The 144,179-nt window shown below is 45.3% G+C and overlaps 2 protein-coding genes across 5 annotated transcripts; both read left to right on the forward strand.

Annotated features, from left to right (window-relative positions):
* The first annotated feature begins 3,442 nt into the window (after positions 1 to 3,442).
* On the forward strand, positions 3,443 to 36,959 carry LOC138648008 (flavin-containing monooxygenase 5-like). Of its 3 annotated transcripts, none has more exons than XM_069737461.1 (9): positions 3,443 to 3,748; positions 7,878 to 8,028; positions 17,644 to 17,832; positions 23,435 to 23,597; positions 31,372 to 31,514; positions 33,726 to 33,922; positions 34,409 to 34,764; positions 35,057 to 35,129; positions 35,523 to 36,959. In XM_069737461.1, the coding sequence occupies exons 2-9, from the start codon at positions 7,897 to 7,899 to the stop codon at positions 35,866 to 35,868; spliced, it is 1,599 nt and encodes a 532-aa protein (XP_069593562.1). In that variant the 5' UTR covers positions 3,443 to 3,748; positions 7,878 to 7,896; the 3' UTR covers positions 35,869 to 36,959. The 3 variants fall into 3 exon arrangements, with proteins under 3 accessions (XP_069593562.1, XP_069593564.1, XP_069593563.1); XM_069737462.1 differs by lacking the exon at positions 3,443 to 3,748 and adding an exon at positions 7,379 to 7,463; XM_069737463.1 differs by lacking the exons at positions 34,409 to 34,764; positions 35,057 to 35,129; positions 35,523 to 36,959 and having other exon boundaries at positions 3,615 to 3,748; positions 33,726 to 33,926.
* A 6,473-nt stretch (positions 36,960 to 43,432) lies between these two features.
* On the forward strand, positions 43,433 to 110,804 carry LOC138648010 (flavin-containing monooxygenase 5-like). Of its 2 annotated transcripts, none has more exons than XM_069737464.1 (9): positions 43,433 to 43,634; positions 61,117 to 61,257; positions 61,340 to 61,528; positions 63,072 to 63,234; positions 74,068 to 74,210; positions 76,983 to 77,182; positions 89,926 to 90,275; positions 104,164 to 104,236; positions 109,839 to 110,804. In XM_069737464.1, the coding sequence occupies exons 2-9, from the start codon at positions 61,126 to 61,128 to the stop codon at positions 110,170 to 110,172; spliced, it is 1,584 nt and encodes a 527-aa protein (XP_069593565.1). In that variant the 5' UTR covers positions 43,433 to 43,634; positions 61,117 to 61,125; the 3' UTR covers positions 110,173 to 110,804. The 2 variants fall into 2 exon arrangements, with proteins under 2 accessions (XP_069593565.1, XP_069593566.1); XM_069737465.1 differs by lacking the exon at positions 43,433 to 43,634 and adding an exon at positions 44,813 to 44,877.
* The last annotated feature ends 33,375 nt before the right edge of the window (positions 110,805 to 144,179 follow it).

The following is a 144,179-nucleotide window of genomic DNA, read 5'->3' on the forward strand; positions in this document are numbered from 1 at the left end:
ACAGCAACCAGAAACACGTGAGGTGATATCAGCTTCACTAGGGCCGGACGCAGCAACAGACACAGAGTTCAGCGGTACTCCCAGAGGGGGTAAACCGATAAAAGGACTCGGGTTGCCCGTCGAACCAGGACCCGGAGGGGACAGATTGGGCCGGCAGCCAGTTCACATACAGCAGCAGGGCCACACAGAAATTGCGCACAATAAGAGGCGAAGACCCCGGCAGGGTCAAAGTAACTCAGAGTTCCCATACAGACTCCGGTGACAGGACTGGTTGTAAATCCTTTTATGTTAAAGTAAACTGGTTAAACGTTTCAGTGCCTCAGTCTTTCATTTGGACAATAGCCATCTATCCAGGATCGGGATCGTCACCGCTGGGAGAACCTGCTGCTGATCAAGTAAGTGCCTGTCCCCTCACGATACCCCTTACACTGTGCATTGCCTGAGACCACAGCACTGGGTCAAGCCACCCGTGACATCTCCCTCAAGAGACAGACCCCATTGGTCCGGTGCTGGGTATCCCGGTCTCCTGGGCGTCACAATTGGCGTCACGAACAGGATCTAGCCAGCCCGTATACCGGGTATTGTGTGCCGTGATTGGAGCCCAAAACTGTGAAAACTTGGATGAAAAATCTTGAAAATTGACTTTATTAAAGAAAAATCCATTCTCCATTGAAAACTATTGAAAGTGACTTTTCCCCATTGGTTATAATGGAGTAAAGATGGCCGCCATCCCCTGAGGTAATCACTTCATAACCGTTAGGCACGAGACTGTTAATTGAGCTACGCCATCACCTGAGCCCCAGTCTAACTGAAAAACTTCAGAATCCGCCATTACAGAGCGCGGTGGGTGGGAGCAGCAGGGGGCGTGTCATTGTGGGCGGCACCAAGCTGAGCGCTCTGACATCAGAGCAAGGGGAAAATCGATCCTGCTGCACAGCGGAACGAATCTACACTATCCCGACGGAAGCGGAGGACCGGAAGGGTCCGGATTAACTAAGGGGGCACAGTATGTCGCAGCACGGAGACGCCGCAGCACCTGGCGACGCTAATGCAGCTGAAAGACAGAGTGTCGATAGAGAGTCCGGTAGCGCAGCAGTGCAAGGAGTGGCGCCCATCATGCCGGTGCTGATGCCATATACCCCAGGTGGCCCGTGGCTTCCAATGTATGAAGCAAATTGCTGAAACTGCCCAATCCTGCCAGCAGAGAGTTCTCCGGAGGGAAATAAAAGTATTGATGTTAAGGCAACAGGTAGAAGTTGCAGGTGGAGAAATCGGCAGTGTGAGGACTTTATGTTGACAACTTCGTTGGAAAAATGGAACTAAATTCCTGGACACAAAGTGCAGTGCCTTTCCTAGTACCTTCAAGGATAAGACTGTATTAATGGACGCTATTTGAAGTGACTTTTTACAGAACTCTCTTTTTGTTTCCTTGAGTGGTTTTTGTAACTTTTCATTTTTAAGACTCTGTACATATTAATTGTTATTTCAAAATGTTATCGTCCCACAGTCCCGGAGTACTGTTCTTAACTAAGGGGGAATGTGGCACCCCTAGGGGTATTTGCCACAAAAATAGTTACTGACAATAAATACAAATACTAAAATAGCAAGACTGCACTACCACCTCCGGCCAGAAGGGGGAGCTCCAGAGACTTCCCTTGACCCGGAGGGGACAGATTGGGCCGGCAGCCAGTTCACATACAGCAGCAGGGCCACACAGAAATTGCGCACAATAAGAGTTCCCATACAGACTCCGGTGACAGGACTGGTTGTAAATCCTTTTATGTTAAAGTAAACTGGTTAAACGTTTCAGTGCCTCAGTCTTTCATTTGGACAATAGCCATCTATCCAGGATCGGGATCATCGCCGCTGGGAGAACCTGCTGCTGATCAAGTAAGTGCCTGTTCCCTCACGATACCCCTTACACTGTGCATTGCCTGAGGCCACAGCACTGGGTCAAGCCACCTGTGACATCTCCCTCAAGAGACAGACACCATTGGTCCGGTGCTGGGCATCCCGGTCTCCTGGGCGTCACACTTGTCTATAAGAACCCATCACTGCTTGCCTCTTGAAACCTTATTTTCCTTGAACACCTGGGATCTGCACTGCTACATCATGCACTATCTGCTTATATGGGAGCCTTATATACCTGACTTTACCAGAGGTTGTTTTATTGTCTCGGGTTCAGCCATTTCATTTTACCTTGTTGTGATGTGTCTATTTGGGTATTCTATGCAGCACACCTATTTAGGAGGCCCAGTATACAATTCTCATGAGCGCGTTATCTACTGTGCTTGTGATCCAACAATATGGATAACATCTACTGATGAGAATAGCATTGTTGCTCAGGTCGTCTCCGAGTATTTGTTAGTGTTCAGAGATTTAGTTTTCGTCGCCTCAGCTGCATGATTTACAGCTGCTGGACAAGCTGAATAGATGAGGCAATTCCCTAACAAACAGGCATACCCCCACATGTATTCAGGCTGTCTAGCAACTGTATGCATCTGCGGTGAGGTAAACTAAATCTCCAAGCACTAACAAATACTCGGAGCAGCCGAGCGTGCTCTGGAACAGCCAAGCAACGAGTGCACTCGCTCATCACTAATCACATCTTTATATGGATGTTTCACATTATGTACAGGGCTGTGGTCTGTTTTACTCAATGTGTTAATAAAAACATATTTCTTTCCTTCATCAGGTGTGCACGTCCTATTTGTATTGGTGCTTGTGCCTCTTTTTGTCCCTGGTCTTCGATACTATGGGCACCAAATTGCGTCTTTTAGTGTTAGAATTTTTCGAAATATCTTTGCGGGTTGTGATACAAGTGTGATGTTACAATAAATCACGTTTTCATGCTACAAGTAGTCGCCTTGTAACCCTAATCTAATTCCTGTAAAGATCAGGATTGTCATACTCCAATTGCTGACATGGAACTAAAGCAAAATACTAGTGGTACTTGTCCTAACCAAAACCTGCCACTAAGTAGAGCAACTTGCCAAAAGGCCTACCCCACAAATAACTGCCTCTCCACTATTCCTATTAACCCCCGGTTAATCACAACTTTTGCACCTGTTTTTTATCTAGTTTTTTTTTTTCTCTCCCTGCCTTGTGGGCAGTCTAGGATAAAACCGCTGGAACTGCTAATCTATAAACTGCAGCTCTTTGGTCCATGTTCACGTGTTTTTGCGTTTTTTGTTTTTTTTTGTTAATTCCAAATTTATACAGCCTCTTACAAAAAGTAGGCTTTGCTGTCTCTTAATCCTAATTTTTTTTTTTTTTTAAACCACCTTAGGTTTTTGCACCAAAAACTGAAACCTGTATTTTTGAACTTACCCATTGTTTCCTATGGATGAATAAAACTGCAAATACGCCAAAAGTGACGTGTAGCTGTTTTCCAAAATGGCTTTTTCCTTACCAATGTGTGCGTGAGACTTCTGACATCTGCAGCAAATAAAATTGCTGGAATCGGGCTCTCGGCCCCTACATCATGCTGTTCTCAGATCAGATGGCAAAAATCTGCTAACTTTCCCTTTTTTAGGCTGTTTCACACCAAGAAGTCAATGTTTTATTTGCTTATCTGTTTAATCTTCAAGCAAGTCTGTCTCATATTAAGCACGAACAAAACATGGACATCCTCCAGGCTTCTGTTTGAGGAATGTGTTTGGGGAAAGGGGGAGGGTGGAGAGTTCATAACTGGCAACTAGTTAAAAAAAGCCTTATTCAGAAAGGACTCTCTATTGCAACAACTAGGGTAAGTGACGTGCTTTCATTAGTATAACCCTGTTGGGGTATGTGCACAAATTTCTGCATCTCTTGGAAGGGGAAACACTAAAATAGGTGCATGCTTGGTTTACTTTTGTGCATATATGCCCCATTTATTAATGCGTGAAGTCTGCAGCAAGTAACGCTGAGTATTGCCGTACTGCTGACTTGATACAGCACCAAATCTGCAAGTCAGAAATGAGCAACGAGACCTCAGGATTCTCATTCACTTTGATGGCATCGGGGAAACCTCTCGGGCTTTGTGACAAATCTGCAATGTGTACAGACCCTTAAAGGATTTAGAACTTACAATTCATTACTGTCCTTTTAGATTGCAACTTCTAATAATCAGGGTTAACACGAAAGTGTTGTTTTTTTTTCTTTATTGGCAGGTAAAACGGGGGCATCCTCTACGTCTGGAGGAAAGAAGGTTTAGGCATAATAACAGACGCGGGTTCTTTACTGTAAGAGCAGTGAGACTATGGAACTCTCTGCCGTATGATGTTGTAATGAGTGATTCATTACTTTTAAGAGGGGACTAGATGCCTATCTTGAAAAGTATAATGTTACAGGGTATATACACTAGATTCCTTGGTAGGGCGTTGATCCAGGGAACTAGTCTGATTGCCGTATGTGGAGTCAGGAAGGAATTTTTTTTCCCCCAAAGTGGAGCTTACTATTTGCCACATGGGTTTTTTTTTTTTTTTGCTTTCCCCTGGATCAACATGTTAGGGCATATTAGGTTAGGCAATGGGGTGAAGTGGATGGACTTAAAGTCTTCCTTCAACCTTAATAACTGTTACTATGTTAAAAAGATAAGTTACACCCATGACCACTTTAAATCCCTCCTTGGCATTGGACCTATCACTATTGTGTTCCCATACCATCTCCTGTTGCATTTGTGCAGAATGTCTTAGTTATAACCTTTTTGTATTCGTGAGACTTCTCATCTTCATAAACCCCTGCAAATCCATAACCTGGCTTAATATGAATATAATGTTAGCTGCATATGAAAACCTGCCAGATTCTTTGTTCCCCAAGAACATAAGTGCTGCCAAGAGTATTGGCAACAACGTTATATTTTCCCCTTCTCTATATTGACTGACTCATGGTGTTCTTGTTTGCTGTGTGATTAGCTGTTCTGTAATGTTACACCCGTGTACCAGAGGTCGAATTTGGCTAAATTGTGCCAACACAAACAACGTTATATAATTTTATTTTTATGTTCAGGGTGAACAGAGATGTAAGTTCAAGGATCTGTTGCAGAAATACTTGCAGCAGACATTTTTGACAAATCTTCAAGACCACTCCATAACCAGAGGCAGTGGAAGCAAAACACTGAAGAAACTGTACAGCATAGTTAAAAAATGTTTAGTGTTTGAGGATCCCACACCAGAGCCTCAAAGTGCCCTGAAAAATATGTATCTTCAATTCGCCACATTTTTCAGTGTATTCATTTCACTCAGGAAAGAAATATATATTGGTACCGTGTTAGCCAGTGGATAGAAAAATATTTAGAATTGAGAGTCCTCAGTGGTTGATACCTTTTTAATGGCTAACTGAAAAGATGGTAACAAATTGCAAGCTTTCGAGACTACACAGGTCTCTTCATCAGGCAAAGACTAAAAACAAATTCACCCATGGTAATTCTGCTTCATGTCACCTGGCTTATCCATGGTTTTTTTCCCCTTTTTTTTTTTTTTTTCCTATACTATGTTGTGCATAAATATGTGATTCTTCAGAATTTGTTTTAGTCTTTGCCTGATGAAGAGACCTGTGTAGTCTGGAAAGCTTGCAATTTGTTACCATCTTTTCAGTTAGCCATTAAAAGGTATCAACCACTGAGGACTCTCAATTCTAAATATTTTTCATTTCACTCTTAATTTCTAGATTGGCTGCTCTGTGAACACCATCATCCTCTGTAACCTGATTCTGCATAGCTGGGTCAAGTGATGGCTGACTGTCTGGGTTGGGGGCAGCCCGAGGGGAGAGTTGCTGAATCGTCTTTCCCAGAGGCAATGATTAATGTTTTAACTTGTTTGGCAAATAGGCATATTTAACATGGGTGTACAGTGGATTTGTAGGAATCCTTAGCTGACAGCCAGTTACATTTGTTTTGTTTCAAGAAAGCTTGAGTAGATATAGCCTAAGGAAAAGATGTCTGAAAACTATCCTACACCCATTAGCAATGACTGTTATGTTTCATCTTTTTCCAAGATGGCAAGATTACCATGAGAAATTCTAATTTTGTGAAATCTATTACTATACTGCAATGCAAGGTGTTGGAGTATTAGATCATTTAATCAGGAGACTAAAACTTTTTTTTTTTCTTGCAACTAATAAGACAATCTTGGCTGCTCTATTGAGCACCCATTTATTGTAGCCCTTATGTCCTAAACCCTGTTGAATTTCTTGAACACCATTCAGAAGGGATTCTTCTGTATTACATGTGGCTGGCGTGAGCTCTCCTACTAATATAGCCATTATTGTTTGGGATGACTATTTGCACACAGTATATTGCCTGCAGTGAGCTCTGAGTAGAGGTTGAGTTGGGTGTATTAACAGTATCTGTATGTCTTGGATCCAAGAAATTCAATAGTGCTATATTGATGGACTAATGTAAAAAGGAAGGTCTTTCCAGGGGTTTGTAGGAATAAGAATGTTCGAGCCACCTGAGGTATTTAGTCAGGGATGACCGATGCTGCTTAAAGGGGTACACTGGGGTGATATAGCAGCAGGAATGGTATGGCATCCCACAAGAGAAGCTGGATCCCCAGGGCTCCCTGTGTAGTAAGAAACAGAACACAAGGCTGCAGTCTCTTTACTGGTATAAGGCAGCCACAGTCCAGGGTACTGGATCATAGGTACTGGTATGGTCTGGCCAGCTTGGAAGCAATTTAGGCATTCCCCTAGCCAGGTGTGGTTGAAAGCCTTCCTATCAGCGCTGTTGTAGTCCCTTGCTGCCTTAGGCCTCACACACAAGGTCCTCATGTTCTGTCACCCTTGTGGTAGGACACTACCTGTTTGAGTAACTCGAGCCCTTTTCACAGGGTCTCAGGATGACTCAGGGCTTTGTTACTGTGCCTTCAGGTGTTAATGGTGGACAGGCGACCTGCAATCTCCATCCACCGGTTTCTGCCATGGGGCATGAAGTTACCTCAACAACCTGTCCTCTGGTTACTGGAATTCTGTGCTTCAGTGTGGAGGAAGCTGTCGCAGCTTCCCTCCAGCTCTTTGCTCTCCTTTGCTTCTTTTCCCTGTCAGTCTCCTACAGATGTCTCTCTTCTAATTCCTTCCAGGAGCTGCAGCACCTCATGTGGCTGCACAGCCCCAGCTTTCCTCTCACTCTCCCTGTCTGCTTCCACTCTCTTCGCTCTCTTCACACAATCGGACTCCTTCCCTGTCACTGACTAACTCCTCACCCAGGCCAGAATATAGAGCGGAACAGCACCAGCAAAAATACCTTAAATCATGCACTCTTCCCTGACCAGCATTCCAGTGGCCCTTCAAACAGTGAGCAAAAAGGGAAACTGCACAAGGAGATATATTTATATTAACAAAAAAAATTTCTTTGAGCGGTTTCCCTTTTTGTTCAATTTATTGATTTATTTTTTCTCTAGGGAAGCTCCCCTGAAATGAGTTCAGAGCTCCCCCTTCTGTCCTGGAGTCAGAACAGTGTTGAATGTGCTGAATGCCTGTCAAAGGTATCCTTCCTCGCTTCCAAGCATGACACCACTCCCCCCATGAAGAAAGCAATGTCACTGTAACAACCAGTTTCCTGGGGTATTACACACCGCTCAAAGTGCTTGGGTACCATTACAGCTAAATTCCCAGTATACTGAACAGTCCTGTATTCACTCCCCTGCACCTCCTGGCTAACAGAACACCATTATATGGAGATCAGTGATTTAAATCTTTAGTTTTCTCTCTGTAGCAGCACTTCATATCAGCAGGCTACACAAGGCTTTAATGCAACTTTACCTGCAGGTTAACCTTACATCTGCATGCAAACTACTTTTTTGGTGTAAGTTCTTTAAATTATTCAACTTTCACTAGAAGAATTGCTCGTATTCACTTTCCTAACTTTGTTTTGTTTGTTTTTTTGTTTTTTTTGAAAGGTAAACTATACTCACCACCATGGTTAAGAAAGTTGCTGTGATTGGTGCTGGTGCCAGCGGTCTACCTGCAATTAAGTGTTGTCTCGATGAAGGTTTGGTGCCTACATGCTTTGAAAGGAGTGATGATATTGGAGGCCTCTGGAGGTTTAAGGTATTTTCACAACTTACCATAAGCTAACCACAACTTTATTACCTGTAATATGCTACTCTGCTAAAGAGATGTCACCCCACAAATGCAAACTGAAGGAAATATAACTGTCTTGCAGGGGACATGGCTCCTATAATATTAGCAGTCTACACTTTAGTGTTGTAATTAGTGTGGAAACTCTTTATCGCATAAACAAATACAGTTGTGACCAAAAGTATTGACACTCCTGCAATTCTGTCAGATAATACTCAGTTTCTTCCTGAAAATGATTGCAAACACAAATTCTTTGGTATTATCTTCATTTAATTTGTCTTAAATGAAAAACACTAAAAATTGTCCTAAAAAACAAATTGGATATTATTCCACACCAAACATAAAAAAGGGGGCGGACAAAAGTATTGGCACTGTTCGAAAAATCATGTGATGCTTCTCTAATTTGTATAATTAACAGCACCTGTAACTTACCTGTGGCACCTAACAGGTGTTGGCAATAACTAAATCACACTTGTAGCCAGTTGACATGGATTAAAGTTGACTCAACCTCTGTCCTGTGTCCTTGTGTGTACCACTGAGCATGGAGAAAAAAAGACCAAAGAACTGTCTGAGGACTTGAGAAACCAAATTGTGAGGAAGCATGAGCATTTTCAAGGCTACAAGTCAATCTCCAAAGACCTGAATGTTCCTGTGTCTACCATGCGCAGTGTCATCAAGAAGTTTAAAGCCCATGGCACTGTGGCTAACCTCCCTAGATGTGGACGGAAAAGAAAAATTGACAAGAGATTTCAACGCAAGATTGTGCGGATGTTGGATAAAGAACCTCGACTAACATCCAAACAAGTTCAAGCTGCCCTGCAGTCCGAGGGTACAACAGTGTCAACCCGTACTATCCGTCGGCGTCTGAATGAAAAGGGACTTTATGGTAGGAGACCCAGGAAGACCCCACTTGTTACCCCGAGAGATAAAGCCAGGCTGGAGTTTGCCAGAACTTACCTGAGAGAGCCTAAAACCTTTTGGAAGAATGTTCTCTGGTCAGATGAGACAAAAGTAGAGCTTTTTGGGCAAAGGCATAGAGTTTACAGGAGAAAAAAGGCATTCAAAGAAAAGAACACGGTCCCTACAGTCAAGCATGGAGGAGGTTCCATGATGTTTTGGGGTTGCTTTGCTTCCCCTGTTACTGGACTGCTTGACCGTGTGCATGGCATTATGAAGTCTGAAGACTACCAACAAATTTTGCAGCATAATGTAGGGCCCAGTGTGAGAAAGCTGGTTCTCCCTCAGGGGTCATGGGTCTTCCAGCAGGACAATGACCCAAAACACACTTCGAAAAGCACTAGAAAAGGGTTTGAGAGAAAGCACTGGAGACTTCTAAGGTGGCCAGCAATGAGTCCAGACCTGAATCCCATAGAACACCTGTGGAGATCTAAAAATGGCAGTTTGGAGAAGGCACCCTTCAAATACCAGGGACCTGGAGCAGTTTGCCAAAGAAGAATGGTCTAAAATTCCAGCAGAACATTGTAAGAAACCCATTGATGGTTACCGGAAGTGGTTGGTCACAGTTATTTTGGCTAAAGGTTGTGCAACCAAGTATTAGGCTGAGGGTGCCAATACTTTTGTGTGGCCCATTTTTGGAGTTTTGTGTGAAATGATCAATGTTTTGCTTCATTCTCTTGTGTTTTTTAATTTAAGACAAATTAAATGAAGATGATTGCAATAACGTTCTTTGGTATTATTATTTTCAGGAAGAATTGCAGGGGTGTCAATACTTTTGGCCACAACTGTAAGGTCTTTGGTATACCGTTGCTGTGACCAAGAGCTTTGTTTACCATTGCACCTTCCTCAATTTGTGTATACGTTGCAGTTTCCTGACAAGACAGCCCACTGGACTCCTCCCTTCCCCCCCCCCCCCCCCCACAAGAACCAGGGGTATCAATTAATACAGCTTTACTGAGACTTTTCCCACAAATGTACATGCAATTGATCAGCTCTAATATCCTGCCTGCAAATCTGATATAACGTTGAAAGCTACAACTTCCCTCTTAAAAGGGTTGTCCATAAACAACAAATCATTTAATAGATCTTAAAATAAAAATAAGATCCACAATTGGAATTTTTATTTTTTAAAGTTACTGTCCCCTTATATAAGGGCACATGTACTGTATAATGTATCTGACCATACATGTGGAGCGCCCCCAGACACAGGGCCACGGGTTACTCGGTACCGGTCCTCTGTCTCAGTTCTAGGGTTGTCACGGTGGCTGGACCCGGTCCGTGACCCTGCTAAGGGGTGTCCAATGAAAGGGGTGATGAAAGTCAGCTAAGGTTTCGTGACACCACCTGTGGTATTCAGTCGGGGTGACCGACGCTGCTTGGGGTCCACTGGGGTAATGTGATGGCAGCTAGATAGTATACCTTCCCACAGGTGAAGTATATCCCCAGGGCTTCCCAGTAGTGTAGGTGGTGATGATGTAAGGTGTGGATAATAACGAAGACACAGGGTTGCAGTCTCTTTACCTTTTACTGAAGACTTCGGGATCCTCAATCCAGAGCACTGCTAACTGGGCTGTCTGAGACTGGCCAGTCCGAAGGCACATCCAGAGTTCCCTTTGCAGGTGGAAATCAGTGCCTACCAACTAGCGCCTGTGTTGTAGTTCTTCCCTGCTGAGCATTCGGGATAGTCCTCACAACTTTCGTGTCTCTCTCTTAACTGTCCTGTGGTATTTGAAGTAATGCTTGGAGTCAGTTACTTCCTCAGTGTTCCGGCTACGCGCCTCAGTAGGATGTTGCCGTTCTTGGGGCACGACTCCTACTGGCTCTCCTTTGTGCTTTGATCTCGTTTCTCACCTCTACACAATATCCTTCTCTTCCTGTCCTTTCTTAGGATGCCGCCGCAAGGTAGTGCAGGCGCGGCTCCTCTGCGTTCTGTCCTTCTGCTAGGTACCTGCCAGGAACCCACCCCTGACAGGTCCTCCCTGGAGCTCTCCCAGGCTGCGTTCTGACTAACTTCCTATCCAACCCTCAGTTTTACCAGTATGAGGAGTGGCCTAATACATAGTGCCTTTTGCTCCCCCTGGTGGCCGGAGTGTGAAGTGTGACTGTGATACCTGGTCAGGTGAACTCCTTTAGTGTAATTAGATATAACATCACTCCCCTTAGTGGCAGAGCGACATTACTGCAACGACCAGGACTCTGGGGCGCTGCACTTGAACATCAAAAAACTGATTTTTCTCAGTCCCCCATGACAGCACCACCAGAGAGGGGGGATCCGCCCTTCAGGGACAGGAAACCTACAGGATAAAAAGGTGGTATCTCTCCCCTGCATCAGTTTGGCTTCCTGTCCCTGACGGGGAACCTACTAGGATCAGTACCTCTATATATCCTAGGAGTCCAGAGCTGGCCAGTCCGAATTCTGACAGCGGGGATGCCCCTGCCAAGGCTGGTGCAGTGTCCGAAGCCACCACTGCTAGGACCGATGGGTCTGGAGCATGAGCGGGGGGAAGCGCAGCTGCCACTCCGGATAGGAGTTGGGGGGGCTTCAGGGACCTGGCACGCACAAGAAGTGCCTGGACCTCCAAGATGGACGCCGCACCGGAAATGGTAAAACAACTTCCGGTTTGTGGCGGGCGCAGTGAGTGCATGAGGTGCACCAAGATGGCGCTGCCCCAGAACCACAATGCTTCATTTCCAGGTCCCTGACAGCGCGCGCATTCGCAGAAGAAAGAGGGAAAAAAAAGCGCTTCCTCAGCAATGCAGCCACAGGGGAGGGGCAGGTAATAGGCGCCAGGCTTTAAAAAAAAAAAAAAAAAAAAAAAAAGTGGGTAAGGGAGCTCCTTGCTGCATGCCATCCCAAGGGAGTACCATGGAAGACAGCAATTAGCAGCTCCAGCCACCACAGCAGCGCCAGCAACCGAAACCGGATGTGCAGAAGAAGCATACTTCTGCTGGCACCTGGAGTTCTCGGTCTGGTAGCCATTCCACGCAGCACAGCAAGAACTCCAGTGTGGTGAACCAGCTATCGTCTATGGATCTCACACTACAGGATCCTACCCCTCCTCCAGAACCAGTACCTGTGTCTGCATCAGATTGGTGAGTGATCTTCGTGAAAGTTCACTATTGTAATTGGCGTTCCTTCTTCTGTTTATCTTAGGCAAGGAAAAGAACGGGGAAAAACAAAACACAGAACCTGCCCCTTGTGTGAAAAAGCTTTACCGCAATCCTGGGATAAGAAGTTGCGTGACTCCTGTATAGGACGAATCCTCTGTGGAGACCCCAAACTTCGCCTCTGAGTTACAATCTGTAATTAAGTCAGAGGTAGAAACTGCGTTTAGTTCCCTTAAAGGTGAAAAGAGAATTATTAGGAAAAAACCTGTTGCTTACCCTCACTCTGACTCTTCCAGCTCTGAGAGTAGAGACTCAGATAAACAGGACTCCTCCTTCTCCTTTTTGGCTAATGAGTTGAGGTCGTCATTGCTTTCCCTTAGATGAAGTTGACGCACTTGTAAAGGCAGTAAGGTCGACTATGGGGGTATTGGACCCTCGTCCTGACAAAACGGTCCAGGATATTATGTTTGGAGGACTATGCCCAAAAAAGTGTATAGGTTTTAACCCCTTAATGAAAACCTACAAGCGTTAATTAAAAAGGAGTGGGGGGAAAACCAGAGAACTCATCGGTCCCCTCTATAAGAAGAAAATATCCCTTTGAAGAGGAGGCTTCTACTTCATGGGATAAAGCCCTCAAACTCGATGTTGCGGTAGTTAAGGCCTTAAAAAAAAAATTTGCACTACCCTTTGAGGATATGGTAACTCTGAAATCCTCTTGATAAAAGAGCAGATACTTTCCTTAGAGGGGCATGGGAGTCAGCAGTGGGATGTTTAAAACCAGCCATAGCAGCTGCTTGCACGTCACGATCCCTAATGATTTGGGTTGACCGCTTAGAAAAACAGCTGAGGGATGGGGTGCCTAGAAACAAAGTATTACAATCTATCCCTATGATAAGAGGAGCAGCGGCGTTTTTGGCAGATTCACCTGCTGACTCAAACTAGCATCTAAATCTGCAGCAATTTTGAATGCGGCATGGAGAACATTATGGCTGGCCAGGTGATCTACAAACTAAGCAAAAACTTTGTTCAATCCCACGTGAGGGCAAGTTTCTTTTTGGAGAGGCTCTGGATGATATCCTGCAGAAAGCAGATGACAAGAAAAAAGGGTTGCCCAACCTGGGTCCAACATTCACTAAACGGCCCTTTCGGAATAGGAGCTTTTTTTAGGAAAAGGCCACCAAGGGAGCAAAACAGATGGGGGGAAAAAGAGACAAGGGGTTTCTTTTCGGCAATTCCTCATGGGATAGAACACTTCCCCCAGGGTGGGAGGGAGATTGTCTCAGTTTCCCCCCAGCCTGGGAGAAAACCAGCCCTTGGATACTAAACTTAATAAGAGTGGTGCTTCGAATACTTTCTATCCCTAACCACCCCCCCCCCCAAAAAAAAATTGTGGTAAAACCGCTGAGGTCCTCTCCCCAACAAGAAGCTCTAGAAGGGAGTTAAATACTTATGTAAGGAACCAGAGATTCAAAATGGAGTCAAGGTCAACAATAAAAAAACTTGTTTCCAAACTGTTTTATGATACGCGTTGCTGAGATCCAGTACTATCACGTCCCCATCCACAAGAACTCTCAAATTCCTCAGACTGGCAGTCATGAAAGGAGAGATAAGGGAATACCAAAACAGAGCTCTTCCCTTTGGCATATCAATTGCACCCTGCATTTTCACCAAACTGATAGCGGAGATGATGGCCCATCTGAGAGAGACCTCTTGATTGTTCCATCTTTGGACGACTTTCTGATTGTGAGCAACTGTCAACAATGCAACAGTGCTAGATACTCTAAAAAATTTAGGCTGGCTTGTAAACCTTCAAAAATCAAAACTAGAACCAACCAGGGTTGAGGAATTTTTGGGTCTCAACTTGGACTCTATTTCTCAAGAATGTCCCCTCCCAGTCCAGAAAAGATAATCTAGTGTCCAGAATCTCGCTCAAACCCTTCCATGACTCTGAGAAAGGTGATGTCATTACTGGGGTCCCTCTCTGCTTGCCTTCCAGCAGTTCAGTGGGCACAACTCCACACAAGACATCTCCAGTGGGACATTCTGAGAAACCAGATTGTGCTAAGGGGACGTTTAAAAGGTCACATGACTCTAAATTTAGCTACTATTCATTCCCTAGCTTGGTGGATGAATCCCAACAACCTATCAAAAGGGATCCCCTGGATGATAGAGGTATCTCGAATAGTTACCACAGACGCAAGTCTCACAGGGTGGGGAGCTCATCTAGACAACAGGGTCACTCGGGGGTTATGGACAAGTCAGGAACTCGGGGCTTCCTCAAACCAAAAAACTGTGGGCAGTTAGTCATGCATTACTGGTTTTCGTAGACAAATTACAAGGGCATCATGTCTGAGTATTTTCGGACAACAGAGTAGTGGTAGCCTACCTAAACCACCAGGGAGGGACCAGGTCTCAAACACTAATGAAAACACCTCTGAAATTTTCAGCCTAGTACAGAACAACTTCCTATCCCTTTCGGCCCTACATATAAAAGGAGTAGAGAACCAGAAAGCGGACTTCCTGAGCCGTACCCAATTAAAACAAGGAGAATGGTCTCTAAATCAGGACCTCTTCGACAAAATTACAGATCTGTGGGGAATCCCTGTAATAGACCTCTTTGCTAACATGCTCAACAGGGGGAACCCTTAGGCTGTAGATGCATTCATGATTCCTTGGACTCAGAGCCTTGCGTATGCATTTCCTCCTACTATCCTCATCCCAGCAGTTCTGCAAAAAGTCAGGCAGGACAGGTCCAGGCTCATCCTAATAGCCCCCTTCTGGCTCAAAAAGGCCTGGTTCTCCTGGCTGAGGATGCTGTCGGTCACTGATCCCTGGGTTCTTCCGGACCTCCTGTCTCAGGGACCAGTGTTCCACCCTCAGATAATCTCCACCTAACGGCGTGGAATTTGAGAGGGCACTATTGAAGGAAAGAGGTTTTTTTTCTGACAAGTTAGTTTCTACACTAATGAAAAGTAGAAAGCCTGTGACCACAAAAATCTATGGTAAAAGCTGGAAAAATTTTTAATCCACCTCCCGGGGTAAGACTGCAAGATGGGGTCCCAGTTGCTGAAATATTAGAATTTCTACCTAAGGGGTTTAGATATAGGCCTTTCAGCAAGTACTTTAAATGTACAGATAGCAGCCCTAGGGGCATTGTACTGTGAAAACATAGCAGTCAACCCTTGGGTAATATGGTTTATCAGAGCAGCCGCAAGGTCTAGACCAGTAACTATACATAGATTAGCAGCCTGGGACTTGAACTTGATAGAATCTTAAGGGGTATTGATTCTATAATTTAAAACTGCCCTCCTGATAGCCCTAACATCGGCCCTCAGAATAAGTGACCTCCAAGCCCTGTCTGCAAACTCTCCGTTTAAACAAATCCTGGATAAGTTTGTGCTGAAAACAGACCCTGCCTATCTTCCAAAAGTAGCGTCTACATTCCATAGGTCTCAGGAAATAATCCTTCCTTCTGTCCAGACCCAAGAAATAAGAAAGAAAAATTCCACACATGAGATGTGAGAAGGTGTCTAGTTCAGTATATAAAGTCCACCCAGCAGCATAGGAAGGAAGGGTCTCTTTTTATCTGCTTCCAGGGACCCAGGAGAGTTCCTCTAAAGGCACTATAGCACGTTGGATAAGACGCGATGGCCTTGGCGTACTCATCCACAGGGAATGCTGTTCCAGAAGGTCTGAAGGCCCACTCTACAAGGGCTATGGCGAACTCCTGGGCCGACAGGTCGGAAGTACTATTAGATCAAATCTGTAAGGCGGCCACCTGGTCATCACCTTCAACCTTCTTTAGACACTATCGCTTAGACCTAGCCAGGCTGTGGTCCCTCCCTAAGCAATGATCTCTGCAATTCTCTCTGCTGTCATGGGGGACTGAGAAGCATAGTTACTCACCGATAACGGTACTTCTCAGAGCCCATGACAGCACCTGCTTATTCTCCCCCCCCCCCCCCCCCCCATCACGTGTGCGTTGAGCATATTCTCTTGTATGAAATGTGTTTTTTCTAAATAGACACGGTGTTCACTTGTTAAGCAATATGATAAAATTGTATTCATTTTTTTTTTTTTTTTTTGTGACTTACCTGGAGGTCCTCCGATGCTCTGTAAACAAAACTGATGCAGGGGAGAGGTATCGCCCTCTTATCCTGTAGGTTTCCTGTCCCTGAAGGGCGGACCCCCCTCTCTCCGGTGGTGCTGTCATGGGCTCTGAGAAATGCCATTATCGGTAAGTAACTATGCTTTTCGCATCCAAGCACAAATCAGGTCTGAGCAGGTGCTTACCTAGAGTAACCAACTCGTATACAATAAAACCAAAAGGTTTGCATGCTATAGCGCTACATGAAATATGATAACTGAATTGCATTACTGCACTAGAAATATGAAACATTGAGAATGCTTGGTGCATAAATTGGCCAATTCATGTGTACCTGGCAGCCACATTAAGGTGATCCTCATTGCCAGGACCTAATGTCAAGTCTCACTTAGACAGTCTACATCTCTCTGGGAACCTAATATTAATCCTCTCAATGGAACCCCTAATAGGAATCCATATCTCAATCGAGGGGTAGAATCCTGCTGCAGTTAAAAGCTTGTGGCACCCCTAGCTTTTAAGGGTATGTGCACACGTTGTGGATTTTTCCACACGGATTCTGCAGGTAAAATGACCTGTGGGTTTTCTGCAGACTTTGTGCGAATTTCACCTGGGTTTTTATACATGTGGATTCTGCACAAAGAATTGACATGCTGCAGAAAATAAACCGCTGCATTTCTGCAGCATGGGCACAGCAGATTTGGTTTTCCATAGGTTTACATGGTACTGTACACCGCATGGAAAACTACTGCGGATCCGCAGAGCCAGATCCACAGCCAAATCCGCAACGTGTGCACATACCCTTAAAAGGAACTTGTTACCTGAATTTGGCGGGACCGGTTTTCGGTCATATGGGCGGAGTTTTCAGGTGTTGGATTCGCTCTTTCCTTACCCGCTGACTGCATGCTGGCCGCAATATTGGATTGAAGTTCATGCTCTGTCCTCCGTAGTACACGCCTGCGCAAGGCAATCGTGCCTTGCGCAGGCGTGTACTACGGAGGACAGAGAATGAACTTCAATCCAATATTGCAGCCAGCGGGTAAGGAGAAGGTGAATCAAACACCTGAAAATTCTGCCCATATGACCAAAAAACGGTCCCGCCAAATTCAGGAGACAGGTTCCCTTTAATTGTTCCTGCTTTCCAGTGCATTACATGATGAAATGAATAGTCATTCAAACTGCAACTTGTCCCACAAAAATAAAACCCTCATATGGCTATGGGACAGAAAAATAAAGTAATTGCTCTTGGAATAGGGGAAGAAAAACAAAAGCACAGAATCGCATGGTCATGAACGGATTAAACACTTCATGGCTCTTGTAATGTTTCCTTGCATGCTGTCTATCTAAAGTCTGTCATTTTGCTAGGTTGGTCATGACTTGATCTACATATTTGAAAAGCACGACTTTTGTCATTGCAGACAGATCCTGAACAAACCCGAGCCAGCATCTACCAATCTGTTATTATCAATACATCAAAGGAAATGATGTGCTATAGCGACTACCCAATACCAGAAGACTATCCCAACTACATGCATAACTCGAAAGTGCTGGAATATTTCTATCAGTACATGAATCACTTTCAACTTCAAAGATATATCAAGTTCAAGGTAATGATCAGTATCAGACCAATTTAAAAAAAAATAAATAAAAGAATTGGAGAAATTCTAAACCTCATACACATGACGGGGAGGCTGTATAATGTAATCTTGAGTCATGTACCCCAGTCATTACCATAATCGCCAGATGAGCAGCTATCCTCCTCTAGAATTGAGTCTACTGGGGGATGGTTCTGGAAATGCCATCTGTCAGACCCCAATTGTCCCCACCAAAAATGTTAATATTTCTTTTTAATTTATATTATTCCATGCAAACCATCTAAGCAGTAATGTTTCTCAAATGGTTATTTACAGGAATACCTTTAACCCCTTAATCCCATTGGATGTACTATCCCATCAAGGTGACCTGGGACTTAATTCCCAGTGACGGGATAGTACATCCAGCGCGATCAGCTGCGCTTACGGGGGGATCGTGGCCAGGTGTCAGCTGACTATCGCAGCTGACATCCGGCACTGTACCAGGAGTAGTCACGGACCGCCCCCGGCACATTAACTCCCGGCACACTGCAATCAAACATGATCGCAGTGTTCCGGCAGTATAAGGAAGCATCACGCAGGGAGGGGGCTCCCTGCGGGCTTCCCTGAGACCCTCGGAGCAACGCGATGTGATGGCATTGCTCTGAGGGTCTCCTACCTTCCTCTCCCTGTGGGCCCCAGATCCAAAATGGCCACGGGACTGCATCCGGGTCCTGCAGGGAGGTTGCTTACCAGCACCTGCTCAGAGCAGGAGCCGGGAAGCCTCCCTGCTGTGCATGTCAGACCACTTACCTGAGGGTACCGTCACACAGTGGCACTTTGATCGCTACGATGGCACGATCCGTGACACTCCAGCATCGTAAAAATATTGCTCCAGCGTCGTAGACTGCTGTCACACTTTACAATGTACGACGCTGGAGCGATAATTTCATGACGTATGTGCGATGTAGAAGCCCTTGGTTACTATGCGCACATCGTATACAATATCGTGCACACCTTTGTTACACCATGCGATCATGCCGCCACAGCGGGACACTAGACGACGAAAGAAAGTTTCAAACGATCTGCTACGACGTACGATTCTCAGCGGGGTCCCTGATCGCAGGAGCGTGTCAGACACAGCGAGATCGCTGGAACGTCACGGACATATCGCTCGAACGTCACAAATCGTGCCATCGTAGCGATCAAAATGCCACTGTGTGATGGTACCCTGACACAGTTCACAGCAAAGTGTCAGATCAGAGATCTCTAACTTTACTGTGTCAACCCCCCCCCCCCCCCCCAGGGCAAAGTAAAAAACAAAAAGGCAAACAACGCTTTATTATCATACCGCCAAACAAAAAGCGGAATAGCACGCAATCAAAAAGACGAATATAAATAACCATGGTACCGCTGAAAATGTCATCTTGTCCCGCAAAAAATGAGCTGCCATACAGCATCAGCGAAAAAAAAAAGTTATAGTCCTCAGAATAAAGCAAAAATAATTTTTCTATAAAATAGCTTTTATCGTATAAAAGCGCCAAAACATAAAGATATAAATGAGGTATCGTGTAATCGTACTGACCCGAATAATAAAACTGCTTTATCCGTTTTACCAAATTGGGAACGGTATAAACGCAGAATAAAAAGAGATCAAAAAATGTCACGTGCCAGAAAATGTTACCAATAAAAACGTCAACTTGTCCCGCAAAAACAAGACCTCACATGACTCTGTGGACCAAAATATGGAAATTATAGCTCTCAAAATGTGGTAATGCCAATTTTTTTGCAATAGTGTCTTAGTGTGTGACGGCTGCCAATCCTAAAAATCCGCTAAAAAAAACCCCACTATAAAAGTAAATCAAACCCCCCCCCCCCCTTAGTTAGGGAAAAATAAAAAAAATTATTTCCATTTTCGGGTTAGGGCTTGGATTACATTTACAGTTGGGATTAGGGTTAGGGGTGTGTTTGGATTAGGGTTTCAGTTATAATTGTGGGGTTACCACTGTTTAGGCACATCAGGGGCTCTCCAAACGCAACATGGCGTCCGATCTCAATTCCAGCCAATTCTGCGTTGAAAAAGTAAAACGGCGCTCCTTCCCTTCAGAGCTCTCCCGCGCGCCCAAACAGGGTCTACCCCAACATATGGGGTATCGTCGTACTCAGGACAAATTGGACAATTTTTGGGGTGCAATTTCTCTTGTTACCCTTGGGGAAATAAACTTGGGGGGCTAAAAAAAACTTTTTGTGGAGAAATTTTTTATTTTTTTTATTTTTACGGCTCTGCATCATAAACTGTAATGAAACACTTGGGGGTTCAAAGCTCACAATACATCTAGAGAAGATCCTTAGGGGGTCTATTTTCCAAAATGGTGTCACTTGTGGGGGTTTCAATGTTTAGGCACATCAGGGGCTCTCCAAATGCAACATGAGGTCCCATCTTAATTCCAGTCAATTTTGCATTGAAAAGTCAAATGGCGCTCCTTCCCTTCCGAGCTCTGCCATGCGCCCAAACAGTGGCTTACCCCCACATATGGGGTGTCGACATACTCAAGACAAATTGCACAACAACTTTTGGGGTACAATCTCTTCTAGTACCCTTGGGAAAATAAAACAAATTGGAGCTGAATTAAAATCTTTGGGGGGGGGGGGGGGAGGAGGAGAGTGTTCATAATTTTTCTTTTTTTTTTTTTCATTTTTGAACATTCCAAAAATTCCTGAGACACCTGAAGGGTTAAACTTCTTGAATGGCTTTGAGTGCCTTGAGGGGTGCTGTTTCTAGAGTGGTGTCACACTTGGGTATTTTCTATCATATAGACCCCTCAACATGACTTCAAATTTGATGTGGTCCCAAAAAAAATAAAAATAAATGGTGTTGTAAAAATGAGAAATTGCTGGTCAACTTTTAACCCTTATAACTCCCTAACAAAAAAAATGGTTCCAAAATTGTGCTGATAAGACGTGGGAAATGTTACTAAGTATTTCGTGACATGTCTGTGATTTTAAGGGCATAAAAATTAAAAGCTGGAAAATTGCAAAAATTTTCACCAAATTTGTTTTTTTTCACAAATAAACGCAGGTAACATCAAAGAAATTACCACTATCATGAAGTACAATATGTCATGAGAAAACAATGTCAGCATCACAGGATCTGTTGAAGTGTTCCAGAGTTATAACCTCTAAAGGGACAGTGGTCAGAATTGTAAAAACTGTCCTGGTCATTAACGTGCAAATCACCCTCAGGGTTTAAGGGGTTAATTTCTGAAAAGTCAAGCTAATTTTATTTTTCGCTCTCTGGATTGTAATTATTTACACAAACTACCAGCTTTTTGTTCTTTGAAAAATCAGTTTCCATGCAGATAAGTGACAATATATAATTATATCACAGATATAAATACATGAGCAGTCTACTCTATAGATTAGCATTTTATGGTTTTTGCTATCAGTTCACCCATCTGAGATGGTCTCTGCCATGTGGGACTGCATTTCCCTGTAATCTGAGAAAACTGGGCCTGGCTTTCATAGAACAGTCATCCAAATAAAAGGGAGGTACTAACTCAACCTATACATTTAATCAAACATACACATTGGACAAACATTTAAGGCCGTGTGCACATGGTCAATATAACCCAAAACCAGGAGTGGGACAATCGGAGGAAAAGTATAAGGCCACATTCACACGCTCAGTATTTGGTCAGTATTTTTCATTAGTATTTGTTAGCTAAAACCAGGAGTGGAACAGCGGAAAAGTATAATAAACATATCATCACTTCGGCATTTATCACTCACTCCTGGTCTTGGCTTACCAACACTGCAGTAAAATACTGTGTGTGAATGTGGCCTAATAGAAACACCTCACCATTTCTGTATTCCTGCTTTTGACTTGCAAATACTGATGTAAAATACTGAATGTGTGCACATGGAATAATTGCCTATCTTGCTTCATCCAACTATACCAGGGGTCTCAAACTGCATTCCTTGAGGGCCGCAAACCATACGTGTTTTCAAGATTTCCTTAGCATTGCACAAGGTGCAGTAATCATTGTGTGTAGGTGATAATTAAGGCTACGTTCACATTTGCGGTGCGTCGGGCGCAACGGCGGCGACGCATGCGCCCCTATATTTAACATGGGGGGCGCATGGACATGCGTTGTGTTGCGTCTTGTGACACATGCGTTTTTTGGGCGCAAGCGTCAGGGCGCAGAGGACACTGCTTGTTGCATTTTTTTTGCGCTATAAAAATGAACGCATGCGTCACAAAACGCAGCTTGTTGCGTCCCTGATGCAGCATACAACAATGCAAATGTGAACGTAGCCTTAATCACCTGTAGAGTACAAGTAAATCCTGAAAACATGACCTGTTTTCTTCCCTTGAGGAATGCAGTTTGAGACCTCTGAACTATACTGTCGCTCCTAAAGCGTATCCGTTTTAATTTTTTTAAATAAAATGCAGCTCCTTTCTCCTCCTAAACTGATCATTCACTCCCAATTCGCATGTAAAATCGGTCTTCAATTTTAGACTTTTGGAATTGCTGAACTGACACTTAATGCTCCAAGTTCTATGGCTGTCAATACTTTTGTAGATGGACATCCGAATGTCCCTTCTCTGCTTCTAGCTCCCCCTCCGCATTTGTGAAAAAATTAGTTGCTCATCTTAGGCTGCCATCACACTATCAGTATGTGGTCAGTATTTTACATCAGTATTTGTAGCCAAAACCAGGAGTGGAACAATTAGAGGAAAAGTATAATAGAAACATATGCACCACTTCTGCATTTATCACCCACTCCTGGTTTTGGCTTACAAATACTGATATAAAATACTGACGAAATACTGATAGTGTGACGGCAGCCTTAAAGGGAACCTGTCATCTGAATTTGGCGGGACTGGTTTTGGGTCATATGGGCGGGGTTTTGGGGTGTTTGATTCACCCTTTTCTTACCCGCTGGCTGCATGCTGGCTGCAATATTGGATTGAAGTTCATTCTCTGTCCTCCATAGTACACGCCTGCGCAAGGCAAGATTGCTTTGCGCAGGCGTGTACTATGGAGGACAGAGAATGAACTTCAATCCAAAATTGCAGTCAGCGGGTAAGGAAAGGGTGAATCAAACACCCAAAAACTCCGCCCATATGACCCAAAACCAGTCCCGCCAAATTCAGGTGACAGAGTCCCTTTAATGTGTACTATTGACTTATGAAATTCAAACTAAACTTTCTTTAGTCCTTGCATTCTTCAAACAATAATGCCTTATGCATGCTTTTATTTTTAAGCCTTTTGATTCTGCAGACATGGGGAAACTCTGCCTTGTAAAAAAAATTTTTTTATTTTTTATGGTCAAAAAATTCATTGTCTAGTAGCCTTGTAATGGAAGTTTCACTGTAACCGTAGCTTTAAAAAAAAAAAAAAACACTTAAAGCACACTCGTGTAGACTACAAAACCATTTTTAAACTGAATTTTTGGTCGCAATAAACTGAAAAGTGGCACTTTAGGTTTAACCATTAAACGTGTGAGAGCATGGACCCCACTGATCTCTAGAAACTGACTACAGGTTCAATCTTCATTTTGTGATAATATATTTCTATGTAGATTATAGCCAAAGGCCATTAAAAAAGTTTACCTGATATATTTCTCTTACAAGACCACCGTCTGCAGCGTTAAGAAGCGTTCAGATTTTGCCACCACTGGTCAGTGGGACGTCACCACAGAACATGAAGGAAAACAGGAGACCCAGGTGTTTGATGCTATACTCGTGTGCATCGGTCATCACAGCTCTCCAAATCTACCACTTCGTTCCTTTCCAGGTAATGCCGAAGAATCAACCAAAAATGTTGCTACGTGAGTTAGTGGACATCCATTGCAGACAGTTGAGTAATGCTTATAGGGTGGCAGAAGGCCAAATGTCGGCTCTGAACAATGCTTTTAGTAAGTTGTCATACTGTGTCTTATTCTCAGCTATCATAATTGGGACTTAACTGAAAGCTTGTTCAGATGGCGGTTTTACATATGAGCCCTATTTGTTTTTTCACAGATACAACTCGTACCCATTAATCTATAGTCGTTCACTGTCTGCACGATCATGGGGACACTATTGATTTTGAGACAGATCGAAGGGCTGAGACAGACTTCCGTATAACTCGTGCAATGATCGCCTGGCACTTCTCCTGAGCAAGACGGCGTGATGGATTACTATGCAGCGGTGAAGCTCAGGTCAGGAGAGCCGACAGCGAGTAGGAGGTTTACAATGCGATTCTCGCACGAGAAATACAGCACTCTGTCTCTGCCCGAACTCCAGTGCAAGTTTTTCACTCTCAATTTGCATGTTCCCGTGGTGTTTTCATATCCTAAACTGAACAAATTCTGATAATCTGAAACACTGTTTATACCCAAAGCACTGTCTGAATGCACAATAATGTTCCTTGTAGCAGTAATTGTGGGTCTTTTTATTGCGTAAAGGAAACATGGTATACAATAAATGCAGAGCCCAACGTCAGATTACCTCTGTAATCAACCCTTTAACCCCTTTCTGACCTCGGACGGGATAGTACATCCGAGGTCAGATCCCCCGCTTTGATGCAGGGCTCCGGCGGTGAGCCCGCATCAAAGCTGGGACATGTCACCTGTTTAAATCAGATGACATGTGCCCGCAATAGCGGCGGGTGAAATCGTGATTCACCAGCGGCATTTAACTGGTGCTTCCGGCCGGAAGTGAGCACATCGCTGACCCCATCACATGATCGGGGGTCAGCGATGCATCAGAATGGTAACCATAGAGGTCCTTGAGACCTCTATGATTACTGATGCCGGCCTGCTGTGAGCTCCCCCCTTGTGGTCAGCGCTCATTGCAAGCCTGTAATTCGGCTACATAGCAGCGATCTGATGATCTCTCCCCTGTAGCTGAGCCGATCGAGTTGGACAGCTTCTAGCCTCCCATGGAGGCTATTGAAGCATGGCAAAAGTAAAAAATAAATAAGTTTAAATCACCCCTCCCACCTCGCCCCATTCAAAATAAATCAATAAAAAAAAAATCAAACCTACACATTTGGCATCGCTGTGAGAATCGCCCAATCAATAAAAAAAATTAACCTGATCACTAAATGGCGTAGCGAAAAATTTGAAAAGCCAGAATTACGTTTTTTGGTCGCAGCGACATTGAATTTAAATGCAATAACGGGTGATCAAAAACATATCTGCACCAAAATGGTATCATTAAAAACACCAGCTTGGCACGCAAAGTATAAGCCCTCACTTGACCCCAGATCATGAAAAATGGAGATGCTACGGGTATCGGAAAATTGCTCAAAAAAAAAAAATTGCGCCAAGTTTTGGAATTTTTTTTTTTCACCACTTAGATAAAAGAGAACCTAGACATGTTTGGTGTCCATGAACTCATAATGACCTGAAGAATCCATAATGGCAGGTCAGTTTTAGCATTTAGTGAACCTAGCAAAAAAGCCAAACAAACAAGTGTGGGACTGCACTTTCTTGCAATTTCACCGCACTTGGAATTTTTTTTTTTTTCTAGTACACGACATCCTAAAATCAATGTCGTTCAAAAGTACAACTCGTTTCACAAAAAATAAGCCCTCACATGGCCATATTGATGGAAAAATAAGTTATGGCTCTGGGAAGGAGGGGAGCGAAAAACAAACACGGAAAAAACGAAAAATCCCGAGGTCATGAAGGGGTTAAATATTACATAAAATTGATTTATGTAAGCGGAGTACAAAACTATTTTTATATATAATTTTTTTTTTTTCTTTAATACATATACCTAGGCCAAGAAGTATTAGCACAACGGCTCTATAAATACTCGTGCTTTACAAAATGCCTTTATGCAGCAAGATGTGATTTCTTTGGACTGGCATCTCTTCAAATTGTCTTGCTTAATGAAGAATTATTTTTTAATTATATATTTGTATTGGATTTTTGTGTTTTTGTTTTTTTTAAATACTGATATATTTATCTCCTGGAAAGAACATCATGATTTATGGCTGAATCTTAAAATTGATTGAAAGGATAATTTTCAAGTGCTTAAGCTTCAGATAGCATTCCCTCTAGCAAGTAATAATGTTACAACTAGGGGCTATTTTATCTTTAAAGGATTGCCCCAACTCGGCAAGTTAACACCTATCCTAAACAATCAGAAAATGACCTGTGGTGATATACAGTAAACTTTGACATCTGCCATGTATGATATACTGTATAAGACAAGAATGCTGGCGCACTACAATATGCTACCTATATGGTCACAACAAGCAGGGGTGCAGTAAGGTGGCCAAAGGCAATCAATAGGAAGAAAAGAAGCCACAATATAATCTGCACACCACCAATCGGGTATATGAAAAACGAAAGACAGCTTTATTGGTAACAAAAATGGTTAAAAACAGTTAAAAATACACAAAACCACTCCCCCATGAGGCCTGTCCAAGATGATATCTCATCAATAGTATAAGTAACACATGGCGCCTGACACATATACACAGATACAGAAACACGGCTGGGAATGATCAATGCAAATATATACAAATCCTGTTATTCAATCCTAGTAGAGAAATACGGGTCACGGCCACAAGCCTAATAATATAGCCAACACATGGACAAAATACTAGAAATAACCAGGTCTAAGCCCTTAATGAAAGGTGGACCGATCATGTCCACTGCCCATAGTTAGAGCCGCCAAGAAGACCCTGATCAGCATATCACCCCAGCAGCGTGCAGAAGTACCCAATAATCACCTATAATGGGGAGTGTAACCCCGGCAACCAATGCGTGGATCAGGACCAAAGGGTGGGAGAACCCAACGCGTATCGCGGTTACAACGACCGCTTCGTCAGGGGTGATAACTTACCAAGTAAAGCCTGCGTCCTTATATCTTGGATGGAGCGGCCGTAAGTGCGCACCGCTGTGTAACCAGCTCTGAACCGGAAACAAGGAGACCAGAACCGATCGTGGAGGAAGGTCAAAGGATCGGTATGATCGCGCAAAAAGTACACATGATGCAAAAGATATAAGAAAGACAGGCCTGTCTTATATCTTTTGCATCATGTGTACTTTTTGTATTATGGTATATTTGTGCATAATTTCTAATGGGTTTATTTATGATTTACTGGGTCTGGGATATTCAGGTATTTTCCTTTTTTTGTTTTCATCATTCATTCTTTTGATCATTCATTCTTTTGGTATATAATTTTCAGATTATATGCATCTCCTTGTTTCCGGTTCAGAGCTGGTTACACAGCGGTGCGCACTTACGGCCGCTCCATCCAAGATATAAGGACGCAGGCTTTACTTGGTAAGTTATCACCCCTGACGAAGCGGTCGTTGTAACCGCGATACGCGTTGGGTTCTCCCACCCTTTGGTCCTGATCCACGCATTGGTTGCCGGGGTTACACTCCCCATTATAGGTGATTATTGGGTACTTCTGCACGCTGCTGGGGTGATATGCTGATCAGGGTCTTCTTGGCGGCTCTAACTATGGGCAGTGGACATGATCTGTCCACCTTTCATTAAGGGCTTAGACCTTGTTATTTCTAGTATTTTGTCCATGTGTTGGCTATATTATTAGGCTTGTGGCCGTGACCCGTATTTCTCTACTAGGATTGAATAACAGGATTTGTATATATTTGCATTGATCATTCCCAGCCGTGTTTCTGTATCGGTGTATGTGTCAGGCGCCATGTGTTACTTATACTATTGATGAGATATCATCTTGGACAGGCCTCATGGGGGAGTTGTTTTGTGTATTTTTAACTGTTTTTAACCATTTTTGTTACCAATAAAGCTGTCTTTCGTTTTTCATATACCTGATTGGTGGTGTGCAGATTATAGGTGACCAGAAAATTGCCCACAGGAAAATTCCCCACACGGAAAATTCCCCACACGGAAAATTCCCCACATGGAAAATTCCCCACACGGAAAATTTTCAATTGCATCATCACAAAGTTTCAGATCTATGATATTTCAGGTGCAGAGTATATCATACTGAATAGGAAGAAAAGAAACCCCAATATAATCTGGGTTCCCTGAAAAATGCACACAGGAAAATTGCCCACACGGAAAATTCCCCACACGGAAAATTGCCAATTGCATCATCACAAAGTTTCAGATCTATGATATTTCAGGTGCAAGGTGTTCACATGATATGTGAAAAGTGCCCACAGACATGAATACTCACAGGAAAACAGTAGAGTTATAGGTGAGATGCTCTGCAGAACAGAGAATAGCATAGAGCTATAGGCTAAATGCTCTGCAGGACTGGGGGATAGTATGCAGGTATAGGTGAGATGCTCTGCAGGGCAGGTGAATTATATAGAATCTCACCTATAATTCTATATTATTCTCCTGTCCTACAGAGCATCTCACCTATAATTCTATATTGTTCTCCTGATCTGCAGAGCATCTCGCCTATAATTCTATATTCTCCTCATCTGCAGAGCATCTCGCCTATAATTCTATATTCTCCTCATCTGCAGAGCATCTCACCTATACCTGCATACTATCCCTCTGTCCTGCAGAGCATTTAGCCTATAGCTCTATGCTATTCTCTGTTCTGCAGAGCATCTCACCTATAACGCTCTACTGTTTTCCTGTGAGTATTCATGTCTGTGGGCACTTTTCACATATCATGTGAACACCTTGCACCTGAAATATCATAGATCTGAAACTTTGATGATGCAATTGGCAATTTTCCGTGTGGGCAATTTTCCTGTGTGCATTTTTCAGGGAACCCAGATTATATTGTGGCTTCTTTTCTTCCTATTCAGTATGATATACTCTATTAACCCTGTATCTGCAGGTTTATGGTGTCTTCACATGTGACGGGTTCCCTTAAGTGCATTTCTTTCAATTTCATCACATGGAATATTTTTCCTACGTTTTCCCATAACATTGTAATTTTAACACAAATGGTGTAATTCAAAATGTCGCTTCATCCCACAAGGCCTTATATGGCTTTGATACAAAGTTATGGTACTTGAACCCATTTCTGCAAGAGATTTGTTTAACACAATATTACCATTGTCATGTTGGCCAATTTTTAAATTCGCACTTCCTTTTTTTTTTTTTTTTTTTTTGACCTGATCTCACCAGGATTTGAACCCAACTTTCATGTATGCAGTACCAAGTCATGGTAGAAGAATTTCCTTTATTCAGGCTCTGAAATCAGACATTACACTGGTGTGTACAGTACAATTTCCGAGACCAAAGGTCTGCAGAATTTACCTGCCTCTACTGCTGTTTACCTACAAAACAGCAGTGGTAATGTCTCTAACACATGACCACTGCAGCCAGTCGCTGGACTTGGTGGTAATACCAAGGTAGGTGGCACAAGACCAAAGAGGCTGGTGATTGGCTGCAGCATTCAGATGTTGTAGACAGAACATCAGTTGTGAATCTGTAAACAAAGACTGAATAACAGTGCTGGTAAAACTTCCTACACTTGTTTTGGTCTCGGTGCTCAAGCAAAAATCTTAGTAGATATTTCTCAACATTAGGGTAAGTGCACACGTCCGGATTTTTAGCGTTTTTTTATATGCATCCTATCATTTAGAATGCATTCCGGATTTTTTGTTCAGATGGATGCGTTTTTTACCGCAAAAAAAACGCATTCCGCAAAAAAAATGGACATGCTCATTCTTTTTGCGGATTTCTAAGCCAAAATGACTTTCAGGAAAAAAAAAAAAACGCAAAAATTCCGCAAAAAATCCGCAAATAATCCGCGCAAAAACCGCGAATAATCCGCACGGAAAAAAACGCGATTTTCTGCCAGAATTCTCCGGATTTTGTCAGGAAAAAAACCTGACGTGTGCACATACCCTTAAAGTTGCAACTTCAAGAAGGGAAAAGTCCTGAAATTGTGAAAATCAGGTTTTATAGACATGTAATTTATTAACACGAAAACAAAATGTTCAAAACCTCTTGGTTAAGTACCAAGACTATACAATATATAGAAAACCTTGCACATCTCAGCTGTTAATGGGTTGTCTGAGGAATATTCTGCTGCCCACAAGGATTGGGGATAGATATAGATATAGGGAACACTAAAATCCAACATCGTAGAAATCACTGAAATATTCCAGTTGTATATCTTTATTCATTACATAGTGGAATGTGAACACTAAAACGTAAAAATGATCAATGTAAATCACAACTAATATCCCACAGAGGTCTGGAGATGGAATGATGCTCAAAATCAAAATGGAAAATGAAGTTACAGGCTGATCCAACTTCACTGGAAATGCATCAAGACAAGGAAATGATCAGTAGTGTGTGTGTGTGGCCTCCACGTGCCTGTATGACCTTCGTACAATACCTGGGCATGCTCCTGATGAGTCAGCAGATGGTCTCCTGAGGGATCTCCTCCCAGACCTGGACTAAAGCATCCGCCAACTCCTGGATAGTCTGTGGTGCAACGTGACGTTGGTGGATGGTGTGAGACATGATGTCCCAGATGTGCTCAATCAGATTCGGGTCTGGGGAACGGGCGGGCCGGTCCATAGCTTCAAATGCCTTCATCTTGCATGAACTGCTGACACACTCCAGCCACATGAGGTCTGGCATTGTCCTGCATTAGGAGGAACCCAGGGCCAACCGCACCAGCATATGGTCTCACAAGGGGTCTGAGAATCTCATCTCGGTACCTAATGGCAGTCAGGCTACCTCTGGCGAGCACATGGAAATGCCACCCCACACCATTACTGACCCACTGCCAAACCGGTGATGCTGAAGGATGTTGCAGGCAGGTTGCTCTCCATGGCGTCTCCAGACTTACACATGTGCTCAGTATAAACCTGCTTTCATCTGTGGAGAGCACAGGGTGCCAGTTGCGAGTTTGCCAATCCTGGTATTCTGTGGCAAATGCCAAGCATTCTGCACGGTGTAGGGCTGTGAGCACAACCCCCCATCTGTGGACGTCGGGCACTCAGACCATCCTCAGTCAGTTTCTAACCATTTGTGCAGACACATGCGCATTTGTGGCCTGCTGGAGGTCAATTTCCAGGGCTCTGGCAGTGCTCTTCCCTGCACAAAGGCTGAGGTAGCGGTCCTGCTGCTGGGTTGGTGCCCTCCACATCTCCTGGTGTACTGGCTTGTCTCCTGGTAGCGCCTCTGGACACAATGCTGACACACAGCAAACCTTGCCACAGCTTGCACTTGTGCCATCCTGGATGAGCTGCACTACCTGAGCCACTTGCGTCGGTTGTAGAGTCCGTCTCATGCTACCACGAGTGTGAAAGCACAACCAACATTCGAAAGTGACCAAAACATCAGCCTGAAAGCATTGGTACTGAGATGTGGTCTGTGGTCCCCACCTGCAGAACCACTCCTATATTGAGGGTGTCTTGATAATTGCCAATAATTTCCATCTGTTGCCTATTCCATTTTCACAACAGCATGTGAAATTGATTGTCAAACAGTGTTGCTTCCTAAGTGGACAGTTTGATTTACTTGGAGTTATTGTTTGTGTAATATATTATAATTTCTCTTTAACTTTTCCTTTGTGGTGTTGCAATTTGTGTTTTAAGAATCGTAATGTATGAAAAGACCCTCATGAATAAAACTTTATTCTTTCTTTGCAGGAATTTCCGATTTCAAGGGGCAGTACTTTCACAGTCGTGACTACAAATCACCTGAGCCTTTTAAAAACAAGAGGGTAATTGTGGTTGGTATTGGTAACACTGGAGTTGATCTGGCTGTGGAACTGAGTGCTGTGACTAAACAGGTAAAGTTAGATTTGTGGCTTTTTCACCAACTCCCAAACTTGACAGCAATGTGTTATTCCTCAGTGTCTTGTGAGAGGATCCATGTTGTGAGCTTGTGCACTGGCTACAATGTGACACTAGTATAATGCAGATGATCAAAATGCAACAGCAGAGACAGGCAGGATCAACAATCTACTACTTATTCAATTAACAGGGTTAAAAGCAGGAAAGATCAATATTGCAGAAATTGCAAAAGAACAATATTCACGGTATCATTTATAGGTAATTGTATCTGTAGATATAAAGATTAGTATATTATAAGGTGTTCGGGATCTATAGTCCACCCTTGGTCTTAGTGGGAAGTGGAGAAATGCTGTATTTGGCAGGAATTGTATCCAGGGCATCATTGCAGCTTTCTATGCCTTGACAGTATCTAATGCTTTCTGGGCTGCTTTAGCATCAGCCAGACCCCATCTCATCTGCAGTCTCTCTACATGGAGTCTGTGCTGGAAGCAACCGCCCTACTCACTCATGTTCCCCGATCACCAGCCTAGGTGAGCATCTATGGTCACATTCTCCAGGTATCTTCAGAGTCGCCACTCAAACGATCTGAAGGTGTGTGTGTGTGTATCTCCTGATTGGCGTCATATGGGTTCCAGGTCTTGACCAGCATTGTTCTGGTCTCTAGATCCCAGGCCTTGAATAGTAGGACTGAGCAAGACTGGTACTTGACCAGCATAATGTCCCACCTGTCTCATTCATACATGTTCCAGTAACTCTTCCATGGCATTCCACAGGCCTGGTTTGGCTTTGGTCACAGCCTTCCACTGGAGCAGGGCATCCTCACAACTCAGGCCTTCTCCAGCATCTGACCACTTGGACACTTCTGTGGCTGTAAGGTCATCTCACAGGCATGCAACCTACCCTGGTGCCAGGAAAATTATCATTTAAATTTAATGGGGGCCTGACTTTTTGTACCCTTGGTCATTGGGAGGGGTGCAATTTGAGTTCTGTGAAGTGTAGAAATGGCAGATTGCGCTCAAATCGTTGCCGAGTCATTACTTCTCTGTACATAGGGGTATTGTACAGGAAATCTGATGCTGAGATTTTATATGACCCATGTTTAGAAACTAGCTAAATCTTAAGAAATAAAAAAAGTAAAGTTTGCCACAAAAAGGTCTCTAGTTAATACTTTTGGAGTAGTAGGATGGTGAGGTGAGCAGCGTATAAATTAGTCTGCTCAACCATTAAATTTAAAAATTCTTTTGAAAAATTAAAGGGAAAATCAACCTCCCCCAAACAATGTAGTGCCCACAAACACCCATGAGAAAAGTAAATTCTGGCTCACAAGGAGTGTAGGATTCTGTTGGCGCAGTCACTTGGTGGCACTAGTATGTTCTCGCCTGCTGTGTTGCTGAGACTTGTCATCACTAGAACTAGAGGACATCGGCAAAACCTGCTCGTCTATCTCACTAGCACTGTCGTATCCAAACAGATCATGGCAGAAGCCTCATCTGCCGTATACATAACTGCAACCATTTCAGTATGGTACTTAAACTTGTATCTAACAATTTCAAAACTAATTGCCCCCCCCCTCCCCCTCAACACCCTCATACCTCACTAAAGCTATCGACCAATGGATGGACAGACTGAGCAAACTAAATATGGAAAATTATAAATGATATGGAGACTGGGGTGGTATGGAGTGGGAGATGGAATTGATTCTCGGCTTGCCACTTTCTAACCATGCCAATTACAAAATGGAGCGGTGATCATTGGATACACTGCTATGATCGGATAATTAATATCAAGTGGAGGGATGCTGTCATTGATCCCTGCATCTTCTTGAACCTTCCTGGTACTTAGCACTGTCCTTGGCTGTCATAGCAGGAGCTCGGCCACTAGCGGCGCCGAACTTCTGCTGAGATCATGCAATCCTTCACAACTATGCCCCACCCCCACTAGGGCCAGATTGAGAGAGGGAGAACTCACATGGTGGCTCCCCTGAATGGGTTCACCACACTTGTGAAGAGAGCACTGCCGCCATTTACCAAGACTTCATCTGACACTTGAGGCTTAACATTGTTTCATGATAAACTTGTTTCAAATACTGTAAAACTACTACTGCAGTCTAATATATCGCCCACGCACCGATCCTGCCATGCGTTGCATCCACATTCTTGCTTTACATATGATTTTGAGTATTGTAATTGGCTGCTCTTATCTTTCAGGTTTTTCTCAGCACCAGGAGAGGAGCCTGGCTCTTGAACCGTGTCTTTGATAGTGGCTTGCCTTTGGATATTGTCCTCTTTAACAGATTCTATGGATTACTTACTGATACCCTCCCCTCCCTAGTGAACAGGGTTTTGGAAAATAAAGTTAATGGCAGAGTCAACCATGAATACTATGGTCTAAAACCCGAGCACAGGTGAAATGAAATCTGTAAAAAAAAAAAATTCTTGATACAAGCATATAAAAAGGCTGTGTCACAATGTTCTTGCCACCTAGCATGTTTATGATTTCTTTATAATCCCATCACAAATTGTGCACTGCGTAGGCAGAAAATTGCCAGATGGCCAATCTGTGTGGGCTCAGAAATGGTAGCTTTGTAGCAGATAATCTGCACTCTGTAGTATTGATAACATTACCATTTTAGCAGGTGATGCACCACTTGAATCTGGGTCTGTGCCCTTACATCATGATGCGTACAGGATGGCAACCTGATGACATAATAGACATGAAAATGTCAGGTCCGCTAGACACTGGATGCTCTGATTAGCCACACTCCTTTCTGGACTCTTAAAGGGGACCAGTATGAAGTTTCTGAATAAGCCAAGTCCAGTTCATGCATCTTGTTAAATATCTAGTTAAACCTTCGAGTCACTAGTCCTGTCTCTGCTTTTCACCCATGCAGGATTCTCAGCCAACATCCTACAATCAGTGATGATCTCCCCAATCGCATAATATCTGGTAAAGTGCTGATGAAGACCAACATTAAACAGATTCATCAGAGGGATGTCGAGTTTGAAGATGGATCAGTGGAGAAAGACATAGATGTTGTGATTTTTGCCACAGGATACAAATTCTCTTTTCCTTTTTTTGATGACTCAGTCATAAAGGTGGAAAACAACCAAACCCCTTTATATAAAATGGTTTTCCCGCCACATTTGGAAATGCCAACCCTAGCTTTCATTGGCTACGTACAACCAATTGGGGCTATAATGCCCATTTCTGAGATGCAGGCTCGCTGGGCAACTAGAGTCTTCAAAGGTAAAAAATTTTTTTTCCTTTTTTAGCTCTAAAATACTGACCAGATCTTCGATGTATAGCAGGGGTGTCAAACTGCATTCCTTGAGGGCCGCAAACCATGCGTGTTGTCAAGATTTCCTTAGCTTTGCACAAGGTGCTGTAATCATTGTGTGTAGGTGATTAAATTATCACCTGTGCAGTACAAGGAAATCCCGAAAACATGACCTGTCTGCAGCCCTTGAGGAATGCAGTTTGACACCTCTGATGTATAGACTTGATGATTCATGTTTGAAACACTTGCATCTGCTTCTAGGTCAAAGTAAGTTGCCATCTGAGAGTGTCATGAAGGCTGAAACCATGAAGCGAAGAGAGGTCATGCAGAAGAGGTAGGCATCCTGTGGGATTACTAGAGCTTATGCCTAAAGCAAACCAACTGATTCATTATGCCCAAACAAATTCAATTCATAATTTCATTGGTATGACTGTCTTCTAAAACATCACAGAATTTCAGAGAAACATTTAAGAGCCATCCAGGGACCATGCCACTTGTGTGAATGGTCCAAGAGGCTGGTCACCGGTGGCTTCTACACCCTGCTCCCAACATCCACAAGACATGTAGACATGGGAAGTCTAAATATATACATATAATTTTTTTTCTTTATTTTAGCAGCTCCAAACTATCTTTTTGCCTTTTTTTTTTTTCCCCCTGTTTATGCGCTTTTTCCAATTAAAGTTAAATGGCATTGTTTTTCAGTGATCTGCCCAATGTCTTTTCACAGGTATGTTGCAAGTCAGCGTCACACCATACAAGTTGACTATGTGAATTATATGGATGAAGTGGCAGTAGAGATCGGCTGTAAGCCACACCTGAGTACGCTGTTTCTGTCGGATCCTAAGCTGGCCTGGGAGTTGTTCTTCGGACCGTGCACTCCATGCCAGTATCGCCTGAGTGGGCCTGGGAAGTGGAATGATGCCAGGAAAACCATTCTAACCCAGTATGACCGTATCTACAAACCAACGTACACACGGAGCACAAGCAGCGGCTATTCTCTCGATTACTTTTACATGTTTTTTAAGCTTTTTGGAGTCTTGCTTATTTTTGCTTCAATATATATTTCACTGTAGATGTATTGGCATAGAATTGACTGCTCCAACAATGGGTATTGGCTGAATCAGGTTACCTTTTACATTAACTACTGATTTATAGATTTTAAGGGTTATTCCTAGCACATTGGCTTCCATTTTAAAGCATCAAAAAAAAATATTCCGAGACCTCTGGTTGCAGTAATTCAATATAATCTTTAGACTGGGGCTACAGGGCAACTTTAGCCATGTCACGTACCATGCAGCTAAAGTTTGCTTGGCGTTGCTACTACATATCCGCATAATAAAAGTGAATGGGGGTTGCACCATGACCCAGAGTGACTTGCTTGATAGTCTCCGTACAAAGTTCAACTACAGCAGACTTTTGTGGATAAATCTGTCCCGATCCTGCAATGGGCACAAAGGTCTCAGACTCATTACTGAATGTAGATAATTGAATTATGTCAACTAGAGATCTAGAAAATGGTGTATGGATACAGAACATATATTGGAAACATAATATCCTAGAACAAAATTTTTTTGCTATAACCACTAATTAAGAAAAAGATTGTGCTATAGATGAGGAGATCCAGGTTATGAGCAAAATGTTAGTTAAATAAAACCTGCTAACCTCTGGCTTATAGAACAGGTCTATACATCACTGTATAATGTAGCTTTTGCGCCTTTGTCTATCAGAATGATCACCTAGATTACACAATGTGCTACATTATCACACACTTTAATGAAGACCTTACTCTATGTTCCCACATTGAGTTTTTGGTGACTTTGACATGCTACACACTTTCACTGCGCACACAAATGGAACAGGTTGCAGCAAAGTAGACAGGATCCATGGAAATCTCAAGTCCGCTGTGCTTACCAGGAAGTGACCTATCAAACCGCAGCTTTTAAAAGACAACACCAAATAGTCAAACACATGTGGAAAAGAACCTCTGAAAAATGCAACCTAATGGGTGCAGAAAATCTGTAGCGTCAAACACTCAATATTGATCATGGGAATGTAGCCTTCAGCTAGAGTTTAACAATATTGATGCATTTTTCTTATGACTAGTTTTTACTTCTGGCAATACATGAATTCTGTGCAAAAATAAATAAAGTACTTATTTGCATAACATGCTTTGTTTGATTTTATATTTTTTTTGTTCTTGGGGGTGGAGGGGCAAAACTGGTAACAGCCCAAGACCTATAGTGTACTTAAATGATTAAATTGTGGATGGTAAAGTTGAGTGCTTATAGTAAGGAGAAACTTTGCAATTTACTTACTAGAAATGATCTCATTCTCGACTCAAGAACAGGTATTCTTAATTCTACTGCTTGCTGCACATTGCAGTGGTTGCTAGTACCTTAGGCAGCCTGAGACAGAGTACGGAGTTTTCAAGCTGTATGATGACCCTAATGCTCCATACATGCTATGATGGCCCTACTGCTCCCCATACGTGATGATGCCCTACTGCTCCCCATACGCGATGATGCCCTACTGCTCCCCATACGCGATGATGCCTGTTATGTTTGCTAATGACAGGTGTTATGAAGGCAATCCAGAAACACAGTGTGCTTAGCGATCAGAGCGCACACAGTGATCTGACAAATACCCAAAAATACAAGAACGAGCTCTGAGACGTGGAAACTCTGTAGACTGCACACCTGATCCTATCCTAAACACAACTAAAAGCGGCTGTGGATTGCGCCTAACAACTACCTAGGCAACTCGGCACAGCCTAAGAAACTAGCTAGCCTGAAGATAGAAAAATAGGCCTGACTTGCCCCAGAGAAATTCCCCAAAGGAAAAGGCAGCCCCCCACATATAATGACTGTGAGTAAGATGAAAAGACAAAACGTAGGGATGAAATAGATTCAGCAAAGTGGGGCCCGATATTCTAGGACAGAGCGAGGACAGTAAAGCGAACTTTGCAGTCTACAAAAAACCCTAAAGCAAAACCACGCAAAGGGGGCAAAAAAAACCCCACCGTGCCGAACTAACGGCACGGCGGTACACCCTTTGCGTCTCAGAGCTTCCAGCAAAACCAAAGACAAGCTGGACAGAAAAAAAGCAAAAAGCACTTGGCTATACAGAGCAGCAGGTCACAGGAACAATCAGGAGAAGCTCAGATCCAACACTGAAACATTGACAAGGAGCAAGGATAGCAGCATCAGGCGGAGTTAAGTAATGAAGCAGTTAACGAGCTCACCAGAACACCTGAGGGAGGAAGCTCAGAAGCTGCAGTACCACTTGTGACCACAGGAGTGAATTCAGCCACAGAATTCACAACAGTACCCCCCCCTTGAGGAGGGGTCACCGAACCCTCACCAGAGCCCCCAGGCCGACCAGGATGAGCCGCATGAAAGGCACGAACAAGATCGGAAGCATGAACATCAGAGGCAAAAACCCAGGAATTATCTTCCTGAGCATAACCCTTCCATTTAACCAGATACTGGAGTTTCCGTCTAGAAACACGAGAATCCAAAATCTTCTCCACAATATACTCCAATTCCCCCTCCACCAAAACCGGGGCAGGAGGCTCAACAGATGGAACCATAGGTGCCACGTATCTCCGCAACAACGACCTATGGAATATATTATGTATGGAAAAGGAGTCTGGGAGGGTCAAACGAAAAGACACAGGATTGAGAACCTCAGAAATCCTATACGGACCAATAAAACGAGGTTTAAATTTAGGAGAGGAAACCTTCATAGGAATATGACGAGAAGATAACCAAACCAGATCCCCAACACGAAGTCGGGGACCCACACGGCGTATGCGATTAGCGAAAAGTTGAGCTTTCTCCTGGGACAAGATCAAATTGTCCACTACCTGAGTCCAGATCTGCTGCAACCTATCCACCACAGAATCCACACCAGGACAGTCCGAAGACTCAACCTGTCCTGAAGAGAAACGAGGATGGAACCCAGAATTGCAAAAAAATGGAGAAACCAAGGTAGCCGAGCTGGCCCGATTATTAAGGGCGAACTCAGCCAACGGCAAAATGGACACCCAATCATCCTGGTCTGCAGAAACAAAACATCTCAGATATGTTTCCAAGGTCTGATTGGTTCGTTCGGTCTGGCCATTAGTCTGAGGATGGAAAGCCGAGGAAAAGGATAGGTCAATGCCCATCCTACCACAAAAGGCTCGCCAAAACCTTGAAACAAACTGGGAACCTCTGTCAGAAACAATATTCTCAGGAATGCCATGCAACCGAACCACATGCTGAAAGAACAAAGGTACCAAATCAGAGGAGGAAGGCAATTTAGCCAAGGGCACCAGATGGACCATTTTAGAAAAGCGATCACAGACCACCCAAATGACTGACATCTTTTGAGAAACGGGAAGGTCAGAAATGAAATCCATCGAAATATGTGTCCAAGGCCTCTTTGGGACCGGCAAGGGCAAAAGCAACCCACTGGCACGAGAACAGCAGGGCTTAGCCCTAGCACAAATCCCACAGGACTGCACAAAAGTACGTACATCCCGTGACAGAGATGGCCACCAGAAGGATCTAGCCACTAACTCTCTGGTACCAAAGATTCCAGGATGACCAGCCAACACCGAACAATGAAGTTCAGAGATAAGTTTATTAGTCCACCTATCAGGGACGAACAGTTTCTCTGCTGGACAACGATCAGGTTTATTCGCCTGAAATTTTTGCAGCACCCGCCGCAAATCAGGGGAGATGGCAGACACAATGACTCCTTCCTTGAGGATACCCGCTGGCTCAGATAAACCCGGAGAGTCGGGCACAAAACTCCTAGACAGAGCATCCGCCTTCACATTTTTAGAGCCCGGAAGGTACGAAATCACAAAGTCGAAGCGGGCAAAAAATAACGACCAACGGGCCTGTCTAGGATTCAAGCGCTTGGCAGACTCGAGATAAGTCAAGTTCTTATGATCAGTCAATACCACCACGCGATGCTTAGCTCCTTCAAGCCAATGACGCCACTCCTCGAATGCCCACTTCATGGCCAGCAACTCTCGATTGCCCACATCATAACTACGCTCAGCGGGCGAAAACTTCCTGGAAAAGAAAGCACATGGTTTCATCACTGAGCAATCAGAACCTCTCTGTGACAAAACCGCCCCTGCTCCAATCTCAGAAGCATCAACCTCGACCTGGAACGGAAGAGAAACATCTGGCTGACACAACACAGGGGCAGAACAAAAACGACGCTTCAACTCCTGAAAAGCTTCCACAGCAGCAGAAGACCAATTAACCAAATCAGCACCCTTCTTGGTCAAATCGGTCAATGGTTTGGCAATGCTAGAAAAATTACAGATGAAGCGACGATAAAAATTAGCAAAGCCCAGGAACTTTTGCAGACTTTTCAGAGATGTCGGCTGAATCCAATCCTGGATGGCTTGGACCTTAACTGGATCCATCTCGATAGTAGAAGGGGTAAAGATGAACCCCAAAAATGAAACTTTCTGCACACCGAAGAGACACTTTGATCCCTTCACAAACAAAGAATTAGCACGCAGGACCTGAAAAACCATTCTGACCTGCTTCACATGAGACTCCCAATCATCTGAGAAGATCAAAATGTCATCCAAGTAAACAATCAGGAATTTATCCAGATACTCACGGAAGATGTCATGCATAAAAGACTGAAACACAGATGGAGCATTGGCAAGTCCGAACGGCATCACTAGATACTCAAAATGGCCCTCGGGCGTATTGAATGCAGTTTTCCATTCATCTCCTTGCCTGATTCTCACCAGATTATACGCACCACGAAGATCTATCTTAGTGAACCAACTAGCCCCCTTAATCCGAGCAAACAAGTCAGATAACAATGGCAAGGGATACTGAAATTTAACAGTGATCTTATTAAGAAGGCGGTAATCAATACACGGTCTCAGCGAACCATCCTTCTTGGCTACAAAGAAGAACCCTGCTCCCAGTGGTGATGACGATGGGCGAATATGTCCCTTCTCCAGGGATTCCTTCACATGACTGCGCATAGCAGCGTGTTCGGGCACGGATAAATTAAATAATCGACCTTTAGGGAATTTACTACCAGGAATCAAATTGATAGCACAATCACAATCCCTATGCGGAGGTAGAGCATCGGACTTGGGCTCTTCAAATACATCCTGATAATCAGACAAGAACTCTGGGACCTCAGAAGGGGTGGATGACGAAATCGACAAAAATGGAACATCACCATGTACCCCCTGACAACCCCAGCTGGATACCGACATGGAATTCCAATCCAATACTGGATTATGGGTTTGTAACCATGGCAACCCCAACACGACCACATCATGCAGATTATGCAACACCAGAAAGCGAATAACTTCCTGATGTGCAGGAGCCATGCACATGGTCAGCTGGGCCCAGTATTGAGGTTTATTCTTGGCCAAAGGTGTAGCATCAATTCCTCTCAATGGAATAGGACACCGCAAAGGCTCCAAGAAAAACCCACAACGTTTAGCATAATCCAAATCCATCAGATTCAGGGCAGCGCCCGAATCCACAAACGCCATGACAGAAAACGACGACAAAGAGCATATCAAGGTAATGGACAGAAGGAATTTGGACTGTACAGTACCAATGACGGCAGACCTAGCGGACCGCTTAGTGCGCTTAGGACAATCAGAAATAGCATGAGTGGAATCACCACAGTAGAAACACAGACCATTCAGATGTCTGTATTCCTGCCGTTCAACTCTAGTCATAGTCCTATCGCACTGCATAGGCTCAGGTTTAACCTCAGGCAGTACCGCCAAATGGTGCACAGATTTACACTCGCGCAAGCGTCGACCGATCTGAATGGCCAAAGACAAAGACTCATTCAAACCAGCAGGCATAGGAAATCCCACCATGACATCCTTAAGAGCCTCAGAGAGACCCTTTCTGAACAAAGCTGCCAGCGCAGATTCATTCCACTGAGTGAGTACTGACCATTTCCTAAATTTCTGACAATATACTTCTATATCATCCTGACCCTGGCACAAAGCCAGCAAATTTTTCTCAGCCTGATCCACTGAATTAGGCTCATCGTACAGCAATCTGAGCGCCAGGAAAAACGCATCGACACTACTCAATGCAGGGTCTCCTGGCGCAAGAGAAAATGCCCAGTCTTGAGGGTCGCCGCGCAAAAAAGAAATAATAATCAAAACCTGTTGAATAGGATTACCAGAAGAATGAGGTTTCAAGGCCAGAAATAGCTTACAATTATTTTTGAAACTTAGAAACTTAGTTCTATCTCCAAAAAACAAATCAGGAATAGGAATTCTTGGTTCTAACATAGATTTCTGATCAATAGTATCTTGAATTTTTTGTACATTTATAACGAGATTATCCATTGAAGAGCACAGACCCTGAATATCCATGTCCACACCTGTGTCCAGAATCACCCAAATGTCTAGGGTAAAAAAAAAAAGTGAACACAGAGCAGAAAAAAAAAAAAAAATGATGTCAGAACTTTTTCTTTCCCTCTATTGAGAATCATTAGTTAGGCTCCTTGTACTGTTATGTTTGCTAATGACAGGTGTTATGAAGGCAATCCAGAAACACAGTGTGCTTAGCGATCAGAGCGCACACAGTGATCTGACAAATACCCAAAAATACAAGAACGAGCTCTGAGACGTGGAAACTCTGTAGACTGCACACCTGATCCTATCCTAAACACAACTAAAAGCGGCTGTGGATTGCGCCTAACAACTACCTAGGCAACTCGGCACAGCCTAAGAAACTAGCTAGCCTGAAGATAGAAAAATAGGCCTGACTTGCCCCAGAGAAATTCCCCAAAGGAAAAGGCAGCCCCCCACATATAATGACTGTGAGTAAGATGAAAAGACAAAACGTAGGGATGAAATAGATTCAGCAAAGTGGGGCCCGATATTCTAGGACAGAGCGAGGACAGTAAAGCAAACTTTGCAGTCTACAAAAAACCCTAAAGCAAAACCACGCAAAGGGGCAAAAAAAAACCACCGTGCCGAACTAACGGCACGGCGGTACACCCTTTGCGTCTCAGAGCTTCCAGCAAAACAAAAGACAAGCTGGACAGAAAAAAAGCAACAAAAAAGCAAAAAGCACTTAGCTATACAGAGCAGCAGGTCACAGGAACAATCAGGAGAAGCTCAGATCCAACACTGAAACATTGACAAGGAGCAAGGATAGCAGCATCAGGCGGAGTTAAGTAATGAAGCAGTTAACGAGCTCACCAGAACACCTGAGGGAGGAAGCTCAGAAGCTGCAGTACCACTTGTGACAACAGGAGTGAATTCAGCCACAGAATTCACAACAGATGCTCTACTGCTCCCCATACGCGATGATGCCCTACTGCTCCCCATACGCGATGATGCCCTACTGCTCCCCATACGCGATGATGCCCTACTGCTCCCCATACGCGATGATGCCCTACTGCTCCCCATACGCGATGATGCCCTACTGCTCCCCATACGCGATGATGCAAGTTGGGATAACATTGCTGTACGTATGTTCAGTCTTCTATAACTTTTAACCGGTTTAAAAGTTGTGACCGGCCCATTCTTCAGGTTGGATGACCAATACATGACTTTTACTCTTATAACATTTGTCCTACTTCTGTTGACCTATAATGCTGAACTGCTGTCCTCACTACACCAAAGCCTGTAAGACAAGTGGATACACTGACTTGAACCCAATATTTAAAAATGGCCATAATGATATCGTGCCACAGATAAGAACCTGATGGTGTCTGCCAGAGAGTGTTTTAGACTTTAGACAGTGAGATATTCTCCTATATAAGACTTTGATCACTGGATCGATAACATAACAGGCAGAAAATCGCAACTGATCATCAGGTAAGTGAAGGGCAGGTTGGGAATAGAAGCTTCAGCTTTTGTGTAACTATTTGTGTAACTATACAAATTTATATTTACACAATGCAGCAATTGTATTGTTGCTGTCCATATATATTTATAGTTTATGCCTTCTGCTTTTTTTTAGAAGAAAAATTACAGGATTTTTTTTTTCCTGACACTTATCAATTTAGTCTTGGGCATCATTGAATGTCTGACTTTTGCATACAGTTGCAGTGAGTAGTCAGATGGGACTCGTACCTGTGATCTATGGGGCCATTCACACGCTTAAATTTATTTTCAGACCAAATGGTCCACAGAACACTATGGATACATGTCCAATTTTGAACCAAGGGTCTGATCTTAATAAACAATGCAAATCTATTTGTGAAATCCATCATCTAAGTGCTGTCAGATTTTCGTAGTGTTTGAGGAAAAAGACGTTACCTTCTCTGTACAAGGAGCGGGCACTCGGGCCAATTATTGGACTTTGATTTCTCACACAGGAGGGACCATGGTCTGATCAGACGTCGGAGACCTTAAAGTACCCCATTTAGCATCTTACAGAACTTGTTCGGATTTCCATTGCCCTTTGATACATTTTTCCCTGCATGATTTTCACTTTGCACAATACTCATCTTGCCCTTAGTATTTCTTTACTGAGGTTATATGTTTATGACCCTTTTATTCAGTGTTTAGTATTTTGGTTGCATCTTAAGATGAGGGATTTACGGCAGTAAAAAAACAAAGTACGGTACACACAGAGCATTCTGCAGTATTAGAAAAGGACAAAATGCAGCTTGGCTAAAAAAAAACGCTTTAAAAATATCTGTCATATGAAGCCTGGTCTGGATAAGAGCGAAGTTTGTTGTGTATCAACCATGAATGTGAATCTTTACTGTACACAGGGCAAACTCCTGTTTGCTCTGTAACAAACCCTTTGGGATCACGGCTGTCTGTTCTGTATGTGAAAGGTTGTTCAGCACCTTCTATGGAAGGAAGGGGGCTCCCTCTGCAGACCGCCTGCTTGTCATTGGCCTAGCTGGGTGTACAAACGCCTTAATTTTTATTTTTTTTTTGCTCGTCATGTTTCTTAACATTTTAATGGCTGGAAGCTCTGTACACGCTGTGTAAAAATAAAAAACAAAAAAAAACAAAAAACAGATCAGTATAGGGTTAAATAGGAAGATCTCGCTGTAGAGGAGCAGGAAACCTCAGCAGCTACACTACAGACTATTGAGATCAGGCAAGTAATCAGCGTCTTGTAAATGAGCAGTAGCCTCTTCTGTAGCAATAAGTTGGCCCGGTAGGGGCTATCCAGTAGTCTCCTGTCATATACATATTTCCAAGTAGTACAATATTTTACAGTATATTCAACTGTTGTGTGGGTATTGGTGTACAATTATTGCAGAATTCTAAGCACATTTTGTTGCAGTCGTTAAACAAAAATCTCCCTACATCAGTAGTACTATATTCCCTAAACTTGGGGCAGAATCATTGTATGTAGACACTTGACTTGTTCCCTTATAGGTTTGGTTCAGCAAAGAATAGGTAGCATGTTATGTATGTTCTGTGTGAAGGGATGCGGCTCGCCGCCGGTATGTTGTGCTTGAGTAGGGTCCTACCCCATGATCACTGTTAGGTTGCCGTCATACTAGCAGTATTAGGTCAGTATTTTACATCAGTATTTGTAAGCCAAAACCAGGAGTGGGTGATAAATACAGAAGTGGTGACATGTTTCTATTACACTTTTCCTCTATTTGTTCCACTCCTGGTTTTGACTTACAAATACTGATGTAAAATACTGACCAAATACTGCTAGTGTGACGGCAGCCTTACAAAGAACTTGGCTAGCTATATCTACTATATAAAGCTGTGTGTGTGTATGTCCGGGATTGGCATCTGCACCATCGCAGCTACAGCCACAAAATTTTGCACAGTCACACGTCTGGACCCCGAGAGTGTCATAGGCTATGTTGTGAGGTGAAATTTTAACTCCGCGCTTTCCAATTCACCAAACTATATTTCCCCTGTCTACATAATGGGGAAAAGTGAAAGGAAAAGTGTTGGAGGCAAATTGACAGCTGCCAGATGTGAACAAGGGGGACTTAACCCCTTACCGGCATCGGACGTACTATACCGTCCGATGCCGGCTCCCCTGCTTTGATGCAGGGCTCCGCGGTGAGCCCGCACCAAAGCCGGGACATGTCAGCTGTTTTGAACAGCTGACATGTGCCCGTAATAGGCGCGGGCAGAATCGCGATCTGCCCGCACCTATTAACTAGTTAAATGCCGCTGTCAAACGCAGACAGCGGCATTTAACTACCGCTTCCGGCCGGGCGGCCGGAAATGACGTCATCGCCGACCCCCGTCACATGTCCGGGGGTCGGCGATGCGTCTCCATTGTAGCCATAGAGGTCCTTGAGACCTCTATGGTTACTGATTGCCCGTCGCTGTGAGCGCCACCCTGTGGTCGGCGCTCACAGCACACGTGCAATTCTGCTACATAGCAGCGATCAGCAGATCGCTGCTATGTAGCAGAGCCGATCGTGCTGTGCCTGCTTCTAGCCTCCCATGGAGGCTATTGAAGCATGGCAAAAGTAAAAAAAAAAAAGTTGAAAAAAATGTGAAAAAAATAAAAAAAAAATATAAAAGTTTAAATCACCCCCCTTTCGCCCCAATCAAAATAAATCAATAAAAAAAATATCAAATCTACGCATATTTGGTATTGCCGCGCTCAGAATTGCCCGATCTATCAAATAAAAAAAAGTATTAACCTGATCGCTAAACAGCGTAGCGGGAAAAAAACTCGAAACGCCAGAATTACGTTTTTTTGGTCGCCGCGACATTGCATTAAAATGCAATAACGGGCGATCAAAAGAACGTATCTGCACCGAAATGCTATCATTAAAAACGTCATCTCGGCACGCAAAAAATAAGCCCTCAACCGACCCCAGATCACGAAAAATGGAGACGCTACGAGTATCGGAAAATGGCGCAATTTTTTTTTTTTAGTAAAGTTTGGAATTTTTTTTCACCACTTAGATAAAAAATAACCTAGTCTTGTTTGGTGTCTATGAACTCGTAATGACCTGGAGAATCATAATGGCAGGTCATTTTTAGCATTTAGTGAACCTAGCAAAAAAGCCAAACAAAAAACCAATGTGGGATTGCACTTTTTTTGCAATTTCACCGCACTTGGAATTTTTTTCCCGTTTTCTAGTACACGACATGCTAAAACCAATGATGTCGTTCAAAAGTACAACTCGTCCCGCAAAAAATAAGCCCTCACATGGCCAAATTGACGGAAAAATAAAAAAGTTATGGCTCTGGGAAGGAGGGGAGCGAAAAACGAACACGGAAAAACGAAAAATCCCCTGGTCATGAAGGGGTTAAAGAATGAGAGCGATGGCGCAAAAGAGTATATACAGTACAGTTGCTAAGGTGGGGCCCCGACATGGGATACTCACCAATCACCACACACGGGGATATGAACACACACACAAAATGCGCCACACAGTGCCACGTGCTTGAACACATATACCACCTTCAGCACACATTTCACCACACATACACCAACCTCGCCACATAAAAGTCGAAACACAAAAGTCGCCGCTCAAAACTCGCCACACGCAAAACTCACCACATGCAAAAACTAGGCTCACGCAAAACTCGCCTCATGGAAAACTCACCACGCGCAAAACTTGCACACGCGGAAAAATTGCCACATGCACAAAATTTGCAACACATGCAAAAGTTGCCTCACACAAAACTTGCACATACTCAAAAGGCACCACACATAAAACTCGCCACGCGCAAAACTCGCCATGCGCAAAACTTGCAGCAAACAACTTGCTACACTAACCTGTCACATGCAACTCAACACACAAAAAGTTGCTACACGCATGTTGCCACACAAAACTCATCTCACAAAAGTCGCTACATGCATGTCGCCACATCCAATTCAACACACACAACTTGACAAACGAAACTCGCCCTAAAACATACACAAGTCTGGTATCCTTCAAAAATAAAAATCTGATTAATAAGCAGACAAACTACAAGAGCAACAAATGTATCATATAGGAAATACGGCAGCTGTCAGTCACATGACCTGTCTATTATGTGTATGTGTGAGCTAATATATACTGCCAGGGGGAGGGCTTCCTGTTGGCTGGGGATTTATCAGGCTGCCAATTTAGCTTACAAATACTGAGGTAAAAATACTGAGCAAATAATGTGTGAACGAGGTCTAATACAGGAGATGACACAGGTATATACTAGATACAGGGGAGATGACATACATGTATATACTATATACAGGAGGAGATGACACACCGGTATATGCTATATATAGAAGATGACATACAGGTATATACTATATACAAGAGGAGATGACACACAGATATATACTATATACAGGGGAGATGATACACAGGTATATACTATATATAGGAGGAGATGACATACAGGTATATACTATATATAGGAGGAGATGACACACAGGTATATACTATATATAGGAGGAGATGACATACAGGTATATACAGGGGAGATGACACACAGCAGGTATATACTATATACAGGGGAGATGACATACAGGTATATACTATATACAGGAGATGACATACAGGTGTATACTATATATAAGGGAGATGACAAACATGTATATACTGAGGTGAAAATGAGAGGTGTGAGGTGAAAATGAAAAGGTGTGAGTGCAAAATGAGAGGAGTGAGGGAAAATAGTGGAGTGATCGGAAAATGACAGATGTGAGGTCGAAATGACAAGTGTTAGGGGGGAATGAGAGGAGTGAGGGAGAAAATGAGAGGAGTGAGGGAGAAAATGAGAGATGTGAGGGGGAAAATGAAAGATGTGATTGGGAAAATGAGAGGCGTGATGGGAAAATAAGAGAAGTGAGGTGCTATAACTAACCACAGATATTTACTATGCCCAGGCAACGCCGGGCTCTTCAGCTAGTATATACTACAGATACAGATGTGCCATATTGATTTCCAATATCTTTGCACTTGTCAATTTCCGTGTTGCACAATTGGCTCACCTGGTCGGGTGCATGGCAAAAATGCTCCAAATGGCCAAAATGGACCAAATCATAGCCGGCACTCAATCTTCATAAAAATAAATAAATAACTGTGTCAAAAGTTAATGCAATGCCTGAAGATATGTGTTCTACTCCCGCTGCTCCGTTTTAGCGCCATATTGTGAATCGTTGTTTTAAACCTCTGACGTAGGATTTTTTATGAAAAGGTGAGTGCTGGCTATCTTTTGTACAGTGACAGCAGTAATTAATGCGGTGTTCACACTAAAAGATTATTGTAAATGAGCATTTATTAAGAATGCTGGTGTCACGATAATCTTTTGGTGTAACCAGGTGGCTGATTACCAGTTGAACTAGCAAAACTTGTTTGGGTGAAATGATCTTTTTGTGCACTGCAAAAGATCATTGCTCTCTGAGATCTCTCTCTCACAATGTCCTATGTAAAGAGGACTCGTATGGCCAAGAACTATGGCAGCTTGTGCGCACTGAGCAGTCTATTACACATTACTCGGTGTACGTCCTTTACTTTGGTCGGTCTGTATCAACAGGCTTTTAAATGATTGCCAATCACCAGGTTTACCCATCGGCAGTTCTGTGTCACTGGTCAGTCCACGTAAACAATACCATAGACATGGCATCCAATTGGCTGAAAGAAATTTCAATGCACTTCGGCTAAGTTCACATTGCGTTAGTGCAGTCCGTTCAACACATCCGTTAAATGGACTGCACTAACGCAAGTGCCGATGTTTGCACAGCGCTAGCGCAGATGGAGCATCTGATAGCTCCATCTGCGCTAGCAGTGACGGACCCGGAAACGCTGCAGCCCTCGTCTCGTGTCCGTCACTCAATGACGGCACATCGCTAGCGCACGCCCATTGTGGACGTGCACTAGCGATGCGTCCGCCATTGAATGTAATGGCGGTGTTAATGGACTACGTTACACTGCATTATGCCGCGTTGTAACGTAGTCCGTTAAACGGGTCACACTAACGCAGTGTGAACCTAGCCTCCTGCCCCTTCTGCTGGCCATCTAACTGGTCCAATTTGATATTTATAGAAGTTTGTCACCAAAGAATACTAGGAGTAATAGTTTTACACCGATTACTGGAAAATTCACAATGTTTTTGCTTTCAACTCGCTCTACGGGCGAAATCACTAAGCTGAACGTCATTCTGTTCAATATTGTTGCTAAAAGTAATATTTTAATACTATTTTATATATAAATGTATTGTTTAATATTGAGCATAATTGCTGTAGGTCTGTTGATTAGCTGCTAAAACATCTCACAGTAGGTGTAGGACTCATAACATTTATTCTTACTTACAGCAGCTAATTAAAAACCATGTAATTTGCTGCTTCTCAAAGTTTTTAAATCATTTGCTCCATGACAAAAATCGATCCGACCCGCTGTCACCAATTTGTCAGGAACAGTACTACTGCCGCCACCAAGCAGCGCTAGCGACACACATGACTTGGACGTTAGGGTAAAGGGGACTCCAGTTCCTACACTGACTTGTCCACTCGCCTATTGTAATAAATGGACAATGAGCTACTCACACCTCAGACCCAATTTCCACATCCACTTTTTTTTGTTGCCACCATTTGACGTTTTGATGGGCCAGTGAGATGCCTGCCCCGGGTCACACATGCCATCAAGTTTCCGGAGCACCCGATAGGTATTCTTCTTACACTCTAGCACACACTGGGTAACACACCAAGCTATACTCGCCCTCTTCAGGGTTTGTGGGTACATTGAGAGCAGCAAGGAACAAACTTATACAATTTTAGATTCAATATATAAAAAGTAAAGTACTTAAAGGTTAGAAAAGATAAAATAAGTCATACATACAGGCAAAAACAATATAAAATAACACAGATCTGTCTTACAAATTGGATCTGTGAAAGCTTTGGGCAGAGAAGAACACCATGGGAAATGTAGATGGATCTGCAGTACTTGTGACTTCTCTTGGGTTGTGACCCTGATATTTGGTAGATGAAATGTAATAAAGGGCCTATCACACCCCTCACTCCTCCCTCAGCTGAGGTAAGAGGGGGACGACTGATTTTATTCGGTGGAACATCCTAAAGAAACACTAGTCATCATCTTACCAAGCACCCTTCAATCACTCATACCACACGAGTATGGGGTATCCATAATTCAGGGAGATATTGCTCCTCTGAGTTGCCAGTCACCAATACCTTTTTGCAATTTTACCCACTGATGTGAATATGCCCGCTGATCCTGTATATCTCCATGCATGGTGTCAAATTTGGATTTTCTAGATATGGCATGGAAAATATTGCACTTCCATTGCCATGTGTGGTCTCTGATATGGAGCCATATTGTATGCCTTGGAGGCAGATATCTTCACCTTGCATTGATTAGCACCTCTAATCAGACTTTACGCAGCCAAAGTTTGCCTTTCCAGCAACTGTCAGCTACTTGTCCATTCCTCTATATACACACTCCAAGTCTGCTTCCCATTATATAATGTGCTTAAGTTACCTGTTCACATCGGGGCGGATGCTGGCAGTGACACAATGCCCCCGGCCTTTCATCTGTATGACTCACATCACATGCCTGTTATTCAGCATAATAAACATTGATGTACCTTGATCGTCTGTGATATTTAATGAGCATTAACATAACCTCTAGCCTTGTCCCAGTCTCTATCTTGGTTTTTGTTATGAACGTGCTGAGATAAGGTGTTATTTGAGCATGCTCATGTGCTAACAGTGTCTTCAGCGTGGTCGAATGCTATGTCCGAGTCCCCGCGGTTGCATGTTTCGCTGCTGTTTTGACAGCCGCAACACAGGCAGGGATTGCATGTTTGTGAGCACATTCGCTCATCACTAGTTATGATCCAACTCATGACTGCGTATCGCCAATATAGGATCCTTTCCGTAGGTAATCTTCCGCCCCACCTACCCTGCTCCCCTTAAACAATTCCGTTTAGGCTAGGTTCGCGTTATGGCAATCCGTTTAGCGCATAGCGCTAGTGGATTGCGCTAATGCAATGTCTTCATAGGGATCGCGTTTGCCGATCCAGCTGCAAGCAGCGTCCGAGGTCCGTCACAAAATAACGGCACATCGCTAGCGCGTGCCAAAAATGGCATGCGCTAGCAATGCGCTACAGATAAAAATCACATTGCCGTCAATGGGTGCGCTAATGGACCCGTTGCATGGCGTTAATTGCGACAATTTCGCCGTGCAACGCAGTCCGTTAGCGTTAACCCATTAACGCAGTGTGAACCTAGCCTTACCCACCCTAGAAATTCACACAAACACATTAATTTCTTTTTGGATAATTTGGCCACAGCGGCCATTTTATTAACTAACAAATACATGAATAACAACATGTAAACCATTGTAAATGTAAAAAACCTTGAGGGGAGGGTTCTTGGAGCTAAAAAATCTGGCTCATAATAGGCAGAAAGACACCACAAAATTTTAACCAAAAACACTTATTTACCCTCAGCCGTAACCACCAGCTCGAGGGCACCATGTAACCCGTTTTGGGAAAACCAACCCCAAAGCTCCCGAGGTAAACTCCCCGTCCAGAGCCCGTAAAAAAAGTCAGATCAACCCTATAAGCATCATCACCAACTCCAAGAACCCCACCCCCCCGCCACACACGAACAGCCCTGACCACCTCAGGCTCGTGAGTGCCCCACGACCGCCATAGCCCTTTTGACTCCTTCCTGCAGACCGAGGGCCCACAAATCCAAACCAATGTCATTGAGGTGCACTCTGTCCCCCCTCCAAAAATTACCGATCCCGGACTCTAGTTCAAAATGTCTCACGGCAATACCCCCGTTCCGAGACACAAAGCTCGCCACCGTCCTATTCAGCTTCACCCTGGCCCTGTTAATCCCTTTATGAGAACGGGCCTCCCGCCACATCCGCCGTGGCACAATGTCCGACCAAACCGTAATTACACCAGGAAAAGATACCCACAGTCTCATAAAATCAAACCGGATATCCCGAATCAGTTCCCTCACTGGTTTTGCCCCCAAATCGTTACCTCCAAGATGAACAACCACGTTATCCGGGGGGCGATCAAAACGGGCGGTGCGAGAAAATTCCGGCAACAAACTGCGCCACAACAGACCCCTAAAAACCCATCCAACGAATGACCACTGCATCCCTACCAAAACCCAATTGCCTACCATTTGGCCTAGCATCAGCCCGGAGGGCACCCCAGTAAACGAAAGCGTGTCCAACAATCCAAGCCAAGAAGGGGGTCCGACCTGGAAAACATAACCACAATTAACACTACGCAAAAGCATGCCCCAGCATTGTTGACTCAATGTCGAACATAAGACATATAACGATTTGAACTCCATCTGCCTATTTTATTAATCACATCCGGACCCAAGCCCAAACCATCGGCTTCGGACGTGGTCCCAATTCTAAAAGAGTGCGACCCGAAATTATCCGGGTTAACACCCAGGAATCCCAAGCCTCTCTTCAATACGGCTACAAATTGGAAGCGCGACAGAAAATCCCCTTTTTGGTGCTGTAACAAAGGGCCTGACCAAACCAGGCACAAACTCCAATATGCTTCCAAACAGTGTTGCGGGCACATACCGCCACCAGCCACCCTTCCCAACACTACCTTCTTTACCCTACCCAGCTGATCAGTCTTTGAACGCCTGATCCAGAAGGCGATACCACCATCCCAAAAATCCACATCTTCCGCTAAAAGACCACCCGCCTTGTCCTTGCTTGGGGAAACCAACTCTCCCAAGCGCAAAGCGCCAAAAAATGCTAAAGAAAAGGCCAACCGAAACAGTACCGCCTCGAACTGAGAACAACAAATGTACCCTAAGGCCTCACCTAACCGCTGCAACATTCCAAAAGAAATGGGTCTACGCTTATCAAAAGTCACATTGCCTTTTCGAAAACCCTTCAACGCCTGCCGTATCACAAAATCCTTTATAATATCCCTTAACCCTCGCAGCTGAAAACCGAAAGCCAAGCCTGCAATAAACTTGTTTAACCTTGACACAGACCAACCCCACTTCACTACCTTACCTATCAGGGCCAATAACGCCTTCGTCCTATCGCTGTAGGACTCAGCCGAGCCGCATTGGGCCAACCAACCTTCCCACATACCCCATGCCTCTGTATAATCTGACCATGTCCTGCTTGACACGGAAGCTTGGATCAAACGGCCTCCCCTTCCGCAACAATCTGCCACAAATGCGAAGGACATGCTGCTCCTGTCGCCTCCGAATCTGGAGCCAATTCCCGGAATCGTTCCCATTGCAAACGAGGTAAAGCATCAGCAATATTGTTTTGAACGTCTGGCACGTGCACCGCCAAAATTCATGCATTCAAATCCAAGCACTTCAACACCAATTCCCTGACCAGCCTGATTACTGGGGGGGAGGAAGAAGATAGGCTGTCGATCACGGACACCACGCTCGAGTTATCACAATGAAAACGTACGCACCATCCTTTAAAAATGTCGCCCTAAATAAACACCGACACCACAATTGGGAACAGCTCCAACAACGCTAAATTCTTGGTAAGCCCATTTTTTCGCCAATCTTCAGGCCACACCTCCACACTCCATTTTCCTCCACAATAGGCACCATGACCAACTCTACCCGCTGCGTCCGTGTAGATCCTGCCCATCGGCATAGTACGGCAAGCAAAATTCAAGCGGCCAAGCAACGACTGCAACTCCTTCAGAGTTGTCTTCCGCAATTTTCCAATCCTAAACACCTCCTGCTTAAGCAACAACAACTTGTCGTCCGGCAACCTGCACTCCATTTTTTCAGAATGAAACAAAATCCCTAGAAAACTCAAAACCATGCAAGGGCCCTCCGTTTTATCCTGTGCCAAAGGAACACCAAACTGTCTGGCCACCCATTCCATGGTAGCAAGTAGATGCCCACACACCACAGAATCCGGTAGACCAACAAACAAAAAATCATCCAAGTAATGAATGACCGAAGGAACATCCTTCCTTCAAAGTCTCGAACAATGAACAAGAAATCAAACATCCCATAGGCAAACACCTATCCAAGTAAAAACCGCCCTCCCACCAACAACCTAACAAAGGAATGCTCTGCGGGTGTACTGGCAAAAGCCTAAACGCTGACTCGATGTCTGTCTTCGCCAACAAGGCCCCGGCCCCATACGTTCGCACCCACTGCACGGCCGCATCGAATGACGTGTACACAACGGAGCACAACTCCTCCGCAATCCCATCATTAACAGAGGATCCCTTGGGAAATGACAGGTGCTGAATTAGCCAAAACTTGTTCGGCTCCTTCTTGGGTGCCACCCCGAGCGGGGAAACAATTACACCAGCCATGGGCAACGAACTAAACGGCTCAGCCATTCTTCCCAATTCGACCTCTTTTGCCAATTTAGCCATAACAACCTCCTTATGCAAACTTGCCAATCTCAAATTCTTCATAGAAAAAGGGACCACATGCGTCGGGTGAGGAATCTTAAACCCGTCAAGAAAGCCATATCAAATAACCTCCGCCTTTTGATAGTCCGGGTATCTATTTAGATAGGGGGCCATCTTTTGAAGCCTCACTGGCGTCACCCCCTTGACTGCCACCCACTGGTGGCTTGCCCCTTGATTTTTTGAAACACTTAGAAGCCCCGTGTATGGCCCCGTTACAATGGGAGCACACGTGTTTAAACTTGCAAGTGGCACCATACTTACACTGGTCGTCATTAAACTGCCAGCATGTCCCCGTTCTTTCCTTTGCCCCCTTTGACCCCTGTCCTCCTCCACCTTGTCCTGATTGCTGACTGCTACCCCCCGCCCCATTGAAAGGACTGCCCATATCGTACAGAAGCCATCACCGTCAACCACAATCCAATGTCTTTTCGATCCCATTTTATCTCGGGCCTAACCGCTTTCCACTGCCTAAACTGTTTATCGTATCGCAGCCAGGCCTGGCCCCCGTAGGTACGATGTGCTTCTCCAATGGCATCAAAATAACAAAACAGGCCCGAGCAATTCTCCGGGAATTTCTCCCCTATAACACTCGCCAGAATGGCAAACGCCTGCTGCCAGTTTACGAACGTCTGAGGAATAAGGCGCCAACGTCTCTTTTCCTCCTCCTCCTTTTTGCTATCATATTTCTTTCCTTTATCCAAGTTAAATTTTTCCAAAGGAAGGAGAGAGAAAATCTCCACGTATTCATCCTTCCAAATGTTTTCTTTCACCTCTTTCTTCAAATGGGCCCCCAGCGGGCCTCAAAACACACATAGACCTCGCCCTTCGCCCTGTCGTCTAACTTCACTGCATCGCTCTTCGCTGTTTCCGATTGCACCGACACTGACACCCCAGCCACTGAAGCCGGCGGCCCGCTACTAGAGCTCGCAATCTCGCTAGCACCCCCTGCTCCGCAACCAGCCACTGGCAACCAAGCCCCTGCGGGCGACGCTCCCACACTATCCACAACCCCACCATCCAATCTCCTCAGAATCTGTGACATACCCGCCAAAAGCTCTCTAACGCCCGGAACCCCTGAACTACCAACCCCAACCCGCTCTGCTAACCCTGCCACACCCGGCACCAGAAAAAGACTGGACATATACTCACGGGGCTGCGCAGGTGCTGTGTCCCCACCAGCCGTGCCTCCTGAATCCTGCCACTCTCCCTCGTCACGATGTTCGCTCCCAGAGTCGTTGCTGCCACTCCTCTGCCCCAGGCCCGCGCCCCTGGCCTCGGCGTCACCAGGGGGACCGAGACTGGCGAAGGCGACCGGTCCCTCGACCTCCTGCTGGATCTAGACCTGGCAACCGTAGGTCCTCTGTGCTCTTCAGCCGGACTGGCCCCTCTGGACGCCGCTACTGTGGGACGACCGCATCCCGATCCCTGGCGAAGCGCTGCCGCTGGCCTGCCCGACATCCTGCTCTGCCGACCTGTCCCCGAGCTGGGTGCACCGTCCGGCCGTGGTCCCGGTGCACCCGCCGCTGTCCCGTCCGCCTCCAGGTTCCTGGATGCCGCCGCCGTCGCTGGGCTCCTTCCTCGCCCCGTTGCAGATGCTGCTGCCGCTGGAGCTGCTCCCCGGCGGGTCCTGGCTGTAGTCTCTGGCACTGCAGCGCCCTCACGCCCAATGCTAGGCCGCACTTCCGGTGCGGCCCTGACGTCTGGCTGTGCCTGCACCGTCCTCCCAGCGCCTCGTCGCCTCGTGCCGGCAGAGCCACCAGGTGGATTCCTGCTGGAGGAGGGGGCAGGCGAGGTGGCTGCGCTGTTATGACCTGATGGTCAGGACAATAATGGACCTGGTGGTTAAGAGCACACGGAATGACCTGATAGTCACTGATAATAAAGGACGAGCTCTGGGACGTGGGAACTCTGCTGACCGCAATCCCTAAACCTATCAACCACACTAGAAATAGCCGTGGATTGCGCCTAACGCTCTCTATGCAACTCGGCACAGCTTAAGAAACTAGCTAGCCCTGAAGACAGAAAAATAAAGCCTACCTTGCCTCAGAGAAATTCCCCAAAGGAAAAGGCAGCCCCCCACATATAATGACTCTGAGTAAAGATGAAAATACAAACACAGAGATGAAATAGATTAAGCAAAGTGAGGCCCGACTTACTGAACAGACCGAGGATAGGAAAGGTTACTTTGCGGTCAGCACAAAAACCTACAAAAATACCATGCAGAGGGCGCAAAAAGACCCTCCGCACCGACTCATGGTGCGGAGGCGCTCCCTCTGCATCCCAGAGCTTCCAGCAAGCAAGACAACAAATTAAATAGCAAGCTGGACAGAAAAATAGCAAACCAAAGAAATACAAGCTGGAACTTAGCTTCTGATGGGAAGACAGGTCACAAGAACGATCCAGGAGTGAACTAGACCAATACTGGAACATTGACAGGTGGCATGGAGCAAAGATCTAAGTGGAGTTAAATAGAGCAACAGCTATCGAATTAACCTCGTCACCTGTGAAAGGAAACTCAGAAACACCCACCAGAGGAAGTCCATGGACAGAACCAGCCGAAGTACCATTCATGACCACAGGAGGGAGCCCGACAACAGAATTCACAACACTGCGCCACGTCCCGCAGCCCCCACAGGGTCCCTGGAGGGGCTCCGCAGCCTGCGTCTGCCGCGCGGTGTCACGTCGGGGGACAGTCTCTCGGGCAGCCCGGTGAATTGCTCCTCGAGCCATCCAGCCCTCATGGACCATGCCTCCCTCCAAAGCTGCGCGACCAAGCTGTCCAATGTGGCCATGGTGAGTAATGCTGTGGCAGCAGGTCCACTCTCTTCACTTGTCACTGCCAGACTGATTCCTTCCGGCACTTTTTCCAAGCCCCCGCCTCCCCACTCCCAACAAAACCCCCCGCCCCTTCCTAACCTACCAATCCCGGGACAACCTATTTTTTTTTTTTTAAATACTACACTCCTCCCCATGGCAACGCAGTCATGTGGGGGCTTCCTTTTAGCTGCGCCCCATACAGCCCCCCCTTCTCCTCCCACTCTTTGTTTCTGTCCTTGGTCTCTTCGTGGTCGCTCACTTTCCATTGTTTCTCTATTGGCTTTTGTGCACCTAAGCTGCATCTAACGTTCAGGCCTACGGTTATACGCAGGTACACACTGCGATTCTGCCATTTGATTTACATCCCTTTGGCTGTTTTGGTCCATAGCAACATAGTTATTAAGGTTGAAGGAAGTCCATCTAGTTCAACCCATAGCCTAACCTAACATGCCCTAACATGTTGATCCAGAGGAAGGCAAAAAAAAAACCATGTGGCAAAGAGTAGGCTCCACATTGGAGAAAAAAAATTCTTCCCAACTCCACATACGGCAATCAGACTAGTTCCCTGGATCAACGCCCTATCAAGGAATCTAGTAAATATACCCTGCAACATTGTACTTTTCAAGAAAGGCATCCAGTCCCCTCTTAAATTTTAGTAATGAATCACTCATTACAACATCATACGGCAGAGAGTTCCATAGTCTCACTGCTCTTACAGTAAAGAACCCGCGTCTGTTATTGTGCCTAAACCTTCTTTCCTCCAGACGTAGAGGATGCCTCCTTGTCTCTGTCTCAGGTCTATGATTAAAAAGATCATCAGAAAGGTCTTTGTACTGTCCCCTCATATATTTATACATTAAAATAAGATCACCCCTTAGCCTTTGTTTTTCTAAACTAAATAGCCCCAAGTGTAATAACTTATCTTGGTATTGCAGACCCCCAAGTCCTCTAATAACCTTGGTCGCTCTTCTCTGCACCCGTTCTAGTTCAGTTATGTCTTTCTTATACACCGGAGACCAGAACTGTACACAGTATTCTAAGTGTGGTTGCACAAGTGACTTGTACAGAGGTAAAATTATGTTCTCCTCATGAGCATCTATGCCTCTTTTAATGCATCCCATTATTTTATTTGCCTTTGTAGCAGCTGCCTGACACTGGCCACTAAATGTGAGTTTGTCATCCACCCATACACCCAGGTCTTTTTCATTGACGGTTTTGCCCAGAGTTTTAGAATTAAGCACATAGTTATACATCTTATTACTTCTACCCAAGTGCATGACTTTACATTTATCCCCATTAAAGCTCATTTGCCATTTATCAGCCCAAGCTTCTAGTTTACATAAATCCTCCTGTAATATAAAACTGTCCTCCTCTGTATTGATTACCCTGCAGAGTTTAGTGTCATCTGCAAATATTGAAATTCTACTCTGAATGCCCCCTACAAGGTCATTAATAAATATGCTTAAAAGAAGAGGGCCCAATACTGACCCCTGTGGTACCCCACTGCTAACCGCGACCCAGTGTGCTCCATTAATAACCACCCTTTGTTTCCAATCCCTGAGCCAGCTCTTAACCCACTTACACATATTTTCCCCTATCCCCATTATTCTCATTTTATGTATCAACCTTTTGTGTGGCACCGTATCAAAAGCTTTTGAAAAGTCCATATACACTACGTCCACTGGGTTCCCTTGGTCCAATCCGGAACTTACCTCTTCATAGAAACTGATCAGATTAGTCTGACATGAACGGTCCCTAGTAAACCCGTGCTGATACTGGGTCATGAGGTTATTCCTCTTCAGATACTCCAGTATAGCATCCCTTAGAATGCCATCCAGGATTTTACCCACAGTAGAGGTTAAGCTTACTGGCCTATAATTTCCGAGTTCAGTTTTTGTCCCCTTTTTGAATATTGGCACCACATTTGCTATACGCCAGTCCTGTGGTACAGACCCTGTTATTATGGAGTCTTTAAAGATTAAAAATAATGGTCTATCAATGACTGTACTTAATTCCTGCAGTACTCGAGGGTGTATCCCATCCGGGCCCGGAGATTTGTCAATTTTAGTGATTTTTAGACGCCGCCGCACTTCCTGCTGGGTTAAGCAGGTGACATTTAATGGGGAATTTTTTTTATCACTAGTCATATTGTCTGCCATGGGATTTTCTTGTGTAAGTACTGGTGAAAAAAAGTCATTTAGCATATTGGCTTTTTCCTCATCCTCATCCACCATTTCACCCAGACTATTTTTAAGGGGCCAACACTATCATTTTTTAGTTTCTTACTATTTACGTTGTTAAAGAATATTTTGGGATTATTTTTACTCTCTCTGGCATTGAGTCTCTCTGTCTCAATCTTTGCTGCCTTGATTTGCTTTTTACAGACTTTATTTAATTTTCTGTATTTATTTAATGCCTCATCACTACCTATTTCCTTTAATTCTCCAAATGCTTTCTTTTTGTCACTTATTGCGCCCCTTACAGCTCTTTTTAGCCATATTGTTTTCCTCCTATTCCTAGTATGTTTATTCCCATACGGTATATACCGTGCACAGGTCCTATCCAGGACGCTAATAAATGTCTCCCATTTACGTTGTGTATTTTTATGTCTCAGGATATCGTCCCAGTTAATTGCACCAAGATCCTCTCTCATCCGTTGGAAATTTGCCCTCCTGAAGTTTAGTGTCCTTGTAACCCCTCTATTACACATCTTATTAAAGGATACACGAAAACTTATTATTTTGTGATCACTATTCCCCAAGTGACCCCCAACCCTTATATTTGATATGCGGTCTGGCCTGTTGGTTAATATCAGGTCTAGCAGTGCCCCCTTCTTGTTGGGTCCTGAACCAGTTGTGAAAGGTAGTTGTCTCTTATAGTTGTCAAAAACAGATTACCTTTGCTGGAACTGCAGGTTTCTGTTCCCCAATCTATTTCAGGGTAGTTGAAGTCCCCCATAATAATGACTTCTCCTTGAGTCGCAGCTTCATCTATTTGCTTTACGAGGATATTCTCCGTTGCTTCCATTATTTTTGGAGACTTATAACAAACCCCTATCAGTAATTTATTATTTTTTCCCCTTGTCCCCATGGACTAGTATATGTAATGCACTAATAGGTGATGTTAAATCTAGAAAATATTGTAGTCAATTAATGGTAGTTTTCCATTGATTTTGTAGGCCACCACCATGGGAAAAAAAGTTGCTGTGATCGGAGCTGGAGCCAGCGGTCTTGTAGCTATAAAGAGTTGCTTGGAGGAGGGTCTAGAACCCACCTGTTTTGAGAGAACTGAAGACATTGGTGGACTATGGAGATTCGATGTTGGTTACTAATATTATTTTAGTTATTCCTAACATAGTCCAGCAAAATGTATAATATCTTCTGTATTTCTCGTTTATTCAGGAAAACCCTGACGCGGGCAGAGCAAGTATATACAAATCTGTCATTATTAACACTTCCAAGGAGATGATGTGTTACAGTGATTTCCCTATTCCAGATGATTATCCAAATTTTATGCACAATTCTAAGATTTTGCGGTATTTCAAACTTTATGCTGAACATTTCCACCTGATTCAATATATCCGCTTTAAGGTGAGATGTGGAGTCGTACGAGCTAGCAAAGAAACCTTATGAGTGTTTTTTCAGCGTTTTTATTTAGAAAAGAAAGCTAGAATGTTATTCATTACTTGATAGACGTAAAAAAAATCATGAGCAATTAAAAAAAATGCTCAAACACACCAAAATAATTGACAAAATATTAACAAAAAACTTCAGGAAATGTAAACAAAATTTTCAAAATCTCTGGTGTTTCCTGAAGCGTTTTAAGCTTGAAAACCTCATGGTTTTTGCCGAATTGAAAAAAATGATTGTGTGAACTTACCCTAATTCAGTAGTTAAGCAAAGTCGGAATGCTGTTTAGTCTGGGATTCAATGGTCAGAGAGGAACGCTCCTGGCATCGAGCACTCAAACCACAGATAACACATGAGCTTTTAGCAAATAAGTATAGTCAAATATGGCTGTACAAATAAGCCTTACATGTGTATCTATGTCAACGCCTTGTTACACCCTTGGCTGGAGGTAATATACAGCCATCGGCTATGGTCAAGGGTCGTACAGTATCGAAGCACTCCATAATGTTGCATATTAACTACCACTGATATGGATGTTGGTTTATAGACAGATTACTTACTCCCTAACTTAATTGTACAGTTTTACATCAAATTTGTCCTTTATTTGGTGTCTCCATCATGGATTTCTGTCTAAAGCCCCGAAAAGCAGAACAGAACCTTAATGAGGCACCACAATCCAAAGTCCTCAAATTTGGACTGTTTGATTTTTTTTCGGAGGTGTTCATTTTTTCCAGACACAATAGCCTAAAGCACAGAAGCGTAATGTGAAACTAGCCCTACAAGGTCCATATAGACTGCCATTGTGGACAGGAGACTCCATGGCTATACTAATTGTAAGGATTCGTGCACACGGCCAGTTTTCTTGTTCAAGTGCTATCTGTGGTTTTTATGGATAGCATTTGTATCTATGATATCCTATGGAGCTGGGCACATGGTCGGAATTTTTCCGCAGACTGAGTGATAATAAAAAAACAGACATGTCCAATTTTGATCAGAGTATCAGATCTAACTCGACAGTGCAAATCTATGGGTCTGTAAAAATAAAAAATAAAAAATTGGACAGCACGTGGATGACATCTGAGCATGATATGATTTTTATAGATTGTCAGAATGGAGAAGGTGGAGAAACTTTTTTTTTCTTTTCACATCAGGAAAAAACTGATGCCACTGATCAGAATAATTGGACCACTTTTTGTCAGAAGTGGAAATCGGTCATTTGAACCTTCCTTAACCATAGAATTCAAGATGCGTTTACTCATATAGAGAAATATTTAAAATGAAGACATCCACTATCCAAAGGGATAAAACTTGTTTCAATGTTTCAAGGATCCTAGCTAGGATAGGTTAGGGATTGATAGGGGATGTTCTCTGGGTTCTAAGGTGGCTAAAATGAGTTAATCTGCCCTGACTATCATGTTTAGTTACTGGGCTTGATCAGCACCCTGGGCAAAGGAAAACCTAGAGTTTGAAAGTGCATTACTTGAAATAATACCTTTTATTTCAGACCTCAGTTTGTACTGTCAAGAAGCAACCAGACTTTGCGAAGAGTGGACAATGGGAGGTAATTACTGAGAAGGACGGTAAACAGGAGTCGGCCATTTTTGATGCTGTTCTTGTATGCAGTGGTCATCACGTAGAAGCACACATCCCTCTTCAAACCTTTCCAGGTGATTTAATTATTATTCATAGTCAGGACTGTTGTACAATAAACATTCTATATGTCTGTGTATGATAGAAAGGGCGTAGCTTTTATTAGAAAACTAAAAGCTTTGTGTGACTTTGGATTGAGATATTTCAATTTCAATACAAAAAAATCTTTGCAAATGATTATTGTACACTGATTTTGATGTTTTTTTCTTCCATCATGATCAAACTTTAAGAAGTTTTATCCAATTAAGACATACCTTTAAAAACATTCCTGTCTATATGTCCTTCATGCTTTCTGCCCCTTCTCACTGTGCAGTAACCAGTTGATTGATCTTTATTTGGAGAATCGGTTGTCCTGAAGGCTTGTGCTATGTTCAGCTATATATGAAACTCTAACGCTCCAACTTGAAGTTAATAGAACTGCTCTCATAAAAAGCACTGACTGTCTATGTGCTTAGAAATAGATAAAATACATAAACAATGCTCAAAAAATGAAAAGAACACTTAAACAATACAATGTAGCTCCAAATCAATGACACTTCTGCATAAACCTGTCCAGTTATGAAGCATCACCATTTGTGAATCAAATTGTCCTGCTGATGTGCAAGTGGAAGAGAGAACAGATAATAATGATAGGCAATTAGCAAGACAACCCCTATAAAGGAGTGGTTCTGCAGGCGGTGACCACAGACCATTTCTTTGTTCTCATCCTTTATGGCTGTTATTTTGGTCACTTTTGCATTTTGTCATTGCTCTCACCCCTAGAGGTACTGTAGAGTAGTATAAGGCAGTGTGTACAACAGTGTCCATAGCATGGAGCAGATACCAGGAGACAGGCCAGTACACCTGGAGATGTGGAGGGGGGCATAGAAGGACAACAACCCAGCAGCAGGAACACTACCTCCTCCTTTGTGCAAGGAGGAACAGAAGGAGCAGTGACAGAGCCCTGCAAAGTGACCTGCAGCAGGCCACTAACATCAATGTGTTGGCTCAAACTGTCTGAAACAGACTCCATGAGGGTGGTATGAGGGCCTTGAAGTCCACAAGGGGTGGATGTTGAGCTTATAGCCCAACATTGTGCAGGACAATTGACATTTGCCAAAGAACACCAAGATTGGCAGATTCGACATTGTCGCCCTGTGCTCTTCATGGATTAGATCAGGTTCACACTGAGCACATGTGGCCGACATGACAGAATGGAGGAGCCTTGGAGAACATTCTGTTGCCTTCTACACCATACGGTTTGGCAGTGGGTCAATAATGGTGTGAGGAGGCATTTATTTGGAGGGCTGCACAGCCCTCCATGTGCTAGCCAGAGGTACCCTGACTGCCATTAGGTATACCGGGATGAGATCCTCAGACCCATTGTGAGACCTTACGCAGGTGCAGTGGGCCCTGGGTTCCTTCTGATGCATGAGAATGCTAGGCTTCATATGGCTGAAGTGTGTCAGCAGTTCCTGCATGATCAAGACATTGATGCCATGGACTGGCCTGCCAATTCCCCAGACCTGAATCCAATCGAGCACATCTAGGACATCATGTCTCGTTCCATATACTAACTGTTGTGAATTCTGTGGCAGAGCTCCCTCCTGTGGTCACAAGTGGTACTTCGGCTGATTCTCTCTGTGAGCTTCTGTTGGTGGAGGAGAGTGGTACTGCGGCTTCTGAGTTTCCTTCCTCAGGTGATGTGGTGAAGTCGTTAGGTGCTGCTCTATTTAACTCCAGCTAGTGCTTTGATCCTGGCCTCCAGTCAATGTTCTAGTATTGGACCTTTTTCCTCCTGGATCGTTCCTGTGGCCTGCTGCTCTGCATAGCTAAGTTCCGCTTTGCTATTTTGTTTGCTGTTTTTTCTGTCCAGCTTGTCTATTTGTTTTTTCTTGCTTGCTGGAAGCTCTGGGACGCAGAGGGTGTACCTCCGTGCCGTTAGTTCGGTACGGAGGGTCTTTTTGCCCCCCTTTGCGTGGTTTTTGTAGGGTTTTGTGTTAACCGCAAAGTTACCTTTCCTATCCTCGCTCTGTTCAGAAAGTCGGGCCTCACTTTGCTAAATCTATTTCATCTCTACGTTTGTCTTTTCATCTTAACTCACAGTCATTATATGTGGGGGCTGCCTTTTCCTTTGGGGTATTTCTCTGAGGCAAGGTAGGCTTATTTTCTATCTTCAGGCTAGCTAGTTTCTCAGGCTGTGCCGAGTTGCATAGGGAGCGTTAGGCGCAATCCACGGCTGCCTCTAGTGTGGTTGGAGAGGATTAGGGATTGCGGTCAGCAGAGTTCCCACGTCTCAGAGCTCGTTCTATGTTTTTGGATTATTGTCAGGTCACTGTATGTGCTCTGACCTCTATGTCCATTGTGGTACTGAATTACCTTATCATAACAGTACTGGAGGCCAAAAGTACTAATGATTCTCAATAGAGGGAAAAAGGAAGTTCTGAGACCATTTTTTTTTCTCTGCACTGTGTTTTGCCTTTTTTTCCCCTAGACATTTGGGTGGTTCAGGACACAGGTGTAGCGATGGACATTAAAGGTCTGTCTTCATGTGTGGATCAGCTCACGGCAAGAGTACAAAATATTCAAGACTTTGTGGTTCAGAATTCTATGTTAGAACCGAGAATTCCTATTCCTGATTTGTTTTTTGGAGATAGAACTAAATTTCTGAGTTTCAAAAATAATTGTAAACTATTTCTGGCTTTGAAACCTCGCTCCTCTGGTGACCCAGTTCAACAAGTTAGGATCATTATTTCTTTTTTACGTGGCGACCCTCAGGACTGGGCATTTTCTCTTGCGTCAGGAGATCCTGCATTAAGTAATATCGATGCGTTTTTCCTGGCGCTCGGATTGCTGTACGATGAACCTAATTCAGTGGATCAGGCAGAGAAAAATTTGCTGGCTCTGTGTCAGGGTCAGGATGAGATAGAGGTATATTGTCAGAAATTTAGAAAGTGGTCCGTACTCACTCAATGGAATGAAGGTGCGCTCGCAGCTATTTTCAGAAAGGGTCTCTCTGAAGCCCTTAAGGATGTCATGGTGGGATTTCCTATGCCTGCTGGTCTGAATGAGTCTATGTCTTTGGCCATTCAGATCGGTCGACATTTGCGTGAGCGTAAATCTGTGCACCATTTGGCGGTATTACCTGAGCCTAAACCTGAGCCTATGCAGTGCGATAGGACTTTGACCAGAGTTGAACGGCAAGAACACAGATGTCTGAATGGGCTGTGTTTCTACTGTGGTGATTCCACTCATGCTATCTCTGATTGTCCTAAGCGCACTAAGCGGTTCGCTAGGTCTGCCACCATTGGTACGGTACAGTCAAAATTTCTTCTGTCCGTTACCTTGATCTGCTCTTTGTCATCGTATTCTGTCATGGCATTTGTGGATTCAGGCGCTGCCCTGAATTTGATGGACTTGGAGTATGCTAGGCGTTGTGGGTTTTTCTTGGAGCCCTTGCAGTGTCCTATTCCATTGAGAGGAATTGATGCTATGCCTTTGGCCAAGAATAAGCCTCAGTACTGGACCCAGCTGACCATGTGCATGGCTCCTGCACATCAGGAGGTTATTCGCTTTCTGGTGTTGCATAATCTGCATGATGTGGTCGTGTTGGGGTTGCCATGGCTACAAGTCCATAATCCAGTATTAGATTGGAAATCCATGTCTGTGTCCAGCTGGGGTTGTCAGGGGGTACATGGTGATGTCCCATTTCTGTCAATTTCGTCATCCACCCCTTCTGAGGTTCCAGAGTTCTTGTCTGATTACCGGGATGTATTTGATGAGCCCAAGTCCGATACCCTACCTCCGCATAGGGATTGTGATTGTGCTATCGATTTGATTCCTGGTAGTAAATTCCCAAAAGGTCGACTGTTTAATTTATCTGTGCCTGAGCACGCCGCTATGCGGAGTTATGTGAAGGAGTCCTTGGAGAAGGGCCATATTCGCCCGTCATCGTCGCCATTAGGAGCAGGGTTCTTTTTTGTAGCCAAGAAGGATGGTTCGCTGAGACCTTGTATAGATTACCGCCTTCTAAATAAGATCACGGTTAAATTTCAGTACCCCTTGCCGTTGTTATCTGATTTGTTTGCTCGGATTAAGGGGGCTAGTTGGTTCACCAAGATAGATCTTCGTGGTGCGTATAATCTTGTGCGTATTAAGCGAGGCGATGAATGGAAAACTGCATTTAATACGCCCGAGGGCCATTTTGAGTATCTAGTAATGCCATTCGGACTTGCCAATGCTCCATCAGTGTTTCAGTCCTTTATGCATGACATCTTCCGAGAGTACCTGGATAAATTCCTGATTGTGTACTTGGATGACATTTTGATCTTCTCGGATGATTGGGAGTCTCATGTGAAGCAGGTCAGAACGGTGTTTCAGGTCCTGCGTGCTAATTCTTTGTTTGTGAAGGGATCAAAGTGTCTCTTTGGTGTTCAGAAGGTTTCATTTTTGGGGTTCATCTTTTCCCCTTCTACTATCGAGATGGACCCTGTTAAGGTCCAAGCCATCCATGATTGGACTCAGCCGACATCTCTGAAAAGTCTGCAAAAGTTCCCGGGCTTTGCTAATTTTTATCGTCGCTTCATCTGCAATTTTTCTAGTATTGCTAAACCATTGACCGATTTGACCAAGAAGGGTGCTGATGTGGTCAATTGGTCTTCTGCTGCTGTGGAAGCTTTTCAAGAGTTGAAGCGTCGTTTTTCTTCTGCCCCTGTGTTGTGTCAACCAGATGTTTCGCTTCCATTCCAGGTCGAGGTTGATGCTTCTGAGATTGGAGCAGGGGCTGTTTTGTCGCAGAGAAGTTTTGATTGCTCGGTGATGAAACCATGCGCCTTCTTTTCCAGGAAGTTTTCGCCTGCTGAGCGAAATTATGATGTGGACAATCGAGAGTTGCTGGCCATAAAGTGGGCATTCGAGGAGTGGCGTGATTGGCTTGAAGGAGCTAAGCATCGCGTGGTGGTCTTGACTGATCATAAGAACTTGACTTATCTCGAGTCTGCCAAGCGGTTGAATCCTAGACAGGCTCGTTGGTCGCTGTTTTTTGCCCGTTTTGACTTTGTGATTTCGTACCTTCCGGGCTCTAAAAATGTGAAGGCGGATGCTCTGTCTAGGAGTTTTGTGCCCGACTCTCCGGGTTTATCTGAGCCGGCGGGTATCCTCAAAGAGGGAGTAATTGTGTCTGCCATCTCCCCTGATTTGCGGCGGGTGCTGCAAAAATTTCAGGCTAATAAACCTGATCGTTGCCCAGCGGAGAAACTGTTTGTCCCTGATAGGTGGACGAAAAAAGTTATCTCTGAGGTTCATTGTTCGGTGTTGGCTGGTCATCCTGGAATCTTTGGTACCAGAGAGTTAGTGTCTAGATCCTTTTGGTGGCCATCTCTGTCGCGGGATGTGCGTTCTTTTGTGCAGTCCTGTGGGATTTGTGCTCGGGCTAAGCCCTGCTGTTCTCGTGCCAGTGGGTTGCTTTTGCCCTTGCCGGTCCCGAAGAGGCCTTGGACACATATCTCTATGGATTTTATTTCAGATCTTCCCGTCTCTCAAAGGATGTCAGTCATTTGGGCGGTCTGTGATCGCTTCTCTAAGATGGTCCATTTGGTACCCTTGTCTAAATTACCTTCCTCCTCTGATTTGGTGCCATTGTTCTTCCAGCATGTGGTTCGTTTACATGGCATTCCAGAGAATATCGTTTCTGACAGAGGTTCCCAGTTTGTTTCGAGGTTTTGGCGAGCCTTTTGTGGTAGGATGGGCATTGACTTGTCTTTTTCCTCGGCTTTCCATCCTCAGACTAATGGCCAGACCGAACGAACCAATCAGACCTTGGAAACATATCTGAGATGCTTTGTTTCTGCTGATCAGGATGACTGGGTGTCCTTTTTGCCTTTGGCTGAGTTCGCCCTTAATAATCGGGCCAGCTCGGCTACCTTGGTTTCGCCGTTTTTCTGCAACTCTGGGTTCCATCCTCGTTTCTCTTCAGGGCAGGTTGAGTCTTCGGACTGTCCTGGTGTGGATACTGTGGTGGACAGGTTGCAGCAGATTTGGACTCATGTAGTGGACAATTTGACCTTGTCCCAGGAGAAGGCTCAACGTTTCGCTAATCGCAGACGCTGTGTGGGTCCCCGAATTCGTGTTGGGGATTTGGTTTGGTTATCTTCTCGTCATATTCCTATGAAGGTTTCCTCTCCTAAGTTTAAACCTCGTTTCATTGGTCCATATAGGATTTCTGAGGTTCTTAATCCTGTGTCTTTTCGTCTGACCCTTCCAGATTCTTTTTCCATACATAACGTATTCCATAGGTCATTGTTGCGGAGATACGTGGCACCTATGGTTCCATCTGTTGATCCTCCTGCCCCGGTTTTGGTGGAGGGGGAGTTGGAGTATATTGTGGAGAAGATTTTGGATTCTCGTGTTTCAAGACGGAAACTCCAGTATCTGGTTAAGTGGAAGGGTTATGCTCAGGAAGATAATTCCTGGATCTTTGCCTTTGATGTCCATGCTCCCGATCTTGTTCGTGCCTTTCATATGGATCATCCTGGTCGTCCTGGGGGCTCTGGTGAGGGTTCGGTGACCCCTCCTCAAGGGGGGGTACTGTTGTGAATTCTGTGGCAGAGCTCCCTCCTGTGGTCACAAGTGGTACTTCAGCTGATTCTCTCTGTGAGCTTCTGTTGGTGGAGGAGAGTGGTACTGCGGCTTCTGAGTTTCCTTCCTCAGGTGATGTGGTGAAGTCGTTAGGTGCTGCTCTATTTAACTCCACCTAGTGCTTTGATCCTGGCCTCCAGTCAATGTTCTAGTATTGGACCTTTTTCCTCCTGGATCGTTCCTGTGGCCTGCTGCTCTGCATAGCTAAGTTCCGCTTTGCTATTTTGTTTGCTGTTTTTTCTGTCCAGCTTGTCTATTTGTTTTTTCTTGCTTGCTGGAAGCTCTGGGACGCAGAGGGTGTACCTCCGTGCCGTTAGTTCGGTACGGAGGGTCTTTTTGCCCCCCTTTGCGTGGTTTTTGTAGGGTTTTGTGTTAACCGCAAAGTTACCTTTCCTATCCTCGCTCTGTTCAGAAAGTCGGGCCTCACTTTGCTAAATCTATTTCATCTCTACGTTTGTCTTTTCATCTTAACTCACAGTCATTATATGTGGGGGCTGCCTTTTCCTTTGGGGTATTTCTCTGAGGCAAGGTAGGCTTATTTTCTATCTTCAGGCTAGCTAGTTTCTCAGGCTGTGCCGAGTTGCATAGGAAGCGTTAGGCGCAATCCACGGCTGCCTCTAGTGTGGTTGGAGAGGATTAGGGATTGCGGTCAGCAGAGTTCCCACGTCTCAGAGCTCGTTCTATGTTTTTGGATTATTATTGTCAGGTCACTGTATGTGCACTGACCTCTATGTCCATTGTGGTACTGAATTACCTTATCATAACAACTAACGCCACGTTAAACCACAGGCTGTCAAGCAGTTGACTGATGCTTTAATCCAGGTATGGGAGGAGATCTCTTAGGGCTCATTTCCACTTAAGAGAAAACGGACGATTGCCAATGTTATTCAATGGGTGACATCTCATCTGCGATTTTTTTCTCAGCTGAAATCGGACTGAGAAAAAAATCGCAGCATGCTGCATATTGCTGCAATTTTCGGACTAGACTCACCAATGCAAGTCAATGGGTGCAAGAAAAAAATTGCACAGCAGTCGCACCATGCGAGTTCTGTCCGATTCTTATGCACCGGTGTCCTTTGAAAAGCTGGTAATTCAGTCCGGTGTACAGTAAAATCACACTGACAGGTTAGAATAGATATATGCACATAGAATAGGTATATATACATATATATGTCAATGAGACCTCTCTATATATATTTATATTTAATGCAGCGCTAGATAGCAGAAAAGCTGGTAATTCAATTGCCGGCTTTTGCTATCTCCTTCACAAACCCGACAGGATATGAGACATGGTTTACATACAGTAAACCATTTCATATCCCTTATTTTATTACATATTCCTCACTACTAATGTAAGAAGTGTCCGTGTGTAAAATTTGGTGGCTCTAGCTGTTAAAATAAAGGGTTAAATTGCGGAAAAAATTGGCGTGGGCTCCCGCGCAATTTTCTCTGCCAGAGTGGGAAAGCCAGTGACTGAGGGCAGATATTAGTAGCCTAGAGAGGGACCATGCTTATTGCCCCCCCCCCCCCCCCCGGCTAAAAACATCTGCCCCCAGCCACCCCAGAAAAGGCACATCTGCAAGATGCGCCTATTCTGGCACTTGGCCACTCTCGAGTATTGGTGGGATATGGGGTAATAAAGGGTTAATGTCACCTTGCTATTGTAAGGTGACATTAAGCCAGGTTAATAATGGAGAGGCGTCAATAAGACACCTATCCATTATTAATCCAATACTAGTAAATGGTTAATAAAACACACACACACATTAGGAAAAAAGTATTTTAATGAAATAAAGACACAGGGTGTTGTAATAGTTTATTATACGCTCAATCCAATTGAAGACCCTTGTCACCTGAAGCAAAGTTAAAATAAAAAACAACAATATCCCATACCTTCCGTCGTTCAGTCTTGTCCCACACTGTAAATCCAGCTGTGCTCCTGCCTGTAAAATCTGGGGAATGAATGGAATGCAGGGGAACGTTGCTACCTAGACTTGCGGTGCTGCGCCCCCTCCTGGCATAACCTCATATGTACTCTAGCATGAGAAAATATTCAGAAAAATTCCCACGCTAGATTTTTATTTTAACTTTGTTTCAGGTGGCAAGGGTCATCAATTGGATTGAGCGCATAATAAACTATTACAACACCATGTGTCTTTATTTCATTAAAATACTTTTTTTTCCTAATGTGTGTGTGTGTTTTAGTAACCATTTACTAGTATTGGATTAATAATGGATAGGAATCTTATTGACGCCTCTCCACTATTAACCTGGCTTAATGTCACCTTACATTAGCAAGGTGGCATTAACCCTTTATTACCCCATATCCCACCACTACTCGGGAGTGGGAAGAGAGAGGCTAAGTGCCAGAATAGGCACATCTTACAGATTCAACTTTTCTGGGGTGGCTGGGGGCAGATGTTTTTAGCCGGGGGGGAGGAGGGGGGGCAATAAGCATGGTCCCTCTCTAGGCTATTAATATCTGCCCTCAGTTACCGGCTTTCCCACTCTGGCGGAGAAAATTGCGCGGGAGCCCACGCCAATTTTTTCCGTGATTTAACCCTTTATTTTATTCAGTATCTCAATTCCCAGCTCAAATCACCATGTCTGCGAATTGAGATACTGATTTGGCTTTTATCCTAAGTCATATTGCACGACTCGTTAAAGGGTTGATTGTGACTTGTAGGATCGCTACTTCCAACAGGTGGCGCTATAGAGTTTAAGTCCTCTTTTTCTCAGAAGAGGCAATTTGAGTATTTAATTTCCCAGAGGAGCATTGCACGGCGAATAAGCCTCCTTACCTTAACAAGCCAGCTGGTATGTTACTCTCCATAAGGAGAAACGTTACCCATCTGAGGAGGGCATTTGTTGAAGCTCGTTTTCGATAGACCTTGGTATTTAGCATTCTCTCTAAATTTTTTTGAATCAACAAATCCAGGAAATGAAACAAGTCTGAGAATTGGATGGATATTTATTTATTTTTTGGAAGAATGGAGAACTAGATTCTAAATGTCCATCCATAGAGGATTTTGGTGCATCTAGGTCAAGTATGGTCCCTGAACTTCTGTGGGAATATATCTACGGCTCACGATCCTCAGGGGCATTGTTCTGTTGGTGCAGTGCCAGATGCTGTAATCATTGCACAATAGCTTTGAATAGAAAGAGTACGTCTGTCTTTGGACATTGTGAGCGCACATACTGCAATCTGCATTCCAGTTTGGAGTGCAGAGTGTTTGTTGCTATGGGAATAAAAGACTTTCAGTTCCGGTTCATGATGGTGCGCGTACCGGATACACTTCTGCGTTCCAGCTTGGAGCGCAGATGAGACGTCACAAGAGCATTTCCGGTCTTCGGACAACACGAGCGATATGTGTTTTGTATTGCCAGCATGCTTTTGAAAATGACAGAGGTAGATGCACAACTTTTGGGGGTTAAAGAAAGTGACGCTTTTAAAGGTACTGGGATACTTTATTTAAACTGTTGAGACAACGTGGGGCGGCAGACTGCAGGTTTACTTTGTACATGAAGGATGTTTGCTCTTTTCTAAGAGAACGCCTTCTTCCCCCTAACCTTGATATTTCGCTCCCCTGATGACTTGAAAAATGAAACGCGTCGGAAGGCATTGGGGATACAGTCCAATACCTGAGTTTCGGAGTGGTGGGCTATGATCTGTATGGGGTCCCTGTTCACCCCCTTTTCCCACCCCTGGATCATCAGGATTTTTTAGGAGTCATCTCAAAGACCGGGATACCACATGTGAGGAAGTGATGAACATGAACCCGGGTGAGATTGTTCCAATTGTCTTATAGGCTCTTTGTTTCATAGAATATATGTTTATGCATGTGCACATGTAGGATTTATATAGGAGCATAAGACACAATTATTGGCACTATTTTGATTGCACATATTTGTTGATAAACAGGTCAATAAGGAAATATTGTGTTATATTTGGAACCTGACAGGTATAGAATTCATTGAACTGATTTTTGATATTCTATGTATGTGTTGGTGTGTTTTTTTTGTCTGATATCTGGTTTTTATAACGAACTATTAATAAAAGGTATATTTTAATACTGTAATATGAAAGAAGCTACCATCTAATAGAGTTATTCCTAGAAGTGACTCGGTCTGCTTCATTATATTTTTTCGGTAGGGGCGCATCACTAGCATTGACATGTTTTCCACATTGTATTTGTAAAGCAGAAAATGAGACTGAAATGTGTTATTCACAACAGGAATTGAAACGTTCAAAGGACAATACCTTCACAGCAGAGATTATAAAAATCCTGAACAATTTAAGGGAAAAAGAGTCATTGTCATTGGAATCGGAAACTCTGGTGGGGACATTGCTGTGGAACTGAGCAGGACGGCATCACAGGTTTGTCACAATTATAATGCTACATGGAGAATCGCACTGCTGGATTAAACCCTGTGAAGGCCCCTAGGCAGTCGAAATCTTGGGGCCTTTCCTGTAAATTATTTTCTAATATGGTTTTAACAACTATTTTAATACACCAAGTACATTTCATAACACCGAACAAAAATTAAGTTAATACAGCTTCATAATAAACTACAAAAGCTAATTCACTAACTTGACCTTGGGTGTCAGCCTTTAAATACTCGTCTGTGTTCCCAAATCTTCTACTCATTATTATTCTATGATGATCTATAGTTGGCTAGAGCTTGTGGCCTTTTACCTCTCCTCCACTCCCACTCCCCGTTCTGGCCAAACAAACAGTTGCCATGCCCAATCACATAGATGCCCATCCAGGCGTCCGCTCTTCACCAGTCGTTACACTGGCTGCCCATTCATTATAGAATCCAATTCAAAGTACTTGTTCTCACCCACAAAGCTCTCCACAGTGCGGCACCCCCTTACATCTCCTCCCTCATTTCTGTCTATCGGCCTAACCGACCACTGCGCTCTGCAAATGACTTTCGACTAACCTCTGCGCTAATCCGTACCTCCTACTCCAGACTCCAAGACTTCTCCCGTGCTGCGCCAATCATCTGGAATGCTCTACCCCAAGATATTAGGTCAATTCACAATTTGCATAGTTTTAGGCGCTTCCTCAAAACACATTTGTTCAGAGCGGCCTATCACGTTCCCTAATCAAAGTCATTTTATGTTTGTGTGTGTGTAGCCCAATTCACTATCTCCACCTCTGAAGATGGTTGGACCATCATTGTAAATACATCATTGTAAATACACACCTGTACTTTGTATCTCCCCCTCCTCATTGTAGATTGTAAGCTCTCACGAGCAGGGTCGTCTTATGTTGCTTTAATTATTGCATTGTTATTGTAAAGCGCTGCGGAATATGTTGGCGCTACATAAATAAAAATTATTATTATTATTATTATTACTTATGACTGTTGTGTTTGAAACTGTTAAACTGTAAAGCGCTGCGGAATATGTTGGCGCTATATAAATAAAGATTATTATTATTATTTATTATTATCCTCTACTTTTCCTAAATTCGCAAATATACCCTACAGCATCCAAAACATAAGTTCATAATAATCACATCAGAGCTCCATTGCTCCAGTTGGCTTCCAATGTCAGCTGGTTGTGCTTGCATACGGTTTGCAAATTTCTTTCAATATCAAATCAATTCTATTTTTAATCTATTGCCCATAGGCCAGTGCTTATTATGCCTAATTAGTAATCTAGCACTGGAGAATCCTACCACAAGCTAAACAGTCTGGTCGATACATTGAATAAGGTTTGTAACAGAGGCATGTATGGAAATCATGGGGCCCTATATAAAAAGTCCTAATTGGGTCCCATTAAAAGAAAAAGGAAAATAGGCATATCATTGCACATAGTTGCTGTCAAAAAAGGACATATCCCACAACTTTTAAAGACGGGCAGAAGGATATGTATTGTGGCATTTGCACAGTAGTTTTGTCCTACTGAAGCCCCTTACTGTACTCACCTACTGCAATACCCCATTCATGACCCCCATAAATTATGATGCCAGCAAAAAACATAATTATACCCCCGCAATTAAATCCTAGACAGCACCATCCACCCAGTATGAAACTCCCACAGTCATCCTGTAACCAAACACAATGTATGATGAACTACAGTCCTCCTTTACACAGCATGATGATTTCATATTCTCCCTACTCAGTATAACGGCCCCCCATAGCTCAATGTACAGTATGACGGTGCCAGTTATTTGTATCCTAATTGTTGGGTGTTGTTGGTTAGTGTTTGTTAAAACAAACATTTTTGTGATTAGACAATTAAAAAAAACCGTATTCCACTGATATTGACAACTTCACCATTTCTTGTTTATGGCTTATTACCAAGGGGACCTGCCACGGCTGTAGCCAAACATGCGCAGTGCTTACAAACCTTTTTTTATTGAGCTAGTAAGCACTGCTCTGAATCTGGCAGGATCACTGAAGTAAACTGTTAGCTCCCTAAGTGGCCAGCTTCCATACCACTGCACTACTGATGCTGCAGAGGCAAAGCTGCCTCATATATCAGCATCGAGAGAGCACGCAACTGGTCGGAAATATTAATTAAAGGAGTTATCCAAGACTTTCTTTTCCCTATTGGGCTAAGAACTTACCGGCATGTCGACAGAGCAGCACCTACTCTTCCGGTCTGCAATGTCAATGGAGCGTTACTGCTGGCGTCGTGCTGATTGACAGCTGGCTCCCCGCAGTTACACAGCGAGGAGTCGGCTGTCAATCAGCATGACATCAGCAGTCACCGTCAACCACAACAAAAAGACCGAAGTAAAGAAGCTGCTGTGTCTATGTGACGTAACCGGAAGGGGAATTGCAAGCAGAAGCATCCGATAACCCTTCTGAACTGGGATTGACCATCACAGGGCAGAACAAACACGTAGTTAGCAACTATTTAATTGTACGGTCTTGGACAAATAGGAAAAAAATACCTAAGCCCTGGACAACCCCTTAAAGCTGGAGGATCCACTCCTCAGAAATCAGAAACTCTGAAGGCTGGGGAGCAGTGCACTTCTAAACTGAGCAGACACAAATCCTTTAATTCATCACCACTGCCTATATAATAACGTTGCACAGCTCTCGATTATTCAGTAATTCATCTCTAGTTACATACACCAGAAGACATATTTAGATATATTTAGTACATTTTCTATTTTTCTGCTTACAGGTGTTTCTCAGCACCAGGAGAGGATCGTGGATAATAAACCGAGTGTCAGACTATGGCTATCCTGTGGACATGTTGTATCTTTCACGCTTTTTTAGTACACTGCGACATTCTGCACCCAACTTCCTTGTGAATCATGTTGCAGAATCTAAGTTAAATCAACGTTTTGACCATGCGAATTATGGCCTGAAACCAAAGCACGGGTAAGTCACACTACCGAACATATAATGAAAGCGAATGCAACTTTTTATGGTGTCCACTGATAACTTTAAGGCTATGTTCCCACTATGAGTATTTGATGAGTTAGTAGTAAAGTATATTATGTTGCTTTTTATCACATTTTTGTCTATTTTTGGTGTGTCATGTTGTAAATAAAGCTGCTTTGCTTTTGATGTTTTCTGGTATTTGGCTTTGATAAGCCTTTACTGATACAGTCATGTGCAAAATACATGTATTTTTACCTGCAGATTTTAAGCATTTAATGCAATTCTGTGGGAAAAATCTGAATATAAAATTTGAAATTGTTGTGAATTTCAAAACCTCACTGCAAGATCGGTTCATGCAGTAGAAAAAAAAGCAGTGGGCGTGAGATTTCTATAAATGCCATTCACTTTTTTGGAATTGTACGATGCTGTGTTTTTTTGTGGAGCAAAAACTCACCAAAAACTTATCATGGGAACTTAACCTAAAATCGACTCATTAAAGAAAGAAAAGTGCAGTAGAAAGCTCCTGCTTCACTGCTGCCATTACTGTACTTACACCTCTATTAACCTAAACAGTTGGCTAACGGGAGCTGTCAAAGAATAAAGTTATGAGTCTCCCATATGCATGATGGGAACGCTGGCTCTTCCTGCCCCCTCAGTAGTGGTTGTGTAAGGATGTGGAGATGTTGCCCACATTCCCCCTTGAAGGCATGTATATTGTTGCAATGCATTATGATGTTTGAATGCTTAATAAGTTGTATTGGTAGTGATAGGATGTTTTCCGCCCAGCATTGGGTAGCCTACATGGTTAATAGCTGGGACTAGCCCAGGGGGAGGGACTTATTGTGGGTGCAATGGGGAGTTTAATGTCAGGAAGTCAGATAGGGCCTTGCTCGAAGCTAGATCAGACCTTTGGCCTGATTAGTCAGCAGAGCTACATGAATTGGATGTCCCTAACATGAGCGGAGACCAAAGCAATGGATAACATGACCCAGAGTTCGGACAAGGAAAAGTGTTAGAAGCAGAGAATGATTCTCCGGAGACAAGGACTGGGGCAGGAAGTTTAGCGGTATGGTACAGAGTTATCTGAAAGTCAAATGATGGAGCTGCGTTGAGAAGAAAAGCGGGCCAAAGAGAGAGAATGCAACATGTGGTAGTTCTAAGGCGTTGGCAAGCAGAGATGTTGAGTAACCACCGTAGGGGCGCAAGAAGCTTCCCTAAGGGGAAAAGGACGCAGTACCATGGATTGAACATTAGGATTCTCGCCTACTGTTTAGTGGTGCAGTTGGAGACTAGAGAGGCTCCAAAAGTGTTCTGCTGGGTGGTGGTGAAGCTAGAGAGAGAGGTCAATGGAGATAGAGAGCAGAGCAAGCTCAGGAAGGAGGGAAATGTGTATGAAAATGTCATATTTTCTAAGAGAAAAGTCTGCAAAGTTTTGCACCTGCTATCCTCTTTATATGCTTCTCCCTGCATTATTGTTCAGTAAAAGACAATTTACTTTTCTGTGATGTCTCCCTCATTGAACACTACAACATCTGGTCCTGGCCAGCCAACGTCACCAGCGTCAGTGTAGCGCCCCCATAGCTAAAGTCCACCTACCCCGCCAGGACCCTCATTTTCATATAGTGTGCCAGAGTGTGGAAGACGAGTATCTCTGCCACAGCAAATGCCCTGCACCACTTTACATTTGGTTGCTGGTTGCTGTGTATGCTGAGGAAATGGAAAGTACTCCTGTCATAAATGCTGCCGGCTCCATGTGGTGCCTTATGTACAGAGCTATTTCTTGTAATACATTGAAGGGGGAATACATGTACATACAGAATTGAATGGAGAATGCCATGCATGAAATCAGAGGCATATGAGGGTACGGTAGAGGGCTTAAACACCTCTGGGAAACCATATGACTACTTCATACAACACACAGATATTATACAGCCAATTGCAATTAATTTCCGTAAAATGTTTTGCACAGATTTGCTTTTATAGGTTCTTATTTTCCCTGCACATTGGCCTTTGATGTGGTCTCTAGTCATACATCAGCTAAGAGGATCTCAGAAAAAGTCAGATAAAAAGTTACAAACTCCTATCAGACCTTCGTAGCCTGCTTAAAAATTCTCAGTAAAAAGGGGTTGCCCGATCTTAAACTACAAGTGTGCGGTCCCTCTTTGTGCACACTGCACGCTGTGAGGATTCTCCGCTGCTTGCTGGCCAAATTCCGTCTAGATGGGTGCAGCCTAACTCAATGCAAGTGTATTGAGTGAGGCCAGAAACAGTCTAGTTGGAATGTGGCTGGGAGTATGCTTTGCGCATAGTTGCGGTCACATGACCGTAGTTCCCGGAGCAAGCTCCGGAGAATCCTCACAGTGTGCAGATTGTGAGGTTTAACAAGTCTGCAGTCACATAGAGTAATTGAATATGTGTAGTTTAAGACTGGACAACCCCTTTAAATCACATTGTAGTCTGTAGTAGACAGTACAAAACAAAAGCTGTGCAATGCAAACGGTGCAAATTTTTTAATGAAACCCAACAGCAAAAAATATTTTAAGACCTAATTACATTCATTTAAGTAAGAAAAAACTAAAAATTGTTTTCCAGAGGGTGGACAATCCCTTTAAGAAATTCTGATCTAGAATATATATTTTATATATTTTAGGTCTTGGTCTTGGTTCTTTATTTTTTTGCAGTGCTGTCTGGAGTCTGAACTTATTTCCCGAGGTAGGTCTCGGGTCTGTAATTAAATGGGGTCAATTTTTATTGTCTAACTTTAATGCATGTAATTGGGGCTAAAATAATTTTTACAATTGGGTTTCATTAAAATGTTGAACCGTTTGCCTTCTATAGCTTACACTATCTATTAAAGTGTAGGCTGAGTTAACTGAGAATTCATCAGTCAGCCCGCTATGATGGACCGACGGGGAGTTTGTGACACTTTCATCTGTCTTTTTCTGAGCTTCTCTCAGTTGCTTTATGACCACATTAAAGTTGAATGTGCAGAGAAACAAAAGTCTCTAAAAGCAGAATGGTTAAATATTTTTAATGGCACCTGTGGCTAATGGTCGCATAATCGATGAGCGTTAATTGCGACGCCCGCCAGGGCCGTGGGGTACTCGGAATCGGGTCGGATGATTCTTAAAGGGGTGGTCACGGCAGCAGTGACCCGGTCCGTGGCCGTGGGCGCACAATAAATGTTATGAGGGAATGTTTGTAGGGGATTTCACATGACGCCATCTGTGGTGTTTGGCAATGGGTAGCCGACGCTGCCTAAGGGGACCGATGGTGCCGCAGCGGAGATGGTTCTGCTCCCCACAGGTGGAGCAAGGTCCCAGGGCTTCGAGTACAGTCTATCAGGGATCGTGAAAGTTGGGGTATAGGACTGAGGATGTGGGAAAAGGACATGACGACACAAAGACTGTAGTTTCTTATACCTTTAATGGCAGATGCAGTCCGGGGCACTAGTGACAGGTGGTCATGGAGATCAGGGCAGCCTGGAAGCATTTCAGGGTCCACCTAGCCAGGTGGATTTGGAGGCCTTCCCCCCCTGCGCTGTTCCCTAGGTCCTCGGTGCCTTAAGCTCCTCACAAGTTCCTGTTACAGTCTGTCCATGAAATGGAACATTTCCCCACATGGTAGGCAGCTTGAGCCTGTTCCAGGTGTCACTCCCTCGTGGTGACTCTGGGTTCTCGTATGCTGCTCTGCCTCAGGGTGTCAGCTGGGGCCAGGAGACCTGCAATCTCCTGCCCTCCAGTTTTAGTTGTTGGGCCTGCAGTTCCCACACAACCACGGACTCTGGTGTCCGGTCATTGGCACTCAGTCCTGGGGTGAGCTCAGTCTCAGCTCCAATCCCCCAAGTTCTCCTCACTCGCCTCTTCCTCCTTCACTGTCTACTCCCCAGACTAACACTCACTCTCTCTCTAACCCCGCCTCCAGGCCGGAATTTATAGGGAAGATCCCCTAAAACAGGAGCTCCCCTTTCTTGTCTGGAGTCTGGAAAGGTGTTGTATGCTGAAGTTACCTGGTAAGGGGACCCCTCTTTGCTCCCAGGCATGACATCACCCCCCGAGAGGGAGGCAATGCCACTGTGGCAACTGGAATCCTGGGGTGCCACATATGTGTCACAGATATGGCTTGCCTTTGTGATGTAACCCGAAGTATTTTCTCTAGTGCAAGAAAGCACTAAGAGGTTTGTTTGTTGCACCTGGGTCTGTTTTGCGGGTAGCTGTGAGAGATGGGTGGGTCTGGCTACCCACATACCTCACCTGTGGGTGTGGTTACAGCCTATATAAAGGAGGCTGTTGTTTGGCACATTGTCTGTGTGTTGGTAGGGAGAAGGCCTTCTGTGTGTGTGGCTCCAGACCGAGTCTGAATACTGGACATTACTCCAGCCTGTGTGCTCACAGGCCTGGCGCAGCAAAGCATTGCTATAAACATTTGTACTTTGTTATGCCTGCTCTAAATGCTGTTTACTTTCTGTGTTTGCTTCTGGCTTTATGAAGCAATAAACCCCCATGAACTTTTAAAGGAACAAGCCTCCTGTTTTCCTCCCGTCGCACCCAAGTGAGTACAACCCCTACACACCCAAAAGCAAAAAATCATTTTTTAGCCCCAAATAAATACATTTAAGGTAAAACATTTTTTTCCCTGAACGTGGACAATGTTTTTCAACACCGATGTCAAAACTGTAAATGTTTGCATGTGATAAGAACTATACAACATACAGCCGTATCTATACTGCTAAGCACTGCTAGTTACATAACCAAGGTCATCTACATTTACAAGACTGCAATATAGAGAACAACAAGCAGCTACAGTATGGCTGTAACTATGTACGACTGTCACAACATTTGTGGACAGGGTTATCAGAGGAACTTTGCAGCAGTGCTAACTATTAGTTATTAGGGAACATGCTCGGATAAGTTGTTATCCACCCATGCTCGGGTGCTAACCGAGTGTCTTTGGCATGCTCATATACCATTTTTGAGTCTCCGTGGCTGCATGTCTCGAGGCTAACAAACAGGCAATCCATGCATGCACAGCAGTTGCACTGTTTCTAATAGAAGACTAGTTTTCCTCATACATCCAATCATTTTAAGCTGATAATGATCAACATCATACATTTATGGAGCTTGGTTCTGGGCTTTTAACTTTGTTCATGCTCCTACAATCTAGCAGGAGCAGGTAGGGTCCCCAGCTGTCAGACATAGCTGAAGACCTGGGGGAGAAGATAGAGGAGGATTATTACCACTTCTGTTTTCTATTTTGCGAGCTACATAGCACTTAATGTACTATGTACTGTACAGAAGCATTGGTATTGCCAGTGGTTCTGTAGGACCTGGCGAGAACACAATCGCTAGTTTTCTGAAATGCAGGGTCCTAACAAAACAGAGGTCAGCTTGGCCAGTGACTTCTATAAGGCTAAAATCACACAACTGTATTTTCTCTTATCCAAGAAAATTGGTCTAATTTTGCTAATCACACTCTGATCAAAGTTTCATCACAGTATGATCCAATTTTTGCAGGATGTGGAGAAGATGGGAAAATTCTCTACCTTCTCCATTCCGACAGTCAGTGAAAACTGTAAACCCCCTCAAAAATGTTCTGAAGTCTTTAGGTAATATTTATTACAATTGATGTGCTTGCCACTCATCAGTGCAAAGCAGGAGGTCTGATTTGGCTACTGTAAGGGTACCGTCACACTATAACATTTCGATCGCTACGACGGTACGATTCGTGACGTTCCAGCGATATCGTTACGATATCGCTGTGTCTGACACGCAGCAGCGATCAGGGATCCTGCTGAGAATCGTACGTCGTAGCAGATCGTATGGAACTTTCTTTCATCGCTGGATCTCCCGCTGTCATCGCTAGATCGGTGTGTGTGACACCGATCTAGCAATCTAGCGATGCGATCCAGCGATGCGTTCGCTTGTAACCAGGGTAAATATCGGGTAACTAAGCGCAGGACCGCGCTTAGTTACCCGATGTTTACCCTGGTTACAAGCGTTAAACTAAAAAAAAACAAACAGCACATACTTACATTCTGGTGTCCGTCAGGTCCCTTGCCGTCTCTGCTTCCCGCACTGTGACTGCCGGCCGTAAAGTGAAAGCAGAGCACAGCGGCTGTGCTTTCACTTTCACTTTACGGCCGGCAGTCACTGAGTGCGGGAAGCAGACTGCAAGGGACCTGACGGACACCAGAATGTAAGTATGTGCTGTTTGTTTTTTTTTAGTTTAACGCTTGTAACCAGGGTAAACATTGGGTAACTAAGTGCGGTCCTGCGCTTAGTTACCCGATGTTTACCCTGGTTACCCAGGGACCTCGGCATCGTTGGTCGCTGGAGAGCTGTCTGTGTGACAGCTCCCCAGCGACCACACTACGATTTACCTACGATCACGGCCAGGTCATATCGCTGGTCGTGATCGTAGGTAAATCGTATAGTGTGACGGTACCCTAAGTCAGAGGCTTCTGACTCGGGGTCTAAAGGTACCTTTACACTAAACGACTTACCAACGATCACGACCAGTGATACAACCTGGCCGTGATCATTGGTAAGTCATTGTGTGGTCGCTAGGGAGCTGTCACACAGACAGCTCTCTCCAGCGACCAACGATTAGGGGAAAGACTTCGGCATCGTTGAAACTGTCTTCAACGATGCCGAAGTCCCCCTGCAGCACCCGGGTAACCAGGGTAAACATCGGGTTACTAAGTGCAGGGCCGTGCTTAGTAACCCGATATTTACCCTGGTTACAAGTGAACTCATCGCTGGATCGGCGTCACACACGCCGATCCAGCGATGACAGCGGGTGATCAGCGACCAAAAAATGGTCCTGATCATTCCCCAATGACCAACGATCTCTCAGCAGGGGCCTGATCGTTGGTTGCTGTCACACATAACGAGATCGTTAGCGGGATCATTGCTACGTCACCAAAAGCGTGACGTTGCAACGATATCGTTATGTGTGACGGTACCTTAAGGCTCGTTAAAGGGAACCTGTCACATGAAAATACGTTATAAACCTACTGATATAGGTTAATCTGCAGGTGAATAGCATTCAGAACCCACCTGCCCCAGTACTTAGACCCCCACTGCCGGTAGGAAATTAACTTTATTCCTACCGGCAGCATTTGGGTTCCAGTCACAAGGTTAACAGTCATTCAATATTGACCCTTGTTAAAGGGTCAATCAATATTGACTTTTAGGATTGCTATCCCCAATAGGTGGCACTAGAGTTCCTGTCCTCTTCCTCTCTGAAGAGGCAATATGACTATGTACTGTATCTACTGTGTTACCAGCTGCCCATAGGGCTGTTTGCTATAGAGAATATTGCAAGATTACTGTTTTCTTTTCATTATAAAGATTGTAATACAAAAAAAAGCCAAATAAAAATATGCAACACAAAAACCTGTTTTAAGGTTTTTAGTTGTTTTCTAATGATAGCTTCCTGTTAAGGGGCAGCAGAAAAATGAAGAGGTTGGGATGAGGCTTTTCATAAGAGCAGGTAAGAAGAGTTTGTTGTGTTTCAGCTCATGTAAGGGAGTGATTTGGAACAGGGTAATGGAAAATGTATACGTTTTATAGGTTGGGAGAGAGCAGTTGGTGAGTGAGAGAGGGAGTATGCACTCAGTCTTTGAAGATAGAGCTTACTTTTACGGAGAGGAAGCATAAGACCTGTCTGCTGTGGAACATGAGCATTGGGAGGCTGACACGTTACTGTTAATGATGAGCGAGTATACTCATTGCTCGGGTTTTCCAAAGCACACTCGGGTGACCTCCAAGTATTTGTTATTGCTCGGAGATATAGTTTTCATCGCCTCAGTTGCATGATTTACGGCTTCCATATACTCTGAATACATGTGACGAATGCCTGTTTGTTAGGGAATTCCCACATGTATTCAGTAGGGTTGAGCGAAACGGGTCGGCCAGATTCAGAAGTCGCCAACTTTTCATGGCGTTGGCCATGAGGTCGGCGATCTTCTGATCTGGAATCGGAATTCCGATACCGAGTTCCGATATGTTTAAGATATCGGGAATCGGTATCGGAATTCATATTTAAGTGTAAAATAAAGAATAAAAATAAAAAAATATTAATATACTCACCTTCGGACGCGCTCTGGTTCTCACCGGCAGCCTTCCTTCCTTAGAATGAGCGCCTGAAGGGCCTTCGACGATGTCGCGGCTTGTGATTGGTCACGTGAGCGGTCACATGGGCATCACGCGACCAATCACAAGCCACGACGTCATCTAAGGTCCTTCAGACGCTAATTCTTAGGAAGGAAGCGTCCGAGGGCGCGTCCGAGGGTGAGTATATTCCTAATAGGTATATACTCACCCTCGGACGCGCCCTGGTTCTAACCCGCAGCCTTCCTTCCTAAGAATCAGTGCCTGAAGGACCTTAGATGACGTCGCGGCTTGTGATTGGTCGCGTGACGCCCATGTGACCGCTCACGCGACCAATCACAAGCCTTGACGTCATCGAAGGTCCTTCAGGCGCTCATTCTTAGGAAGGAAGGCTGCCGGTGAGAACCAGGGCGCGTCCGAGGGTAAGTATATCAATATTTTTTATTTTGATTCTTTATTTTACACTTAAATATGGATCCCAGGGCCTGAAGGAGAGTTTCCTCTCCTTCAGACCCTGGGAAGCATTAGAAACCCAATGCACTGCATTGGGTTTCGTGTTTCGGCCGACTCCAACCCCGACTTTTCTATAGGATCGGCCGATTTCACTCAACCCGACTTTTGAAAATGTCGGGTTTCGTGAAACCCGACCCGATCCTATAAAAAGAAAAGTCCCTCAACCCTAGTATTCAGTATATCTGGAAGCCATAAATCATGCAACTGAGGCAATGAAAACTATATCTCCGAGCAATAACAAATACTCGGAGGTCACCCGAGCAACTAGTATACTCGCTCATCACTAGTTACTGTTTATTCTAAGGGTTTATTCACAAGGCAGTATTTTTGCTGCCCAATGGTCTGCAAAAAAAGGAGGTGTGTCTCTGATCGAATTTTTACGTCAAACTAGCCCATGCACTTGAATCAGTCAACAAAAAAACAAATTGAAAACTACACAGTTGCTCCTTGTTGCACATGTGCAAGACTGCCACCAGGAATTTGAAGGCAAAATTTAAAGGCCCCATTCAGACTCTGCCCAGGCTCCACCCCAGCACTGCCCCCATCCCTCGAACACAAGTCCTCACAAATCACACATTAACAGTTCCCATCTAACACCAGATCACATACAAAGCCATCAGACTCTGTTTTGGTCAAAAGATTTTTTAAGCTGCCACCATGACAAGGTTGACTGATTTGGCAGGGCCCTACACTAGCCTAACCTATTAACCCCTTTCCGACATCGGGCGTACATTTACGCCGATGTCGGACTCCTTCCCTTTGATGTGGGCTCCGGCGGTGACCCACATCTTTGATGGGACATGTCAGCTGTTTTGAACAGCTGACTTGTGCCCGCAGTAACCGCAGGTTGAATTGCGATCCACCCGCGGCTATTAACCAGTTAAATGCCGCTGTCAAACTCTGATAGTGGCATTTAACAAGTGTTTCCGGTAATCACGTCAGAAATATGCACATCGGTGAATCCCGTCACGTGATCTCAGGTCACCAGTGTGTGGTTGTCAGTTCCGGCTTGTTGTGATCGCCACCCAGTGGTCGGCGCTCATAGCAAGTCAGCAATTCTAGTATGTAGAGGCGATCTGATCATCGCATCTATGTAGCAGGGCCGATCGGGTTGTTGCCACTTCTAGCCTCCCATGGAGACTATTGAAGCATGCCAAAAGTAAAAAAAAGTTTTTAAAAACATAAAAAAAATATAAAAGTTCAAATCACCCCCCTTTTCTCCCCATTCAAAATAAAACAAAAAAAAAAAATCAAACATACACATATTTGGTATCGCCGCGTTCAGAATTGCCCGATCTATCAATAAAAAAATTATTAACCTGATCGCTAAATGGCGTAGCAAGAAAAACAAAGTCAAAACGCCAGAATTACTTTTTTTGGTTGCCGCGATATTGCATTAAAATGCAATAACGGGCGGTCAAAAGATCGTATCTGCACCAAAATGGTATAATTAAAAACGTCAGCTCGGCACGCAAAAAAACAAGCCCTCACCCAACCAAAGATCATGAAAAATAGAGACGCTACGGGTATCGGAAAATGGTGCAATTTTTTTTTTAAACAAAGTTTTTAATTTTTTTCACCACTTAGGCAGGGTTCACATTTCGTTCATGGTAATGCGCTGACAGCATCTGTAACATAGCGGCCCTAACGCTATGTAACGGATACGTTAGCGCACCCATTGACTGCCATTATGTAGCGCATCGCTAACGCATGTCATAATCGGCATGCGTTAGCGATGTGCCGTCATTCTGTGACGACCCTTGGACGCGGTCTGCAGCATTCGGGGGTCCATCACTGCCAGCGCAGATGGAGCATCTGCACTAGCGCGATCGCATAACGTGATCTCTAAAAGGCACTTGCATTGCGCAGTCCATTCAACACATGCGTTGAACGGACTGCACTAACGCAATGTGAACCTAGCCTTAGACAAAAAAGAACCTACACATGTTTGGTGTCTATGAACTCGTAATGACCTGGAGAATCATAATGGTAGGTCAGTTTTAGCATTTAGTGAATCTAGCAAAAAAGCCAAACAAAAAACAAGTGTGGGATTGCACTTCTTTTGCAATTTCACTGCACTTGAATTTTTTTTCTTATTTTCTAGTACATGATATGGCAAAACCAATGGTGTCATTCAAAAGAACAACTTATCCTGCAAAAAACAAGCCCTCAAACAGCCATATTAATGGAAAAATAAAAAAGTTATGGCTGTGAGAAGAAGGGGAGCAAAAAACGAAAGCGAAAAACGAACAAAGTTCGAGGGGTTAAGGGGTTAAACATTTTTTAAAATATCCAATTCTCTTTTTAGATATATTTTTCTTTAAGGGAATGAATGTCAGATACTCTTTTTTAAATGACTAATTATACCACGTACAAAGGACAAATACCGTCACACCATGGCCAGCATGGCCAGACCACATGTTATCACCTCATAGTGACCGAATAATACCACATACAAGGAACAAATACTGCTACACCACAACCAGACCACATATTACCTCCACATAGTGACCTAATAATACCACATATAAGAAACATATAATACAACACCATGGCCGGACCACACATTACCACCACATAATGACCGAATAATACCACATACGTTTTGCACCATGTGTCTCCATTTTGCCCCATGTGTCTCCATTTTGCCCCATTCATTGCCAGTCTGCCCCCAATGCATCTCCATTTTGCCCCCATGTTGTCTCCATTCTTCCCCATAGTATGGCTATACAAAAAAGTAAAAAAAAAACACATTCTCCTTACCTGGCCATGGTCTGGCAGAGTCCTCTCCTTCATTGATCTGAGTTGCAAACGCATGGGAGCATGGAAGTGAAGTCATACACTGGTGAAATGTGCGCCGACGTCAGCTGCCTGTATGCAAAATCCCCAGTATATTTCTATATGATGCAGCTTTAACCTGTCTCCCCATCCATCAGCTTGTAAGGAATGAGAGGGAGAAACCTTTTACAAGCAGGAGGCAGGCTGAAGTTCATAAAATAACTTGCATAACGATCTTGTAGGGCAATGTATGCCTCTGTAAGTAATTGTTTATCTGACGATGGTATGCATTAATTATCTAGTCTCGGTATGATTATTTCTGTGGCTGCTGTATACCCTGTTTATCTTTAAAACTGTATGTCTGTGTGCCTCAATAATTTACTAATTGCTTCTTTGATTGCTTGCTGACACTACTTAACTTGCTGCTGTGTATGCTTCAGTTGGTCGATGAAAATAATTTTTTGAGAGGGATTGTATGCTGGTGGTGGCGAATGTCTTAGATGGTCTGTTACTTAGTACAAAAGAAGACTACTCATGCATTTTGGAATTACATTAAAATTAAATTTTGATTTCTCCTAACTGCAGATATGGATGTATTTGTAATAGAGACCACTATTTCAGTAAGCGGATGTGGTGGTGGGGTGTGGAAGTTATATTAAATAGCCCTTTACTGTATTTAACAGAGACCATTGGAGACCCTTTTGTAAATATGGCTTTGTCTCCAGTTAATACAAAATAACATTTTCTGGGAAGGAAATTGAAATTCTACAAAGTTTCACTCCGATGTCACTGCATTTTTGTCTGTAGATGACTGAGTGCAGTTTACAGACTATGTGGCTTCTGACTCCTTTACACACAGAAGTACAATCATGCATTGCATTTACTGCTTTGTATACAGCACAAGGTGTACATATATAACAAATGATTAAGGCTGCTGTCACGCTATCAGTATTTGGTCAGTATTTTACATCAGTATTTGTAAGCCAAAACCAGGAGTGGAACAATTAGAGGAAAAGTTATAATAGAAATAGAATGGTTTTGGCTCACAAATACTGATGTAAAATACTGACCGCATACTGATAGTGTGATGGCAGCCTAATAGTTGTGGCATATATACATTTACTACAACCACTACTTTGTGTATTTTCTATATGTTGGTTATACTATTTGCAAAAAAAGGATAAAGTCACAATATAATGTCCTTTATCGGTCTGATTTATTACACAAACATGAGTCATTTACCATCAAATATACATATATGTTTTACTTTGATGTACTGTTCATAATAGTATTTTCCATATGCATTAATTACATTAATATTTTGATTTCTACCAGTGTTTTTAGCCAACATCCTATGGTGAATGATGATCTTCCAAATCGTATTATTGCTGGCACAGTACTCGTGAAATCTAATGTGGCAAAATTTACTGAGACAAATGCTATTTTTGATGATGAAACTGTGGAAAAAGATATCGATGTTGTTATATTTGCCACGGGTTATTCCTTCAGTTTTCCTTTTTGCGAGGAGCTTAAAGTCCAACACAACAAGGTCTCTTTATATAAATATACCTTCCTACCGGAGCTCGAGAAGCAAACGCTGGCCGTCATTGGCTTGGCACAACCAGCTGGGGCCATTATGCCCATTTCAGAAATTCAATGCCGACTTGCCACAAGAATCTTTGCGGGTAAGTGAACTATGAGTTCAGTCAGTACAGAGAAATCTAGAGAACTATTAGAGGATAATTGAATCATAGGGGATCTGAACATTGGCACATGTGAACTAAACTCGTGTAACTTCAATCTATTCAAATGTAGTGATGTCAAACATGAACACAACCACTCTGTTCATAGTCCATATGGCACCAAAGAAATTGCAGTACAGCACTCGGCTATCTCAGCAGTTTAAATGTGACCTGTCGGGTCGGATAATAGTACTATTAACTGCAGATAAAGGGTTAATCTGCGGATCAATAAAATTATGAAGGTGCCAGGCCAGAGTATTGAAAGAGTGGTACCTGGGAGAAAATGAACTTTATTTATCATGGGAGCCTCCGGCTTTGTCATACAGGTGTGGCGGCGTGGCTACAGTATCCCTCACTCCCTCTCTCGTTCTCTCTCACTTTCTCCCTCTCTCTCCATCACTTTCTGTCCCTCACCTTCTTTGCCTCTTCCTCTCCCTCTCTTCCTCTCCCTCTCTTTCTCTTCCTCCCTCCCTCTCCCTCTCTCCTTCTCCCTCTCTCTCCCTCTATTTCTCTCCATCTCTCTCCCTCTCACTCTCTCCTTCTCGCTCTCTCTCCCTCTTTCTCTCTCTCTATTCCTCTCTCTCTCCTTCTCCTCTCTCTTTCTCTCCCTCTTCCTCTCTCTCCCTCTCCCTCTTCCTCTCCGTCTCTCTCCCACCCTCTCCTTCCTCTTGTTCTCTCTTTCTCTCTCTCTCTCCCCCTCTCTTCTTCTCCTTTCTCTTTCTCTCCCACTTCCTCTCCCACCCTCTCCTTCCTCTCGTTCTCTCTTTCTCCCTCACTCTCTCCTTCCTTTCTCTCCCTTTTCCTCTCTTTCTCTCCCTCTTCCTCTCCCTTGTCCTCTTCCCTCTCTCTCTCCTCTCCCACTTCCTCTCCCTCTTTTTCTCTCCTTCTCCATCTCTCTTTCTCTCACTCTTCCTCTCCCTCTCTTTCTTCCTCTCCCTCACCCTCTCTCTCCCCTTCTCACTCTCCTTTTCCCTCTTTCTCTCCATCTTCCTTTCCCTCTCTCTCCTTCTCCATCTCTCTTTCTCTGGCTCTTCCTCACCCTCACCCTCTCTCTCTCCCTCTCCCTCTCTCCTTTTCCCTCTTTCTCTCTGTCGTCCTCTCTCTCTCTCCCAGTCCGTTACTGGAGTGACCTTCCTGGTGAAGGGCCACTGCAGTTTTAAGTGGAGCGCCCCCAGATGCAGGGCTGCGGCGTACTCGATACCGGGCCTCTCAGTCTCTGTTTTGGGGTCGTCATGGTGGCTGCTGTCCGTGACCCTGCTAAGGAGCGTCCAATGAAAGGTGGTAGTTTGGTGCGTGGTGCAAGGCGCAATGAATGACGAGGACACAGGGTTGCAGTCTCTTTACCTCTTTACTGAAGGTTTCAGGATCCGCAATCCAGAGCACTGCTAACAGGGCTGGCTGAGACCGGCTGGTCCGAAGGCACATCCAGAGTTCCCTTTGCAGGTGGAAATCAGTGCCTACCAACTAGCGCCTGTGTGTTGTAGTCCTTCCCTGCTGAGCACCACGGGATAGTCCTCACAACTGTCGTGTCTATTTCTGATGTTCTTTCTCTCTCCGTCCCCCAGATGATATGGCTAGGACGCACCCATATGACGGGGTAGGCCTGGAGTTATTCTGGGGCCCTAGAGACACCCCTCTCCCACAATTGCCTCCTTTGTCTGCTTAGGTGATTTAGGTGAGACAGCCAACCTAAAGTTAACTGCCCTGCCGTGGTTCAAAGTAATGCGTAGAGTCTCTTACTTTCTCGGTGCTCCGGCCACCGGCTACGTGCCTCAGAAGGATGTTGCCACGATCTCAGGGGCACGACTCCCTCTGGCTCTATCTCCTTTGTGCTGTGATCACGCTTCTCACTTCTCCACAAAATACTTCGCTTTGTGTCCTTTCTAAGGAGCTTGCCGCTCTATCCTACAGGCACAACTCCGTAACGATCTGTCCTCTTTCAGGCCGCTGTAAGGATCCCACCCCTGACAGGTCCTCTCCCGAATTCTCCCGGGCTCTTTCTGCCTAACTTCCCGTCCAACCCCCAGTTTTACCAGAGCGTGAGGAGTGGCCTAATAGATAGAACCACTCCCCCTGGTGGCCGGAGGGTGAAGTGTAGTGTGTGTCTGTGATACCTGGTCAGGTGAACTCCTTTGGTGCAATCAGACGTAACATCACTCCCCTTAGTGGCAGAGCGACATTACTGCAACGACCAGGACTCTGGGGCGCTGCACTCCCCCCCGGTTAAATCCAGTACTCCCGGACTGGGGAAAGAAGAACAACAACACATGTTAACGTAAAACATACAAAATTTTGAAATACAATGAACACGTAATGCTATGAACAAGTAAATTTAACAATGCTTCCATTTATGGGAGGTAAGGACGCTTGAACGTTGCAAAAGCTTGGTCATGCACAGTTCATGACTCCCAGTTCAGTGGGTGCAACTTTGAAACAGCAGGGACCCCGGGTAAACAAAGGGGCCCCTGTGAAAGTTTTGGAGCAATTCACTGTCCATCACTCCGTTGTCCATTTCTAAACTTGTAACAAAGGTATTTACACAAACACTTTCAACCAAATAGCAATTATCATTAGTATTTCCAAGTTTTGTAGCGAAGGGGAGTTTGATTCTTGGTGCTACGTGTAGACCTCCGCAGTGCAGGAGTTGCTATTGGTCGAACAGGGCCCGCTATGCTTGCTATCGCTGGTGTAGTGCACTGTCTTCTAGCTACACTTCTAGTGAGTCTGGGTAGCACTGGCATGCTGGGGCTCTCAGGGTTGTTACTACTAATGGTGGGTATGGCAGATTCACTGATAGCAGAGAGAGGACTTGCTGGTTCAACGGTTGGCATGGCATCCTCAGGTGGGGTCCGCTGTGATTGCGGGTCCGGATGCTCTGGCACCAAATCTAGTTCTGGCGGTTTCAATTGACGAAACGTTAAGACAGGTACCACGATGGCCTGGTTTATTTGAGTCCAAGACTAGGGGAAATCGCCAAGAACAGTGTGTATCATCTTCTCCTCTTCCATGGGCGGAGACGTCTCGGGGTCTGTTTCTCCATTTCTCAGCTTATCAGGGCATATTTTAAGATGGTCTCTGGATATGGCCGTTGAGGTTTCCCCTCCATCTTTGCTGATGAGAGAGACCTTGGTATTGTCGAATCGGATGGTAGAATGGTATACGGTTCCGCTTCCTATTGGTCGTCAAGCTTGTGTAGTCTCCCTTTCCGTTTGAGTACTTGCTCACCGGGGGGCAAGGGGATCACCGGAGCATGCTGGTTGTAGTCCCTTTCTTGTTTTTGCCTGGCTTGAGCGAGACTCCTTTCCACACACTCCTGTACTTTGCGGTACCTTTGCTGCCTCTCTGTGTCCCAATCCGCATCTGGGGAGATATCTTCGGGGGTCAGGACCCCCATGTCCAGATCAACCGGTAACCTGCTAGATCTTCCTCACATCAGATACGCTGGAGTGCAGTTGGTGGAATTCACCGGGATGTGGTTGTACATATCCACCAGGTCTGGCAACTTTGTGGGCCACAAGTTCCGTTCCTCCACAGGTAAGGTCTTCAATAGGTCGATCACCACCTGGTTCATCTTCTCACACATCCCATTGGTTTGTGGATGGTACGGTGTGGTTCTGATCTTCTTACACCCGTACAAATTGCAGAACTCCTGGAACACCTCCGCTTCAAACGCTGGCCCCTGATCGGTCAGTACCTTCTCTTGGTACCCATGGGGTCTGCAGAAGTACTGCTGGAAGGTTTTGGCGGCCGTCCTAGTCGTTAGATCTTTGACCGGAACGACTACCAGGAATCTGGAGTAGTGGTCTACGATGGTGAGAGCATAGATATAGCCTGACCGACTAGACGTTAGCTTCACGTGATCTAGCGCAACCAGTTCAAGCAGCCGCTTGGTGATGATGGGCTGCAGGGGAGCCCGTTGGCTGTCTCGATCCCTCCTGCGCAGGCTACACGGGCCACACTCTCGACACCACTTCTCGATGGCTTTCTTCATGCCAATCCAGTAGAACCTCTCACGTAGTAGCCTCTCCAGCTTCCGCCATCCGAAGTGTCCTGCCCCATCGTGGTACGCTCCCAGGACCATCGGCACATCTTGTCTTGGGACCACGATCTGCCATACCAATTCATGAGTGCGTGGGTCGATACTTCTCCGGCACAGCTTACCATCGTGACTAAACAATTTGCCCCTCTCCTTCCACAACTGTAATGCCTCAGGTGGATCATCCGGGCCAGGATGCAAACCTGCCTGTGTCAGGAGCTCTTTCACCTGATGGACCGCAGGATCACCATCCTGGTTCTCTGCCCACCCGTGATGGCGCAAGGGATTCAACGGGGCACCCGGCTTATTCTTGCGCCTGTTCTCCACCTGATGGGAACACTGGGTGGCCTTGGGGTGATGGAAAGCGGGCAGCTCTACCTTTTCGAATGCTTCTGAATCTTTCTCCGTTTTGGGTAAGTGGGGCATTTGGGACAATGCATCGGCATTCGCATTCTTGTGCCCTGCCCGGTACTTGATGGTGAAGTCGTAATTGGACAACCGGGCCATCCACCGCTGCTCCAAGGCACCGAGTTTTGCTGTGTCCAAGTGCGTTAGTGGATTATTATCCGTGAAGATGGTGAATTTTGCTGAGGCCAGGTAGTGCTTGAACCTCTCTGTCACGGCCCAAACGACGGCGAGGAATTCCAGCTTAAAGGAACTGTAGTTGTCAGAGTTCCTTTCAGTGGGGCGAAGTTTCCTGCTGGCGTAAGTGATTACTCTTTCCTTGCCTTTCTGGACCTGGGACAACACGGCTCCCAATCCCACGTTAGTGGCATCCGTATACAGCACAAACGGTTGGTCATACTCAGGGTAGGCCAATACCTCTTCTGTTAGCGCCGACTTTAAACACGTGAAGGATCCCTCCAGTCCGTTGTTCCAGTCGAATGGGGTGTTCTTACACTTGGTTTTCTTGGACTGGCCCACCAACAGGTCTTGCAGTGGCGCAGCTTTCTTGGTGAAGTCCTTGATAAACCTCCTGTACCTCCTGTAGTAGCCTACCAACCCGAGGAACTGCCGGACTTCATGGAGGTTACCGGGTTTCAGCCTGTCCTTGATCACCGTGACCTTGTCGGGATCTGGGGCCACTCCTTCAGCACTCACCACATGGCCCAGGTACTGCACTTTGGGTTTTAGCAAATGGCATTTGGACGGTTTCACCTTTAAACCAAAGTTAGACAGAGCTTCAAACACCTCGGCCAGGTGCTTCAAATGGTCTTCATAGGTCTTCGAGAAGACAATGACATCGTCCAGATATAGCAGCATGGTTTCAAAGTTCTTATGTCCCATACAGCACTCCATCATCCTCTGGAACGTCCCCGGGGCGTTACACAATCCGAAGGGCATGTAGTTGAACTCGCAGAGACCCATCGGCGTCGTGAAGGCCATCTTTTCCTTGTCCGCCTCTACCACGGGAACCTGCCAATACCCACTGGTGAGATCCAAGGTAGAGAAGTAGTTAGCAGATTTTAGAGCAGCCAAGGACTCCTCTATCCTGGGCAGGGGGTATGCATCCTTATGTGTAATGCGGTTTAGTTGCCTGTAATCCACACACATCCTCATAGTGCCATCTTTCTTCCTAACAAGGACTAATGGAGCTGCCCAGGGGCTACAACTGTCTCTCACTACCCCAGCCTCCTTCATCTCTCGCAACATGTCCTTGGCACACTGATAATGAACTGGGGGTACAGGACGGTATCTTTCTTTTATGGGTGGGTGATCTCCTGTGGGGATATGATGTTGAATCCCTTTTACCTGCCCGAACTCTAGGGGGTGCTTGCTGAATACCCGCTCATACTCATCAACCACCCTGTAGGCCCCCTGTTTCTGATGAGATGGGGTAGAGTCAGTGCCCACATGCAATTCCCGACACCAATCTTTCGTCTGCCCTGCAGAGCCGTTGCTTTCCGCCGGACTGTATGGAACCAAGGGCCCGAGTGCCTGTATCACACTGTTATTAACAGTAAACAGTTTAGCAAGTGTGACATATTTGGTTAGGTGGACCCCTTCCTCCCCACAATTGAGAACACGGACAGGTACCCTCCCCTTGCGGACGTCAACCACCCCTCTAGCTGTCAGGAGAGTTGACCTATTATCTGAGTACACAGGTTCTACCAGGGCCTGATAGTCTTTACCCCTGAGGCCTATGGCTGCCCGACACCATATTAACATTTCACTCCTGGGGGGTATCGCAATGGGGTTAGAATCACTCACTGTGACCCGGCCAATTTCACCACCAGTCAACTCCACCTGCTGTCTCTGCATCAGAGCTCTGATTTCTTTCTGCAAGGCACGTTGTTCACTGTAACCAGCTGTTTCGGCTACCTGCTGCAACAAGACAATAACTTCTGCAAGACAATTTTCTATGACATTAGTACCAATGGTCATCATGGGGTTAAATTCACATCGGTCAATATCAACAATGACAATTCCCCGGGCCTCCAATTCTACCCGCCCCACTTTAATGGTGACCTCTTTATACCCCACTTGCGGCAGTGGCTGACCATTACTAGCTATTATGGTGAAATCATCATCGGGACCATGGGTGATGTCGGTGTCCTCCCAATAACGCTTATAAAGGATGTAGGGCATAGTCATCACCTGGGAACCGGTGTCCAACAAAGCGTTCATGGGGATGCTGTCGATCACGATGGGGAGAACTGGTCGTCCTCCGATGTATTTGGCTCTCCAATTCTGCGGGCCCGATCGTCCTACTCCTGGGGGTTGGCCCTCTGCCCCAGGGGTTGCTCGTTTAAATGACAGTACCTTGCAAGATGGCCCACCTGGTGGCAGCGGCGGCAGATAGGTCGTCCATCCCGATGAAAGTGATCGTCATCTCTGCCTCTGGTCGACGGAACCCTCCTCTGTCGCTGGCAAGGAACATCCTCCGGTCTGGAAGCCAGCCGGATCTTCTCCTTGGGGGCCTCCTGTAGGGACTGGACGGTCCGGGCTAGGGCGGCGACACTCCTGGTTAGCTCTTGCATCTGGAGGTGTAGTCCTGCAGGGGAGTTGTCCTCCAGGATCTGGGCATCGGCTTCAGCGGAAACGGGCACATCCAGCACAACCTCCTGGTGGTGCGTGAGGGTTTGACGCCTGGGAAGTACGGCATGGCTGGACTGTCCCTCTGGTAGCACTTGGATGGCTTTATTCTTGAATTGCGCAAAAGTCAGGTCTGGATTCTGCATGGCCAGGAAGTGTAGCTGGGCCCTTTGGTGACTGCACAGGAGCCCTTCGATGAACCGCTCTTTCACGAGTTTATCTTCATCTTGCATGCCGTTTGGGTCACTCTGCTTGATGGCCCGCAGTGCCTCCTGAATATTAAGGGCATAGTCCCGTAAGCTATCCTGCGGTCACTGTTTGCACCCATAGAACGTCCATTTAATTTCCGTAGCGGTGCGGTTGTCAAAGGTGGCTTTAAGCTTTGCAAAGATCTGTTGCACAGTTCTCTTTTCCGTGGCGGGCCAGGACTTCACTTCTCTCAAAGCCGCTCCAAGGAGTTGGCCTGTTATCATATGGACATTCTGAGGCTCTGTCAGGAGATAAAACTCGAGCAGGCTACAAATCCCCTCTTTAAAGTCAGTTAACGTATGGGATTCTCCAGAGTATCGCGGGAGCCAGGCTGCTCCTGGTAGGTATGGCATGGAGACGGGCATTATGGCCGTCGCAGCTGCGGCAGTGTCCGGCTGGCTGATGGAAGCGGTAGGCTCCACGGCATCCGGCAGCGATACCTGGCCCGCGGCTGCACCTACTGCGGGGCCTGAGAGTGCCCCCATGTCTGCGGCTGCGGCCACCGCCCCGCTTCTCCGGGATCCGACATGGCCGTTCCCCCTCCCTGCTAACCTGCCGGGCTCGGGGTTCCTCTTCCGGAATCGGCACCTCCCCGCATCTTCTCGCTCCGCGCTCTTTTCGGCCGGCTCCGCCCATGAAGCTATGGCTCCTCCCCTCGTTCTCCACACGGCGCGGCGATGGTGGCGGTTTCAGCGGGAATTTCTGGAGGCAAGTGGCAATACACAGTCTTTGCAATAACTCGCAGTTCAAGTACAATTCAACACGGTTCCAAGGCACACATGACCTGTTCTTCAGGCTTAAGTAGATCCTGTTCGTGATGCCAAGTTGGAGTGCCCCCAGACGCAGGGCCGCAGGGTACTCGATACCGGGCCTCTCAGTCTCTGTCTTGGGGTCGTCACGGTGGCTAGACCAGGTCTGTGACCTGCTAAGGGGCGTCCAATGAAAGGTGGTAGTTTGGTGCGTGGTGCAAGGCGCAATGAATGACGAGGACACAGGGTTGCAGTCTCTTTACCTCTTTACTGAAGGTTTCGGGATCCGCAATCCAGAGCACTGCTAACAGGGCTGGCTGAGACCGGCCAGTCCGAAGCCACATCCAGAGTTCCCTTTGCAGGTGGAAATCAGTGCCTACCAACTAGCGCCTGTGTGTTGTAGTCCTTCCCTGCTGAGCACCACGGGATAGTCCTCACAACTGTCGTGTCTGTTTCTGATGTTCTTTCTCTCTCCGTCCCCCAGATGATATGGCTAGGACTCACCCGTATGACGGGGTAGGCCTGGAGTTATTCTGGGACCCTAGAGACGCCCCTCTCCCACAATTGCCTCCTTTGTCTGCTTAGGTGATTTTAGGTGAGACAGCCAACCTAAAGTTAACTGCCCTGCCGTGGTTCAAAGTAATGCGTAGAGTCTCTTACTTTCTCGGTGCTCCGGCCACTGGCTACGTGCCTCAGAAGGATGTTGCCACGATCTCAGGGGCATGACTCCTTCTGGCTCTATCTCCTTTGTGATGTGATCATGCTTCTCACTTCTCCACAAAATACTTCGCTTCGTGTCCGTTCTAAGGAGCCTGCCGCTCTATCCTACAGGCACAACTCCGTAACGATCTGTCCTCTTTCTAGGCTGCTGTCAGGATCCCACCCCTGACAGGTCCTCTCCCGAACTCTCCCGGGCTCTTTCTGCCTAACTTCCCGTCCAACCCCCAGTTTTACCAGAGCGTGAGGAGTGGCCTAATAGATAGAACCACTCCCCCTGGTCGTTATGAGGCCTGTGCTGGAGTAAGAGGCTCCTTAATCATATGTCTCTTAATGAATTTAGGGCGTCTTACTCAAGCAGTTCTTTCTTTAAGACTGACATGCAAAACGACAAACAACCATTGTTACTGACTTGTATTTTGTGTATCATATATAGTGTTATCTTAACAAAAATCTACAGTACCTCAACATTTCTCACAATCCTGTGTTAATAGTTAAGTTTTTACATTCTTCTAATAAACACCAGAAAATCTTACTGATCTGGCATGATGATCAGATAATTTGTGTGCCTTTTTTGTTTAGAAATAAAAATCTGAGACACTGGCAGGCTTACTAAGGTCTTGTTGGTGGATGGACGCCTCTACCTTTGCCAAGGAGCAAAAGATAGAAGTGGAATAAAGGAATAAAAATGTTCCTAATAGTAGACAAAGGTGTGAAGGAGGCCTAGTTTTCAACATTATTATCGTGCAGGATTGCTGAAAGTCATTAGAAAAGGGTGGAGAGAACCAAATCTTAGAAAATTATTGTTGGTAAAATCGATTCAGAGAGATATGTTCAATAGAATATGTCCATCACAAGTTAGGATCTCTCCGCAGTCTGTACAAGGAGGATACTTTGGTTAAGAAAAAAAAATCATTTAAGCACAGAGATTGTAAAGAAGCGACCTTCACACAGATCACAAATCATTAATTTGATTCAAGTGGGGATTTAAACTATGGAACGATTACTGTATTTTTCGGACTATAAGAACGCACCGGACCATAAGACGCACCTAGGCTTAGAGGAGGAAATTAGGAAAAAATAATTGAAGCAAAAAAATGGTCAATTCTGTACTGTAATATCCCCTATCCTGGTATATATGTTGCCCTCATCCCCATTCTGATACACATGGCCCCACATCCCTATCTTGGTATGCATGGCCCCTCATCCCTGTACTGGTATGGATGGCCCCCTCATCCTTATCCTGGTATGCATGGCCCCCTCATCCCTATCCTGGTGCGCATGGCCACATCCTTATCCTGGTATGATTGGCCCCATCACGATCCTGGTTCGATTGTTCCCATCCTTATTCTGGTATAATTGTCCCCATCCCGGTCCTGGTTTGATTGGTCCCATCCTTATTCTGGTATAATTGTCCCCATCCCATTACTGGTATGATTGGCCCCATCCTTTTTCTGGTATAAATGGCCCCATCATGTTCCGGGTATGATTGGTCACATTGTTTTTCTTTTATAATTCACCCCATCCCGTTCCTGGTATGATTGGTCCCATCTTTTTTTTATAATTGGCCCATCCTGTTCCTGGAATGTTGGTCCCATCCTTTTACTTTTATAATTGGCCCAATTTCGTTCCTGGTAGGCACTGCCCCATCAGGAGAGATTAAAAAAACCCAAACCATTACACTCACCTACACGGCGTGGAATGCAGTGCATATTCATTTCTCTTTAGCAGCGGGCACAGGAGTTAGCTGGGGCCGCCAGCTCCAGCCTCCTGTGACCCGATGCTCCACCGAAACCGCTCCCCCACGTCCCCACCACAGCCAGAGCCGATACATCTGGACTATAAGACACCCCCCATTTACCTCCACATTTTGGGAGGAAAAATGTGCATCTTATAGTCCGAAAAATACGGTAGCAACGAGGGTCTTCAGTGATTGGATTGGGCGTTGAATAAAATATTACAACAACCTTTGTTTTTCTTTCATTAAAATAATTTTTAATAATGTGTGTGTGTGTGTTTTTTAACCCTTTACTAGTATTGGATTAATAATGGATAGGTGTCATAATTGACGCCTCTCCATTATTAATCTGGCTTAATGTCACCTTACAATAGCAAGGTGGCATTAACCCTTCATTACTCCATATCCCACCGCTACACGGGAATGGGAAGAGAGTGGCCAAGTGCCAGAATAGGCGCATCTTCCAGATGTGCCTTTTCTGGGGTGGCTGGGGGCAGATGTTTTTAGCCAGAGGGGGCCAATAACCATGGACCCTCTCCAGGCTTTTAATATCTGCCCTCAGTCACTGGCTTTACTACTCTGGCGGAGAAAATTGTGCGGGAGCCCACGCCAATTTTTTCCGCCATTTAACCTTTTAATAGCTAGAACGGCCAAATTTTGCACAGACACACTACTGACATTAGTAGTGTGGAATATGCAAAAAAATGGGGATATGAGATGGTTTACTGTATGTAAACCATGTCACAAATCATGTCGGGTTTAGGAAGGAGATAGCAAAAGCCGGTAATTGAATTACCGGCTTTTAAGCTATCTAGCACTGTATGAAGTAATAATATATATACATATATGTGTCTCACTGACATATATATATAAATACATATATATATATATATACCTATTCTATGTGTACACATTTATTCTACCTATTCTATTGTAAGCTGTCAGTGTGATTTTACTGTACACCGCACTGAATTACCGGCTTTTCTCTCTAACACCGCTGCGTATTCCTCGCAAGTCACACTGCTGGTCCGTGTGTAATCCGTATTTTTGGGGCTTCCATAGACTTTCATTAACGTTTTATTTGCGCAATACGGTGACAAACGCAGCATGCTGCGATTTTCTACGGCCGTAGAAAGCCGTATAATACTGATCAGGAAAATACGGCAGATAGGAGCAGGGGCATAGAGAATAATTGTGTAGTATTTTATGCGAGTTTTACGGACGTAGTTTCTGCGCTCTTACGTCCGTAAAACTCGCTAGTGTGAGGCCGGCCTAATAAAAAGGCCAACTTATAAATAAAGCGCAAATACAAAAGCCACTACAAAGGTGCAAATAATTTCAGAAAACTGGAGAAACAGCGATGATGAATCGAGGCCAAGTGTCTATGCGAGGAAATAGTCAGATTTATCTTCAGGGTTCCTAGTTCAGAGCTTACCCTTTTGGACATTGGCTTTGACCAACTGCACTGTGCCACAATCCAATTTAAGAAAAAAGTTCCAATTCAATATCCTATAAAATGTCAACTCAACATACGTAGTTTTTGTGCCTAGATTTACCTTCTGTCTGTACATTAGGCTGGTTTCACACGTCAGTGGCTCCGGTACGTGAGGTGACAGTTTCCTCACGTACCGGAGCCACTGACACACGTAGACACATTAAAATCAATGCATCTGTACAGATGTCATTGATTTTTTGCGGACCGTGTCTCCGTGTGCCAAACACGGAGACATGTCAGTGTTCGTGGCAGCGCACGGATTACACAGACCCATTAAAAGTCAATGGGTCTGTGTAAAACACGTACCGCACACGGACATTGTCCGTGTGCAGGGCAAACAGGAAAAGAAATCCAGCTTCCAAAAATATCAAAATTTATTGAGGATAAAATCCAAAGTCCAATGACATGGTTCACAGGAGAATGAGTAACAGCAGGCTATGCGTTTCGAACAATGAGTTCTTTTTCAAAGCTGTTGTCCGTGTGCAGTCCGTGTGCTGTGCAGGAGACAGCGCTACAGTAAGCGCTGTCCCCCGCACTGGTGCTGAAGCCGCCATTGATATCTTCCCTGCAGCAGCGTTTGCTGTAGAGAAGATATGAATATTCCCTTTTTTTAAAGTTTCTCGTGTTTAAAATAAAGCTCCATGTCCCCACCCCCCTCTCACCCCCTGTGCGCCCCCCCGCTGTTCTTAAAATACTCACCCGGCTCGCTCCCTCGCTGGCGCTGCTTCCTGTCCTGGCCGCACCTTCTACTGTATGCGGTCACGTGGGGCTGCCGATTACAGTCATGAATATGCGGCTCCATCTCCCATAGGGGTGGAGCTGCATATTCATTACTGTAAATGAGCGGCCCCACGTGACCGCATACAGTAGAAGGTGCGGCCAGGACAGGAAGCAGCGCCAGCCAGCGAAGGAGCCGGGTGAGTATTTTAAGAACAGCGGGGGGGCGCACAGGGGGTGGGAGGAGCTTGGGTACATGGAGCTTTATTTTAAACACGAGAAACTTAAAAAAAAAAAGAATATTCATATCTTCTCTACAGCAAACGCTGCTGCAGGGAAGATATGAATGGCGGCTTCAGCACCAGATGCTGGTGCGTGTGGTACCCAGCACGGTGCGTGTGGTACCCAGTGGGCACACGGGCGGCACACGTTTGCCGCTCGTGTGCCACACTGATGTGCCACAGAAACGAACGGGCACACGGACACGGATAATTCCGGTAACGGAATTATCTGGACGTGTGAAACTGCCCTTAGTCTCATCATTCCAGAGTGCTGAATGGCATCAGGGCTCTGTTACTTCAAGCCCCTTGGTTCCTAAGCAGAGATGCCACACTTCCCTTTGCCCAGCGATTATTGTGCATGTGTCCCATTTTAATTAAGGGGCTATTTTTTGTCATCCAACATGCAGTTGCATCTTTTCACCCCCATTTTGAACGGTGAGTGAGAGTGAGAGAGTAACACTTCAAAATTACAATGTGTAATTTTGACCCTAACACGTCACCATTGACAGTGGGGAGTTGGTCGAAAGTTTTGATCACTTGTTTGTTCATTCCAACCATCTGTGCACTGGCAGCACCATGTAACAGGACCATGTTCTTGAGATATAGGCAGGTCCCATTGGTGGGACCCGAAATCTGCTATACATTTAAGGCATCTCCACTTGACATACCATAAATATACAAGATGGGAATACCCCTTTAAAGAAAAACAAATCTATATTTAGGAAATAGCAATGTGATCTAAATCTTTGCATCATGTGTTATATTAGCTTATTGAAACTTGATACCAAATATTGCTATTACTTTGTGCTTTAGGAGAACAACGACTGCCCCCCGTCAGTGACATGAAAGAGGATATCAGAAAAAAGAGAGAAGAAATGGAAAATCGGTAATTTTACCTATTCTTTAAACAGATGTATACTCTGTATTTAAAGCAGAGCTTTCTCCAAGGAGATCATTGAATAGGTCCAAGAAAACCATGAGATTCCATGAAACCATGGATGGAAAAAGTGCTCCACAGTTGGGCACAACATTCTCTACTCCAAGGGCCACACTGTCAGGCTGTGCCACTTCCAAGGAACACAATAACATTTAAAGGGGGATTCTAGTCTATGATATTTAAGGCATATTGTCTGATCTGTTTATTATCACGTTGATAAATCAATGTTTTATCTGCTGCAGATCTAGCAGTTCTCTGAATGTGGAGCTCTGTATATTCCTGCCCACACCACTGACTGACAGCTTTCTGAGTACACTGTTCATAGGCAGAAAGCTGCTAAAGAGTGGTAGGGGTGAGGTTAGATCAGAAGGCTTAAGACACCAAGTCCTTTAGTGATAATCTCCTGCTGATAAAACACTGATTTTTTTTAAACATCAAGACACAGCCTAGTAAGTGACGCATTGCTGGAATCAGGGTCCCTGTTTCTACATCCTGTTGCTCTCTGATTACATAGCAAAACCCTGCTGACAGATTCCCTTTAAAATTAGCTTGCCAGTTTTTATAGCTGTCTAGATACAGTAAATGTTTAACCCCTTCCCGACCCATTACGCCACGTAGGCGTCATGAAAGTCGGTGCCAATCCGACCCATGACGCCTATGTGGCGTCATGGAATGATCGCGTCCCTGCAGATTGGGTGAAAGGGTTAACTCCAATTTCACCCGATCTGCAGGGACAGGGGGAGTGGTACTTCAGCCCAGGGGAGGTGGCTTCACCCCCCGTGGCTACGATCGCTCTGATTGGCTATTGAAAGTGAAACAGCCAATCAGAGCGATTTGTAATATTTCACTATGAAAACTGGTGAAATATTACAATCCAGCCATGGCCGATGCTGTAATATTATCGGCCATGGCTGGAAATACTAATGTGCCCCCCCACTGCCACCGATCGCCTCCCCAGTCCTCCATCCTGTGCTCCGCTCCCCTCCGTCGTCCTGTCCACTCCTCCGTCCTCCTGTCCACTCCCCCCGTGCTCCGATCCCACCCCCGTGCTCCGATCCCCCCCTCATACTTACCGAGCCTCCCGGTGTCCGTCCTTCTTCTCCACGGGCGCCGCCATCTTCCAAAATGGCAGGCGCATGCACAGTGCACCCGCTGAATCTGCCGGCCAGCAGATTCGTTCCAGCTACATTTTGATCACTGTGATAAAACCTATCACAGTGATCAAAATAAAAAAATAGTAAATGAACCCCCCCCTTTATCGCCCCCATAGGTAGGGACAATAATAAAATAAAGAAAATATTTTTTTTTCCCACTAGGGTTAGAACTAGGGTTAGGGTTAGGGTTAGGGGTAGGGTTAGAACTAGGGTTAGCGTTAGAATTAGGCCATGTGCACACTGTGTGGATTTGGCCACATATCGGCAGCGGATTGGCCGCTGCGGATTCGTAGCAGTGTTCCATCAGGTTTACAGTACCATGTAAACCTATGGAAAACCAAATCCGCTGTGCCCATGGTGCGGAAAATACAGCGCGGAAATGCAGTGCCTTTTACCTGCGGATTTTTCAAAAATGGTGCGGAAAAATCTCACACGAATCCACAGCGTGGGCACATAGCCTTACGGTTGGAACTAGAGTTATGGTTGGAATTAGGGCTAGCGTTGGAAATAGGGTTAAGAATAGGCTTGTGGTTAGGGTTATGGTTAGGGTTAGGGGTGTGTTAAGGTTAAAGTTGTGGTTAGGGTTGGGGTTAGGGTTACGGTTGGGATTAGGGTTAGGATTGGGATTGGGGTTAGGGTTGTGGTTAGGGGTGTGTTGGGGTTAAGGTTGTGATTAGGGTTATGGCTAGAGTTGGGATTAGGGTTAGGGGTGTGTTGGGGTTAGTGTTGGAGCTAAGGTACCTTCACACTGAGCGACGCTGCAGCGATACCGACAACGATGTCGATCGTTGCAGCGTCGCTGTTTGGTTGCTGGAGAGCTGTCACACAGACAGCTCTCCAGCCACCAACGATGCCGGTAACCAGGGTAAACATCGGGTTACTAAGCGCAGGGCCGCACTTAGTAACCCGATGTTTACCCTGGTTACCGTTGTAAATGTAAAAAAACAAACACTACATACTTACATTCCTGGTGTCTGGTCAGGTCCCTCACCTTCAGGTTCCAGCACTGACTGAGCGCCGGCCGTAAAGTACAGCGGTGACGTCACCGCTGTGCTCTGCTTTACGGCTGGCCGGCGCTCACCAGTCAGTGCGGGAAGCTGAAGGTGAGGGACATGACCAGACACCGGGAATGTAAGTATGTAGTGTTTGTTTTTTTACATTTACAACGGTAACCAGGGTAAACATCGGGTTACTAAGCGCGGCCCTGCTCTTAGTAACCTGATATTTACCCTGGTTACCAGTGACGACATCGCTGAATCGGCGTCACACGCGCCGATTCAGCGTTGTCAGCGGGAGATCCAGCGACAAAATAAAGTGCTGGACTTTCCCCAGCGACCAACGATCTCCCAGCAGGGGCCTGATCGTTGGTCGGTGTCACACATAACGATTTAGTTAACGATATCGTTGCTACGTCACAAAAAGCAACGATATCGTTATGTGTGAAGGTACCTTTAGAATTGAGGGGTTTCCACTGTTTAGGCACATCAGGGGTCTCCAAACGCAACATGGCACCACCATTGATACCAGCCAATCTTGCGTTCAGAAAGTCAAATGGTGCTCCCTCCCGTCCGAGCCCTGACGTGCGCCCCAAACAGTTGTTTAGCCCCACATATGGGGTACCAGCATACTCAGGACAAACTGGACAACAATTATTGGGGTCCAATTTCTCCTGTTACCCTTGCGAAAATAAAAAATTGCTTGCTAATACATAATTTTAGAGGAATGAAAAATTATTTTTTATTTTCACGGCTCTGCGTTATAAACTTCTGTGAAGCACTTGGGGGCTCAAAGTGCTCACCACACATCTAGATAAGTTTCTAGGGGGGTCTAGTTTCCAAAATGGGGTCACTTGTGGTTTTTTTTTACTGTTTAGACACATCAGGGCCTCTGCAAATGGAATGTGACGCTCGCAGACCACTCCATCAAAGTCTGCATTTCAAAACGTCACTGCTTCCCTTCCGAGCCCCGACTTGTGCCCAAACAGTGGTTTACCCCCAAATATGGAGTACCAGCATACTCAGGACAAACTGGGCAACAACTATTGGGGTCCAAGTTCTCCTGTTACCCTTGTGAAAATAAAAAATTGCTTGCTAAAACATCATTTTTGAGGAAATAAAAATGATTTTTTTATTTTCACGGCTCTGCGTTGTAAACTTCTGTAAAGCACTTGGGGGTTCAAAGTGCTCACCACATATCTAGATAAGTTCCTTGGGGGTCTAGTTTCCAAAATTGGGTCACTTGTGGGGGGTTTCTACTGTTTAGGCACATCAGGGGCTCTGCAAACGTAACATGATGCCCGCAGACCATTCCAACAAAGTCTTCATTCCAAAACGTCACTACTTCCCTTCCGAGCCCCGGCATGTGCCCAAACAGTAGTTTTCCCCCACATATGGGGTATCAGTGTACTCAGGAGAAACTGGACAACAACTCTTGTGGTCAAATTTCCTCCTATTACCCTTGGGAAAATTAAAAAATTCTGGGCTTAAAAAATATTTTTGAGGAAAGAAAACACATTTATTATTTTCACGGCTCTGCGTTATAAACTTCTGTGAAGCACTTGGGGGTTCAAAGTGCTCACCACACATCTAGATAAGTTCCCTTGGGGTTCTAGTTTCCAAAATGGGGTCACTTGTGGGAAGTTTCTACTGTTTAGGCACATCAGGGGCTCAGCAAACGCAACGTGACGCCCGCAGAGCATTCCATCAAAGTCTGCATTTCAAAACGTCACTACTTCCCTTCCGAACCCCGACGTGTGCCCAAACAGTGATTTACCCCCACATATGGGGTATCAGCGTACTCAGGAGAAACTGGACAACAACATGTGGGGTCAAATTTCTCCTGTTACCCTTGGGAAAATAAAAAATTCCGGGCTAAAAATAATTTTTGAGGAAAGAAAAATTGTTTTTTATTTCCACGGTTCTGCGTTATAAACTTCTGTGAAGCACCTGGGGGTTTAAAGTGCTCACTATGCATCCAGATAAGTACCTTGGGGGGTCTAGTTTCCAAAATGGGGTCACTTGTAGGGGAGCTCTAATTTTTAGGCACACAGGGGCTCTCCAAATGCGACATGGTGTCCGCTAACGTTTGGAGCTAATTTTCCATTCAAAAAGCCAAATGGCGTGCCTTCCCTTCCGAGCCTTGCCGTGCACCCAAACAGTGGTTTACCCCCACATATGAGGTATCGGTGTACTCAGGAGAAATTTCCCAACAAATATTAGGATCCATTTTATCCTGTTGCCCATGTGAAAATGAAAAAAATTGAGGCTAAAATAAATTTTGTGTGAAAAAAAAGTACTTTTTCATTTTTACGGATCAATTTGTGAAGCACCTGGGGGTTTAAAGTGTTCACTATGCTTCTAGATAAGTTCCTTGGGGGGTCTAGTTTCCAAAATGGGGTCACTTGTGGGGGAGCTCCAATGTTTAGGCACACGGGGGCTCTCAAAACGCGACATGGTGTCCGCTATAGATTGGAGCCAATTTTTTATTCAAAAAGTCAAATGGCGCTCCTTCCCTTCCGATCCCTGCTGTGCGCCCAAACAGTGATCCCCCCCCACATATGAGGTATCAGCGTACTCAGGACAAATTGGACAACAACGTTCGTGGTCCAGTTTCTCCTTTTACACTTGGGAAAATAAAAAAATTGTTGCTAAAAGATCATTTTTGTGACTAAAAAGTTAAATGTTAATTTAATGGTTTTGTAAATTTTGTTGTAAAAATGAGAAATCACTGGTCAAATTTTAATCCTTATAACGTCCTAGCAAAAAAAAAATTTGTTTCCAAAATTGTGCTGATGTAAAGTAGACATGTGGGAAATGTTATTTATTAACTATTTTGTGTCACATAACTCTCTGGTTTAACAGAATAAAAATTCAAAATGTGAAAATTGCAAAATTTTCAAAATTTTCGCCAAATTTCCATTTTTTTCACAAATAAACTCAGAAATTATCAACCTAAATTTACCACTAACATGAAGCCCAATATGTCACGAAAAAACATTCTCAGAACCGCTAGGATCCGTTGAAGCGTTCCTGAGTTATTACCTCATAAAGGGACACTGGTCAGAATTGCAAAAAACGGCCAGGTCATTAAGGTCAAAATAGGCTAGATCATGAAGGGGTTAAACGTATCTTTACCAAGGGGTCATTGCTCAGAAGTTTTTATCAGGGCATGTCCTTAGGCTTCTCTGCATTTCTATCCTGTGTACCATGCCATTTTATTAAAAAAAAAAAATGTAGTTGCACATAAAAAGCCCACATTCCGGCAACCATATGGCGTATACAAAAAATAATCAACTGAATACTCAGGGAAGCAACGGTAATAATATAATAGCAAATTCTGACAACTTTTGACCTGGTGAAGGCTAAATGTAATTTCTATACCTATTCTCTCCTCCTCAGCTTTGTCTGCAGTCAGCGACACACCATACAGGTGGATTACTTGGAATTCATGGATGAGCTGGCAGAATTGCTAGGCGTGAAACCAAAAATGTTGAGTCTTTTTCTAACTGATCCCCAGCTTGCCTGGAATGTGTATTTTGGCCCGTGCACGCCATATCAGTATCGGATATCAGGACCTGGGAAGTGGGTGAAAGCGAGGGCAACCATCTTATCTCAATGGGACAGAACCTTGAAGCCAATGAAAACGCGATATGTAGAGCCAAGCTCACGCTTTTCTCTTCTACACGTGATCATAGGGCTGGTCATTTTGGCTGCTATATTCTTTTTTTTATGATTGGTGATGAAGATGAGACGGGCTCCAATAATTACACTAATTTGTCCAGCAGATGACAGATTTAGGAACTACTGAATAATATGATCACACTGATGTTTTTGTAAATTTCATCAGTATCTCGGTGACCTTACCGTATTTTCATAGGGTCTCTATAGATAAGGATTGTAGATTGTAAGCTTGTGAGCAGGGACCTCACTCCTAATGTCACTGTTTAAATTGTCTTAACTTGTATTGAATTTGTCTGTACATGTCCCCGCTTAATTGTAACGTGCCGCGGAATATGTTGGCGCTCTATAAATAAAAATCATTACTATTATTACAAGGAGCCCTATTTTCTGGAATACAACAAAGTTTACAGTTGTCTTCTAGATTTTAGTAAGGAATTTCATCAATAATTTTCATGAGACACATTTGAGTTTATTGAAATTGGTGCAACAATTTGGGATTTAATACTCATGCTAATGCTCTCCCCAGATTGTGGGTTTTAATTGCACAAATAAATGACTTGTAAATCCTGCTCCAATACATACATGACTATGAGTTTTATGCATCAGTGATGAGTTATCATTTTAATATAAAAAATACTTTAACTTTTAATAATGGAAACAATAAAGCTTTTCATTTCTTGAAAATATGTAGCTTTTTGTCTTGTTTTAATAGCAACACATCAAAAATTACTGCCATATCCAAAACACTTTCATTTAATAATGGATTTATGTTGTGTTCAATATTTAGTTTTCATCCAGTCCCAATCCCCTGTTTTTGATAGAACATTTATACCAAAAAGAACACAGAGATAAATTTAGACTGCCATATAAAGGACCCATAATGTACAGATGCATACAGGCATAAAGGTGCTTCTCACAAAATTAGAATATCAACAAAAACATAATTCATTTCAGTTCTTCTGTACAAAACGTAAAACTCATATATTACATAGAGTCATTACAAACAGAGTGATCTATTTCAAGTGTTTATTTCTGTTAATGTTGATGATTATGGCTTAGAGCCAATGAAAACCCAAAAGTCATTATCTCAGTAAATTAGAATACTTTACAACTCCATGTGTTATAAATGCAACCTGATATATGCCAACCTGACACATTACATTGCCCTTGTAAGAGTGATGGACTATTCGGCTGCGTTCCTGCCTCTGAAAACACCAATCTTGCTATGTGTACAGTGTCATGCGGTTGTACATGTAACGTGAATAGTGATGTGTCTTCTACATTGTGTGATAATTTACAGCGTATAAGTAATGTACAGTATTACTGTACAATGTGAGCAGCTCCTAGTGCAGGGTAAGCACAGGGGGATAAGATAAGTCCTGTTCATATACAGTGGGTACGGAAAGTATTCAGACCCCTTTAAATGTTTCACTCTTTGTTTCATTCCAGACATTTGGTAAATTCAAAAACGTTCATTTTTTTCTCATTAATGTACACTCTGCACCCCATCTTGATTGAAAAAAACAGAAATGTAGTAATTTTTGCAATGTACCCACTGTACATGTAATGTGAATAGGGATGTACATCTTCTATGTTGTGTGATGTAATGTACAGCATATAAGTAATGTAAAGTATTAAGGTACAATGTGAGTAGCTCTTAGGGCAGGGTAAGCACAGAGATAGGCTAGGAATAAGATAAGTCCTGTCCATACACTAAAGGTACCTTCACACTGAGCAACTTTAGAACGATAACGACAGCGATCCGTGACGTTGCAGCGTCCTGGATAGCGATATCGTTGTGTTTGACACGCAGCAGCGATCAGGATTCTGCTGTGACATCGCTGGTCGGAGCAGAAAGGCCAGAACTTTATTTTGTCGCTGGATCACCGGCTGACATCGCTGAATCGGCGTGTGTGACGCCAATCCAGCGATGTGTTCACTTGTAACCAGGGTAAACATCGGGTTACTAAGCGCAGGGCCGCACTAAGTAACCCGATATTTACCCTGGTTACCATTGTAAATGTAAAAAAAACCACAACATACTTACATTCCGGTGTCTGTCACGTCCCTCGCCGTCACCTTCCCGCACTGACTGTGAGCGCCGGCCGGAAAGCACAGCGGTGACGTCACCGATGTGCTCTGTTTACGGCCGGCGCTCACAGTCAGTGCGGGAAGGTGACGGCGAGGGACGTGACAGACACCGGAATGTGAGTATGTTGTGTTTTTTTTTTTTTTACATTTACAATGGTAACCAGGGTAAACATCGGGTTACTAAGCGCGGCCCTGCGCTTAGTAACCTGATGTTTACCCTGGTTACCCGGGGACTTCGGCATCGTTGGTCGCTGGAGAGCTGTCTGTGTGACAGCTCCCCAGCGACCACACAACGACTAAACAGCGATGCTGTAGCGATCGGCATCGTTGTCTATATCGCTGCAGCGTCGCTTAATGTGACAGTACCTTTAAGTGGCTTATCAACGTCACAGGACAAAGGATAACGACAATAGGTTTAGTCAATAAGAGAGGATATAGTTAATGGATAAAACCTAACAGTGGGTGGGGACTAGTGTTAGTAAAAAGACGGCACTTCTTGGCAGTGAGGGGAGATAGAGAAGTGGTGAAAGCAGAGAGAGGGCGGGCACCACAACAAATTTATTCCACAGGGATCAACCACGTGCATATAGCAAAGCACAAGAAGCAAAAAAAAAGGAGGAAAGATATGCACACTAGTGGGATCAACCAACCATAATAATCTTTCTTTTAAATAACATTACAAAAGAGGCAAAGAAAAGGACACACAATTTAAAAACATTTAAAAGGCCAAAGGGCTAAATGGACAAACTTAGATCCCCCAGGAAAGACACAGATGGCAAAGAAATATAGGCGAATATGGCAATAGGTGAGACAATATATAGGAGCACATAACAGTATGTATAATTGAATGCGAGACAAGTTAACACACACAGAGATAAATAAATTTAAATTATGAACACTAATAACCTGTGCTGCCAGCTGACCTCAAATAAATGCCATAAGCCCATGTATAAGTTGATAACCCATAATTTACATGCAGGAGTAAACAAGGTGTCACAATACCGCCTATTTATATATCATACAGTACACCTAGATCCTGCCACAGCCAATAACAATGCGATATAAAGTAAGCGACCAGATAGTTTTGACCTAACCCACACTGCTGTGGCGTTTTGGTCAAGTAAAGGGAAAAATTACAACAGCTCCCTAAAATGTCCCTTGGACAGCAGGTGCACATAAACCTGTATACAGTTGCTAGGATGCGGATGCATGACAGGGTTACCAAAGTCTTGGGGGGATCAGGGCTCCATGCGTATTGACGCTACTAGAGCGTCTTCATCAGGGGTAGTGTGAAAGACATATCCAAACCATGCCCCTTTGTATATAAAGGTAATAAATAGAATAGTAGTCACTAGGGTTGAGCGACTTTTACTTTTTTAGGATCGACTCGGGTTTCGCGAAACCCCGACTTTCTCAAAAGTCAAGTCGAGTGAAATCGGCCGAGTATTGCGAAAAGTCGGGGATCGACCGAAACACGAAACCCAATGCAAGTCAATGGGGAAGCATAGTCGGCAGTGAGTGGAGGCCAGGAAAACACCTACAGTGCCCATTTTAATGGCAAAATCATCCATTCTTGTTACTGAAGCTTGTCAATCTTAATTTACCTTATAATAATAATAGGCATTGTAAATTGGGGGTCATTTGGCTAAAGTTGTGGAGGGTAGGGCTGGTTCAAGTTTTTAGTGGGCCCAGGAAACGTGGACTACATCACGGCGGTGGAGCAGGGAGAGGTAAGTATTTCAACTTTGCAAGTGCTGTGATCCTGAGCAAGCATGGGGGGCCCACTCGTTGGCATTGGCACTGGCACACGGCCCCTCATAGTACGGCGGTGTGTTTGACGGCGGGGGCGCCTCCCATCGGCAGAGACACTTTTGCGTACTATGAGGGGCCCTGTGCCAGTGACATCACCAACGAGTATGCCCCCCCACCTGATGAAGGAACCTCCACTTTCATCTGCACCTTACTCTTTGTCCACCTGTAAGGTGGTATAGTATGCGGGAAGGGGAACCTGACTTTCAGCAGGATCAGATTCTGGCTGTGTAGCGTGCAAGGGGAATGTAGTGGTCTGGGTCAATGTACCAGCAGACTCATCTAGCACTGGCTGGGCCATGGGCAGGATGAGGAGGAAACACAGATATAGGCCCAAATAATAAAGTGGGCTAAATGCAGTTCAAAATTGGTAACAGGACAAACCAGGCGGCATTGCTTTGTTCAGTGGAGGACAACTGTAATGAGAGGCTGACACAGTGAGTAGGCCCAAATAGGTAAGTAGGCTAAATGCAGTTCAAAATTGGTAACAGGACTAACCAGGCGGCATTGCTTTGTTCAGTGGCGGACAACGGTAATGAGAGGCTGACACAGTGAGTAGGCCTAAATAAGTAAGTAGGCTAAATGCAGTTCAAAATTGGTAACAGTAGTAAACAGGCAGCACTGCTTTGTTCATTGGAGGAGAACAGCAAGGAGCAGCAGACACCGTTAGTAGGCCCAACCAAACTAGTAGGCCAAATGCAGTTTAAAATTTGTAAATATAGGCCGAAAGCCTGAAGATTGAAGGTCAGCTTTGTTCAGTGGAGGAGAAAAGCAAGGAGCGGCAGACACCGTTAGTAGGCCCAACCAAACTAGTATCCCAAATGCAGTTTCATATTAAAAATATAGGCCGGAAGCCTGAAGATTGAAGCTCAGGAAAAAAACCCAGGAGAACACCAAGGAGCGGCAGACACCGTTAGTAGACCCCAACCAAACTAGTAGGCCAAATGCAGTTTAATATCTGATATAGGCAGAAAGCCTGAAGATTGAAGCTCAGCTTTTTTCATTGGAGGACAACACCAAGGAGCGGCAGACACCGTTTGTAGGGCCCAACCAAACTAGTAGGCCAAATGCAGTTTAAAATTTGTAAATATAGGCCGAAAGCCTGAAGATTGAAGGTCAGCTTTGTTCAGTGGAGCAGAAAAGCAAGGAGCGGCAGACACCGTTAGTAGGCCCAACCAAACTAGTAGCCCCAATACAGTTTTCAAATTCCCATAGGCTGAAAACCTGACAATTGAAGCTCAGCTTTTTTCAGAGGAGTACAGCTGTATTGAGTGGCGCAGACAGACACAGGTAGTAAGCTTTAAACAAAAAAGTTGTCTCAATGCAGTTTAAAAAAGGTTACAGGGGTACACAGGCAGCATTGGTGTGGTCATCGGAGGACAATTGGAAGGAGTGGCGCAGACTTACGAGGCCTAAAATAAAAAAGTAGGCTCTATGCAGTTTTAAATAGGTTACAGGGGTACACAGGCAGCATTGGTGTGTTCAGCGGAGGACGATTGCAACGATGGACAGACACAGTTAGTAGGGCCAAAAAAGTAATAGGCAAAATGCAGTTAAAAATAGGTTACAGGAGTACGCAGGCGGCCTAGCTTTGTTCAGTGTAGGACAACTGTAAAGAGTGTCTGACACAGTTAGTAGGTCAAAATAATAAAGTGAGGTTAATGTCTGGCAAAAAAAAAAATTCACAAATAAACAGGTGGCATACCTAGGTACAGGGGTGGGCTCCTCTGCTGACTTGCAGACAGTGGTAGTTGGCGCAAAGTATTAACTGGTGTAAATGTAGGACAGGGCTCCTGAATATTTTTACTAGCATCACTCATGTCAACAAATTGGTATTGGCAGTGCCATTGAAGGATTTAACAGCACAGACTAAACAGTGGTGGAGCAGTGAGAGGTAATTTTGCAAGTGGTAGAGCACTGTTTGAGCTGGGGGGGGGACACTCTCTCGTGGGCGGCGGTACTGGCCCAGGGCCCCTCATGTTACAACGGTGTGTCTGACGTTTGGGTGTGCACCACCACCACCAGAGACACTTCATTGTACTATGAGGGACCCTGTGCCAGTGTCGTCACCCAAAAGTGGGCACACCGACCTGTTCAGCCAAACGGCACTCGCAGGGGTGCTTGCGCCAAGTGGTGACCACAGCCCCGTGGGGGGAGTCAGCCCATTTAGGGAGGTGTAAAAAGGGTCTATGGTGGACATACAGCAGCTGCAAATGGAGAAATTGGGGCAGTCAGTAAGACGAGTCCAAAAGCAAGACCTTTTTACAGGAAAGCTAGGTGTCAGCAGGGAAAGGTGGGGCAAAATAATTAGAAATCCATGATTGGTTCATTTTAATGAAGGTTAGATCATCAACATTTTGGGTAGCCAGACGAGTCCTGAACCAGCAGCACTGAAGACTCTTTCTGATAGCACACTAGCAGCTGGGCAAGCGAGCTCCTGTAATGCATATTCTGCCAATTCAGGCCAGGTGTCTATTTTAGATGCCCAGTAATCAAAGGGGAATGATGTGTGAGGCAGAACATCGATAAGGGGGGAAAAATAGTTCATAACCATACTGGACAAATGCTGTCTCCTGTCACTTTGAATTGATGCAGCAGTACCTGTCGCGCAGGGTCGGCATCAGCACCCGGCGCACCTGGGCAAATGCCGGGGCCCTGGGGAGAGAGGGGGGCCCACTCACGCTGTCATAGATACAGCTGGGAGAGCAGAGCAGGAGAACATGCCCTCTCCGCCCACAAAGTCACTGCTGGCTGCCGTTCTTTTAACCCCTATGTGCCAGCTCTGACACAAGCATCTTCTCACTCAGTCAGTGCAGGCAGGCAGGCACACATAGGGGTTAATAGAAGGCAGCCAGCGTGACATTGCTTGTGGGTGGAGAGAGCATTCACCTGCTCTCAGCCTGTGGCTGGCTGCAGTGCTGAGCTGAACTTATCAGGCAGATGCCGGAGCTCCTACCAGTGACTGAGTGAGTGCTATGGTATCCAGCAGTGGTTGCAGATGGACTTGTGGCTCAGTCTGCTGCTGGCTAAAAATGTGGGTGATGTCGGGAGGAGCAGCTGGTGGGGTGCAGCCTGCAACCTGCAGCCGCCCAGCTCACCTAGAATACATGCATGCTGCACCAAGCCTGCACCAGTGGGGTAGGAAGAAGCTTAACCCCTTCCCATCTGTATGAAGGTTATTGCTAAACCTTAAAGATAACAATCCGACCCGCATAAATGGGGTTAACCAGATGCCAGGAGGAAGGGGAGCTGCTGCCATGGATAAAACTGAGCTGTGGGCTGTACGTTGGGGCCCCGTGGCCCCAGGCTGGTGACTGGAGGGACTCTGCCCAGTGCTGGCATGTGGGTGATTTCTGCTCCTGAGTCTCAGCTTCTCTCCTCCACATCACACTGTGCAGTCACAGCAACATTGGTTGTGTCTGTCCAGGTCCCAGCAGCTGCCACTGCTCCCACCAAGGACATGGCATCACTTAACCCTTCCCTGCAGCCACTGGCAACAAATCCACATTATTCCTTGATTAAATCAGGTTCCAACCCAATAGAGGAGCAGACATTTCCTGCTGCCATTAGGGTCAGGGAGGGGGTAACATTGGCTGCCCTGCAACTCTATAGTGGGGGGTGACAAGTGTAACATGGGGTAACGATGACGGAGAAATGCACAGGATAATAGTGAGCGCGACAGAGGGCAGTGTATGGTATGGAGCAGTCAGGGGGTGGGCTGCAGGATCCCCCCATACTGTACATGACTGCTCGGGACAGGGAGGCGTTTAATGAGGTTCTAATGACGGGGCACTAATTGGGTCAATAGGGTTTGTGGAAAGGATTCAGCATCAGGTCCCTCATTAATGCCCGAGCCGCCTGTTACTTTGTAGCACAGATCTGTTGGGGCTGCAAAACCAAACAACGTTGTTTATGTAGAAAAGTCTTTGTTTCATAGAAAAACTCAAAACAGAAAAGATTTTCTGATACAACGCCCTGCTCACGACACTGCACAGCACCTCTCCTGTATATATACACTGCACAGCATCTCTCCCCCTGTATATATACACTGCACAGTACCTCTCCCCCTGTATATATACACTGCACAGTACCTTTCCTCCTGTATATATACACTGCACAGCACCTCTCCTGTATATATACACTGCACAGCACCTTTCCTCCTGTCCTGTATATATACACTGCACAGTACCACTCCTCCTGTCCTGTATATATACTGCAGAATTTACAATAGCTGTCACTCATGTAAGAAGTGAAATCTGGCATTGTACTATACATTTCTCTGCCGTATCTGTGCATCATAAATCGGGGTATGTGTTAAAGGGGGGGGCCCACTGAGACTCTTTCGCCCGGGGCCCTCGAAAACCTGGAGCCGGCCCTGCTGTCGCGTCTGCGGTCATTGCGAAATCCCTCCACAACCTGGTCATAAAACCCCTCTGTCCAACGCCACTTCTGATTTGTGCACCTCTAACACCTCTGCCATGTTGCCCCCTACAGCTCGTGTGAGAACCATCACTGCCGCTGTGTGCTGGGAATGCCTGAACCAAACGGTCTACAAGAGTTGCTTGTTTGGTAGCCAATATTTGCTCAAGGTTCTCAAGTGGCATGATATTTTGTAATTTCCCTTTGTAGCGTGGATCCAGGAGGCAGGCCAACCAGTAATCGTCATCGGTCATCATTTTTATATTGCGGGGGTCCCTTTTTAGGATACGCAAGGCTTTATCAGCCATGTGGGTCAATGTTCCAGGTATAAATTCACTGCTTGTGCTGGGTTGAAGAGCACTTTCTTGCAAATCAACATCACTTGTCTCCCGCAAAAACCCTGTACCTGACCTTGCAACGCCACCAGTTTCTATTGCCTCCTGAGAAGCATCCTCCTCCCATAAATATTCATCTCCATCATCCTTCTCCTCCTCCTCTTCGTCCGCCACCTCGTCCAGGAGAGTTCCCTGAGCAGACAATGGCTTACTGTCATCAAGGCTTCCCTCATCCTCGGCTGCAGATGCCTGCTCCTTAATGTGCGTCAAACTTTGCATCAGCAGATGCATTAGTGGGATGCTCATGCTTATGATGGCGTCGTCTGCACTTACCAGGTGTGTGCATTCCTCAAAACACTGAAGGACTTGACAGAGATCTTGTAGCTTCGACCACTGCACACCTGACAACTCCATGTCTGCCATCCAACTGCCTGCCCGTGTATGTGTATCCTCCCACAAATACATAACAGCACGCTTCTGTTCGCACAGCCTCTGAAGCATGTGCAGTGTGGAGTTCCACCTTGTTGCAACGTCGATTATTAGGCGGTGCTGGGGAAGCTTCAGCGATCGCTGATGGTTCTGCATACGGCTGGAGTGTACAAGCGACCAGCGGATGTGCGAGCAATGTCTTCGCACCTTCAGGGGCAGGGCGGGTAACCCCGGATAACTTTTCAGGAAGCACTGCACCACCAGGTTCAAGGTGTGAGCCAGGCAAGGTATGTGTTTCCGTTGTGAAAGGGCTATGGCAGCCATAAAATTCCTTCCATTATCACTGACTACCTTTCCTGCCTCAAGATGTACACTGCCCAGCCATGACTGAGTTTCTTGCTGCAAGTATTCTGCCAGTACTTCCGCGGTGTGCCTGTTGTCACCCAAACACTTCATTTCCAACACAGCCTGCTGACGCTTACCACTAGCTGTTCCATAATGGGACACCTCGTGTTCAACACTGGCAGCTGCGGATGGAGTGGTAGGGCGACTGTGCTCTGTGGATGAGCTTTCTCTTCAGGAGGAGGAGGAGGAGGGGTGTCGAATGTCTACTGCCAACTGTTTCCCAGACCGTGTGCTAGGCAGAACTGTTCCACTATGGCTGTCCCCTGTGGACCCTGCATCCACCACATTAACCCAGTGCGCCGGGATGGACACGTAACGTCCCTGGCCATGCCTACTGGTCCATGCATCTGTTGTGAGGTGCACCTTTCTACTGACTGATTGCCTGAGTGCATGGACAATGCGGTCTTTGACATGATGGTGGAGGGCTGGGATGGCTTTTCTCGCAAAGAAGTGTTGACTGGGTAGGTCATAGCGTGGTACTGCGTAGGCCATCAGGGCTTTGAAAGCTTCGCTTTCAACCAACCGGTAGGGCATCATCTCTAACAAGATTAGCCTAGCAATGTGGGCGTTCAAACCCTGTGTACGTGGATGAGAGGATGAGTACTTCCTTTTCCTAACGAGAGTCTCTTGTAGAGTGAGCTGGACTGGAGAGCTGCATATGGTGAAATTAGCGGGGGTGGTGGTGGACATGGCAGATTGAGTGAGGGTTGGTGATGGTATTCTTGATGTTTGCCTACATACAGTGTTTCCTACCAAGAACCTGGTGATTCCCTGACTGCCTTGGCTTTGCGACGATACCTCCACATTTGCTGCAGGTGGTGTCCTAAACTGTGGGCTTACAGTGAGGGAAGCAATGTAGCATTGCTGACTACCTTCATTCTGAGCAGGTGCACCAACGTTACGGGACGTTTGGTAGTTAGTCCAGGCTTGCAAGTGCATGCTGGTTAAATGTCTATGCATGCACGTTGTATTTAAATTTAGGGGATTCTTCCCTCTGCTAAAGGTCTTTGAGCATTTCTTACTGATAACTTTGCACTGATCATTTGGATCTTGGTTAAAAAATTGCCACACTGCACCCTTCCTACTATCGAATACCTTTTCAGGCATTGCACGCTGTGCTACTTTCACCGGATGGCCACATTGTCCTAAAACTGTTTTTGTTTTAGACACACGTTTTTGGCCTGATACGGGCCTGCCAGATGAAAGCTGTTGCGATGTTGATGCCTGCTGCGGATCATCCTCCTCCGCTTCAGAGCTACTGCCAGCAACACCCTCTTCCCCCAATGGCTGCCAATCTGGGTCAACAACTGGGTCATCTATCACCTCTGTTGTGAATTCTGTGGCTGAATTCACTCCTGTGGTCACAAGTGGTACTGCAGCTTCTGAGCTTCCTCCCTCAGGTGTTCTGGTGAGCTCGTTAACTGCTTCATTACTTAACTCCGCCTGATGCTGCTATCCTTGCTCCTTGTCAATGTTTCAGTGTTGGATCTGAGCTTCTCCTGATTGTTCCTGTGACCTGCTGCTCTGTATAGCTAAGTGCTTTTTGCTTTTTTGTTGCTTTTTTTCTGTCCAGCTTGTCTTTGGTTTTGCTGGAAGCTCTGAGACGCAAAGGGTGTACCGCCGTGCCGTTAGTTCGGCACGGTGGGTTTTTTTTTGCCCCCTTTGCGTGGTTTTGCTTTAGGGTTTTTTGTAGACTGCAAAGTTCGCTTTACTGTCCTCGCTCTGTCCTAGAATATCGGGCCCCACTTTGCTGAATCTATTTCATCCCTACGTTTTGTCTTTTCATCTTACTCACAGTCATTATATGTGGGGGGCTGCCTTTTCCTTTGGGGAATTTCTCTGGGGCAAGTCAGGCCTATTTTTCTATCTTCAGGCTAGCTAGTTTCTTAGGCTGTGCCGAGTTGCCTAGGTAGTTGTTAGGCGCAATCCACAGCCGCTTTTAGTTGTGTTTAGGATAGGATCAGGTGTGCAGTCTACAGAGTTTCCACGTCTCAGAGCTCGTTCTTGTATTTTTGGGTATTTGTCAGATCACTGTGTGCGCTCTGATCGCTAAGCACACTGTGTTTCTGGATTGCCTTCATAACACCTGTCATTAGCAAACATAACAGTACAAGGAGCCAAAACTAATGATTCTCAATAGAGGGAAAGAAAAAGTTCTGACATCATTTTTTTTTTTTTTTTTCTGCTCTGTGTTCACTTTTTTTTTTTTCCCCTAGACATTTGGGTGATTCTGGACACAGGTGTGGACATGGATATTCAGGGTCTGTGCTCTTCAATGGATAATCTCGTTATAAATGTACAAAAAATTCAAGATACTATTGATCAGAAATCTATGTTAGAACCAAGAATTCCTATTCCTGATTTGTTTTTTGGAGATAGAACTAAGTTTCTAAGTTTCAAAAATAATTGTAAGCTATTTCTGGCCTTGAAACCTCATTCTTCTGGTAATCCTATTCAACAGGTTTTGATTATTATTTCTTTTTTGCGCGGCGACCCTCAAGACTGGGCATTTTCTCTTGCGCCAGGAGACCCTGCATTGAGTAGTGTCGATGCGTTTTTCCTGGCGCTCGGATTGCTGTACGATGAGCCTAATTCAGTGGATCAGGCTGAGAAAAATTTGCTGGCTTTGTGCCAGGGTCAGGATGATATAGAAGTATATTGTCAGAAATTTAGGAAATGGTCAGTACTCACTCAGTGGAATGAATCTGCGCTGGCAGCTTTGTTCAGAAAGGGTCTCTCTGAGGCTCTTAAGGATGTCATGGTGGGATTTCCTATGCCTGCTGGTTTGAATGAGTCTTTGTCTTTGGCCATTCAGATCGGTCGACGCTTGCGCGAGCGTAAATCTGTGCACCATTTGGCGGTACTGCCTGAGGTTAAACCTGAGCCTATGCAGTGCGATAGGACTATGACTAGAGTTGAACGGCAGGAATACAGACGTCTGAATGGTCTGTGTTTCTACTGTGGTGATTCCACTCATGCTATTTCTGATTGTCCTAAGCGCACTAAGCGGTTCGCTAGGTCTGCCGTCATTGGTACTGTACAGTCCAAATTCCTTCTGTCCATTACCTTGATATGCTCTTTGTCGTCGTTTTCTGTCATGGCGTTTGTGGATTCGGGCGCTGCCCTGAATCTGATGGATTTGGATTATGCTAAACGTTGTGGGTTTTTCTTGGAGCCTTTGCGGTGTCCTATTCCATTGAGAGGAATTGATGCTACACCTTTGGCCAAGAATAAACCTCAATACTGGGCCCAGCTGACCATGTGCATGGCTCCTGCACATCAGGAAGTTATTCGCTTTCTGGTGTTGCATAATCTGCATGATGTGGTCGTGTTGGGGTTGCCATGGCTACAAACCCATAATCCAGTATTGGATTGGAATTCCATGTCGGTATCCAGCTGGGGTTGTCAGGGGGTACATGGTGATGTTCCATTTTTGTCGATTTCGTCATCCACCCCTTCTGAGGTCCCAGAGTTCTTGTCTGATTATCAGGATGTATTTGAAGAGCCCAAGTCCGATGCTCTACCTCCGCATAGGGATTGTGATTGTGCTATCAATTTGATTCCTGGTAGTAAATTCCCTAAAGGTCGATTATTTAATTTATCCGTGCCCGAACACGCCGCTATGCGCAGTTATGTGAAGGAATCCCTGGAGAAGGGACATATTCGCCCATCGTCATCACCACTGGGAGCAGGGTTCTTCTTTGTAGCCAAGAAGGATGGTTCGCTGAGACCGTGTATTGATTACCGCCTTCTTAATAAGATCACTGTTAAATTTCAGTATCCCTTGCAATTGTTATCTGACTTGTTTGCTCGGATTAAGGGGGCTAGTTGGTTCACTAAGATAGATCTTCGTGGTGCGTATAATCTGGTGAGAATCAGGCAAGGAGATGAATGGAAAACTGCATTCAATACGCCCGAGGGTCATTTTGAGTATCTAGTGATGCCGTTCGGACTTGCCAATGCTCCATCTGTGTTTCAGTTTTTTATGCATGACATCTTCCGTGAGTATCTGGATAAATTCCTGATTGTTTACTTGGATGACATTTTGATCTTCTCAGATGATTGGGAGTCTCATGTCAAGTAGGTCAGAATGGTTTTTCAGGTCCTGCGTGCTAACTCTTTGTTTGTGAAGGGATCAAAGTGTCTCTTCGGTGTGCAGAAAGTTTCATTTTTGGGGTTCATCTTTACCCCTTCTACTATCGAGATGGATCCAGTTAAGGTCCAAGCCATCCAGGATTGGATTCAGCTGACATCTCTGAAAAGTCTGCAAAAGTTCCTGGGCTTTGCTAATTTTTATCGTCGCTTCATCTGTAATTTTTCTAGCATTGCCAAACCATTGACCGATTTGACCAAGAAGGGTGCTGATTTGGTTAATTGGTCTTCTGCTGCTGTGGAAGCTTTTCAGGAGTTGAAGCGTCGTTTTTGTTCTGCCCCTGTATTGTGTCAGCCAGATGTTTCTCTTCCGTTCCAGGTCGAGGTTGATGCTTCTGAGATTGGAGCAGGGGCGGTTTTGTCACAGAGAGGTTCTGATTGCTCAGTGATGAAACCATGTGCTTTCTTTTCCAGGAAGTTTTCGCCCGCTGAGCGTAATTATGATGTGGGTAATCGAGAGTTGCTGGCCATGAAGTGGGCATTCGAGGAGTGGCGTCATTGGCTTGAAGGAGCTAAGCATCGCGTGGTGGTATTGACTGATCATAAGAACTTGACTTATCTCGAGTCTGCCAAGCGCTTGAATCCTAGACAGGCCCGTTGGTCGTTATTTTTTGCCCGCTTCGACTTTGTGATTTCGTACCTTCCGGGCTCGAAAAATGTGAAGGCGGATGCTCTGTCTAGGAGTTTTGTGCCCGACTCTCCGGGTTTATCTGAGCCAGTGGGTATCCTCAAGGAAGGAGTCATTGTGTCTGCCATCTCCCCTGATTTGCGGCGGGTGCTGCAAAAATTTCAGGCGAATAAACCTGATCGTTGTCCAGCAGAGAAACTGTTCGTCCCTGATAGGTGGACTAATAAACTTATCTCTGAACTTCATTGTTCGGTGTTGGCTGGTCATCCTGGAATCTTTGGTACCAGAGAGTTAGTGGCTAGATCCTTCTGGTGGCCATCTCTGTCACGGGATGTACGTACTTTTGTGCAGTCCTGTGGGATTTGTGCTAGGGCTAAGCCCTGCTGTTCTCGTGCCAGTGGGTTGCTTTTGCCCTTGCCGGTCCCAAAGAGGCCTTGGACACATATTTCGATGGATTTCATTTCTGACCTTCCCGTTTCTCAAAAGATGTCAGTCATTTGGGTGGTCTGTGATCGCTTTTCTAAAATGGTCCATCTGGTGCCCTTGGCTAAATTGCCTTCCTCCTCTGATTTGGTACCTTTGTTCTTTCAGCATGTGGTTCGGTTGCATGGCATTCCTGAGAATATTGTTTCTGACAGAGGTTCCCAGTTTGTTTCAAGGTTTTGGCGAGCCTTTTGTGGTAGGATGGGCATTGACCTATCCTTTTCCTCGGCTTTCCATCCTCAGACTAATGGCCAGACCGAACGAACCAATCAGACCTTGGAAACATATCTGAGATGTTTTGTTTCTGCAGACCAGGATGATTGGGTGTCCTTTTTGCCGTTGGCTGAGTTCGCCCTTAATAATCGGGCCAGCTCGGCTACCTTGGTTTCTCCATTTTTTTGCAATTCTGGGTTCCATCCTCGTTTCTCTTCAGGACAGGTTGAGTTTTCGGACTGTCCTGGTGTGGATTCTGTGGTGGATAGGTTGCAGCAGATCTGGACTCAGGTAGTGGACAATTTGATCTTGTCCCAGGAGAAAGCTCAACTTTTCGCTAATCGCAGACGCCGTGTGGGTCCCCGACTTCGTGTTGGGGATCTGGTTTGGTTATCTTCTCGTCATATTCCTATGAAGGTTTCCTCTCCTAAATGTAAACCTCGTTTTATTGGTCCGTATAGGATTTCTGAGGTTCTCAATCCTGTGTCTTTTCGTTTGACCCTCCCAGACTCCTTTTCCATACATAATGTATTCCATAGGTCGTTGTTGCGGAGATACGTGGCACCTATGGTTCCATCTGTTGAGCCTCCTGCCCCGGTTTTGGTGGAGGGGGAATTGGAGTATATTGTGGAGAAGATTTTGGATTCTCGTGTTTCTAGACGGAAACTCCAGTATCTGGTTAAATGGAAGGGTTATGCTCAGGAAGATAATTCCTGGGTTTTTGCCTCTGATGTTCATGCTTCCGATCTTGTTCGTGCCTTTCATGCGGCTCATCCTGGTCGGCCTGGGGGCTCTGGTGAGGGTTCGGTGACCCCTCCTCAAGGGGGGGGGTACTGTTGTGAATTCTGTGGCTGAATTCACTCCTGTGGTCACAAGTGGTACTGCAGCTTCTGAGCTTCCTCCCTCAGGTGTTCTGGTGAGCTCGTTAACTGCTTCATTACTTAACTCCGCCTGATGCTGCTATCCTTGCTCCTTGTCAATGTTTCAGTGTTGGATCTGAGCTTCTCCTGATTGTTCCTGTGACCTGCTGCTCTGTATAGCTAAGTGCTTTTTGCTTTTTTGTTGCTTTTTTTCTGTCCAGCTTGTCTTTGGTTTTGCTGGAAGCTCTGAGACGCAAAGGGTGTACCGCCGTGCCGTTAGTTCGGCACGGTGGGTTTTTTTTTGCCCCCTTTGCGTGGTTTTGCTTTAGGGTTTTTTGTAGACTGCAAAGTTCGCTTTACTGTCCTCGCTCTGTCCTAGAATATCGGGCCCCACTTTGCTGAATCTATTTCATCCCTACGTTTTGTCTTTTCATCTTACTCACAGTCATTATATGTGGGGGGCTGCCTTTTCCTTTGGGGAATTTCTCTGGGGCAAGTCAGGCCTATTTTTCTATCTTCAGGCTAGCTAGTTTCTTAGGCTGTGCCGAGTTGCCTAGGTAGTTGTTAGGTGCAATCCACAGCCGCTTTTAGTTGTGTTTAGGATAGGATCAGGTGTGCAGTCTACAGAGTTTCCACGTCTCAGAGCTCGTTCTTGTATTTTTGGGTATTTGTCAGATCACTGTGTGCGCTCTGATCGCTAAGCACACTGTGTTTCTGGATTGCCTTCATAACACCTGTCATTAGCAAACATAACACACCTCCTCTTCAATGTCCTGTGCACCTTCCTCTGTGTCACCGTGTAAGGTGCTATTGCGTTCGGGACGGGGCACCATAGTCTCATCAGGGTCAGATTCTGGCTCAGTACACTGCGAGGGCAATGTTGTGATCTGAGTCAATGGAACAGCATAATAATCTAGCTGTGGCTGTGCATCTGTGCACTCCATGTCCGATTCATCTTGTAATGGGCTGTTAACTATTTTCCTTTCTAACCCTGGCACGGTATGTGTAAAGAGCTCCATGTAGTAAACTGTAGTGTCGCCTGCCGCATCTTTCACTTTTGCTTTGGGTGAAGGACACAAGGAAGCGACTTGTTCCTGACCGGGAGCATCCACTGACGACTCGCTGCTTTTATATTTCGAACTTTCTGAAGAGGAGGCGAAAGAGCTAGAGGCTGAGTCAGCAATGAAAGCCAAAACTTGTTCCTGCTGCGCCGGCTTTAAAAGCGGTTTTCCTACTCTCAGATAAGGGAGCCTTCGAGGCCTTGTGTAGACAGACGATGACGATGTCTGAACAACTCGAGCCTTAGGTGCTATTTTGCTTTTTCCACTACCACCAGATGCTCCACCACCACCGCCACCATCATTACCAGCTGGCAATGACCGCCCACGGCCTCTTCCACCAGACTTCCTCATTTTTGGAAAAATGTAACCAAACTAACAACCATTATATGGTACTGTACAACAAGGTAGAAAGTGTATATAAACTTGTTGGCAATTCAAATCTCCCTTTTTTGTGTGGGAGACTGCTGCAAAAACCAGGCCCACTGTATTACACTACACAATGTAAGTGGCAGAACGTGGCTGGAAGATATATAAAAAAAAGGCACTGTACTACAATAACAATCTCCCTACAATGATCTCAGGACAAGTATGGCAGCCAGCAATAAAAAGGACTGCTGCACACAAAAGTGTGGACAAATAAACAATAGAACTGTGCAGAAAGGAGCAACAGGATTTTTGCTTTTAAAAAAGCAGTTGGTTTGCACAGTGGCGTACAAACAGCAATGCAGCAATCAGGGAGCCTTATAAGCTACAGAGCTGATGCACAAAAATCTAGCCTAAACTGTCCCTGCAAAGAAAAGGTGGTGTTGGACAGTGGAAATCGCTACAGCACAAGCGGTTTGGGGGTTAATCTTCCCTCCCTAACTATATCCCTGCTTCTGATGAAGCTGCAGCAACCTCTCCCTATGGTCAGATCGGCAGAAGTAAGATGACTGTCGGCGTGTACGCCCCTTTATAGCCCCTGTGACGCCGCAGAAAACAAGCCAATCACTGTCATTCCCATCTCTAAGATGGTGGGGACCGAGACCTATGTCATCACGCTGCCCACACTCTGCGTCCTCCTTCATTGGCTGAGAAATGGCGCTGAAAGCATCGTACGAAACGCAACTTTGGTGCGAAGATCGCCGACAGCATGGCCGATCCCACACTGGGATCGGGTTTCATGAAACCCGACGTTGCTGAAAGTCGGCGATTTTTCAATTTGTCCGATCCGTTTCGCTCAACCCTAGTGATGAGCGAATGTGTTTGGAATTCGATGGCAAAACATAAATTCAGCACCAATGTGGCACATTTGGATTTGTGTTGGGCAACCCAGACAAAATTTTATAAAATCGGTAAAATTCGGTAATATTCGTTAAAAAATATTTGCTTTGCAGAAAAATACACTGCTCAAAAAAATAAAGGGAACACTTAAACAACAGAATATAACTCCAACTAAATCAAACTTCTGTGAAATCAAACTGTCCACTTAGGAATCAACACTGTTTGACAATCAATTTCACATGCTATTGTGCAAATGGAATAGACAACAGATGGAAATTATTGGCAATTATCAAAACTGTTATGAACAGGTGATTCAGAACCACAATGGATCTGGTGGTTACGAGCACAGAAAATGACCTGATAGTTGCTAATCACATAGGACGAGCTCTGAGACGTGGGAACTCTGCTGACCGCAATACCTAATCCTATCATACCACACTAAAGGTAGCCGTGGAGCGTTCCTGACCAGACCTAGATGCCTCGGGCACAGCCTGAGAAACTAGCTAGCCCTGAAGATAGAAAAATAAGCCTACCTTGCCTCAGAGAAATTCCCCAAAGGAAAAGGCAGCCCCCCACATATAATGACTGTGAGTTAAGATGAAAATACAAACACAGGGATGAAATAGATTTTAGCAAAGTGAGGCCCGACTTACTGAATAGACCGAGGATAGGAAAGATAGCTTTGCGGTCAGCACAAAAACCTACAAACAACCATGCAGAGGGGGCAAAAAGACCCTCCGCACCGACTAACGGTACGGAGGTGCTCCCTCTGCGTCTCAGAGCTTCCAGCAAGCAAGAAAAACCAATATAGCAAGCTGGACAGAAAAAATAGCAAACAAAAGTAACAAAAGCAGAACTTAGCTTATGCAGAGCAGACAGGCCACAAGAACGATCCAGGAGAAAGCAAGACCAATACTGGAACATTGACTGGAGGCCAGTGTTGTGAATTCTGTGGCCAAGCTCCCTCCTGTGGTCGTGAGTGGTACTGCGGCTGGTTCTGTCTATAAGCTTCCTTTGGTGGATGAGAGTGGTACTGCGGCTTCTGAGTTTCCTTCCTCAGGTGATGAGGTTAAGTCGTTAGGTGCTGCTCTATTTAACTCCACCTGGTGCTTTGATCCTGGCCTCCAGTCAATGTTCTAGTATTGGTCTTGCTTCCTCCTGGATCGTTCCTGTGGCCTCTCTATCCTGCATAAGCTAAGTTCTGCTTGTGTTATTTTTGTTTTGCTATATTTTCTGTCCAGCTTGCTATATTGGTTTTTCTTGCTTGCTGGAAGCTCTGAGACGCAGAGGGAGCACCTCCGTACCGTTAGTCGGTGCGGAGGGTCTTTTTGCCCCCTCTGCGTGGTTGTTTATAGGTTTTTGTGTTGACCGCAAAGCTATCTTTCCTATCCTCGGTCTATTCAGTAAGTCGGGCCTCACTTTGCTAAATCTATTTCATCTCTGTGTTTGTATTTCATCTTAACTCGCAGTCATTATATGTGGGGGGCTGCCTTTTCCTTTGGGGAATTTCTCTGAGGCAAGGTAGGCTTATTTTTCTATCTTCAGGGCTAGTTAGTTTTTCAGGCTGTGCCGAATTGCATAGGGAGCGTTAGGCGCAATCCACGGCTACCTCTAGTGTGGTGTGTTAGGATTAGGGCTTGCGGTCAGCAGAGTTTCCACGTCTCAGAGCTCGTCCTATGTTTTTTGGTAAATGTCAGGTCACCTTGTGTGCTCTGAACTTCAAGGTCCATTGTGGTTCTGAATTACCTGTTCATAACAGTACTGGAGGCCCAAAGTACTAATGCTTCTCAATAGAGGGAAAAGAGAAGTTCTGAGACCATTTTTTTTTCTTTAAACTGTGTTCTGTCTTTCTTTTCCCCTATACATCAGGGTGGTTCAGAACACAGGTGTGGACATGGACATTCAGGGTCTGTCCTCTTTGATGGATAATCTCACTATAAGAGTACAGAACATTCAAGATTTAGTGGTTCAGAATCCTATGTTAGAACCTAAAATTCCTATTCCTGAGTTATTTTCTGGAAATAGAGCTAAATTTTTGAATTTTAAAAATAATTGTAAACTGTTTCTGGCTTTGAAACCCCGCTCCTCTGGTGACCCAGTTCAACAAGTTAAAATCATTATTTCTTTATTACGTGGCGACCCTCAAGACTGGGCATTTTCCCTTGCGCCAGGAGATCCTGCATTATGTAATATTGATGCATTTTTTCTGGCGCTCGGATTGCTGTACGACGAACCTAATTCAGTGGATCAGGCAGAGAAAAATTTGCTGGCTCTGTGTCAGGGTCAGGATGAGATAGAGATTTATTGTCAGAAGTTTAGAAAGTGGTCCGTGCTCACTCAATGGAATGAAGGTGCGCTGGCAGCTATTTTCAGAAAGGGTCTCTCTGAAGCCCTTAAGGATGTCATGGTGGGATTTCATATGCCTGCTGGTCTGAATGAGTCTATGTCTTTGGCCATTCAGATCGGTCGACGCTTGCGCGAGCGTAAATCTGTGCACCATTTGGCGGTATTATCTGAGCATAAAGCTGAGCCTATGCAGTGCGATAGGACTTTGACCAGAGCTGAAAGGCAGGAACACAGATGTCAGAATGGGCTGTGTTTCTACTGTGGTGATTCCACTCATGCTATCTCTGATTGTCCTAAGCGCACTAAGCGGTTCGCTAGGTCTGCCACCATTGGTACGGTACAGTCGAAATTTCTTTTGTCCGTTACTTTGATCTGCTCTTTGTCATCCTATTCTGTCATGGCATTTGTGGATTCAGGCGCTGCCCTGAATTTGATGGACTTGGAGTATGCTAGGCGCTGTGGGTTTGTCTTGGAGCCCTTGCAGTGTCCTATTCCATTGAGAGGAATTGATGCTACGCCTTTGGCCAAGAATAAGCCTCAGTATTGGACCCAGCTGACCATGTGCATGGCTCCTGCGCACCAGGAGGATATTCGCTTTCTGGTGTTGCATAATCTGCATGATGTGGTCGTGTTGGGGTTGCCATGGCTACAAGTCCATAACCCAGTATTAGATTGGAAATCAATGTCTGTGTCCAGCTGGGGTTGTCAGGGGGTACATGGTGATGTTCCATTTCTGTCTATCTCATCATCCACCCCTTCTGAGGTCCCAGAGTTCTTGTCGGATTACCGGGATGTATTCGATGAGCCCAAGTCCAATGCCCTATCTCCGCATAGGGATTGTGATTGTGCTATCGATTTGATTCCTGGTAGTAAGTTTCCTAAGGGTAGACTGTTTAATTTATCTGTACCTGAGCACGCCGCTATGCGGAGTTACGTGAAGGAGACTTTGGAGAAGGGTCATGTTCGCCCGTCATCGTCGCCATTGGGAGCGGGTTTCTTTTTTGTGGCCAAGAAGGATGGTTCGCTGAGACCTTGTATTGATTACCGCCTTCTAAATAAAATTACGGTCAAATTTCAGTACCCCTTGTCGCTGCTGTCTGATTTGTTTGCTCGGATTAAGGGGGCTAGTTGGTTCACCAAGATAGATCTTCGTGGTGCGTATAATCTTGTGCGTATCAAACGGGGCGATGAATGGAAAACAGCATTTAATACGCCCGAAGGCCATTTTGAGTACCTGGTTATGCCATTCGGACTTTCTAATGCTCCATCAGTGTTTCAGTCCTTTATGCATGACATCTTCCGAGAGTACCTGGATTAAATTCCTGATTGTATACTTGGATGATATTTTGGTCTTCTCGGATGATTGGGAGTCTCATGTGAAGCAGGTCAGAATGGTGTTCCAGGTCCTGCGTGCTAATTCTTTGTTTGTGAAGGGGTCAAAGTGTCTCTTTGGTGTTCAGAAGATTTCATTTTTGGGGTTCATTTTTTCTCCTTCTACTATCGAGATGGACCCTGTTAAAGTTCAGGCCATTTATGATTGGACTCAGCCTACATCTCTGAAGAGTCTGCAGAAGTTCCTGGGCTTTGCTAATTTTTATCGTCGCTTCATCGCTAATTTTTCTAGCATTGCTAAACCGTTGACTGATTTAACCAAGAAGGGTGCTGATGTGGTCAATTGGTCTTCTGCTGCTGTGGAAGCTTTTCAGGAGTTGAAGCGTTGTTTTTCTTCTGCCCCTGTGTTGTGCCAACCAGATGTTTCGCTTCCGTTCCAGGTCGAGGTTGATGCTTCCGAAATTGGAGCAGGGGCTGTTTTGTCGCAGAGAAGTTCTGATTGCTCGGTGATGAAACCATGCGCCTTCTTTTCCAGGAAATTTTCGCCTGCTGAGCGAAATTATGATATTGGCAATCGAGAGTTGCTAGCCATGAAGTGGGCATTCGAGGAGTGGCGTCATTGGCTTGAAGGAGCTAAGCATCGCGTGGTGGTCTTGACTGATCACAAAAACTTGAGTTATCTCGAGTCTGCCAAACGGTTGAATCCTAGACAGGCTCGTTGGTCGCTGTTTTTCTCCCGTTTTGACTTTGTGGTTTCGTACCTTCCGGGCTCTAAAAATGTGAAGGCGGATGCCCTGTCTAGGAGTTTTGTGCCCGATTCTCCGGGTTTGTCTGAGCCGGCGGGTATTCTCAAAGAGGGGGTAATTTTGTCTGCCATCTCCCCTGATTTGCGGCGGGTGCTGCAAAAATTTCAGGCTAATAGACCTGACCGTTGCCCAGCGGAGAAACTGTTTGTCCCTAATAGGTGGACGAATAAAGTTATGTCTGAGGTTCATTGTTCGGTGTTGGCTGGTCATCCTGGAATCTTTGGTACCAGAGATTTGGTGGCTAGATCCTTTTGGTGGCCGTCTCTGTCACGGGATGTGCGTTCTTTTGTGCAGTCCTGTGGGATTTGTGCTCGGGCTAAGCCCTGCTGTTCTCGTGCCAGTGGGTTGCTTTTGCCCTTGCCGGTCCCGAAGAGGCCTTGGACGCATATCTCTATGGATTTTATTTCGGATCTCCCTGTCTCTCAAAAAATGTCGGTCATTTGGGTGGTTTGTGATCGCTTCTCTAAGATGGTCCATTTGGTGCCCTTGTCTAAATTGCCTTCCTCCTCTGATTTGGTGCCATTGTTTTTTCAGCATGTGGTTCGTTTACATGGCATTCCAGAGAACATCGTTTCTGACAGAGGTTCCCAGTTTGTTTCGAGGTTTTGGCGAGCCTTTTGTGCTAGGATGGGCATTGATTTGTCTTTTTCCTCGGCTTTCCATCCTCAGACTAATGGCCAGACTGAACGAACCAATCAGACCTTGGAAACATATCTGAGATGTTTTGTTTCTGCTGATCAGGATGATTGGGTGTCCTTTTTGCCTTTGGCTGAGTTCGCCCTTAATAATCGGGCCAGCTCGGCTACTTTGGTTTCGCCGTTTTTCTGCAATTCTGGGTTCCACTCTCGTTTCTCTTCAGGGCAGGTTGAGTCTTCGGACTGTCCTGGTGTGGATACTGTGGTGGAGAGGTTGCAGCAGATTTGGACTCATGTAGTGGACAATCTGACTTTGTCCCAGGAGAAGGCTCAACGTTTCGCTAACCGCAGGCGCTGTGTGGGTCCCCGACTTCGTGTTGGGGATTTGGTTTGGTTGTCATCTCGTTATATTCCTATGAAGGTTTCCTCTCCTAAATTTATGCCTCGTTTCATTGGTCCATATAGGATTTCTGAGGTTCTTAATCCTGTGTCTTTTCGTTTGACTCTTCCGGCTTCTTTTTCCATCCATAACGTGTTCCATAGGTCATTGTTGCGGAGATACGTGGCACCTGTGGTTCCATCTATTGATCCTCCTGCTCCGGTTTTGGTTGAAGGGGAATTGGAGTATATTGTGGAGAAGATTTTGGATTCTCGTGTTTCGAGACGGAAACTCCAGTATCTGGTTAAGTGGAAAGGTTATGGTCAGGAAGATAATTCCTGGGTCTTTGCCTCTGATGTCCATGCTGCCGATCTGGTTCGTGCCTTTCATGTGGCTCATCCTGGTCGGCCTGGGGGCTCTGGTGAGGGTTCGGTGACCCCTCCTCAAGGGGGGGGTACTGTTGTGAATTCTGTGGCCAAGCTCCCTCCTGTGGTCGTGAGTGGTACTGCGGCTGGTTCTGTCTATAAGCTTCCTTTGGTGGATGAGAGTGGTACTGCGGCTTCTGAGTTTCCTTCCTCAGGTGATGAGGTTAAGTCGTTAGGTGCTGCTCTATTTAACTCCACCTGGTGCTTTGATCCTGGCCTCCAGTCAATGTTCTAGTATTGGTCTTGCTTCCTCCTGGATCGTTCCTGTGGCCTCTCTATCCTGCATAAGCTAAGTTCTGCTTGTGTTATTTTTGTTTTGCTATATTTTCTGTCCAGCTTGCTATATTGGTTTTTCTTGCTTGCTGGAAGCTCTGAGACGCAGAGGGAGCACCTCCGTACCGTTAGTCGGTGCGGAGGGTCTTTTTGCCCCTCTGCGTGGTTGTTTGTAGGTTTTTGTGTTGACCGCAAAGCTATCTTTCCTATCCTCGGTCTATTCAGTAAGTCGGGCCTCACTTTGCTAAATCTATTTCATCTCTGTGTTTGTATTTCATCTTAACTCACAGTCATTATATGTGGGGGGCTGCCTTTTCCTTTGGGGAATTTCTCTGAGGCAAGGTAGGCTTATTTTTCTATCTTCAGGGCTAGTTAGTTTCTCAGGCTGTGCCGAGTTGCATAGGGAGCGTTAGGCGCAATCCACGGCTACCTCTAGTGTGGTGTGTTAGGATTAGGGATTGTGGTCAGCAGAGTTTCCACGTCTCAGAGCTCGTCCTATGTTTTTTGGTAAATGTCAGGTCACCTTGTGTGCTCTGAACTTCAAGGTCCATTGTGGTTCTGAATTACCTGTTCATAACAGGCCAGGAACAAAAAACTAGGTGGAGTTAAATAGAGCAGCACCTAACGACTTAACCTCGTCACCTGAGGAAGGAAACTCAGAAGCCGCAGCCCCACTCACATCCACCAGAGGAAGCTCATAGACAGAACCAGCCGAAGTACCACCCATGACCACAGGAAGGAGCTTGACCACAGAACTCACAACAGTACCCCCCCCCTTGAGGAGGGGTCACCGAACCCTCACCAGAGCCCCCAGGCCGACCAGGATGAGCCAAATGAAAGGCACGAACCAGATCGGCCGCATGAACATCAGAGGCAAAGACCCAGGAATTATCTTCCTGACCATAACCCTTCCACTTAACCAGGTACTAGAGTTTCCGTCTCGAAATACGAGAATCCAAAATCTTCTCCACTATATACTCCAACTCCCCCTCAACCAAAACCGGGGCAGGAGGATCAACGGATGGAACCACAGGTGCCACGTATCTCCGCAACAATGACCTATGGAATACGTTATGGATGGAAAAAGAAGCTGGAAGGGTCAAACGAAAAGACACAGGATTAAGAACCTCAGAAATCCTATACGGACCAATGAAACGAGGCTTAAACTTAGGAGAGGAAACTTTCATAGGAATATAAAGAGATGACAACCAAACCAAATCCCCAACACGAAGTCGGGGACCCACACAGCGCCTGCGGTTAGCGAAACGTTGAGCCTTCTCCTGAGACAATGTCAAATTGTCCACCACCTGAGTCCAAATCTGCTGCAACCTATCCACTACAGTATCCACACCAGGACAGTCAGAAGACTCAACCTGCAGAGAAACGAGGATGGAAACCAGAATTGCAGAAAAACGGCGAAACCAAAGTAGCCGAGCTGGCCCGATTATTAAGAGCGAACTCAGCCAAAGGCAAAAAGGACACCCAATCATCCTGATCCGCAGAAACAAAACATCTCAGATATGTTTCCAAGGTCTGATTGGTTCGTTCAGTCTGGCCATTTGTCTGAGGATGGAAAGCCGAGGAAAAAGACAAATCAATGCCCATCCTAGCACAAAAGGCTCGCCAAAACCTCGAAACAAACTGGGAACCTCTGTCAGAAACGATGTTCTCCGGAATGCCATGTAAACGAACCACATGCTGGAAGAACAATGGCACCAAATCAGAGGAGGAAGGCAATTTAGACAAGGGTACCAAATGGACCATCTTAGAGAAGCGATCACAAACCACCCAAATGACCGACATTTTTTGAGAGACGGGGAGATCCGAAATAAAATCCATAGAGGTATGTGTCCATGGCCTCTTCGGGACTGGCAAGGGCAAAAGCAACCCACTGGCACGAGAACAGCAGGGCTTAGCCCGAGCACAAATCCCACAGGACTGCACAAACGAACGCACATCCCGTGACAGAGACGGCCACCAAAAGGATCTAGCCACCAAATCTCTGGTACCAAAGATTCCAGGATGACCAGCCAACACCGAACAATGAACCTCAGAAATAACTCTACTCGTCCATTTATCAGGGACAAACAGTTTCTCCGCTGGGCAACGGTCAGGTCTATTAGCCTGAAATTTTTGCAGCACCCGCCGCAAATCAGGGGAGATGGCAGACAAAATTACCCCCTCTTTGAGAATACCCGCCGGCTCAGACAAACCCGGAGAGTCGGGCACAAAACTCCTAGACAGGGCATCCGCCTTCACATTTTTAGAGCCCGGAAGGTACGAAACCACAAAGTCAAAACGGGAGAAAAACAGCGACCAACGAGCCTGTCTAGGATTCAACCGTTTTGGCAGACTCAAGATAAGTCAAGTTCTTGTGATCAGTCAAGACCACCACGCGATGCTTAGCTCCTTCAAGCCAATGACGCCACTCCTCGAATGCCCACTTCATGGCCAGCAACTCTCGATTGCCAACATCATAATTACGCTCAGCAGGCGAAAACTTCCTGGAAAAAAAGGCGCATGGTTTCATCACCGAGCCATCAGAACTTCTTTGCGACAAAACAGCCCCTGCTCCAATCTCAGAAGCATCAACCTCGACCTGGAACGGGAGCGAAACATCTGGTTGGCACAACACAGGGGCAGAAGAAAAACGACGCTTCAACTCCTGAAAAGCTTCCACAGCAGCAGAAGACCAATTGACCACATCAGCACCCTTCTTGGTTAAATCAGTCAACGGTTTAGCAATACTAGAAAAATTATTGATGAAGCGACGATAAAAATTAGCAAAGCCCAGGAACTTTTGCAGACTCTTCAGAGATGTCGGCTGAGTCCAATCATAAATGGCCTGAACTTTAACAGGGTCCATCTCGATAGTAGAAGGGGAAAAAATGAAACCCAAAAACGAAACCTTCTGAACACCAAAGAGACACTTTGACCCCTTCACAAATAAAGAATTCGCACGCAGGACCTGGAACACCATTCTGACCTGCTTCACGTGAGACTCCCAATCATCCGAGAAGATCAAAATGTCATCCAAGTACACAATCAGGAATTTATCCAGGTACTCTCGGAAGATGTCATGCAGAAAGGACTGAAACACCGATGGAGCATTAGAAAGCCCGAATGGCATAACCAGGTACTCAAAATGGCCCTCAGGCGTATTAAATGCTGTTTTCCATTCATCGCTGTGACACTGACTGCACTCTGATGTAATCTGAGTGCAGTCCTATAGTGACCGTGAGGACGGAAGACTGTGACAATCTGACTGTACTCTGATGTAATCTGAGCGCAGTCCTATAGTGACCGTGAGGACGGAAGACTGTGACAATCTGACTGCACTCTGATGTAATCTGAGCGCAGTCCAATAGTGAACGTGAGGACGGAAGAACCGGACAGAGAGTGGACCCTCTGGGTCACGGTACTGATACACCCAGGGGCGAGCGACCCCGAGATGACAACCCCTATACAGGGATAGTTGGGGAGCAGGCCCGAAGGGAACAATACCGCAACAGCTGGCACCAAGAGGGACGGCTCAGGAAAAACGGAGAGAAGACAGGAGGAGAATAAGCCTGAGAAAACAGACCAGACCGGAGCAGAAAAGGATCTGAACCAGACAGGGCCAAACGAAGGTACAAACTGCACACAACAATCAGGCACCTCCATTATGGAGGCGAGGCCTGATATAGCCCAAAGAAATACCTGATTGGAGAAGACAGGAGCAGGGAGGATCCGAAATGGTTAATTGAAGGAAGAAGTGCACGCCCGCGTCCTAAGGTGCATGTGTGGAGCAGGTACAGGACGGGAGGGAAGAGGAGCGCGCACCCCACGCCGAAATCCCCGAGCAGCAGGAAGAGGACGCGGGGAACCGGCGCGACACTGAGAGCGGCGAGGAGAAATGGAGAGAGCGGGACTGATAGGAGAAGCGGCCGCAGCGTCAGAGGAGGCCGGTATGACAGTACCCCCCCTCCTAAGACCCCCCCCCTCCGAGACTGGCTAAGAATCTTCTCAGAATCCGTGGAGCATTAACGTTCTCCCTAGGCTCCCACGACCTCTCCTCAGGACCTAATCCCTTCCAATCAATAAGATAGAAGACCCTTCCTCTAACCCTCTTCATTGCCAGAATATCCTTTACTTCAAAATCGTTGTCAATGCTAAAGGGCTGACGGGAGTCCATGGGTGCAGGAGAAAATCGATTAAGAATGAGAGGTTTCAAGAGCGAGACATGGAAGACGTTAGGGACCCGGAGAGAAGCCGGCAATCTCAATCTATAGGCCACGTTGTTAATACGTCCCAAAATCTCGAAGGGACCGATGTATCGAGGACCCAACTTGTAGGAAGGAATCTTCAAGCGAATGTGTTTAGTCGAAAGCCAGACCTTGTCACCAGGATGATACGGTGGAAGATCCCTCCTCCTTTTGTCGGCGTGTCTCTTCATCTGGGCTGCAGTCCGAACGAGAGCCTCCTTGGTCTCTCTCCAAATTTGGGAAAATTCAGAAGAAAAAGCGTCTGCTGCAGGCACTCCAGAAGGGGAAGACATAGGAAGAGGTATTCCCGGGTTCAGACCAGAAACCACAAAGAATGGAGATTTAGAAGTTGCCCCACTAGGATGATTATTATGGGCAAACTCAGCCCAAGGAAGAAGAGTTACCCAGTCATCATGATGAGCGTTGGTAAAATTGCGGAGGTAAGAGGTCAAGATTTGATTTATCCGTTCCACTTGCCCGTTGATCTGAGGATGATAGGCGGAGGAGAAATCCAGCGAAATGCCCAAGAGCTTACAAAGTGCTCTCCAGAACTTGGAGGTAAATTGGACCCCTCGATCCGACACAATTCGCTGAGGAAGTCCATGTAATCTGAAGATCTGATGGATGAAAATTCTTGCCAATTCTGGAGCCGAGGGTAATCCAGGCAATGGAACGAAATGGGCCATCTTGGAGAACCGATCCACCACCACCAGGATCGTAGTGCATCCAGAGGAACAAGGCAGATCTGTAACGAAATCCATAGCTATTTGTTGCCAAGGGGCCTCGGGAACGGGTAACGGATGCAGGAGACCAGAAGGTAGCTCTCTAGGTACTTTGTTTTTAGCACAAGTCGTGCAGGAGGCCACAAAATCCGAAGTATCTTGTCGGAGAGACGGCCACCAATAGTACCGGGAGAGAAGAGCGAGAGTCTTCTTGGTGCCGACATGTCCAGCAACTTTGGAAGAATGTCCCCAATGCAATACCTCTGTTCTCTTGTCACACGGGACAAAAGTTCTGCCAGGGGGAACAGAGAGGAGGTTAGAGGGAGCCACCATGATGATTTTGGCAGGATCAATAATATGTGAAGGACCTTCTTCTGTCTCGGGAGATTGCAAGGATCGGGAAAGTGCATCCGCTTTAGAATTCTTATCTCCGGGTCGAAAATGAAGCTTAAAATCAAAACGAGAAAAGAATAAAGACCATCTGGCCTGTCTGGAATTAAGTCTTTGGGCGGATTGAATGTAAGCCAAGTTCTTGTGGTCTGTGAAAATTATAAAGGGATGAATGGCCCCTTCCAAGAGATAACGCCACTCCTGTAGAGCCATCTTTATAGCTAGTAATTCTTGATCTCCAATTGAATAATTGCATTCCGCAGGTGAAAATAACTTCGAGAAGAATCCACAAGGAACCAGACGACCGGAGAGAGATCTTTGGGAGAGAGTTGCCCCAGCACCCGAAGAGGAGGCATCCACTTCAAGGATGAAAGGCCTGCTGGCCACAGGCCGATGAAGAACAGGAGCAGATGTGAAGGCCCTTTTTAGGGAGAGAAAGGCGTCTTCTGCCTCCGGAGGCCAAACATTGTGAACTGCTCCTTTCCGGGTAAGAGCGGCGAGAGGCTTGGTCACAGAAGAGAAATGCGGAATGAATTGTCTATAGTAGTTAGCGAAGCCCAAAAATCGTTGGATGGCCTTCACTCCAATAGGACGGGGCCACTTAAGTACAGCAGATAGTTTCTCAGGATCCATCTCCAACCCCATGTCAGAAATAATATATCCCAAGAAAGGCAAAGAAGTCTGTTCAAACAAACACTTCTCGATCTTTGCGTAGAGGCGATTCTCCCGAAGACGCTGTAGAACCAGACGAACACTTCTTCTGTGAGAGGACAAGTCGGGAGAAAAAATAAGGATGTCGTCAAGATACACCACCACACAAGAATACAGTAGATCACGGAAGATCTCACTCACAAATTCCTGGAAAACCGCTGGAGCGTAACAGAGACCGAAGGGCATGACCAGGTATTCATAGTGGCCATCCCGAGTGTTAAAGGCAGTCTTCCACTCGTCTCCAGCGCGAATTCGGATCAAATTATAGGCTCCGCGTAAATCTAGTTTGGAGAAAATTCGGGCACCTCTAAGTCGGTCGAAGAGTTCAGGAATCAGCGGTAGAGGATACCTATTCTTGACTGTGATGGCATTCAGACCTCGGTAGTCTATACATGGCCGAAGGGATCCATCTTTCTTCCGAACGAAGAAAAAACCGGCTCCAGCTGGAGAAGAGGACTTCCGGATGAAACCCTTAGCTAGATTCTCTCGGATGTATTCTGACATTGTTAAGGTCTCTGCCGGAGATAACGGATAGGTTCTTCCCTTGGGAAGGGTAGATCCAGGAATTAACTTGATAGGGCAGTCATAGGCTCGGTGTGCAGGAAGAGACTCCGCCTCCTTCTTATCAAAGACATCGGCAAACGAGAGATAGGCAGAGGGAAGACTAGGAAAATTGACGGGTGCTTGGGGAAGACCTGGACGGGAGACGGACAGCAGACAACGTTCTTGACAGCCATGACCCCAGCGGAGTATCTCTCCAGAGCGCCAATCAAGAACTGGCTCGTGCAACCTGAGCCAGGGTAGACCCAAGAGCAGAGCGTGAGAAAGATTAGGCAGAACATAAAATGCTATCCTCTCCTGGTGTAGAGCTCCAATCTGCATGTCCAACTCGAGAGTGACCATCTTGATGGAAACAGGTAGGGGTCTGCCGTCCACTGCAGAAATAAAACGCGGAGTCTCAAGAGTAACCACAGGTATCCGAAATTTGTTCACCTCCTCCTGCCGAATGAAATTACCAGCGGCACCCGAGTCCACATACGCCTCCACAGACCTACGCTCAAGACCTACAGAAATCAAAGCTGAAATAGTTAGGGGTAGAGAGGAATTTGAATCACCTAGGAAGGCCTCTCTTACCTGGCCTAGGTGGAGGAGTTTCCCGGCCTCTCTGGACAGGAACGCAGGAAATGATTTACCCCTCCGCAATAAAGACACAAGCCCTGTGCCAACCTCTCCCTGCGACGCTGCTCCGACAACCTAACTCGATCCACCTGCATAGGTTCAGGAGTGGAAGAAGCAGAGGACTTGACCGAGGTGGAACCAGGCACCCAATTAGTCCTAAAGGATCTCCTCTCCCTGACTAATTCTCGAGAGCGCTCCTGGAAACGTAAATCAATACGTGTAGCCAGGGATACAAGGTCCTCCAGGATACCATGGGTATCCCGACCTGCGAGCTCATCCTTAATCTTGGACGAGAGGCCTCTCCAAAAAGCCCCTACCAGTGCCTCGTTGTTCCACCCAAGCTCAGAAGAAAGTGTCCGGAAGCGGATGGCGTATTGTCCAACAGTAATGTTCCCCTGTTGAAGATTAAAGAGGGATTCAGTAGTAGATGCCACCCGACCTGGCTCTTCAAAGACCTTACGAAATGTGTCCAGAAAAACCTGTATACTGGCAACTACCGGGTCATCCCGCTCCCATAAGGGGTTAACCCAGGACAGAGCTTCTCCCTCGAGATGGGACACAATAAAGGCCACCTTAGCACGATCAGAGGGATATTGCTGGGGTAGGAGCTCGAAGTGTAGACGGCACTGGTTCAAAAAACCCCGACACAATTTGGGATCGCCGCTGTATCGAGGGGGCTTTCCCAAACGAGGAGGAGGAAGGGGTACAGGATCTCGATGAGAGGCAGAAGCAGCGGCGGCAGACTGAAGAGAGTGAAGGCGGTCGTCAACCGATGCCATGTAAGTAAGAATATGGGACTGGGTATCTCGCTGCTGTGCGAGCTCCTGCTGGAGTCCCACCAGCAGAGGGGCGTTACCAGGATCCGAAGTCTGAAGGGCGGTTAAACGAAAGTCCATAGACTTCATAACAGACATAATATGGGTCTGATTCTCCCGTAAGAACAACAACTCCTTCTGGGTTGCTGCGGAGGCACCAGCGGGGTCCATGGCCTGATTGTACTGTGGCACTCTGACTGCACTCTGATGTAATCTGAGTGCAGTCCTATAGTGACCGTGAGGACGGAAGACTGTGACAATCTGACTGCACTCTGATGTAATCTGAGCGCAGTCCTATAGTGACCGTGAGGACGGAAGACTGTGACAATCTGACTGCACTCTGATGTAATCTGAGCGCAGTTCAATAGTGAACGTGAGGACGGAAGAACCGGACAGAGAGTGGACCCTCTGGGTCACGGTACTGATACACCCAGGAGCGAGCGACCCCGAGATGACAACCCCTATACAGGGATAGTTGGGGAGCAGGCCCGAGGGGAACAATACCGCAACAGCTGGCACCAAGAGGGACGGCTCAGGAAAAACGGAGAGAAGACAGGAGGAGAATAAGCCTGAGAAAACAGACCAGACCGGAGCAGAAAAGGATCTGAACCAGACAGGGCCAAACGAAGGTACAAACTGCACACAACAATCAGGCACCTCCAAAATGGAGGCGAGGCCTGATATAGCCCAAAGAAATACCTGATTGGAGAAGACAGGAGCAGGGAGGATCCGAAATGGTTAATTGAAGGAAGAAGTGCACGCCCGCGTCCTAAGGTGCATGTGTGGAGCAGGTACAGGACGGGAGGGAAGAGGAGCGCGCACCCCACGCCGAAATCCCCGAGCAGCAGGAAGAGGACGCGGGGAACCGGCGCGACACTGAGAGCGGCGAGGAGAAATGGAGAGAGCGGGACTGATAGGAGAAGCGGCCGCAGCGTCAGAGGAGGCCGGTATGACAATCGCCCTGTTTAATACGCACAAAATTATACGCACCACGAAGATCTATCTTGGTGAACCAACTAGCCCCCTTAATCCGAGCAAACAAATCAGACAGCAGCGGCAAGGGGTACTGAAATTTGACCGTGATTTTATTTAGAAGGCGGTAATCAATACAAGGTCTCAGCGAACCATCCTTCTTGGCCACAAAAAAGAACCCTGCTCCCAATGGCAACAACGATGGGCGAATATGACCCTTCTCCAAGGATTCTTTTACGTAACTCTGCATAGCGGCGTGCTCAGGCACAGACAAATTAAACAGTCGACCTTTAGGAAACTTACTACCAGGAATCAAATCGATAGCACAATCACAATCCCTATGCGGAGGTAGGGCACTGGACTTGGGCTCATCAAATACATCCCAGTAATCCGACAAGAACTCTGGGACCTCAGAAGGGGTGGATGATGAAATAGACAGAAATGGAACATCACCATGTACCCCCTGACAACCCCAGCTGGACACAGACATAGATTTCCAATCCAATACTGGGTTATGGACTTGTAGCCATCGCAACCCCAACACGACCACATCATGCAGATTATGCAACACCAAAAAGCGAATATCCTCCTGATGCGCAGGAGCCATGCACATGGTCAGCTGGGTCCAGTACTGAGGCTTATTCTTGGCCAAAGGTGTAGCATCAATTCCTCTCAATGGAAT

Source organism: Ranitomeya imitator, chromosome 8 (genome assembly GCF_032444005.1).
Source record: "Ranitomeya imitator isolate aRanImi1 chromosome 8, aRanImi1.pri, whole genome shotgun sequence".
NCBI classification, from domain to species: Eukaryota; Metazoa; Chordata; class Amphibia; order Anura; family Dendrobatidae; genus Ranitomeya; species Ranitomeya imitator.

Bases quoted from the DNA above. Each gene is read 5' to 3' on its own strand.
- LOC138648008 (XM_069737461.1), top strand. From the start codon at position 7,897: ATGGTTAAGAAAGTTGCTGTGATTGGTGCTGGTGCCAGCGGTCTACCT. The intron at 23,598-31,371 runs GTAATGCCGAAG...CTTTCTTTGCAG, and splicing joins ACCACTTCGTTCCTTTCCAG to GAATTTCCGATTTCAAGGGG. The intron at 34,765-35,056 runs GTAAAAAATTTT...ATCTGCTTCTAG, and splicing joins GGCAACTAGAGTCTTCAAAG to GTCAAAGTAAGTTGCCATCT.
- LOC138648010 (XM_069737464.1), top strand. From the start codon at position 61,126: ATGGGAAAAAAAGTTGCTGTGATCGGAGCTGGAGCCAGCGGTCTTGTA. The intron at 61,529-63,071 runs GTGAGATGTGGA...CTTTTATTTCAG, and splicing joins TTCAATATATCCGCTTTAAG to ACCTCAGTTTGTACTGTCAA. The intron at 63,235-74,067 runs GTGATTTAATTA...TATTCACAACAG, and splicing joins CCCTCTTCAAACCTTTCCAG to GAATTGAAACGTTCAAAGGA.